The 144,179-nt window shown below is 40.3% G+C and overlaps 1 long non-coding RNA gene across 2 annotated transcripts; it reads left to right on the top strand.

The window, feature by feature from the left end:
• The first annotated feature begins 64,862 nt into the window (after positions 1 to 64,862).
• Positions 64,863 to 67,285, top strand: LOC122880441. Of its 2 annotated transcripts, none has more exons than XR_006378934.1 (4): positions 64,863 to 64,972; positions 65,843 to 66,019; positions 66,107 to 66,178; positions 66,311 to 67,285. It is a non-coding gene; the product is annotated as an uncharacterized LOC122880441 (long non-coding RNA). The 2 variants fall into 2 exon arrangements; XR_006378935.1 differs by having other exon boundaries at positions 66,107 to 66,183.
• Positions 67,286 to 144,179: the final 76,894 nt, after the last annotated feature.

Genomic DNA, 144,179 nt, shown 5'->3' with positions numbered 1-144,179 from the left:
TGCAGTAGTGTGAGCTACAAGCAGAAGCAGAGCGTTCAGTCTTATTTGGGCAAACCTCTGTGTTTGAGTGGATCGAAGGACAGCAGATGAGTGGATGATGCTGCAGGAGGTTTGAGAAATGTCTGGATGTTTTGGAATCCATTGTAACTGAATCCAAGCTAACAGCTGGTCTCTGTGAAGGATGAATGAACCAACTTTTAACAGCCTTTTAAAGGTTTTGTGTGGAGTATCACTTTAAAGGATAATACAGGTTTATTACAGCTTGGAGCTTATTTTTGTAGTTTTGGTCATCACATCATTTCTTTTTTATTTCGTCAGTTCTGATAACATTATACTCTGGGAACATGACCGGAAGTCGACAGGGCAACAAACACAAGCAGTCTGACGATCAGGCAAGTCACTGTAAACCTTTTTTGGAAGGAAAACCCAAAATGAGCTCCACAAAATGTAACAATTCATGGTAGGCAGGTAGTCGAAGAATGCATTTACATGCACTGTAGCAACCTGGTTATTGTAAATCTGTGTATACACAACCGGTATCCATGCAGCCAGTCAGTAATCAGATGTCTCCCTACCCCCAGCCCCCCATTTTGGAAGCATGGCTTTCTTTTTAGAATTGTGTAAGTGATAGAAGATGCTGCTTCCTGACAGACAGACAGACAGACAGGATTACAGATATCAGTGGTGGAAACTAATTTATTGAAACTTCTACAGGATACTCTGTGTTAGTTTCAGTTTCAGTCGGACTTTGGATGGAATTATTTGAAATACTAGGACGCATGTCTATGTGTGACAATCTCTTTGATCCAACCGCTCAGCTGTTTCCTTCCCGGTCTGCAGTCAGACTCTTTTGATTTGCACATGCTTACTTACCGTATAAATGGCAGGAGAAATCTACCTGGGGAAACCAGGTTTCTTTAATCCCCTACCCTGATTACAGAAAATGGGTCTCTTGTTCATGGCATTTAAGAAATCAACTTGCTGGAGAAAGCCGACTGTAGCCTGGTTACATTATAGCATGTAAACGCAGTGATTGATCAGGAGACACAACTACAGTAAGTACAGTAGGTGAAGCAGACAGTGGCTCTGTAAACTGTGATGGATGTTTAAAGCAGTTTGGCTAACAGTTGTAATTCACCTGGGGGTTTGTTCACAGTCTGTTTGCTTGTGTTGTACTAAACTGAAATCACAGTAATTCCTTTTTGCATTCATTACAAAGTGATTTTTAAATATTGAAAGGAGGAACAAAAGGTCTTTGGGGATATATCAGAAATATTTCTTAAAAAATGGAAGCTTCTGAGTGGGGGGGGCATTTGATTGACAGCTGAGCCAGCATGGGGCACAAATGGACAATGGGCCTCATGCCAGAACAACTTGTACAAACAAATTAGTTCTTAACTGGTGCATACGAGGAATTTATAAGAACACGTAGCATTCAGTAACTGTCGTACAAATGATGTGCAGAGGACAAACACTTATTGAGAACTGAAGTCACGCAATCACATCCGGACTAGCCATTTTTTCATTGTTTCCATTTTTTAGCTGTAATCTCTGCTGTCTAAAAACTTCTGTCCTGCCGACATTACAGACATGTCTGAACTATCTGCGGCCCCTCGACTCGCTCAGGGCCTCGCCTGTTTTGTGCTTTACAAGTTTGTGCGGTTTGCTGAATCTGACTCATACGTGCAAGTCTCAGGGAAACAAGCCATTCTAGCTGTGGCGCTGTACTTTTACACAGAGGTGCTTTGAGTTTAATGGTAACGTCAGCATGCTAACAATGACAACGCTAACATTGAACATCGTTCAGCAGGTATGTTGACCATGTAAGCCGCCTCAACTTAGTGTGTTAGCATGCTGACATTTGGCATGGTGAGGCTGATGGGAGCGCCATCAGCTGCAGGTGTTTGGTCACAAACCAAAGTGTCGGACACGTTAACATGTCGACCTGATGGTGGCGCTAGATGGAAAGTCAGAGGATCAGCAGAGTTATTACAGTTCATCCTGAGGGGAGCGTGAATGTCTGAATCAAATGTAAAGGAAATCCATCCAATAGATTTCACTCAAAACCACAAATGTGATCAAATGCTGCATTTTCCATCCAAACCAGAACTGCATTCACTTAATTATGACTGACATAAAACATTGTTACAATGATATACAGGACCTGATCAGTAAGCATTCATCATCTTTATGATGAATGCAGTGGTGGAGGAAGTATTCAGGTCCTTTACTTAAGTTAAAGAAGCGCTTTGAGTAGTTGGAAAAGACTAGAAAGGCGCTAAGTACAGTCCATTTCCCATTTAAAAGTACTAATACCACACCGAAAATACTCTGTTACAAGTAAAAGTCCTGCACTGAAAATGTTACTTGAGTAAAAGTATGTAAGTATAATCAGGAAACTGTACCTAAGGTATTAAAAGTAAAAGTACTCAATGCAGTGAAGTCCCCTGTGACTGTGATACAATTATATATATATATATATATATATATATATATATATATCATTATATTATCATTACTCATGCATTAATGTAAAAGCAGGTTTTTACTAATTGATTAATCATTAATCGTTTCAGCTGTACTTGTATAAACTGTTGGGTAGTTTCATCATATTTTATAAACTCTTCATATGTTTTGTGTGCAAAAATCTGAATTTGTAAAGTAACTAGTAACTAAAGCTGTCAAATAAATGTAATGCAGTAAAAAGTTCCCTCTGAGATGTAGTACTTGAGTAAATGTACTTAGTTACATTCCACCACTGCATAAATGCACAGTAAGACTGCACTATCTTATCTTTGTTTCTTCCTACCACTTTATTTAGTGTCTGAAGTGATTTAATGATTCATTTTTCATCTAAAACCTGGACATTTCTTGGTTTTCTTGGGTCTCAGTTTATTCCATGCATCTCAACCTAGAAAAAAATGAATGTCTGAACCAGATTTGATGGCAATCCATTCAAAAGCTGTAACCAGGGGATCACCAGTCATTAAGATACATCATCTGGACTATGATAGTTGTCAAGACATTTTACCAAAAGCCAAAACTGTCAACCTCATGGTGGTGCTAGAGGAAAAGTCAGTAGGCTTCACCGTCTGGGGGCGACGAATGTCTGAAATTTTATGGGATACATCCAATAGCTGTTGATATATTTCAGTCTGGACCAAAGTGGACTGACTGAGTATAAAGTAAAGTATACGAGTATGAAAATGTCCTTAAGTGAGGCCCAATTTAAAGAAGCTTGCGGAGGGAAGTGTAGCTTACAAGCCATGAACAGTGTTATCAGTGGTGTGGAAGAATGGACCACACCATTTAGCATCCAAACTGCCCAGTCTTGACATCTGCAGTTTAATGTGCTATGTCTCCACATCTTTCTCTGTGTTGCAAGAATACATGTGATGACAGTATTTACCTACCAAAGCAGAGAGTACCTTCCCCAGTTTCATCCTGCCCACAGAGCCATTAGTCATTTCCCTAGCTAACCTAAAGTACAGCCACATTTTCATGATGCCGGCGATTTTATTCATTCAGAGGCGACACCTCAGTAATTACAACAACAATCCAGTGATTACTAGCAGCACGAGATTCTGGGGAATTGTCATTTCCAGTGTTTTCTTATTTAAATGTTTTACCACTGTGAATTACTGCTGTTCTGTGAGGCCAGTGTTGGTCTGGTCGATACATTCAGCATTAAGAAAAGAGTGTGTAACGTTGCCTCGCTGTATCTCTGGAGGTCCAAAATTAGATAAACGTCCGCTTGACATGAAAACAGCCCTAAAACTAACTGCCCTCCAGCTCACTGAACAGACAGAGAAAGGGCAGTCGGCGGGACAGAGCAATCAATGCCTCCTCCACCGCTCAGACCTGAGCGCTATCGATTCCCCTCTCCGTGAAGAGGAGGTGTTGATGGATTGAAAGTGCTGCCTAAGGGAGTGGAAGAAAAGTGAAAAGGAAGGGAAAAAAAGGGCAGGGGAAAAGGAGAGGCCAAAAGGAGGGTGAAAGCTAGAGAGGAAAGCAGAAAGCAGCAGTGCCATCCTCACTCTGCCTGGAGCTTCAGGTGGCCCCGACCTGCAGGAGGATTTAAACAGACCCTCTGCCCATCTGTTCCCGTGTCTAAGGTCTGTTTCTAGCCTTTCACTGCTCAGATGGAAATGGGGTTGGACTGAAAAAGCCAGGGATGTGACCTGTTTTTTTACTTACAGAATAACTTCTGCTTTTAGCCTGGCATACTGTGAATCTGTTTGTGGGAAATGCATTGTAAACACTGTAGCAAGTAGTATCACTGATGCAGAGAAAAGGGAGAAAGTGTAAGTTAACATCTCTGCAGTTGATTGATTTTATTGAAGGATTGCCTTGGGGCTCAGGGTTTACCCACCCTTTAATACATATTATACAGTATATTAATCTGAATCACCGTGTTACAACAACGTATTGGTTTGAAGATGTTGGCCATTAAATCAAAATCAGATACTGGCCCGTCAGTGTCATCCACCTACAATATGAATATATCCACAAGTTTTCACTGCTTATGAATTTTCTTCTTCTTTTTCTTCCATTAAGTAATCAGTACCCATTGACGGTAGGCCAGGGTGAAACACAGTGGAAATAACATTCATTTAAATTAATCTTTAAGTTCCTGTTGATGCATAATGTTATGTTCTATTATGGTTAAAGAATGAAAAAAACACTTGCTGTTAAACTGGAGCAAAATATGGGCATGGGAAAGAATCACTTAAAAAGTTCTATATCAACCCAAAAATGTGCATAGAAAAAAGGGACACCTATGCGCACATTCACATTCACATTGTCACTTTGTATTACCACAATTCCAATCATTAGGGCCAATAAAAATGCCAAGGGAATGAAATGGTTAAAAAAGACTATCGTTATTTTCATGTGTGGGGTTCTCCTGAAGATACACGTTAACTTCTCTGCAGGTCCACTCAGAAAAGGGTTTTCAACAACACGCAAGAGAAGAAGAAGTACTTACAGCCTTTACTCAAATATTATCTGAAATATTGTGCAGTATGAGTAGTACAAAATTGTACTATAATGTCCAGTGTGTAACATTTAGGAGGAGCTATTGACAGAAAATAAAGTATGTTTTCATTAGTGTATAATCACCTGAAAATATGAATTGTTGTGTTTTCATGACCTTAGAATGAGCCTTTATATCTACAGAGGGAGCGGAGGCCTTCCACAGAGGTCGCCATGTTGCACCGCCATGTTTCTACAGTAGCCCAGAACGGACAAACCAAACACTGGCTCTAGACAGGGCCTTTCCTGTTTTTTGTGAGTTTCAAACTGCAATTTCACCGCAAGATGCCACTGAATCCTACACACTGGACCTTTAAGTACAGTACAGAAAAAAAATGTACTTAGTTACTTTCCACCACTGACAACACGCCATGCAGACCTGAGAGTCAAGCAAGCTGACTGGTTGATCCAACTCCTGCCAGAAAGTGAGTTCTAAACTGGGGAAGAAAAACACACGAAAGCATTATTCTCAAAATATGTATAAAAGTATAAAGAAACAGCCATGCAACTGCCTCTGAATAATCCCTGTGCACGCTCCCTTATGTGCAGCCTGGAGAGGCATGTTCCAGCCTGCAGTTGGCTCATCCAGAGAAGGAATCTAAAGTGTAGGTGCTGTGGGCTCAAAAACTTTCGGTGAATGCGCCAGGTAAGCTACTTTCAGTAGAATGAATGGTGCACCATCAAGCTCCTCTCCTGTGGAATCAGGACCCAGTTTGGGTTCGGGAGGCAGACACCATCTCCACATTTAAGAGTAGGCTTCAGACTTTCCTCTTTGATAAAGCTTATAGTTAGGGCTGCTTTGGGTAAGTCCTGAACCATCCCTTAGTTATGCTGCTATAGGCCTAGACTGCCGGGAGACTTCCCATGATGCTCCTCTCTCCTCTTCTCCCTCTCCATCTGTATGCATTTTTATCCCATCACTGCATGTTACTAACTCGGCATCTTCTCTCTCCCATAGTTTTGCGCTTTCTCGTTTCTCTCCTCTCTCCGTCGCTTTCAGCAGGTATTTGAGTAGAGTTTGCTCAGTTGCCATAAAAGGTTTGTTTGTACTCCAACCGATGATGAAGACCATGAGACTAAGCTGAAAGCCCCAGAAAAAGCTAATAAGTAGAACTTATTTTGTCATTTTGTGCAGTACTTGCTAACTAACATTACTGAGACTACTTGTAGCTTTTGCGGAGTTCAGTGACTTTTCAACTTGCTTTTTTTCTGAAGAACGTCGGGCTGTACGGATTGCATTTCCACCTGGCTGAGATGTGATCACAACAGCCTGACCACCCCCTGCATGCATTAACATGTGCTTTTCCTTATCCAGTTGACGTATCTAGATAAAGAGCACATGTAAGGCCAGGTGTACATGAGATGTCAAACGTTTCATACTCATTTATAGCTTCGGAACTTTGATGAGTTGTGTTTACCTGAACATCTGATTTTTTTTTTGTTTTGTTATCTTAAATTTAATTTGAGGTAATGTTTAAAATGTCTTGAATGTGTTTATCTGAAACCTACTGTTACTGTGCAGGAATAGGCATCTGAGTACTAAAGCTTTGTGTGTGTTTTTCTGGAGACCTGGTGTGACTCCATGACGAAGCCAGTGGTAACTCTACTCTCTCAGCCCCTAATAAGGTTTTGTAATCGGTATTTTCCGCTTGACATCTCCAGGCTAAGATAGAGCTCTTTAAAAGCGTCGGATGGAAGCCACAAGGGGGATGAACCTGTGTGTCGCTGCTCTCTGTTGCTGTTGTTTTTTGCTCCTCATGTCCTCGTTTTTTCCTTTCTTCCTCTCTGATAAGATTCACGTTTTCCTCCATGCTTGATTGGCTCTTCACTTCGGTGTAGCGCCGGCAGGACTCAACCCGTCACCTCTCCACCCTTCACATCTCTCTCTTTCTGTTGCTTTTTCCTTGTGTTTCCTCCCTCTCCTTGCACCCGTGGCCTCTGCTGCAGAAGTTCTGTGAGGGCCATCAAGAACAAAGCCAGCTCAAATCAATGTTTGAGTGGATTAGCTTTGAAGATGCATTTTAAGGTGCTGTGTAGCTTCCTTTGTGCTGGAGAAGAAGTGGGGGCGACGTCAGGGAGTGTCAGGGGAGGGTAGTAATAGCCTGTGTGTGTGAGAGCGGGGTTATGCTGAGGAAGGTGAATGTAATCATCCAGGGGTGTGTTGCTATTTAACACATAGATTCCCCCTGAGAATAACATTCGAAGCAGTTTGGCCTTCATACGTATTTGCTGATTATTTTACAAGTGCAGGCCAAAACATGCTTACTATAGACACACACACTCTCACACATATGCAGTACATATTCAGGAAGAAAACACTCCAATAAAGCACTTGTATAACAAAACAGCACTAGTTCCAGAGTCGTACAGGGCAAGGTAAAGTCAGATAAAGAAATAACAAACATGCTTCCTTTATTTTTCCCACTGGAGGTATTTGTGTATACATCACCGATTAGGGCCATCCAAGGGTGTGCAGTAGGTTTGCTTTCAGAAGTGGGGGACAAATGAAGTCAGAAGTTCTTCAACAAGAAAAAAAGAACCCCCCAATACAGATACAGATAGATTTAATTTACCCCCATCTTTGAATGGTAGATTGAATAAAAAAAAAAGTGACAGCCCCTACCAATTCAATAAGGAAAGACAACAAGTTAACTAAAATGCAAACCTTTATTTGATAAGAACTTTAGCGTTGGCCCCCGTCTATAGATTCATGGGGATAGAGCCCTGTAAATAGCAGCCAATTGGATATCCCCCTCTCAGGGAGCCATACATGGGGCCTTGACACTTACAAATCACTTTGCTGATTTGAATCGGTTCGTTCAGTATGGTGCAAAGACTCGTAGTCACTGATTATGTAGTACGTTACCTTTTTTCCTAAGCCAAGTGATTGTAGTGATCATCTTTCAAATGAACTTCATACAACAGTAAGTGGTCAAATTATTGTGCATACTCTATGTATAGTGATGTTCAGTATAGTCAGTTCAGTTTTATGGAAGCAAAATGGCCATACTGATTTGAATCTACTGAATTATAATTATACTGTATATACTGGAAATAAAGGTTTTGAAATTGCACAGCTTGAAATTGACTGCTAAAAATTTCGAAAGGAGGAATTCAGACCACATCAATTTAGGTAGATTGTTTTCAAAGTAAAATATTCCAGTGCTATAAATTTCAACATTAAGAATTCCATTCAAGATTCAATTTCACCATTAGGTATTCAGTTGCTTAAAAGATTCAAATTATTCTGGCTATCATTTGCTTTCATAAGTTTGAAGATTTGTGATGATAAAATAGATGACAGATGATAATTATCCTCCTGCAACAGTGATGCAGTGATACATAAAAAAAGAATATGGCTAAATATGGCTACTTTGAGATAAACCCCATTGTGTGTCCAGAATAACATTACATTATGATTTTTATCCCCATGAAGTCCAAATGAAATTAAAATTCATGTTCTTTCTGGCACAGCATAAAGATCTGGTCTGTACATTACATGTCTTATCATATCCCGTATAGCAGAATATGAATGGGAAGAGAGTAGGGTCCCCAGGCATCAGATTTGCCACTTCCTTTATTGTCTACTTTAGTGAGGTGCTTTCACTTCATTTTCTGCCACAAAAGCATTAAAGCAAATAGGCTACTACTTTTACGGTTAATTTAACTCCTTTTCACTCAGAATGAGAAGCTAACAGTAAAAATAAGTGAAGGAAAAATCCAAGAGAGCCACACAAACAGTGAAATGTTCAAGTATTACTGGGCAGATAACTATATCTAAAGTATTTTATTAAGATGTTTAACTAACATTAGCATTGTAAAATTAGCAAGGTGTGGAAAAAAATAGAGTAGGATCCATTTTAGTCCTAACATTAAAAGTGGGCTATGTGATTCTGGAGAAATCCAATACCATGACAAATACCATGATACAGAGCGAACAACGACACTGCAAGTAACTAACGTTAGCTAGGTTGTGGGTTAGCAAACTGTTGCTACAGTTGCTGCTGCGAAGCTAACAGCCGGAGAGGACGAGACGGTTTCCCAGAGCCAGCACAGCAGCTCCAGACAGCGACGCTCACAACTCTCCTGCTGCTACAGCTAACATCACAACAGCAGCACAGCTTGGCAAACTAGAAAGTTAGCTGAATGTCCGCGGGCAAGTCATTTAACGTCACCTGACACACAAATCATGGCTGGAATAGTGTTGTGTTTCTTGGTCCGAGCCACTTTGTTTATTTCCCATTCACAGAGAGTTTTTTCCAGCGCACACACTGAACGGACAGCTAGCGGACTGTGAGGAGATATTTCCTGAATTTAACAAAAAGACGTGTATTGGATTAGAATCGTATACCCCACCTTTAAACGTTGGTCAAATAATGTGCTGTTAAAGATTAGCTTTACAAAGTGAAGACTTTGGAGTGGCCTAGTCAAAGTTCTGACATGAATCCTATTGAGAGGCTGTGGCATGACCTTAAAAAGGCAGTTCATGCTCAAAAACCCTCCAATGTGGCTGAATTACAACAATTCTGCAAAGATGAGTGGGCCAAAACTCCTCCACAGCGCTGTAAAAGACTCATTGCAAGTTATCGCAAACACTTGATTGCAGTTGTTGCTGCTAAGGGTGGCCCAACCAGTTATTAGGTTTAGGGGGCAATCACTTTTTCACACAGAGCCATGTAGGTTTGGATTTTGTTTTCCCTTTAATAATAACAACCTTCATTTAAAAACTGCATTTTGTGTTTACTTGTGTTATCTTTGACTAATATTTTAATTTGTTTGATGATCTGAAACATTTAAGTGAGACAAACATGCAAAAAAAAAAAAGAAATCAGGAAGAGGGCAAACACTTTTTCACACCACTGTATATTCAAAGCAGTTTTTCCTCTCTTTCAAGTAATACAATCATCAAAAATACATTTGAATATCATTTTGACATGATTTATCACTGCAAAAAGGGATGCCTTTCACATGGACTTATGGTTTATATTATTTGCATCATCACACTGCTCACTACAAACATTTAACCAGAGTAAACATTGGTTTACCTTCCCTGTTCATGGGATGCAGGGTGATCTCCTACTAATCTGTTTGCTATTGACATGTAGGGCTTAATAATCCTTCAATGTTACTGAACAATTGTGAAGCTGGAGAAATAAATAATAATACTGTTTTAGTCTGCCGCTATTTTTCATCTCTTCAGTGTAGCTTTAGGGGATGTTAAAGTCACATGCTTCATGTACATCATGATGTATTCGAAAAGTCTGTTTCCATTGCACTTTGGTGCATCTTGCTTTTATCGATACACCAACTTTTCCACCTGAGCCAAGCCTAAAAACTTTGCGATATTTCAAGTTTTTCAAATTTTCAGTGTTTCCACTTTGAAAATGTGCATAAAAATGGGTGGATGGAAACACACCTACTGTGAATTTACGTATTTGTTTACAACTTATCAAGTTTTTTATTTGAGAGAAATATAACCAAAAACCACCCCAGCAAAACAGCTCATTGTAAAGAAAAGTAAAGGTCATGAAATTATTTATCAAAAAAATTGATAAGTGATGAATTTCTTCGATAAACAAAATAAAGACACTACTATATGTATGAAAAGTAAACTCAACTGACACCTCTGAAACATCAAATTGCCAACATTACTTATTTGTACATGTGTTAGTGCCTTGAGAGCTGACATAAACATTGTGTACATCGCATGCTGAATCAAGACTCTAGAATGATCCACAAACACTCTTTGGTTCTGGTAGATTTTTTTTTTTTGTCTAATTTGACAAACCTGTTGACAAACACAGCAAACTGCCACATGGTTCAGTCTCCTCTGGGTCATGGATCTTCTCAGCTAGGTTCCAAGGCTTCCTGATGCACTCAAGTTTCTTTAGACCGCAACTGAGGAGGCACAGACAACCAGTATGCACCAGGTTTTGTGATTTTCTGAAGAGCTATAGCACCTCTGGTGCTATTTTCTTGAGTAACCTCATCTGTTTTACTGGTAGCTGATATCTTTATCTATCAGTAGTTGTCGATCATAGATTTAAGGACCTTCTTCAGTGTGTGAATTCTTTTGAAATACTGTGTTTTGTAGTAATATTCTTCAGAGGGTTGGACATGAGGCTCAGCCAGTCCTAAAAAGTATTTGGGAGGGCAGTGTTTGTTGGAGTGTAGTGGTCTTTTCTAGATGAACCTGCACACCATACACATTGCCTGACATGTTTGCTGTCCCACTGTAGGTTTGCCTTCATAACTGTGAAATTGGAAGATCAAGGCAATACATGTTAGTGGCCACCTTTGCAATGCTCTCAGCTATTTTATTATTAATTTCATATAATCCATCAGGATCCTGTAGGTAGTGAGCTAATTAGCCACACATGCTAATGTTTGCGGTTTGCATTATAGATAGCCCACATTAGAGTCCTTTGCTGACTCCCTGCACACATAAATGGCATGAAAATGATTTACTGGTATGACTCTTTGAGACTTCAAGACCAATTTTGGCCTGCAATTCTTACTCTGCCACATCGCCTCCCAGTCCAGCTCTGTTCCTGGGGATTTGCTCTGGCTCTATCTCCCAATATCACCTTTCCTTACCTCTCGCACTCTTTGGCTCACTCACTGATGCTTCCCAGAAGTGCATTCAGGGATGCTGAGCCAAATGTAAAGTACTGTAAACACAACATCACCTTATGAATTAAATATGTAAAAGAAACAAATATTCTGCTGTTATTGGGTTTGCTTGTCATTTTCTTTATGCAAACTGTGCTGTGGGGCAAACCATTGTTGCTGTGGTTCAGGCCCATTAAATTAGATTTTTGCGGCGGTTACATGACGTTTATTAAAATTTTGGCGGTTGGCTCAGCAGCTGTGCATGTTAACTCGGTTATTTTTAGGCGCTGGTAATGGCTTACAGATTATAACAGGTTGCAGGGCTGACAACAGAGCCTCATAATAAGGATTTAATGAAATATGAGCCTTCAGACTTATTCTTGTTTAAAAGATGAGAACTCTCTCATTCTTGTGTATGTGGGGCCCTACCTTTTCATTCCTTCCCTCCCTCTTCTCAGCTTTTGCATAAGAGGCTGTTTATCAAACCAACTGGCTGTAAAAAATGTTACAAAGTTAAAAAAGTAAAAGAAAGAAAGAAAGATGGATTACACTGTACAAGCACAAAAAGTTTCACTCCAATGAGTTAATTATTCTTCTGAATCTCTCTAATGGAACAAGCTAAATCCTCTAAACAGCTATAGTAATAATGCAGACGGATGGTTTGTATGCTAGGGCACACACACCAAGCACGTAACCTAACCTCTAAAAAGTTCTCTGCTTTACTTTTACAATGTTTAAACTGGTGGAATTAATTAAACACTGACATGTTCTGACATGAGCGTCAAAACTTGGGACCAACAACTAAGTTACTTGTGAGTCCATAGAATTTGTGAATTGTTGACAAGACTAGACTGTTCACTTGAAGTGCAGAGCACTATGCTATATATTATACTAGTGTTGATACACAGGCTTTTATTCTCTTTTCACAAGCTATCATCCCTTAGCGACTTAAGCTGTCTGTCACTTTACAATGTTCAACATTTGGGAGGACCCATTGTGCTGCTAAGTTTGTATTCATCTTGGAAAGTGGAAGCTAATTAGCCTAGCTTACTAATATTAGCACTGATTACCACTAGAGATTATTTATTGTTCTTTTTATTTATTGTTATTTCAACACCTGCTGAGTCAACTCCTGCACACCCAGAACTGTCTTTGTCTTGCATTATAGAAAGGAGGAGTCTAGCTAGCATTAACTCTCTTTCTTCCATGGGTCCAGATGTCGTGATGGATAATGACCAGATTGTCAAAACTCACAGCATTAATAATGGGTAGTCCTGTGACTTCAGTGTTCTGTACGTTAAAACACGACCTTAATAGTCTTTTTCACAAAGAAATAGAATACAATTCTTAGACTCCATCAACAACATGATGAATTTGGTAATAAAACTTGTAAACTTTTGGTTAATCAATTGAAACAACAAACTGAAAAATCTAACAATAAATAGAAGGTATCTCCGGAAACACTACACAAGATCACACTGCAATAAAGGAAACATTCAGACAGTACTACTCCAAACTCCTTAGTGAAACTTAGTGTCAGGTGGGTGAAGATATTGTGTGTCAATTGACAAGTTGATAATTACAGGCAAGCTACTGGCTCTACACTGTAACACTGTGGGGTGTAATGGGTGACCAGTATTTCAGTGGCGGATCAACTCAGGAACGGTCTCCTGGCAGACACACAGATGGGAATATGGAATGCGGCGACCTTCAGTCAAGGATAGTTTATGTGAAATGTTCATCCAGAATGTCTGAATGGGAGGGCAGAGCCAGGTGGCATGAAAGTAGTCATCAGTAGTGTTTAATGTACAGTGTGTACAGGTGTCGCTGTCTGTGAGTCCTATTTTGTGTAGTTTATATTGGGTGAGGTGAACTCTCTCTAGAACTTTGTATCAAGTTGCAATTTGGTGTTATGGGACATTGAGAAGATGTTATTGCAGATTTGCATCCAGGAGTTGATATCGATGGTAACAGCTAGATATTTTTCCCAATCTTGGACCAGTCGTGGGCTGTTCTTATCAGAAGTTTGTAGATTTTTGAGAAGCGTTTTTTTCTGAGTGGCTATGAGTTTGAGTTGATCGAACAATGGACATGCTAACTTTTCCTTTTAGACAGTGTTTCAGTTGTGAGTATTGCAAGAAGCTGTTACCACTGACATCATATCTCTGTTAGTGTGCAGGCACAGCCATCAGACTGACTTTGGAGAGGTTTTCTATGGTTTGGAGTGAAACACTGAGTGTATAGTAGGAACTATACTTAATTAATTACTATACTTAACTATACTATAATTGCTTGTTATTTCCCTGTTGTTGTCATGTGGCATGTTGTTCACTTTGAAGCTTTGTGCTGCTTTCTTTAACTAGTTAGTTACTAGTTACTAGTTAAATTTCATTGAATTTCGTATATTGCAGTCATTCACATTCCTAGTTGTGTCTTCTGGGCTAGTTTTTGGTACAGGTGAGAGTCTACAGCCATGCTAGCTGTACTTAAGCACAGCGATGCTTTGAGCTAAATGCTAACATCAGCATGCTAACATGCTCACAATGACAATACTAACATGCTGATGTTAAGCAGGTATAATCAAGGGTGGAAGTAACAGATTACACTTACTCTAACAAAAGTAACAAAGTCGTTTTTAAGTGTTTCAAGTGTTTAAAAATCATTAATTTTACTTTTACTCAAGTATTTTTTATTTTAAGTATCGTACTTCACTACATTTCATCTGTTACAGAATATAAAGAAAAGTCGTGAAAAAGTCATGATAAACGCTGAGAAAATGGAACAAAAGAAAGGAGCCATATCGGCACCTGCAGCATAGAAGAGGGGGAGCATGAATGTAAATTTCATAGCAATCCATCCCATCGTCGTCGAGATGTTTCATTCAAAACCACAAATGGGATTCTTACGGAGAATAAGATCAAACGCTGCATTTTCCATCCAAAGCAGAACTACATTCACTTAATTATGACATAAAAAATTGTTATGATGATATACAGCACTTGATATTTATCAGTAAGCGTTCATCATCTTTATAAGCATGAACACACAGTAAGACTGCTCTGTCTCACCTTGAACTAACTGATTTATTTCTTGCCTTCCTCTGCGCAAACACATCCACCACTGTATTAAGTGACTGAAGTGATTGCATTTTTCATATGACAGACCTGGACATTTCCTGGTTCTCAATTTATTCTCCATGCGTCTCAACTTAGAAAACGAGCGCTCTAACTCACAATTCAAGTGCCCAATTAGTTTGTTAGAACTCACTGGATTAGAAAATGAAATTGGTGTGCAATAAGCCAAGCCTAGCTTACTCTAGCTAGCTGATTCATTCTCTCCTCAATGCTGCCTGTTTGTATTGTTTTTGTCTGTGGCCATCTGCCAGTTGGCCTAAATCACTGGTTACAGAGAAAGGTTGTTGCGACTCACTGCACACAGAGACACAATCTGGCTGCCACAGTGAAAACCCACTAGAAGGCACAAATACGCCCCCCTTACCGTTACATCCCTAAAAAAGAAAAAAAGCCACCAAGATTTAGGCATTATCACACAAATGAATAAAGTTTCAGAATCTTCTGTAAATCCTATTTGAGGGTGACTTGCAAGTTACACAACTGATCTAGAAAAATCCTAACCATCTGTGTGTTTGTGCGTAAACCACACACTTCCTGAAGGTTCATCTCACTGCTCTCTCTCCCCATTTGTCTTTATTTCTCAGCTTGGCCTCTCTCCCTTCTTAATTAACACTGAGCTCATGGAGACAATTTGATCTCTCTCGTTAACAAGGCCTCATTAGGGCCCCACGCTTCATTTTCTTAATGAACTGATCAAGTTAAATGGAATGGAAAGTCAGGACTGGGAGTTTAAACACAACTGCACACTCTGCTGAAATGGAGAGTCACAGCTGGTGTGTGGTGTATGCTGAGGGCGCCCACTCAGCACAAAGTCGTCTTTTTAATGTCTTTTTAACAACATTTGGAGACATTGAAAAGTATGCCAAAATCAGGTTGAAAGTGAAAGGTAAAAAGGTGACCAAATTATTTTTAGCTGTTCTTTGGCTGTTGATTGGTCAGCTTATTTATTGCTTAATAGCCTCAACAAGGATAATTAATTCACTAATACAAGTGAACATGAATGATTTATTTTAAAAACAATGCAATTAATTCATTTTACAATCCTTACAAATAGATAATAAATATAGCATGACTAATGGATAAATAATAAATATGATATATGAAAACATGTCATTAAATATATAGTCATTAAATGGTCTATCGCTCAGGACATCACTTGCGTGAACATCTGCTCTGCTCATGTGTGTAGTCCACTTGTGGCAGAAAGGTGAGAAGGCGGCTGTGCCTCAGAGATTACTGTACAAAAACACACAACTTTTATAACTTTATTCACTGGTTTTGGTGAAACTGGATGATGATGATGATAATACTTTATTGTCAGATCGAGTCTGTAATGTTTCTCGCATCACAGCAGCTCCAGCCAATTGCAATTTCGCAGAGATCATATTTTATGGAGAAAATATTTTCTGGTTTTCCCTCTGATGTCCTCCGGCTGCTCTGCCTCAACTCTCTATGACTTACGGAGTTTCTTGATGGACAGATAGCTTTACTTGTTGTTTACTTGCTGCTTAACTAGTTAGCGGTCCTATTAGCTGACTCTGTCCAGACTGGGAGCGCAGAGCACCGGCTGAGTGATGTTGTTTACACCGTTAGCACAAGCGCTTTGGACCACTGAGAGGAGGAGATTTTCAGGGCCGACATGGAATACAGTACCGGTGATTTACAGCAGCTCCGACCAAGACTCTGGCTCCGATGACGAAGACACGGTGGGTTCAGATGGGGACAGGAGGGGCGCCAAGCGGTAGAGGAGCGCGAGAGAGGTCGGGCATCAGTCACTGCCCACCTCTGAGGTCTGAGCGGGCCACTGGGGTCAGCCCTGGGGTTTCGGGAGTTTTGTTTTCAATGATAAATTTTAGAGTCACTCTCCTGGCTCCATAACCTGGGGGAAAATGACTGGCCATAACCGCTATGTGCAGCATGGATAGCAGCGCGCACTGCTGCAGTGCTGGTAATCAGAGCTAACCAGCCATGAACAGCTACTGCACTGTCAGACTCTCCGCTTCTCTGCTGGAAAGGCAGGGAGTCCAACAGTGCTTTAATAGATGGACGGATAGATAGATTTTATTGTCCCCAAAGGGGAAATTTGTTTCCACAGAGTGCATTATGTGTGCCTGCAGAACATATATACATTTACATACAACATCAATACATTTGTACAGAATACATAGTGTGTAATGAGGTATGAAATTTTGAAACTTCAGCTAAAACATGCCCTTTTCCATCTAAGTGTCCTGTATCTGCAACCAGATGGGAGTAGAGGGAAAATGGGATGAGGGGGTGTCCAGGGTCATATGCTATGGTGAGTGCCATGCAAGTGATGGCTGTGTTATTGAGAACTGAGAGGTTGGGGGTTTGACAGCCACTAGAAGCACGCATGCCTCTGAGAGAGTCACTGTGTGCGTACCTGAGCTGTAGCTGAGCCATTGTCTCCCCTACAAGAGGCTCTCACAGTGTGTGTGGGGGAGTATCAGCACACAGGCCTAGCCCTGCTCTTATAGTGCCGTTATAGTGGTTAAGTTAACATCCCTGCTGGTCAGGTCTGAATATCAAGTAAAGCTGAATATAGCACAGTTATCTGCAGGCCAGTGTTTACTGCCATTGTTCATGTTCGATGGCGTCTCTTCGCTGGTGTCCATGAAAGAAAATTACACCCTTGAACTCTTACATTTTGACTCATTAGAGGAACATTTTATCACATTTTTGCATCACTTGGTAGTTATGACATGGCTTCAGAAATCCTAGCTGTGTGTAACAGGACGTGCTCTGTGCGACTGCTGTGGATGAAATGTAATGGAGGCTGGAATGCTCTGCAGCAGGATTCTGTGGTAGCTTGTGGTTGAGTAGTAGCTGATCCAATGCTTCAGTCAGTCCATTTGGACTGCAAAGTGCAACATTGATGTGATCCTTGAGAAAATATTTTTGTCTTTGTTCCTTCAGATTACAAATGAATGGTGGTTATTGAGTGGAAACAAGTGTGATGGTTGGCAGTGCTTTGAGGAAACTGTGCCCAGAGTGGAGCAACTGTCTGTGGAGTCGAAACCCGCTCTGGTCCTCTGGAGTCTGTAGCCCACACAGCCTGCCTCTGTTAACTTCATCCTTCAGGATCCTTCTACACAGAAAAGATGGAATTCCACATACATGCTTTCCTCGCCCACTTCATTCTGGCATGTTTCTGAGGACGCAGCAGACCCTGCGGTGAAAACATACTATGCTTTTCGGGGGAGTGTTATTATTTTCTCCAGTGCACAAGTGACTCGGTCCACCACTCAGGACGCCACTCCCCAGAAAATCGAAGTGTCTTTCTTCTTTAAACAAGAGGCTTTAAGGATTGCCAGCGACGCCTCGCCTGTCTGCCGTGTTCTTCTTCCTCTTCCTCCTACACATTGTCATCTTCGTCTCACAAGGATGAAAGGGTCTTGGCACTATTTTAGAGGTTTTCCATCATGTGGCCAGCCTGTTCAATAGAGCTTTCAACAAGGGAATGGAATGTGATGCATCCGCCCACTCGCCTCTGTTTCTGTTTTTCTCTCTCTGCCGTGATGGGCAGTGATTTAGGCTGGGATCAAACCAACACATTATTTTCTTTGCAATTTGGTGTTCACACAAACTCACACGCCCCACTTCAGCAGCGTTGCACAAAAATCTGGTCTGTGTACATGCAGTCTCCCTCCCCAACAACTGAACACTTGTATCTTTAGAGGTGGGTAGTAACAAATTACATTTACTCTGTTAAATGTACTTAAGTAAATTGTACTTGTTGGAGTTGTTTTAATGCAGCATACTTGTTTTAGAGAAAAATCATTACTTTTACTCCATTACATTTGGATACATTCATCGCACTACTTTTTAAAGTTTCTTATTTTATGCACATTATGTTAAGATGCTGGTGGTCTGGTGATCCCACATCTGCTGGAGCTCCATTATCCTACTGCTGTCACTCTCCCTCATGACTCGTCATGACATGATGTTCACAGCAGAATAATGGCCGAAGCTGCAGAAACTACAGAGCAAATTATGCATTATGAAAATAAATAAAAAGACAGACTTTATATTTACATGTTGACATAACAGACATGGTCCATGCATGTCTGATTTGATGCTACAATACAGGAGATAACAAGAAAAGAATGTAATTTAAAAATGTCTTTACAAATTGGTGTACTTAATAGAGTATGATATTAATGTAATATTCACATGGGAATGTTGTCATCACACTTGAGATACAGACTGGAAATATTGTTGTGACATTTCATCACAAACTGACCATAAATACAGGTGTATGTTCACTTATTTACCTCAGGAAGACCATCTGTGGTTGAGATGATGTCAGTCATATCCACATCAGATAAAAGTGGGAAAATTTGCCTCTTTTTTCTTTTTCTTATTAAGTTATTCGCTACTCAAGTTGTTTTTTCAGTAAATACTTTTGTACTCTAACTCAAGTCGTTATTTTGATGACTAGTTTTACTTCTACTTGAGTACTTTTTAAAAAAATGTTGTGATTTTTTACAAGTAACAGTACTTTTACTTGAGTTCAGTTTTTGGCAACCCTACCCCCCTCTGTGTATTTGTAGTCTCATCCTTGTCACTACGATCAGAACAACCTTGGCTTACCTTCAGTGACCGTCCTCTCTTCACATTGTCTTCACTCGCTCTACTCTCTGTGTCCATCACATCTTCCCGCTCACTCTCTGCTACGAGGACAGACTCCTTTACAGGCGTGGAGCATACAAGAGTGAAATTGGCCTCTAAATATTGTACTGTACGTTACAAGCATTAATTGTAACCTACTTCAACGACCAATAAAACAAGCCTACTTGATGTTAAGGTCTTAGTATGCTTGAAATGATCTGTCCAAGCACATTGAAAGGCTAAAGTGTTTGCGGGCCAGATCTACATCTACTTCATTACTGTTTCTAATAATTGGTTTTGAGAAGATGATGACAGACCTGCCGATGATCCGCTCTCTGTGGCTATTTCGGAAACTGAGGGCATCAGCCAACTAACTATTATATTGTTGGCTAGCTAGCCAAAAGCTACAAACCAATCATAAATCCGTCTAATACAGTGCTAGCAAGTTGTGTTTGCTCTTACTGTGTAGTGAACAGACATGGTTGCCTGGAACCTCTCTTAGATCACCAGCACTAACTACCTAGAAAACATGGGCGTGAACAATGCAGGTTTAAAAACACATTAAAAATGTTATGAGGTAGGAAATGCATTTTCTCTTTCAAGGGTACACAACATTTGGGTGAGAAACACTGAAAGTAAAGTTTATTTACAAGAAAACTTTGCCTTTAATTATTTTAGAATATGTACTCATTCCTACCAAATTACATTAAAATTGTATTTGGATTAATTACATTGATAGGACCATTATTTTTTGCCCGTTAAACCCTTTTTTATACACTACGGCAATGTAGTGACATCGGAGTATACATATTAAGTATTTGCACTTTGATTTGAAGCATTTAAAATGTCACTTGACCTTATCAACTAAAGCTCAAATAATACATCCTCAACATTTAGAATAAGCCACTCAAAACATGCTTTCACTGAAATATTTTCCACCATTATGTCGTCTCTTACTTTTCCCTGAATCAAAGACTTGGAGGCATTTGAATAAAGTGCTTCAAACTGCACTAAACACAATGGCTATCTTCTCTCCTTGGCCTTCATCACCTTCTCCACCACGTTTACCTCTTTCCTCCATCCACACTGTCTCTTTCTCTGTCTACCATTTATTTGTTCCCTGCTCTCCTCTTCTCTGTGTGACTTTCATTTTCTTTCTCTCTTTGCATGCTACCTTGCTTTTAACTCTGAGCTCCTTCATCTGCCTCTGTCTGTGCTGCTGCTGAGCTGATGTCATTCCAGTGGCCGTCCTTGAGCACAGAGAGCTTCTTGGTGGTGGATTAAAGCTTTAGAGGAGGTAGCTACTTGGACACACACAGAGAGCCTGGCCAGAACAAAATACAGCCAACCGCCAGGGTTGTTGGGAAGGTTACTCTCAAATTCAGTGTTTGGCTGTGTAATTATATGTTTAAAGGAATAGTTCAGCATTTAGGGAAATGTGCTTATTTGCTTTCAGAGAGTGTAAGGAATAGATCAATACAACAATCAGTAATCAGACCGTGGTTAGCCTAGCTTAGCATGAAGGCAGGAAGCAGGGGGGAATAGCTAACCTGGCTCTCTCCAAAGTTAAAAAATACACCTCTAAAACATTGGATAATTTCTTTGAACATTGAGAGGAAGATTTAGATGGTTGATAAATCCTGGCGATTACTCATTCCTTCCAATAGCAACATGAAAGTTGGGCCTTTGAGTATATATTATTATACTCTGACATGCCCTAATTAATAAAGGCATTTGACTACATCCTTGGCTCGGTGTGAGTGTGCCTGAAGTAAGCCTAGTGGCTACCCTCTTTCTACAGTAATTAGTTCATTTGTCCATCTTTCACTTTATCACTTAGTTTTCAATCGATGGTGAAAAATGTAATCCATTTCATCATAGTTCTTGTTTTCAAAGGTTACTTTTTATTTAGTTTTAAGGCCTTTACACATCGGGAGAGTTTTCACGGAACGGGAGTGTGGAACGGACGTCACATCACAACTCCTAATGACAGGCGGACCTGTTTGATTTTGTTTTTGTCCAGTTTTGACAGTTTTTTAACTGTTAATGATGTAGAGAGGATTTCTGCAGCAGCAGCGCAGCGAAAGCCTGATTTCTCAGGTGAGTACTTTGCATTTTCGTGCCGTTTATTCATCACACCCCAGGTGTGAAAGGTCTTTAGTCTCATTTTTGTCTTGAAAAAAGGTTGTCAGCGAATATTTTCCATCATAGATTTCGTTGACGAACTGAACGCACACTATGCTCACCACTGTCTAAATCTACACAATTGTCTGCTTATAAAGCCAGTAGAAGTAACCTTCTCTGTGCTCACATAATATACAGCTCACTCTGTTGAACCCAGCAGGCTCTGCAGCATCTCCTCCAACTGGAGCCACATTTTCTGTCCATTAGCTAACTGCAAATAAGGTCAGCTAATGGTGGCTTATTGTAATTCAGCCTGAGTAGCCAGCAGCTTGTCTCTTACTGTGTTGATAAATGCCTCAGCTTCATTTTCCAGCAGCTCCTCTGCCAGTTCATGGCCTGCCTTTATGATCACGAGACTGTCTGCAGTCTTGTAGGGAGACCCTTGAAAAACTTAAACAGAAACTGTGACGTCTAGGAGGGAGGTTGCCAAGTGCTTCAGACTGTAGCAGGACCACTATTCATTTGTAGTAGCTCTCTATGGAAAACTGAACTCCAGTCAATAATGAGCTGAACCTCCTATAAATCCACACAGTGCCAGTGACTCCCTCTCCACTTTTGCATATCATTGCTCAGTTTCCAGTGGGCTGTGGGCAGCAGGGTGTTGTTTAGGATGGACTGGTCTTTGTGTGTGGGCTATCATGTATCAGTTGATCCTCTGGTTTTGGCCTGTGGTCTGCATTGGCAAGTGTCCACTTTTCACTTAGCATCCGGTCAGCTTCCTGAAACCGCGACAAAACATGAATGTTATTCATGCTGCGCCCTCTCCCTCCACATGCACAGGAATATCATCTTCATGATTATTACACCACCTGCAGCTGAGACAGGCATCTGTGGAGGTACTCTGGTCCTGAGTCTATGCCAAATGGCAAGGTGTTGAGGCAACAGCGCCTGCAGGGGGAGTTGAATGTAATGAGCTCCTTGTTTTTTTCCACTGCTGGAGGTATCTGCCAGAATCCAGAGTGGGCATCAGCATTTGTAAACCATTTAGCTGCATTCAACTGTGCCAACAACTGCTCCCCTGATGCTAACAAACAGCATCTCTTTACCTGTAGAGCCTCATTAGCTCTGAGAGGTCAGGGATAAGCCTTACTGTTCTTCTTGGATATTTGGTGTCATTTTCAGGCCAAACAGTCACTAATTAGTGAGCACACCTATATGGCACTGTGCTCTTTTTTTCTGGTGTCCCTACTAGTTAAGTTGCTTATTTAACAAATTCCAACATTTTCTGGAACATTTTGACATAACAAAGATCCAACTGGGATTGAAATATTGTCCATTTAAATAAATTTGTGGTTTGGAGTCAGTGTGTAGGCTTCATCAACGTTGATTTCCACTAGCCGTGTACCTACATGTGCTGTCTGTACAGTTATGCTCTTTTAAAACTACTTTAAAGCAGTTTTTTGCTGCGTTTTTTCTTTTGTTCATGGATTTGAGATTCTGTAGTGGTTTAACCATGGGCTCTGTTACTGCTTGTGTTAACTAGTTTTTCTATTTATTCCAAAGCATAAAAATGAATCGTTTGACACTTTGGGAAATAAGCTTATTTGCTTTCTTTCTGTGAGTGTGATGAGAAGATGGAGCACATGGTAGGTACTGAACTGGAGTAAAAACGTGGTTAGCCTAGATTAGCATAAAGAGGGCTCATCCCCATGTTCCCAAGGTTATATTTTCCCAGCAAGGACAACGGAACCGGTAGGGTATAAAGAAAAGGTTAAAAAAAAAAATCGAATTCTTTGGTAACCACATATATCATACTCTCAGAAAGCAATATCTAAAAGCTGTACTGGCTAATTGTGTCATGTGAGTGACCGTGACTAAATCAAAATCAATCAAAATTTTGCACACGCTGTGCCCGCCACTTCATTAGCTTCATTAGCAAGTTTTACTAAAAATGAAACACAGAAAAGTAACTTTTACGGGGCAATGCCATAACCCTAACCCTTACTTCAGTGGCAGTCAACCATGAGCCCATTGAGGATTCACAAAAAAAGCTCCATATCTGCTGTTGCTCCACCTAACCAGTCTGCCGATGTTCCAGAGAACGATAGCCCTGCATGTAACGTTACGGCCTCTGCTGCCCCAACGAGCCACACTGTTCTGGTGTCTGTCTGGTGTCTGGTGAGTCTGATCCAGCCAATGGTATGCACTCTCCAGTCGGTGTTTTTGTGTGGGGTGGCGGTGCTGACGGGCCTGAGCAATTTGAAATGCGTTCCACGGTCCATGGGTCCCAGCATGGCTGTCTCTTGATATACACTAACATTGTTAAGAGATTATCTTCGCAGTTCAAATAGGCAAAAGAATGAAGGGAGATGGACGTTTCAAATGCAGTACGAATGGTAAAAATCTGTTCAGCCACTCAATGTCTAAAGTCAAGAGAAGTGTCTTGCCTGCAAATTTGAGAGCATAGGTTTCAAGGAGTACAACATCAGTAGGCTATAAGCTGTAGGCGGATGATTTCAACATATTGACCCAGGGAAACGTACATTCAGTGTTTGACCTAGGAAAAAAACATTGCTGAGGACGTAAAACCCTTTGAAAGGTCTCCTTAATGTGTCATATTAAGCGGATATTGAGCTGGGGAACATAGGACCCTCGGAGCATAGATACACTCCCCATAAAGACTGGAAGCAGGGGAAACAGCTAGCCTGGCTCTGTCCAAAGTTCAAAAACACACCTACCAACACCTCGAAAGCTCCTTGATGAACATGTTAACTTTTAAAAAAATCTTTTCACAAAAAGAAATGCAAAACACACAATTTGTGGTTTTAGAAGGCGTTTCAAATTTTAACTGTTTCTTGACAAACAACAGTTTATCCTCCGCCCAGAACTTCTGTGCAGCATCTCCAGCTACAGCACAGGTTACCAGATACAGTCAGTGAGCACTGGTTTTGGTTTTAGTCTCTGCACAGGAACAATGGTACCAAACCTGACAACCTCACCGTGACAACAAGACTGTGATGCTACACACTGCGCCAAGCTGTTGTTCACCAAGAAATTGTTTCAGTATGCAACTCCCCCTAACACTGTAACATATTTCTGTTTGTGTAAATATTAAACAAATTACACACGTCAATTAGTGAGCTTTAAGCTTGGGACAAAGCTGAAGACTAGCTGAAACCTACAGCTGGACAAACCACACATAAAGATTGTTTCCACCAACTTGCAGACAGGCAGCGGCTGGATCTGAAGACTTAGATCTGAAGATTAGAATCTTTACATATCACACACTATTTGATTTTATCTGCTGAATGTCAACACCAACTGACCCGGAACAGACCTGGTCCAACTTGGTCCAATCAGTCATCACGCCCAAATCATATTCATAATCTGCTCAACAGTGGTAATGTGTTTCTCTGCCTTTAGCCACTTGGCCGATTGCACTACTGTTAATAAGAAACATCTTGCATTCAGTAATGTTCTGTCTTTGTCAGTAATGTTATCTAATGTTACCGGTTCTTGGAAGAAACCGATTTATGGACTAAATTAATCAACAATCCATTGAGAATAAGACAAGAAACAGCAACAAAACAGCTGGGACAAACTATGAAAGCATGCAGGCAGCTCATTTTGGATGTGGCACAATTGTGGTACAATTAATTGGGTTCGACACTTCAAGTGACACCTTTCACATTAATTACATTAATAATTTTGATCCATAGTTGATATAAAAATATCAATTAGTGCAGCTTTAAATTCTTTTTTTGCTAGAAGTGGGGGCTAGAAAATAATACTGACATGCCAGTTCACATAAGTCTAATATTATATTATCAGGTGACCTCTGACCTCTCTGCTTGTCTAAATATAGTTGGTAAATTGTGGTAGATTTTTACTTAACAGATTACAGACATGACAGACAGACATGATATGCATAGTATTAAAAACTGAGACAACAGTTATTACAAATCATAGGGGGATAACGTCACGTTACTTAAGTTAAAATAAGTCAACGTTGACTTTTGGTTTCACACGGGACACGAACACCGTTTCCTGGGTAAAAGTCCTGTGGGTGAAAGTCCTGTGTTTGACCCATCCAACGACCCCTGCCTCCTCCCTACGTGGTCTTTGTCGCTCTTTATACTACCTCACCTGACTTCCTCCTTTGATCCCATCATAATTACTACGGCCACTAGAGGTCACCGCCTAACAATAGCACAGATGACCTATACAGCCATATTTTTGGGAAGGGCGGTCTGGTTCAAAAGGTCTTGAAAATTCGGTATTCAGAAACCAGCAGATACGGTGATAAGTGATGAAGCCCCCATGTATTCTGCAGACACTCTCTCCAGCTTTGCTATGAAATGAAGTGTTACCTGCTGTGCCCCAAGCAATGCTGAAGCTGAGGACTATCAAGAGGCAGGGTTTCCCCCAGGAAAGTGGTTTGCAGATACATACCCTAAATTCTCAAATATTTACCTCAGTGGCAGAGAGAACCAGGCCTTTATTTGGGACAGGCTTATGTTAGAAACAGGCCTTTATTTCTAATTTCCCCTGATTTCCCCAGTTAATTCAATTTGATTAAATTCAATTTTATTTATATAGCTACAATTCATAACAGAAGTGATCTCATTGCACTTTAATGAGATAGTTATGCAAACTCAAAACTTCCTCCATGTTTACCTTTTGTCATTATGAATTCAGTATAATGTATATTTGAACAGCACTAATTCCATCAGTACAGCAACAGAGTTGTGTCAGGTTTTCCACTTCGGTGTTGGTGAGCGGTGCTAAGCTATATAGGAAACTCAACACCTCCTCCACAATGTTCACATTAGAAGTTTGGCAGCCTTCCCTTTATATGAAGAATGTGAATCAGGAAGTGTTGAGTTTTGTTGACAGTACCCTAACATTGATCAGGAGTATGACAAAGAAGGAATTACAGCAGTTCTGTGGAATTGTACAGTACATTATACTGAATTTACCATATAAGCCATTGTTATTGGCTAGAGATAATTCCACCCCTACCTTAATGTGTTGTTGTTGTTTGTGCTGGCCACACCCCTGGCTATACCAGCTCTTATATCAGACTTTATGGTATATATTTATTGAAAAAAGAATATTAATATGGAATTCAGACACAGAATGAGGCAGAGCTCTTCTTTAAATTAACTGTCTGTTTGATCACAGCCACTGATGCAAACAACACAGATATACTGATACAAGTCCAGGTGTTCAATATCTTACCTTAAACTGAATTCAACTCGATGAATTTGGATTTATCAACGTAAATTGATGGGACAGTGACAAGATGGGCAACCATATTAGGTTCCTTGAAGAGGAATTTCTTTTGTGGCAGTACTATGCTGAAATGTAACTGCCCAAACTCTGAGAGAAAAAATAGAGAAAGATTCCCAACAGGATGTTGGATCAAGCAATCAGCTTGCTTGATGTGCAGGTCTACACTATGCGTTGTTGAGATTTGGGAGGTGTGTGTGTCGGCTCCTCTGCGAGGCTCTTTGACCTCATACCCATAACACCCTTCTCTGCATAGGTTCCCAAAGACGTTTTCGTCTATCTCTGCAAAAGCATAATTCCAGCTTGTGCCTCCACTTTTCCAAACTTGTAAAAACTGCAGTTTTCTTTTTTCCAGACATTGCGTCCTGCTGGAATGTATGATGTGATCAATCAATCTCATAAGAATGGAAGTTTAATCACATTAAAAGAGTAATTGAGTTGCAACTTGCGTCAAAACTCCTTCTCTACTACTCCTTCTCAAAGTCTGAACATACAGACACTATACACATATTTTTAGATTCAGTGTGACTTACACACTGGATACCACTATCTCTGTGATTATCATTATCTTATTTCTCTCTTACTTTGCCTGCCTGAGCCCTTGCCTGGCTACTGGTTTGAAGATTCTGTGCCTAACCCTCTTTGGTTTTGTCTGCATGATCTGCCTGCCTGTCTGGTTTTTGACCCCTTGGTTTGGACAACAATGGAGGACAACTTTGGAGAGAGAGGATGTGGACATGGATGAGGACAAGCACAAGCTATTATTACAGATGAGATCCAGTCCACCTTGATTGACCATGTGGTCAACCATGGGTTGCCTCTTAGGGAGCCTGGACAGAGGGTCCAGCCTAATTTGAGCAGCTACACTGCAGCAACTTAAGCATGATTTGGACATTTCAAAATGAGAATAGGTAAGTACACCTATCCTCTATACCATGCTATTGAATTCACAGAACTGTACTACTACAATACTGTATAGTACCATTTACATTTAGAGTAGTTCACAGTAACAAACCTATTTTTATTCTTTTTTTTTAACTGTATACAGCATGTGTTGTGTGTTACTATTCATGCAAAAAATACAGTAAGTAAAAATAAACCATTCCCCTTGCATTTCTTTTATTGTGTATCTATTCTGAATTTGCATAGATTATATTTGTGAAAATACATGTACGTGTGAGTACTATGACAAACTTTTACAGCAGACTGCTGAGCCCTGTGCACTGAAAATACAAAAGACGTCTGTCTGAGCATTGATAGCATACATACTACAGTCCCCTCTGAAACTATTGAAACATAGAGGCCAATTCCTTTATTTTTGCTGTACAGATAACGAATCTTTTAAAACAGAAAAGAGAACCCCCACTAGGGGGGTCATGCTGGAACCTGTGTTCCTGCATGACTGGAAACTCACGTTCCAAAAATTGAATAATGTAATTTCCTTCCTCCAACTCCAGTATATCCATGATTTTAATATTGCAGTGTCTGATTTCTTTATTTTTTTCCCCTCAATGTCTTCCACAGTAGGCAAAATTTCTCTTGTGTCATGTTCAATATTCTGCATGAACACTGAAATTGCTCTTATTTCTTAGGCAAGGAAGCTCAAAGTGGGCTCACCTGCGGTTGCATTTTGTGTGGGTCTTCTGGCGACCTGTTAACCATGGCGTCCATGCTATTGCTAGCTTTAGCCAGCTGTATCGAAGACGAATCTTTGAAATGCTGGGGTTTGCGAAGATCCCATCTAGGCACTTATATTTTGGTTGTGGAGAGCTGAGAGGTTGTTCTAGTTGTTAAACACTATACCTTGTGCAAAAAGGGTGAAGTAATTATCAGTGACTCTATTTTCAGTGCTGGGTTTCATGGAGCAACTTTCTAAGCTGCCATCTCCATTGAGAGCCTATGTGATCTAAATACTGTCTTTATTCAGTCGTTTCCAATTGCTTCCTCTATGCATCTTTTTTTTTTTTGATGTTCCAGCAATGAAACAGCACTTCCTGCAGATTTTTTTAACATTAAAAACCAACCAGGCCAGCAAGGGATGAAAGACTTTTAATGTGAAACACCTGTGCAGGAAGTGGTGAGTTTCATTAACCATAGCTTAACAAGAATAAAAAAAAAACAGCAAAGTGGAAGCGACTGGAAATAGTTAGTAAATGAAAACAGTATTTGTGTTTAAAAAGAGAAACTGACATGACTGCTGTTGTTCTGATGGAATTTGTGCTGTGGATATGGACATCATACTGACTGTTTATGTCTATTCCAAATAAAGGCCTGGTTCTCTCTGCAATTGAGGCCCTGGTTACTTTGTCATAATTGACAGCATACAACTGTAAGCCTGTCAGTGATGCCAATAAAGAATTATTATTCGGTGTCTGAAATTTAAACTATGAAGTAAACTATTTAGTGTCTATGTATAGAATAGTGAATGAATGGATTGTTTTATTTCTGGCAGTGTAAATGTACAGATCACCCGCCGTCCACAACAAAATGGCACACTGTATGTGTGGACAGAGGAACTTAAAGGCGGGTCTACACAGGAGGCATTTCAGCTGTGTTTTTCAGTCATCCGTCTTACACATGTCTGATGGAACAGATACACCATGCTACTTTAAAGGGACAGTTCGGGTTTGGGGTTGTTTAAGCTCTTGAACTGTTGCAATCACCATGAGCTGCAGCAACCTCCTGGACTTTTGGCGCTGCAGCAATCGCCTGTTCCTGACCGACCTGAGGGTTTCTGTCTTCGCCGCTGGCCTCCAGTCTGACCTCCAGAGGGGTTTTTGTTGCTGGCCTCCCGAGTTGCTTTACACGTCTGGTCATCCTCCGGACCTGCACTGCTCTTCTGCCCTTGGGCCGTCCACCTGAGATCTCCAGTACAGATTTTGCCCTGCCTCCAGGCTGCCAGCTTGCGGTTTCCTGCTCTACCCCTTTCCAGCACTACCTTCTTCTGATCCCTGGTCACTTGTCCCTGGGTGCTATTGTGGTTTTGGGATTTAGTTGTGTTATTTCCTGTTTTATTTTGTAAGTGTTCTGCCTCATGTGTCTTGAGTAGTTTTACTTCCTTTCTTTTTCTTAACGCCAGTTTTGATTGCTTGCCCTGCCCTGGTTCGTTTCACCTGTGTCTCGTTTTCTCCCTTCACCTGAGTGTATTTAAGTCTGTGTTCTTTGCCAGTTTGTCTTTGTCCTATGTGTCAAGTGTTCAGCCCTTTCCCCAGTGTTCCTAGTGTTTTTGGACTTTCTTCCTTGGTTGTTGGACTCTTTGCTGATTTCCTGCCTTGCTCCCTTATGGATTTGTTTAACTGTTTGGACTGCCTTTTGATTGATTTGATCTCTGCCTGCTTCAGTAAGTGTGTAAGATTTTTGTTTTCCCAATAAGTTGTTTAACAGCTCCTGCTCTGCCAGTGTCTACGTTTGGGTCCAATCTCCTGTGTTCTTGTTACCTGCTTGATGATACGTCACACTAATATGAAACACAGGAGCGTTTCCTAAATTACTGCCCCTACCAGTGGCAGTTGCACATGGGCTGTAAGGTGTGGTCAGGCTGCAAGTAGCCTATGTTACATAAATCTTGTGAAAAGTCATGTGACGTTAAACACGTTTAAAATATTCGCAGTTTGGTTAGGTTTAGACAACACAACTACTTAGGCTTAAGAAAATATCATGTTTTGGGTTAAAATAAATATGTTACGTCTTCATCCCAGTCTTGCCAAGCTCTACCACTATACCTTCACGTCCTCGCTGCCAGCTCTGGATCCCAACCCCTGGTCTACTTCCTCTTTCCCATTTTTAATAAATCTTTTATATTCTTACCCCTTGTCTGAGTCCTGCTTGAACCCAACTGTTTAGTAAAATGTAACAGATTACCACTTTGTGGTGGTTTATTCAACATGTGATTAATGATGTAGCTGTCAATCCTGTCTGTTTCATTTGTCAGTCCTTAGAATCAGCAGCTGTGAGTACTTTCTCTGTGCAGAAGGTTTGTTTTTCTCTCAACCTCCACAAGTTGATAGCGGGTTAGTTTCTTCTTCTGTTTCAACAGAAGAAGAAACACTGGATTTGCTATTGTAATATTTTAAAAGAAATGTGCTAATTTGTTTTTCTAATTTGCTATGGCCAGTTATGTTATAGTTAATTATGTTCAGCAGCTCCTCTAAACTTTGAGCTGAGGTAAAGGCAGTCAGAAAATCTGATATTTAAAATTTATCTTTCAAATTTACTATATATTTTTCATAATTGAATCACAACCGAATAATCCATCTACAAGCACTTGAACAGAAACTGTTAAGATTTCTTAAATCAGATTATTTAAAAAGGGTAAAACGATATTTCCACTGTTTCAGGGGGCTGCAGCCCTCGCAATCCTTTGAAAAGTAAGGCTTGGAGCTTTCAGGATTTCTGTTTGCTGTCATTGCTGGAAAAACATTGGCATCTTCAGCAGGGAGTCAGACAGGCACTGCAGAGGCTTCTCTGGTGCACAGTCTCAGATCAGAGCAGAGAACCTCCAATTATAAAGCTGCTCTGGGACATGATGATGTCAGCCTGGGTTCACACAATTTACAATTGGAAGCTGTGAGTCAGTGGCTGTTTGCATGGACAGCACTTACTGCTGCCACAGCTTGACTTGCATAAGTTTCTTAATGAGTTAGATGAAAACTGTACAAACTTGGCTCAGGCAAATGAGGTGCAATAAATAAATAAACTAGCAAACTCAACAGCTTCAGAGGCAATAGTGTAGTGGAGAGAAAGTCTAGCTACTGTGAACTCACATATTTACACACCTTTATATTTGCAGACTACAGTTTACCATCTTTGTAGGTTAATATTTCTTATACTGTAATCTTTGACAAATTCATACGCCACACTGACAAGTTTTATGTAAAATATATCTAATCCAAAATTATTCACTTCAGTTAAAAGCTACACCTACTGCCTCAACTCGCTGACTAGCAGTCTGTTGGGTTTTTGACCATTAAGCCACGTTTCCACCAAACACTTTTGGTATAGTATCGCTGAAATCCATACCTACATGTTCCAAAAACCTAGATCTGTTTTGCGTTTCCATCGCAGACATTACTCTTAAATGTAGGCAGGGTTGTTCCTGGATTGTAATAGCTGCAACAACCACATAACATCAACATAGCGTGACAGTAGCGCAACTCAGCGCAACAGAGATTGCACATGCATTGGCGTCTGTTTACCCGGCAGAGGATCTGTTATAATTTAAGTTTTTATCCAGTTTTAGGCCAGTCTTTCTACGATACACTTTTAGATCTTGGTCGTTTTTAACAATATCTTTCAACTGGATACAGGATTTTAGTGATCGGACATGGTTTTAAATTGTTTTCAATAACTTCAGATACTGCTACCGCATAACTCCATGCCTCCACTCACCTCTCTATGCAGGTGTGACACCTGCCTCCGCCAGTCACAAACTTGCCAAGCTGCAAAGACGGATCCATTCTCTTTATCAGATCAGATATGGGGAAACGACTTCTGGACTTTCTGATTGCTGAAAATGCCATCACCACCACCCCCGACAGTTGTCAAGCTGGCCACCACTAAGGCTGAGCGAGACGCCACCATTCCAGCTGCTCAACCCAAATTTGAGGTCCACTGGCTACATCAGGGAGCTAAACCGACCGACCCCCCCCCCAGTTTAGCTCCTCTCCAGCCCAACTGTCTTGGTCTGCTGTCCACGACGGCCGCGGCAAGAAAAATAAGTCATCCTTTCACTATTCTCCTCCTGGTGAGCTTGAACTGACCAACAGGTACGACATCCTGGATCTGCAGAATTTCCCTCTGTTGGCTGTAAACCAACCAATCAGCTCTCCTCTCCATCGTTCTAGCCTGGCCGCGCACCAATGCCCCCAGCTGTCGCAGCAGCTCCCAGCCACTCAACCAACCTCTCGGGTCATGGGACGAAACCACTGGTCACCCCCGTAAGAACAACAGATGCTCCAATCACTTGTCGGATTAACAACATCCAAGACAAACTTCACTCCAGCACTGTGGAGCACCTTCCACCCCATAACGTGGGTCTTTATCTCTGGTCCCGTCCTTCTTTTAATTGAGGCGCTGGTCGCTTTAGCCTTATCCTCAGTCTCCACACCTTCAGTAGGCTTGCACAGCACATAACGTATTTTTTTTTCCAGCAACTTCAACCTCTTTTGGAATCATTCCTCCTCTTACAGGAATGATGGTATTCACCCCAGCGATCTTGGTGCACGTTTTCTAAAAAAACAATATATTCTTCTCAGTTTCTAACACACACTGACTACCAACGTCTTCACGCCCAAATGTATTACACAAATGTAATACAGACCAATACATTTACCATTAACCATTTCATTAACTGTAAATTGTGATACTAGATGTTATAGCCCGGATAAAATTGCATTTGTTTCCTTTTTAGATTTTTTGGTCGACTAATCATTACTGCATCAATACAGACCTTGCATGTATGTGTTTGTATATTTTTTAAATAGTTAAGTTGTTGTTAATGTTATATGTATACAATATGTGTCTGCAATGTATCTTTTCCAGACACAAATGGTCCTAAACGGGTTTCTCTTATCAATTAAATATTGCTATTCTGTTGTAATTATTTTAGAAAACTAAAGTATTATTCACAAAAGTATTACTAATAAGTGTTTATTTTGGTTGAAGAAAATTGTAATGGCTATTGATTCATGTGTTTTTCAGAATTAGAAATCAGAAATACTTTATTGATCCCCGAGGGGATACAAACTTTTGTTACTTTAATTTAGTTTGAGTCAAATGGCAGAAAAGTACTCTTAACGAGTGTGTCACTGAAATATTGTACAGCTCAAGATGAAAGAACCCCCCCCCCCCAATTCAATGTTCAGTTATCTGTCAGTCTTCATGCTGAAAATCAAATCAATTTTATTTATCTGTAAAAAAAACTTTAGGTCCACTCACTAGCTTCTTTCAGAGATTGGGGAGAGCCGTTGTCTCCATGACGACTGAGCAAACAGACCATGAGATGCTGTTGATATATCTGAAAAAAGCTAGCAAGTTGACCTAAAGATTGTTTTTTTGGTAGGTGTAACTGTTTCCAAGGAATGGAAGGAAGATGTTTTCATGCTCACTTTAAATGCCAGTTTTACATTGGGTCATTTAACACTGCCCTCTTTTACAGAAAATGTAATGACTTACTAGACTAAATAATGAAATTTTATGTAATAAGATTAGTTCAAACCTGGCCAATATATCAGCTAATATTAGCTTATTACAGATATATCTGGAACGGCTATATATTGGCCAATATGTAACAAGAAATATCACTGCAGAAATGATAGAAGAAAGATATGTTTGCGGTAATTTAGAAATAGTGTCACCATTACATAACTTGTCCACCAGAGAGCACAGACAAGTGTATTTGTCCAAAATATCCCACTCAGTACATATCACAAATTATTTCATGTTCATGTAAAAATTAATATCTGCCAATATGTCATTTTCACCTCAAAATATTAATATCAGTATCGACCTAAAAAATCCTGTTGGTCAGGCTATATACTGTATCTGGGTGGGAGACTCATGAGGGACTACTACATGCAGGAGGAGGGTCATATAGGGCTGTACCCTATGATTATTTACATTATTGATTTATCTGTCGATTAGTTCTCTATAAATCAATCATTTAGTCAATTTCCCAAAACCCAAGATGACGTATTTAAACTAAAGATAATACTAACTGTACTTAAGTACAATTTTAAAGGAAGCACATTTAGTTGTAGAAGAAAATCTTAAGGTAGTATTACTATTTCTATTTTAAGTTAAGGATCAAAGGATCTGACTACTTCTAACACTAAAATATTACATATTTTAACAATACTAAAATAAGGTATGTCAAGTGCAATAAGTAACTACTTATTTTTGCCATTGTAAAGGAATGAAGTAAAGGACCTCAGTTAAAAAGTTGGTGGATTGAGCTGACAAATCAACACACTTTCTCTGCAAAACAATAATTTTGTCAGTGAAAACTGCACTCAGAGTGTGCAGACTGCTTGTGTCTGACCAGGAAGAATGTCTGATGTATTACCTACAGTAGACTGCAGTCAGCACGCCGCAGCACTCCTGTCTGCTTCTCCAAACTGGGGCTGAGCGGACTGCCGTCTACTGTAGGCAATACACTATGGATAAGTACCTCATACAACCTCACTTGAAAATACCCAAACTATCCCTTTAACTGTAACCATGACCATGATCTTCTCTAACCTTTAGAAAATAGTTTTATTTGTCCAACGTTAGCCATGCTAACTTCAGGGAGCTGAGACGGCCCCGTGACTTCAGCATCTTTTTAAACTTGTACTGGGATAACTTTTTTTCAGCGAGTAATGTTTGTGTGAGTGTGTCTACACAAATAATATACCTGAAATCAGCAAACACATCTAACACAAATACAGACACTGAGTACAGATTTCACCTGAGAGTCTTCTGCTTACAAGAAATCTGTTCTTGTGTTGTCTAATTCACTGTAGTAGGATATGCAGAGGTGCAAAACTTTCACCTCTGTAATCAGTAAAAAAACTCCCATGTAAAGAGACACACAAGGTTGGACACCTGCTGTATGTCATAAAAATGGAAGCAGAGAGTCATATTGGACAGTGGGATGTTCAATCAAGTGCAGCAGTTCAGGAGAGGCTCCAGTACCATGCAGGAGGTCTGTTTTCCACCAAATTCCCCATTCCTCTAAGACATAGTTTTTCAGCGTGGCAACCAGTGTTTTTGTTATTAATTATGAATTAACAAAAACTATGACGAAAAATGTTCGTCAAGGACCTTTTTTCCATGACGAAGACAAGATATTGACGAGCTAAAAACAAATCTTTGATAATAAAAACTATGATGAAATGTATGTTTTGTTTTCGTTGACGAGACGGGACTAAAATGTTAGTGGTTGGGTATCGGACATTCCCAAAATGCAAGATCTTTACCCCAATTGTGTGTCTAGTCTGTCTGTCTGTCAGAATATAAACAATGCATCTCTGTCATTGACTGACGTGTGGTACAGCAAGTTAATGACAACATCAGAATAAAAGATAGATCTGTGGACATACTATTTATAATTCGGCAGAAAGGAAAACACAATGCACTGTAGTGACGGGAGACGGAGAGACACCCTGCGGCTACAAATTAGGTGGGAAGAATACAACAAACCTGAAGAGACGCTTGAAGGCGCTAACTGTAAGTCCTAATGTTAACTAAGCATATACATCTGCTAACGTTAAGTCAATGTTACTGGGCAGTCGGCTATGTCAACTTGTGGCAAATGTGCTAGCAAGCCACGTACAGAGTCACTGTGATTGGCTAGTTACATGCTAGCTAACCCTAATTGGTTGTTTGATTCATACCGGGTCCAGTTTAAAAAAAAAAACTAAATACAAAGGGGCGGGTGGAACCCTTCAATTAAATTTAAAATTTAAAATGAATTTTTAGTGACATGCAATTGTCAAAATTTAATATTTCAACCAAAATTATAATGAAATATTGCCTACTGCAGCTTTAAATTAAGATTAATCCCAGTGATTGAAGGACAACAAACCAAATTATAAGGAAGGTTTCTCTTCTAGCTGTAACATTTAGGTTATTTAGAACCATATACAAGCTTCCCCTTCACAAACAAACAAACGTGCGTGCAACTAGTCGGCATAAGACAACAGGTACAGTCACAAAACAGCACATCTGTGGAGATTTGTAGCATATAGAAGTTATGCAACTTTTTGAAAAAATATTTCAAAATTAAATTTATATGGGACACTTGTCCTTGCTATTCAACACCCTTTGTACAACATGCTACAGGCTGAACTAATAGCTCTTGCTAACATAACACAAAGAAATCCAGGGAGAAATGCAAGCTAGTAACAGTAAAAACGGTAACCTCGACTACACCAAAAAGTTATTTAGGGTGTGGTTATAATCAATCAAACTTTATACTTTAATAATAATACAGAACAAGTGTAGACCATAATAGAGTGACTTTACACTTTACAGACACCCGTCCTCTGCCCTTCCACCTTCAGAGCTCTTCTGCCTTTCAAGCGGAAAAACATTGTTTTTCACACAGTCATACTTTCATGTGTGTGACCATCTATTTGCTCAGGCATCAGTGAAACTGCAGATCTGTCAGCACAGTTTAAATGCCATCCTTTTCTCTCTACACTCCGTCCATGCCCTTTCACTGTCAGCCATGGCCTCTGTGTTTCTAGGACCACCAAAAAGGAAATATGACATTTATGTGTGTTTTGAGTTGTGTCCCCCATGCTGAACCCGGGGGAGGACCAGAGAGCAACTTCTGTTAAGTCATTTGAACTTTGGAAACAACATCTCAGACACTGATGTTAGGTTCTCATTAAACTTGGGGTATGATGTGTGCAGGACCAGGACCAGTTTATTTTTTCCTCATGTAATTAGAACAATAATGTCAAACATAAAACATGAAGGAGCTACTAACCATGCTCAATGAACTCATCAAAGATGCAAGAGCGGCATATTTCTCTGGCCTGATCAACAATAACAAGCATAACCCTAGGATTTTGTTGAATTGAATTTGAAATTTCTAAATTTCTTTATTGACCAGATCAATGGTCTCAGATCAAATTTCAACATTGGAGTTTATCACTCTGATCAAGTCACCTACCCTGTTCTGCTGTTTAAGTTCAGCCCTATTTCCATTCAGGAACTCTCTGATGTAGTTTCTCATGCATCCATCATCCTGCCCTAATGGTTTAATTAATTTCTTAAAGAGGTCTTGCCTGTCATTTCCCCCTGTCTTCTCTCTATTGTCAATCACTCTCTCTCCACTGGCTGCATACCTGACTGTTTCAAGACAGCCAGTGTCTTCCCCCTCCTCAAGAAAACGTCCCTAGATACCACTGATTTAGCTAACTACAGGCCCATTTCCAAACTTCCTTTCATTTCTAAAACTCTTGAAAAAGTTCACTAACCAGCTCCTCCAACTGGTTGAGGGAAATAATATCTCTGATAAATTTAAATCTGGCTTTCGTCAAAAACACAGCACTGAAACGACACTCTTCAAAGTAACGAATGATATTCTTGTGTGTGCAGTTAAAAGGGAATATTCCATATTAATTTTACTTCCCTTATCTTCTGCCTTTGACACTATTGATCTTACCATTTTAATTGATAGATTACTAAACTGGGTTGGTATCTCTGGTACTGCACTCAAATGGTTCTCCTCATACTTGTCTGACAGACACTTCAGTGTTCACATTAACAATTACATGTTTTCCTCCACTCCTCTCTTATGTGGGTCTGTGTAGCAGATTAAAGGTTTAAATGCATTAAACTGATCATATTATATTATCTTAATTTTGGTAAGAGGAAGGAGCAGGTTTATACTCACTTCTGGCCATGAGAATAAAATCAGTGTTCATATTAAGTAACAGGATCTAACTTAAATTCATTTTAAACGGGCATCCGTCCTTTACCAGGAGAAAATCTTGATAGTCATTTATAATAATTAATTAATTAATTAATAATCAATTTAGTCTTGATCTGAAGTTGCTACAGAGTTCTTGTCCGGGACAGTGACTGGAATATTTAATACACACACAATAACCAACGTTTTATAAATGTTTATTTAACTACTAACTACACGCAGAGGACAATAACTACTAGATTACACAAACAACTATACTACTAGACACACAAATGAACAGATAAATGCAGCCATGAATGAATGATATGAACACAGCGATGAATAATTAATAAGTGAATGAATGACAATTTGACACAGAGGATGCAGTGAATTGTTTGGTTAGAGGCATTAACATAGTTACCAACTAACCATATTAGCAACTGAGAAGTTTTGGAAAGTTTTTATATTAATTGACATGAAGGTTAAGGGTTAGAACAGTTAAATACTATGATCTATATGTCAGTCTAATCTAAGTCTAGTCAGTCTTAGGCATGTTGAATTGATTAAGGTTAAGACAACCAGAGATCAGCTGCATTATGGATGTCCTGAAAGAATAGTTTTGTTATACAAAGTATGGATCACCATTTTCTGTACTGACATTTTAATTTCTTTACATAAAGAACAGTTCTTGTTGACAGGGTATTGCTCTTGTGGCTTGTCTCTATACTTGTCTTGTTAGATCTTAGTGCTGCGTTCGACACCATTGACCATCACATCCTATTACAGAGACTGGAACATTCAATTGGCATTAAAGGAACCGCACTAAGCTATCAGATCGATCTGTTTGTACATGTTAACGGTGAGTCCTCCGTGCACGCCAAAGTTAGTCACGGAGTTCCACAAGGTTCTGTGCTTGAACTGATTCTATTCAACTTATATATGCTTCCTAGGCAATATTGTTAGGAAACAGTCCATAAACTTTCATTGTTATGCAGACGATACCCAATTATATCTATCGATCAAGCCAGATGAAACTAACCAGTTAGCTAAACTTCAAGTATGCCTTAAGGACATAAAAACCTGGATGACCTGCAATTTTCTGATGTTAAACTCTGACAAAACTGAAGTTATTGTACTTGGCCACAAACATCTCTGAGACACATTATGTAAAGATACACCTGCTCTAGATGGCATTGCCCTGGTCTCCAAGGTTCCCTACGGTGGTGCTGGAGTTATCTTTAATCAGGATTTATCCTTTAACTCCCACATGAAACAAACTTCAATGACAGCTTTCTTTCACCTACGTAACATTGAAAAATTCAGGCACATAAGTCCCTTAAGACTCTTCAGTTGATCCAGAATGCTGCGGCACGTGTACTGACAAGAACTAGGAAAAGAGATCATATTTCTCCAATATTAGCTTCTGCACTGGCTCACTGTAAAATCCAGAACACCTACAAAGCTCTTAATGGTCAGGAACCATTGTATCTTAAAGAGCTCATTATACCTCATTACCCAACTAGAACACTGCGCTCCCAGAATGCAGGATTACTTGTGGTTCCTAGAGCCTCCAAAAGTAGAATGGGAGCCAGAGCCTTCAGTTATCAAGCTCCTCTCCTGTGGAATCAGGTCCCAGTTTGGGTTCGGGAGACAGACACCATCTCCACATTTAAGAGTAGGCTAAAGACTTTCCTCTTTGATAAAGTTTATAGTTAGGGCTGGCTTGGGTGAGTCTTGAATCATCCCTTAGTTATGCTGCTATAGGCCTAGACTGCCAGGAGACTTCCCATGATCCACCTCTCTCCTCCTCTCACTGTCTATATGCATTTTTATCCCATTACTGCATGTTACTAACTCGACATCTTCTCTCTCCCATAGTTTGTGCTTTCTCTTCTCTCCTTCTGTCCCTTTCACCAGGTATTTCAACCACGGAAGCTGCAGAGACTGGATCCTTGACAATTGCTACTACAGTTGTTGTTCGCGGCCTTGTTACTATTATTGTCATTATATTATTATTAAGTCCCTAAACTGGACATTGGACCATTAACATCACTGCAATACTTGAAATAATTGTGCAATATTCTCTGTTTAATACTCCGGTGCAATATACTCTGTTTTCAGTTTAAAATTCCCTATTTATTGATATTTATTCATACTTCTATTACTGCTGTGCAATATCCACTGTCTCATAATCATCTTAATAAGCTACACTTGACAGTACTCATTATTGCACTATTACTTATTACTTATATTATTACATATGTATTATACCATACATACTTATCAACCTATCAACCTCTAAATCCACTTTGGTACTTACACTTATTTTAGCTTTTATATCCACTTTGTACTTAATTTATCTTACCTGTATTATAGTGTATTGTATTTTGATTTGCTTAGTACTTCTATTCCTGTGTGCATTGACGTGATAGTGAGCAGCTGTAACAAAAGAGTTTATCCTCGGGGATAAATAGTATTTCTGATTCTGATTATTTCTATGACTATCATTCCTATTATTATTACTTAATATTAATATTACCACTACCATTTCGTTATTACTATTTTAAAATTCTAGGTGGAATTTGCATTGTGCATCCCTCTATCCCCATCCCCCATCTCTACCTCTGCCTTTCTCTCTTTCTCTCTCCCTCCCTCCCTCCAACATGGCAGCGGCAGATGGCCGCCCACCATTGAGTCTGGTTCTGTCTAAGGTTTCTGCCTGTTAAAGGAAGTTTTTTCTTGCCACTGTCACCAAATGATTGCTCATGGTGGGATTTGTTGGGTCTCTGTAAATATTATAAAGAGTACAGTCTAGACCTGCTCTATAGGAAAAGTGCCATGAGATAACTTCTGTTATCAATTGGCACTATATAAATTGAATTGAATTGAGTCAGCATAACATCAAGTTCCACACTCTTTTTATACTATTACTTAATGTAACGCATTGATTAATATATTTGATTTTTCATGGCAAAGTCATTTTTTCAGTGTTAAGGTTTTACAAGTCCTGGTTTCACTTGATGAAACCAGAGATCATGTTCCTTAAAAGAGGCTGGTGTCAGGTTGTGATATGCACAAGCAGGGAGAGTAAGTTGTAATTTACTAGACTGCCTTAGGTTGTTCAAGTGAGTTTTTGCAGGCTGCCGTGAATCGAGAAATTGTCATGTTCATCAGGATCGGGGTTAATCATGCTAAATCTGTTTTCACTGTATATGTTACCTCTGGGTCATCCTCTTAACTCCTCCAGTGGTGTCGCTTGCCATTGTTATGCCGATGACATGCAGCTTTACTTCTCGGTTAAACCTAATAACCTAAATAACCTTACCACCCTTCATGACTGCCTAGGTTCTGTTACAAACTGGATGTCTCAAAATTTCCTACATCTCAGCGCTGACAAAACTGAGGTCCTTGTGATTAGTCAGTCACTATATTGGCCCCAACATCAAAACTGCCTCTAAGAATCTTTGTATTCTCTTTGATCAACATTTGAACTTTGAACTGCAGATCACTAAGCTCATTTTATCTTTATCTTTTCTTGTTTAGACTACTGTAACTCCCTCTTTACTTGCATTACTCGGTCCTCACTAGCCCGTCTTCAATTAGTGCAAAATGCAGCAGCGAGGCTGTTAACCAATACTAGTCGTCTGTCCCACATCACCTGTGCATCAAAATCAAAATTCAATCAAATTTTACTTATCACGTACAAGGCCTTGCATGGCCTGGCCCCCGCATGTAGTTGAGTTGTTGAGCCCCTATTCCAGCTTTCAGTCACGTCAATCATCTGATCAAGGCCCTTTATCTGTTCCCCGTTCATATTTTAAATCCAGAGGTGACGCGCTTTTTCGGTTGTAGCTCCTAAACTTTCCCAGTAGCCTTTGCCATTCCATCAGAACTGCTGAATCTGTTGTTTGTTTTAAAACGGCTGCAAAAAACTTATTTCTACAGGTTAGCCTTTTTATACACACTCTGTTTGCCTTTTGTTTATTTTGGTCATATGCATTAATCTTTGTCTATATATCATGCATATTTATGTGTGTATATGAATGAATGAATGTATGGTTGTATGTATATTTATTTGTATGTGTGGATTTTATCCTATATGTGAAGCACTTTGTAACTGTGTTCTAAAAAGTGCTATATACTATATAATACCTTGCGATAAAGAATCTGTAACCATGATAACTGACACAACAAAGATGGTGTCAAATGCTTAGGAGACTTGAGAATTAAAAATGCATGATAAAAATGAAAAAAATTTCACTGACGAAAAGTAGACGAAATTATCTTTAGTTTTTATTGATTAAAACCAAACAAATCTAATTACTAAAATTTTACTAAATACACTGACTTTTATTAATTTAAAATTTAAAAATTTACATTTTTGTCCAAAAGATTAATACTAAAACTAAAAATCAGGTGCCAGAATAAACATAGTGCGCATGCTCAATGGGCCCAAAATCCCGAAAGCGTGAGGCGGTAGTACCCAGTGAGCAACTTTCACAGGATTGAATGGGGCGCCATCTTTGAACATGATATCCAGTTCTCCTTGATAAATGATCTGTAGCCTTTGCCGTGAATGCTGGCAACCCTGCGGGTAAATGGTCCAAAACAAAGTGACGTGTATGGTCTCCAATCAGTAATTAAAGTGTTTTTCCTGATCCAGATAGGATATCCACATACAGATTGCATGGTAGTACCACATGGGGTCTTAATGACTATTAGCGTTGAGACTAAGGCCACACAATGTCAGAAATTTGTAAGATGTCTTGACAGCAAGTTGATTAATAGGTCATCTGATAATCTGACAGAATTTGTAATACAGATTATGATGAGTTTCTATGAATTTGTAACATTTGAGTATAGAAATATTTAAAATGTCAGCCCTTCATACAATTACAAATAAGTACAATAAATAGAAAAAGTAAATATATTGAGTTGCACACCTCTTAAATTCCAGAAGAGGACAAGCATGACTCATCAGCCAACACTACACACTTTTTCTGTTTAACCAGTAACTTAAAAACATGGGTTAATGCAGGAAAAACACACTGTAGCAAAAGTAAGCAAAGTAAAATAACAACAGCTGCCTGAGTTTTAAAAAGCCATCTAAATTGTAACAGTGATGAATTAATCATTGCCAGCGGTGTGTGAGTGATGATAGGATGTGGGGGATGGGTCAGGTAGAACTGTGTGCTTCTCCACACTCCATCACTGAACTGTTGAATTTTAAACTGTAATGAATCATGGTGGCTCTGATGTAAGTTATCTTACTCAATATCATCCTTCAACTCACTTGAGCTGTACTTAGGCTACTAGTGACACAAATAGATGCAAATATATGACTATGACTATAGACAGTAAGAGAGGAAACTTCACATAAGACTTTTAAATGAGGGCTGGGACTTAAGTCTTGCACTATGTGTAACCAGTGACACAAGGAATAGGACCCAAATTCACACTACAGAGGCAGAGATGGTGCAAAACAATGCTTTATTCACAAAAATCAATGAACAGAAGGCTTAGGGAATGGTCAAGCAGGCACAAGTCAAAACTGAATAAGGTAGTCCAATAAGGCAAACAAATCCAACAGGTAGCAGGCAAGGTCCAAGGAAACAAAGTAAAAGTCCACACAACACTGGGAAAACACAGGGAATCTGGCTGGAATGCTTGAACTGGCACTGAGGCAAAGGAACACACAGACTACATACACTAGTGAGGAGAGGATAACTAGACAGGTGAAACAAATCATGGTGGGGCAGACAATCAAAACTAGTGGAAAACACACACAAAGGCAGGAAGTGAAGTTAGTGACAAGGGAGGAAAGGTGAGAAAATAAAAAATAAAACAGGAAACACTGAAAAACATGAAACAAAGAAGAACATGAACTAGGGAGCAGAGCAGTGTGAAAGTGTGAAAAAGTTGTAGAATTTTTCCATTTAATGAAAATATTCTCTTTGAATAATTTTCTTAATATATAAGATATAGCTATGATAACCACAAGCAAATACACAATACATGTATGGCATATCTTTTTCTTAACCTTGAAGCTCTTAAAGCCACTATGTGTAGAATGCTTGTGTGAATTTAGCATCTTTCCAATTATTCGGATGGCACAAGTTTACTTTTGTAGACCAATTAGAGCTTTGTAGGTGGGATTAAGAATGGGGATGGCATCATTAACAGCTACAGAAAAAGGACCAACTGTAGCAACTGTGGATGAAACCAATGTAGCTGTACAGGTTTTTTGTAAATCGACTTAAAAAAACTAATCTTAAAATGATACATTTATTCCATTGTGAAAAATGTTTGGTTAATTACTCCAAACAACAGCTACCACAGCTTCTGTCTCAACTGAAAATGACGTTCATAGGGCTGATATGTCAGTTCCGATTGTTTAGGGCAAAACAATACAAAATATCCTCCAGATACTAGCTGGCATGAACACAATATCAGACCAAATGAATGAAGTGACATGAATTGGCAATTCAGTCTGATTATTAGGCTACTTTAAAGGGGAACTTTAACTGATTTTACACCTCAAAGTCTGTTTCCAGGTGTTGGAGAGTACTACTGTACCAGTCACCAAACAGAGTGAAGTTGCTTTTAGCTACTGTGCTGCACACAGATGGAACCAACTTCCTGTCTCAACTATACCCCAACCCTAGCCATTTTCAAATCTAAATTAAACACTGTTCTCCTGCGCCTTTGCTTGATTGGTTTCTCTACTGTACTTTTATTTCCTTTGTTGCATTTCTTAATTTATTTTATTCTGGTTTTCTAATGCTTATTGTTTTGAATGTCATTCTAATGCTTTTCTTTTCCTATGTAAAGCACTTTGAATTGCCTCTGTGTTTGAAATGTGCTATATAAATAAAGCTGCCTTGCCTACTGCTTATGTGAAAAAAGTTGCATAAAGCCCTTTGGGTGTCCAGAGCGACCTGTGTGCAGTCTGATATATGTCCTCAAGTGATGTCACTCGAGTCGGCGTCGGTCGGGCTGAAGGCTACAGGTGTGAAACTGAAACTAATGTGTTGGTGTGGAGTCAGAAAGACGTGAGCTGAGCAGAGCTCTGCAGCTGCTGCTCGTCTCTGCTGCAGGCTGCATTAGCCGCTACTAGCATGACACACCCAAATCTCAGACCGAGGACATTTTTACAAGGAAGAAGAATGTGTGGATTAAAAAAAGACTATCTCTAGTTCTGCTGCATACATTTTGATCCTGAAAACTGTCCATTGTGAGGTAATGTCATAAAAGCGCAATGCTAAATCAGTGGAATACTCTATTAAAGCTGCATTGACTGATTTTTTTGACCACTTAGTGAGTAAAAGATCTTCACAACAAATCGAAAAACCTCAGGCTCTGACATATTATCACTTTGAATAGTGATATAGTTGATATAGCTAATCTGGTAGCAAACAGTGGCAAAAGATCCACGCATATTGTACACAAAATTGGGTCTAAGGACAGAGGGTGTTGTATGCTGTACAGATTGTAAAGCCCCTTGAGGCAAATTTGTGATTTGTGATATTGGGCTATATAAATAAAATTTACTTGACTTGACTGTATGGAGATTTTGGACCTGATGGTAGGTAGAATAACCTCAAGCTTTTTCATCCAGTGCGGGACTGCATCATTTATGGGCTGATGATGTCTTTACTGTTGCCTTGTTTTCAAGTGGCCTCCTCTGCAGTCAGCCAGAGAATATCCATAACTACAATCCTTACAGCCGCCACACCTACATCTCTTCTCTCAGCATCAAAGCACACAGGTAACAGGTAAAGTAACACTTTATCTTTGATGACCCTCTCTGTCTTCAAAATCCGATAAGGCAGCAACAGCAGAGTCAGTGAGAGGTGAAAGAGAATACAGGGGCTAAACACACATGCATACACACTGATACAGAGACAAAATACATGCCTGGGCAAAAACACTGTTGACAGTATAATACTGTAAGTTTGTTCTGTAGGGGGCACTGTTGTCTCATCTAATAACTGAGCTATAACCAGACACACAGAGGTTCACACACACACACACACACACACACACACACACACACACACACACACACACACACACACACACACACACACAACAAAGCAGGAAGCCAACAGTTTAATGTGGCGTGGGCAGCAAACATAGTCCTTTCATTATGTCAAAATTCTCAAAGTGTGAACTGTAGATTTAAAGTCAGAGGATTCAAACTTTCATAGGAAATATGTTTCTGTCTTTGTAGAAATGAAAAAGAAGAAAAATAACTAACCTTTTGCCACAATCTGAAGGGGAAATGGCTTACAGACGGCAATAAAAAAGGAAATTTGTGCATCTGTTAATTGGTCACAGTAGCCATCATATTTTTGGAAAAATAGGAGTGGTGACAACATAAGAGTGTTATGGTAAAAAAACATTAAAAAACAACAACAAAGAAAACAGTGTGATGCTGGAAGGAGGCAGCTGACAAGTTAGCCCAGTAGAGAATCAGAAGCTAAATGTAAAAATGAAACTTAATTGTATTTCTCCATCAGATGGACTGACAGCATCCTGCTGCAGGAAATTACTGGCATTGGGAGTGAATGCATGCACCCACCCACCCACACCCACACACACACACACACACACACACACACACACACACACACACACACAAACCAGAAGTAAGGTGTCAGATGAAGCCTGGTGGGAAAGCTGAGTGGAACAATGTCAGCGTGGCCTAAACTCAGGGTGGCATTAGATCACTGGTGTGCCCTCTGACCAGCCGAGGGTGCTGCACCTGGCATTAGACCCACAATTCTCACTACTATACTCTGCGTAGGAACTTAAACTGAACTGATTCTAATGAGACATTCTGACTGGATTCCAAAGAAGTATGCATTATATTATTTCACTGGGAGGTAGAAAATATGCTACCACAATGTCATGATAGATTAATTATGGACATTTAGAAATAAAGTAAAATACTGTTAAAAGGCTGATTATCCTCTCTGGCTTCAAAAGCCAATAAGGCAGCAACAGCAGAGTCAGTGAGAGGTGAAAGAGAATACAGGGACTAAACACACATGCATACACACTGATACAGAGACAAAATACATGCCTGGGCAAATACACATACACCAAACTGTTGACAATATGATACTGTAAGTTTGTTCTGCAGGGGGCACTGTTGTTTCATCTAATAACTGAGCTATAATCAGACACACAGAGGTTCACACACACACAACAAAGCAGGAAGCCAACAGTTTAATGTGGCGTGGGCAGCAAACATAGTCAGCCACTTCCAAATTGACCATCTTGTTGATAGTGCTGCAGGCTCACTGCGAATGGCACTCGATTCTGTTGCCCCTCTAAAATAGAAGATAATAAAACAAAGAAGGTTATCTCCATGGTATAACCCCCAAACCTGCAAATCAAAGCAAACATCACGAAAAACCTGAAAGGAAATGGCATTCCAACAATCTGGAAGAATCTTGGTTTGCCTGGCAAGATAGTCTTAAAACATATAGGAAAGCTCTCCATAATGCCAGAGCAGCCTACTACTCATCATTAATAGAGGAAAATATAAACAACCCCAGGTTTCTTTTCAGCACTGTAGTCAGGCTGACAGAGAGTCACAGCTCTACTGAGCCATGTATTCCTATAGCCCTCAGTAGTAACGACATCATGAGCTTCCTTAATGATAAAATTTTAACTATTAGAGAAAAAATTAATCACGTCCTGCCCTCAACCGGTACTGATTTATCTTCAAACACAGGAACAGGAACAGAAACAGCTGTAAAACCTGATAAATATTTAGAATGCTTTTCTCCCATCGACCTTCTTCAACTAACTTCGGCGATTAATTTATCTAAGCCATCAACCTGTTTCTTAGACCCCATTCCAACCAGGCTGCTTAAAGACCTTTTTCCCTTAGTTAGCACTTCGTTACTGGATATGATCAATCTGTCTTTATTAACAGGCTATGTACCGCAGTCCTTTAAAGTAGCTGTAATTAAACCTCTTCTTAAAAAGCCCACTCTTGATCAACAACTATAGACCTATATACCTTTCTCTCTAAGATCCTTGAGAAAGCAGTCGCCAATCAGTTGTCTGACTTTCTAAATAATAGTTTATTTGAGTCAGGATTTAGAGTGCATCATAGCACAGAGACAGCACTGGTGAAAATTACAAATTACATTTTAATTGCATTGGACAATGGACTTGTCTCTGTACTTGTCTTGTTAGATCTTAGTGCTGCATTCAACACCATTGACCATCACATCCTATTACAGAGACTGGAACATTTAATTGGTATTAAAGGAACTGCACAAAGCTGGTTTAAATCCCATCTATCTGATTGATCTCAGTTTGTACATGTTAATGGTGAGTCCTCCATGCATGCAAGTTAGTCACGGAGTTCCACAAGGTTCTGTGCTTGGACCGATTCTATTCACCTTAAATATGCTTCCTTTAGGCAATATTATTAGGAAACACTCCATAAACTATCATTGTTATGCGGATGATTAGCTAAACTTCAAGCATGCCTTAAGGACATAAAAATCTGCAATTTTCTGATGTTAAACTCTGACAAAACTGAAGTTATTGTTATTGTACCCAGACACCTCAGAGACACATTATCTAAAGATATAGTTACTCTAGATGGCATTGCCCTGGCCTCCAGCACCACCGTACCTCGGGGTTATCTTTGATCAGGATTTATTCTTTAACTCCCACATGAAACAAACTTCAAGGACCGCCTTCTTTCACTTCCTGTCTCAAAATGATGCCCAAAAAGTAGTGCATGCATTTGTTACTTGTGGGCTGGATTATTGCAATTTCTTATTATCAGGCTGCCCGAATAAGTGCCTTAAGACTCTCCAGTTGATGCAGAATGCTGCGGCACGTGTACTGACAATAACTAGGAAAAGAGATCATATTTCTCCAATATTAGCTTCTGCACTGGCTCACTGTAAAATCCAGAATAGAATTTAAAATCCTTCTCCTCACCTACAAAGCTCTTAATGGTCAGGCACCATTGTATCTTAAAGAGCTCATTATACCTTATTACCCAACTAGAACACTGCGCTCTCAGAATGCAGGGATACTTGTGGTTTCTAGAGTGTCCAAAAGTAGAATGGGAGCCAGAGCCTTCAGTTATCAAGCTCCTTTCCTGTGGAATCAGGTCCCAGTTTGGGTTCGGGAGACAGACACCATCTCCACATTTAAGAGTAGGCTAAAGACTTTCCTCTATGATAAAGCTTATAGTTAAGGCTGGCTTGGGTGAGTCCTGAACCATCCCTTAGTTACGCCGCTGTAGGCCTAGACTGCTGGGAGACTTCCCATGATGCACTGAGCTCCTCTCTCCTCCTCTCCCTCTCCATATGTATGCATTTTTATCCCATTAATGCATGGTACTAACTTGACATCTTCTTTCTCCCGTAGGTTTGTGCTTTCTCGTCTCTCTCCTCTCTCTCAAGCTGCAGAGTCTAGATCTGTGATTGTGGGCCACCTGCTGCCCCTGTGGTCCTGCTCGACCACTGCTATTACAATTGTTATTATTAGTCTTACTACTATTATTGTCATTATTATTCCTTTCACTATCATTCCTATTATTATTACTTTATTAATAATATTACCACTAACATTACATTATTATTATTTTAAAATTCTAGTTCGGATTTGCATTGTGCTTCCCCCTCCCCCTCTTTTCTCTCTCTAAGCCCCCCCAACCAGACTGGCAGTGGCGCCCACCCTGAGTCTGGTTCTGCCCGAGGTTTCTGCCTCTTAAAGGAAGTTTTTCCTTGCCACTGTCGCCAAGTGCTTGCTCATGGTGGGATTTGTTGGATCTGTGAAAAATATTATAGTTACGGTCTAGACCTGCTCTATAGGAAAAGTGCAATGAGATAACTATAAATATCTGTCAGGAATTGGTGCTATTTAAATAAAATTTAATTTAATTAAATTTGTATGCAGCAATAGCATTTTCAGAACTTTTTACCTGTCAGCTCTGGCTAGCTATCATGACACGTGGCATTCCAGTGAGAAGAAGCAGCTAGTAGCTATGATAATGTTAACCAAGGCTACAGAAAGTTAGCTCTACATGTAGTGAGAAATGAACTGTAGGTGTGAGTGAAGGCAAATAGCTTTCACCATACAGTAGATTCAGTTCTTTTTCTTTTCTCAGACTGTTAAGGGCTGAGATGTATCAGTATTTTTTTGAGTTCTGTTAACAGTGACAAATCTTTTCATGGCTTCCTCTGACAGTCGCTATTTCTGACTGTTGTGCATCTGAAAAACTCAACAACAAAACCACAACAAAACTAAGAGTCTACAGCCACACTAGCAGCTCCGTTAGGCTATACCTAAAACGGCTATAATCGATATTTTTATAATGACAATGCATCATTGACAATGTGACAATGTGAGGGGTGCCGCTCGTAGTGATGAACCTACAGAGAATTATCACCTGAATCTGCAGCTCCCCTCGGCTTTACAAAGCTTTATAGTGAGTTTCAACTCATTGTTTAGCTATCCGGCTGCAACTTTATTGTTTTGGTTCACTCTCATCGCTCTCAACTAGCATCGTTTTTGGCCACAACAGACAGCTGTTTTCAACAAAAAGGCTCTAAAAACCCACTCTTCACTACCTGCTCAGTACTAAACAGCAGACAGACAAAGTTAGCAACTATCTGGTGAACATAGTGGAACATTTAGCAGCTAAATAGCCAGGTATTTTTCTCAGGAGTTGGTGGAGACCAAAAACAGAGCTAAAAGAGAGTGAATATTGGACTTACATTCGCAAGGTGGACACAAATAAGACTCCAAATGAATGGTAATTTTGATCCGTAATTGCTGGATGTGTAAATAAGTAACAAGTTAGCTATATTAACATAAAAGGTAATGATAGGTCAATGTTGTGTGCAACTTGTTTCTGCTTGGCCCAAGTAGCCAAAAACTTACAGTTATTGCATGTTTAAGCATAGTGATGTTTTGGGCTAAATGCTAATGTCAGCATGCTAACAAGGTACAAGGTAGATTTATTTATCATTTTACAACACAGGGTTGTGAAATGAGATTTAAGTTGCAGTTCTCTTTATGCTACTCAAAGAAACAGAAGTTAAATACAAAAATATATACAGCAGAGGATGAATAATAATAGGTCATAGAGATAAAACTATTTTACATGATGTAGTGCTGAGGATGAATTAAGGAGTCTCCCAGCCTGAGGGAAGAAGCTACTCTGGAGTCTGGTGGTACGGCAGCGGATACTTCTGTGTCTCTTGCTAGTTGGAAGTAGGGTGAACAGGCTGTGGCTGGTGCACTCTTTTTGTAACCTTTGGGCTCTTCACAGGCACCTCACCTCACTGATATCGCTGATGCTTGGTAGATGGGTACCAATGATCTTCTGAGCGGTTTTAATTACCTGATGCAGGGCCCTCTGGTCCTTGGCCGTACACATCCCATGCCAGTTTCCGCTCCACTGATGTAGACAGGGATGTTTGTCTTTGCCTACTTTTACTGAAAATCAACAATCAACTCCTTGGTTTTGCTGACGTTGAGCAGTAAGTTGTTCTCTGTACATCACTCTGCAAGATTGTTGATTTCCTCCCAATATGAAGTCTCATCGTTCGTATCATCTGCAAACTTCACAACAGAGTTGTCTCCATGTCGGGGGCTGCAGTCGTGGGTGTATAGTGTGAACAGGAGGAGGCTGAGCACACAACTCTGAGGGGCTCCGGTGTTGAGCACTAGAGTGGACGAGATGTGACTGCCAATCTGAACTGTCTGGGGTCTGTTTGTAAGGAAGTCCAATATCCAATTGCAGAGTGTGGTACTCAAGCCCAGAGTGCTAAGTTTGGCAATCAGTTTTATGGGGAGATTGTGTTGAATGCTGAGCTGAAATCAACAAACAACATTCTGATGTAGGTGTTGTTGTTCTCAAGGTGGGTGAAGACTGGGTGAGTGAAGGGCAGTGGAGATGGCATCCTCTGTGGATCTGTTGGTTCTGAAAGCAAACTGTTGAGGGTCCAGGCTGGCTGGGATGTTGTTCTTTATGTGTTGAAGAACCAGGTTTTCAAAGCACAGGAAGTGTGTGTGTGTGTGTTAAAGTTAGTGTGTTTGTGTGTGTGTGTTTTTCATGTTCTTATATCCCGGTGGGAACTTTAACCTGAATGCACACAGACCCATGGGGACCTGTGTCACTGTGGGAAAAAAAATTGAGGGCTAAGACTTGGTTTTAGACTTGGTTGTGTTTACTGTCAGGGCCCAGGTCTGACAGAACTTCTGCAGGAGATTAAGGTGCTGCTGCAATCCTTTAGTGGGTGAAAGCAACACTACATCATCTGCGTACAGGTGACCCCTGATCTCTGGGGTAAGGCCAGGTGACGTGGAATTCTCTAATTGGTTCGCCAATTCACTGATATATAGATTGAAGAGAATTGGACTGAGATTGCACCCCTGCCTCACCCCCCAGCCATGGGAGGAGAAGGTTGTTTGTCTCCAATCTTTATAGCACATTTGTTTTTTGTATACATGTCCTTAATCAAATACATTTTTCCCCCAATGCCATTTTCAATTAGCCTATAGAAAAGGCCCTCATGCCAGATGGAATCAAAGGCTTTTCTGAAGTCAGCAAAGTCAATTCTCCTTCCTTCCTGCTGTTTTTTCACACAGCTATAGACTAAGGAGGGCTGCTGATGAAAGACAATCATTGACCTTCAAGACATCATGACTCGTTCCTCCCATCCCTTCACCTCCTCACTCTCTGTCTCAAGCCCAAACCTTTAGACCAGACAGGAGACTAGGCTCAACAGCCTACAATAGGCTTTAGGTCACACTGTAATATCCACTGCTCTGCAAGAAAAACAGTAGTACATCTTATGATGCCCATTATTTGAGATATGGCATCATTGCACATTAAAAGGTTTGCAAAGCATATTAAGCATATAATTTACATTGGAATGAAAAGTCAAACAGTTGTTGCTTTGTGTGTATCATGTCTGTTGAAAACTGCATTTGAACTTCAGCATTGCGTTGATGCTGGTGATGATGTAAGGCGGTCCACATCCTGTCCAAACTTTCCTGCCACAGCCATGTTTGGGTCAACCTGTGGGAACCTGGGTGAACAATTTGCTGATGGGCTCCCATCGAGTTACCAAGTGGGATGGGCCACTGGTTCCAGAAGTGTTTTTCTCCACTCTGTTTTTGTCATGGTACAGCTGTACCACTCCTAGTGTCTCTGTCCCATGTTGGTTCCCCTCCTGTGTTTGTCTGTGTGTAGGTGTGTGTGTGCTGGCGGGGCGTGGCCTCCGGTGAACCTCCAATCAGACACTAACACACCTGCTACTCATCTACTGCTGCCCACTTGCTCTCCAACACCTTGCAGTATATCTACCCGTCTCTTCTCACCAGTCTTTTCCAGATCGTACATTTACCAAAGAGGTACTATGTCTCACCCTCTCACTTTCCTCATAGAAAGATTTTTCCTGCCTGTTTTCTGAACCGCTGACTAACTCTCTGACTCCCTGTGTTCGGGTTCATTCCTCTAACCAACACCTGCCTCCAAACAACTTACTGGTTCTCCAGAAACATCTCACCACGGATCCTCCGCTCTGCTGCTCCATGTCAGCCTGCTGTCCTCGCCCAGTCTACCTGCTCACGGCAATTCCATCCACATACCTGGTTACTCTTTGTTTGTACAATAAACCGAAACCGGGTGGGTGGGAGGCACAATGCAAATACCACCTAGAATTTTTAAAATAGCAGAAATGTAATTGTAGTGTCAATATTAATAAATCAACAATAATAGGAATTACAGTCATAGGAATAATAATGACAATAATAGTAACAGAGCCAATAACAACAACTGTAGTAGCAGTTGTCGAGCAGGAACACAGGGGGCAGCAAGTGGCCCACAACCACAGATCCAGTCTCTGCAGCTCCGGAGGTAGAAATACCTGCTGAAAGCGACAGAAGGAGAGAGGAGAGAGACAAGAAAGCCCAGAACAACTGGAGAGAGAAGATGTCAAGTTAGTAACATGCAGTAATGGGATAAAAATGCATACAGATGGAGAGGGAGAAGAGGAGAGAGGTGAGAGGTGCATCATGGGAAGTCTCCTGGCAGTCTGGGCCTACATGAATTACAACAACAATTACTGTGAAAACTACCACTGTGACCCGGGTGATCCTAAGAGTCATATAACTGTTGTATGTGTCCTGTGTTTTTTGGTGGGGATCTGTGCCTTTTCATGACATGTGACATGTGGTGGTGTGTTTTAAAGTAATCTTATTATTCAACAAAATAACACCCTGGTTTGACAATAAAATCTGTATTGTTTAGATAGTGATGCCTTTAATGTTGACAATAACTTCTGTATTGGTTAGACAGTTATCTATTTTAAAAATACAAACTACCCTGTGACCCGTTGTCTAGGTATAGCTCAGATTTAAATCAAGCGTTTGTATTCTTATAGCCATGTGACCCAGGTGATCCTAAGAGTCATAAAACTGTTGTTAAGTAAGGTCCTGTGACAAAATGGTGGGGGTATGTGTCTTTCATGTGATGTGGGCTTATTACTGTTTGAGAAAGGTGACCTCATGCAGATTGTGTGATGTGAATTGGGTCTGTAAAAGTGTTATCTCATCTGTAAGGACATGTTTTAAGTCTTTACAGATGTTTGAAGGGTTTTTGGTGGGCGCATTTAATTTGTCTTTTTACAAAAGGTGTGACCTATAGATATTGGAGGATGGTGGATTCAAACCAGCAAGATATAAGGGCACGCTACTTTCATTTCGGATATCCTGTCTGATAAAAACCAAGCAACAAGCTTACACTGAAAGAGAGGCCTTTTATTTCTGGAATCCTCATGGTGTTGATATATGGTGAGTATTAAACTATTATTGTGACTATTTGTTGAAGTAGGGACAAAACCGATATAAAAGACAAATATGTATTTTCCATACCATGTTTAAGACCTGTTTTATTAGGGGCTTCTATTAATGGAGGAAAAAACAGTGACAGAGCATCTACTAGCAATGGTAAAGGTTAAGTGATGCTTTTGAAACTTAACACTTAAAACACTAATTGTCTGTCATGTGTAGATTTGTTTGATGGACCACCTCTCGAGAAAAGGTAGAAGAGAAGTTCATACTGTTACCAGACATCCTAAACTGCTGAAACGGTGCAACAAGGAGAACTGTCATACTGTACGATATTTCGAACCCACAGATGCAGAACACACTAGCAGTCTTTTACAACCAATTCACACTTTATTAGAAAGTCAGCAGGAATAGTGGGAAGGGGCGTAACTCTTTGGAGCGAAGCGGTCGGCGTTGTACTTGGTAACTCTGGGGAAGTAGCGATGGTCCCGGCGTGGAGACTGAAGCAGCGGTCACCCGTCTGACTCGGTTTTCTGACGCCGCGTGGATCTGGACAGGCAGACTGGTCCATGAGACGAGGAGTAGGTGGTACCATGTAGACCTGGGCTGGCCGTGTGGTGGAGTTGGTGGTGGGGTGTCACCATCAGCAGAACCAAGATCACGGAACAGGTTGGATCCAAAGGATCTGGATCCGTGGTGGAGAGACAGGCAAGGTGGAGTGCGGGGAGGGACAGGCAGGCAGGCAGACTGACAGGAATCCAGACAAAGGCAGGAACTGTGATCACCGGCACAGGATAATTTTGAGGCAGAGCAAAACAGGATCAAAAACGAGGCAAAAAACACACTGGCAAATAGTACTTAACTTAGTAAGTCTGCAGCGCCTTGAAGTAGTGGTACAGGGACAATCTGGCATTGGTGTTGTGGGAGAGCCTGGTATTTAAGCTGTGGAGACTGATGGATGATTGAAGACAGGTGTGCCGGTGATCAGCAGCAGGCTGGAAACCACGGGGCCAGACCAGTAGACATACACACACATACATCCAGAGACATACAAGACACACCAGGGTAGGAGAGTACAACAGAGAACACGGGGCTGGGGAGGATAAGGTGGCTGACTACCACAAGAACAACAATGGTAAGTAGGATTTTTCTTTCACAACTAGAATGATCACAAGAAAAATATGAATTAATAAAAGAATTTTGTTGAATTCACACCCAGATATTTCATCAGGCTGAAGTTGTACAAAGAGACACTTTCCATATCTGATATGACTGATAGAGTCACCACGCATGATGAGGCTGTAACAGGCAAATGGATAGGTGAGATTGTGAGTGTTGATATAAATATTTGCTTTTGCTAATTCAGTGACCAATCAGTCAAGGATTCAAGTTGATGGGAGGCTCATGTGGTGTGAGGCATCTCCAGCCATAAATACTTTGAAAAGAAATATATTTTGATATGTTGGAAGTGTATTTGGTGGTGTCTGGTTGTGTACTAGATATATCTATTCATTATGACTCCAAAGAAAAAGCTATGCAAATCAGTTAATGGTCATCGCAATGCAGAGAGAAGGCGGTATGTCTTGCATGGTGATGCTGACTGATGATGAGCCTGAGAGAAAAGATTTTAATTTAAATCAAAAGGACGGATGGTCTCTTTATGATGACAATGCTGGTAGAGATGACTGGTGGGATAGAGACTGTTGATGATCAAACAGGTTGTGGTACAGATTTTCATGTGAGGGAAATACCTTGTTTTAATGCTATTGAAGTCAGACAACCAGTTGATTTAAGAGACATCTCTCTGGATAACATAGAGGAGGTCCCACGGATGCTAAGACAATAACTGACCGATGCTGTAAGCTTCTGCACAGAGAACTCACCATAAGGTAGCCAGTTGAATGTTGTTTTACATGGTCCCTCTATTACCAGTGATGTCCAAACAATGCTGACATCAGACAATGAGTATAATGCAGACCTGTTTTTAGAGCAGGTTGCCCAAGGCCTTCAAAGCAACGACACAAGTATGACCGATGACTGGTTAGAATTTGTGGTATCGGTAGCCCAAAAAAAAATGCAGCTGTGGTCGTATCAAATTGGGGGCTATACCATATGATCAGATAATACAGAGGAAAAATCCTTGTCTCTACGTGCCAGACAATACAGGCAACAGTTTGTGTTGTTTTCATTGTGCCTTGCTCATTTCCTTATCCCTAAACCTTCAGAAAAGGACAAATTGGCTTTTGCACAAAAACTACACCAAGATTTATGATATGATTGTGACCACAAGGTTGGGTTTTCTGATGTTTCCAACATGATGGAAATATTATAATAAAGATATAGATATAATAAATCACAATCAATAAGTGAAAAAACTGGACCAAAGACCCCATCACACAACAATTTGGTTGTATCTACATGATGACTATTATTGTGGTATTACAAACAAGACAGGATTCTTTGCATCACCTTATGTTTGTGAATACTGTTACAAGCCATACAGTATGTACAGTAGTGGTTCTACCGCATTGGTGCGCATACTACTGCAATGTATGTCTGTCAGACAGCACCAGCCATCCAGGCAAATCTGTAAAATGTACAGGCTACAAGCGTATATGTCGATCACAGCACTGTCATGTGATGCACGAATAACGCTCTCCAATATACAAGGTTACACCATGTAGCAGTGTAAAATTCTGTCAAAAATGTTTTGGGCTATACCTCATACTTCAGAGGAAGAAAGACAAAAACACACAGCCAAACAGGCATGTCTGTTTGAAAGGGAAGTATCAGCACTGTGGAGAAGTTCTGGTTAGTGACACTGAACACAAATGCTAGATACAGCCTACCCCCAAGGAAGACCCAGACACCAAGTATATATTTTACGATTTTGAAACCCATTACCATGATAGTAGTCATGAACCCAATTTTGTCTGTGCTATCACATTCAGTGGTGAAAAGTGGTGTGCCACAGGCGCAGATTATGTGAAACTCTTTGTCAAACAATTCAGATGCAAGAAATACAGGAACTATTCATTCATTGCATTCAATGCCTCAGGATTTGACAGTTACATTATGTTTGACTACTTAACAAAGCGGGGTATTGTACCTAACCTAACCATGAGAGGCAGTAAGGTCCTTCTAATGTATGATTCAGCATGCAAGCAGAGGTGGATTGATTCCTTTAGCTTTCTCCCTGTGTGTTTAGCAAAGGCACCTGCAGATCTAGGGTTTGATGTAGGGCGATATGGCTTATAAATAATATCTCAACGTTTTTAGACTATGCCGCAATATACTATATATATATCTCGATATCCCATTTTCTACAAAATAACATACCGTACATTTTCAAAATATATTATTTTAATCATTTCCAGAAAAAGTGATCAAATATCTACAACATCTGTGTAAATAAGTAATTGCACCCTTATATTGACTTAATAGCTTGTTGCATTGGCTTTAGGAGTGATAACTAAAAACAATTGTTACCTGCTATTTGGTATCTGACATTCATTCAGAGGGACTAGAAGGTTTTGGAGCATGGACCACTTCATCATTTCAACTAGGAACAGGACTGTGATGAGGCCCCTCCAAAAACACTTTTGTATGAATAAAATAATAAATAATAAAAGACAAGATACTAAGCTTTACCTACATACACAAATCTTTGTTGACCTGACAGTGATTCATCTTTTCTGACGCATTAAAATATTGGTGTCCAGGACACTGTGAGTTTACTACTGTCAGACGCACACCCATTCTCGCTGTCTCACACACACGCCCACACATACACACTGGCTGAAAAAGGCAATAAATCCGCAACATGTGCAAAACCAACGTGGTAAGATCATCAATAATGTTGCACTGTTTTGATCACGTGGTAACCTACATCACAGCAGATTGTATGTCTAAACACATCAGCTACCTGTCACCTTTAGATTCCTAAGTCCGTACGTTTTTTTCCCCTCGGATCTACGCTCATACATGCCGTCTCTGGAATCCGATAGACGGAAATCTGTCGTAGCGACGGAGAACTTTAATCCCATAAATTTCAAATGTAGCTGCTGTCATCTTGTGGCACTTTTTTATATAGTTTTATGTATTCTTCATTCTGCACTGGGGGCTGTTTAGGTGGAGGGATAGATTTGTGGTACTGCTGGCTTCAGTAGCAATCGTTTTGTGGTATATTTTGCAGAGGACAGTAGTTTGTTTCACACGTGCCCTCAAGAAACTGAACCACCTGTATATGATCGACCCACTGTTATCTTTGTCTGGAACCAAAGTGAACTCAGTCAGGACAACGATGGTTAACTAGTTTGGGGAGTCTGTGACTGTGTGGGAGAGGGAGAGCGAGGGAGAGCATCTACTAAAATGCGCAATGAATAACTTGAATATGACGATATAGTCATCTGCCATATCGCTCATTAACTGATACTCCAATATATATCAGATATATTTGATATCTCCCACCCTTAGTTTGATGATGTAGAAAAATGATATTTCCCACACAAATTTAAGACCAGGGATAATGAGTTTTACAGAGGTCCCTACCCCAACCCTTCTCATTATGGGTATGATGCTATGACAGAAAGTGAAAAGGCTACTTTTATGCAGTGGTAACACCAGGTGATTGACTTTCAAAAAGAGTTGTGTCGCTATGGGGTCAATGATGTTGTTGTGTTGAAGGCATGTATGGTCTACCGCGACACAATTCTCGAGTGTGCTGGCTTAGATCCCTTCAAATGTACAACACTGGCATCGTGCTGTATGTGCATCTACAGAACAAATTTCTATGATGAATAACCAAGGCCACGAGAACCCTGTCAATAAGATCAAATATGATGTTTTATACAGACAGTTCAATCAAATAAAATCTCATCCCTGTAGAGATCATGTGGTGTGACTGGTGAAGACAGAACAGCAATTTTTGGGAAGCTACAAGGCACCTATGCATCTTAACCCTCAAAATGCTCTGTTTGGCAGGCGAACAAACGCAATCATGCTGTACCATAAAACAGAGAATGATGAAAAAATGAGGTACTATGATACATCTTATTAATATTTACATCTCTCTACCCCACAGTACAATCTTGCAAGCCGTATCCTGTAGGTCACCCACAAATCATATTCAAATCAAAGATTTTGATTCAATTGATAACTACTTTGGGTTTCTCAAGTGTACAGTACTACCTCCTAGAGGTCTGTATCACCCTGTTCTACCACACAGATGTAATGGTAAACTCATATTTCTGCTTTGCAGGACTTGTGCCGAGAGCTTAAATCATAATACTGGTTGTCAACACAGCAGTGAAGAAAGGTCCTTATCAGGTGTTTGGGTTTCGTTTGAGCTACATAAGGCTCTTGAAAAAGGATATCAAATAGCACAGACTTCAGGTTACCCCAGCCATGTGACTGGTGAGGAGGCTCGGCCTGAATACATTGAGAATTACTATGCTAGAGAAGGTGAAGGATGAACCCGAAAACAGATATCAACAAAGCAGCCAGAAGCTGCAACAAGCTAATCCTAAACAGCTTGTGGGGTAGATTCAGTTTAAGTACTGACCGATCATCGTATGAATTGGTATCAGACCTAAAAAATTCACAAAATTGATGTTTAGTGATGATTATGACGTAAGACAGTTTTGCGTTATCTCTCATGATGTTGCTATGGTACAATGATGTCACAGAAACGCACAGGCTTGTAGGGCTTAAGATGTGAATGTTTTCGTCGGTGCTGTGAAAACTGCCCGTGCCAGACTCATGCTGTATGAGCTTTTGGAGAAGTTAGGTGATTGTGTGTTGCACTGTGACACAGTGTTGTATTTTTGTAGCATGATGTTGATCGGATTCCTCCTCTTGGTCTTTATCTAACTGATTTGACGGATGAGATAAATGATGGAGAACTGTGTGGGACAGAGCAAGAGAAAAAAATCACTATTAAATGCAAGGGTGTGACTCTATAACAACTGCAGCATTTGTTGTATTCAAAGGATACCTTGGTAAAACTAGCTTTGTGAATAATCAACCTATGAATGAGAATATAACGACAGAAGTACATACCATTCAGCGTGATAAAAAGAAGCTTTAGCTGAAAAACGCCACAGTGCAAAAGCGTCTGCAGGTGGTGTACAACAAATGCAGGTTTTTTCCTGATTTCAAAACACCTTATGGTGCTTTATGGCTATTGAATTTTCTGATACCAGGCTCCAGTAGCCCTTTAGCATGGTTGTGACTGCTCTGTTGAATAGCGGTAAAACATTTTTTGTGAGGACCATGATTGAGAATGATTTCTGACAAAATAGATAATGTTGTACTGGTGTTGGGAGCCTTTCTATGATGAAATATTACGCTCTGGACCTGCTCTATAGGAAAAGTGCAATGAGATAACTTCTGTTTCCTGATTCTGAATTGGCGCTATATAAATAAAAATTGACACGAATTTAACTTACCATCTTCCCTTTGTGATGACACTTCTCCCGCCACATAAAGTCAACCTACTTAAAATGTTTTCACCAAGTATGTCCACCATAGAAATCTCAGTTGTATCTATCTTGTGCAGAATATATTTATTCAGGCTAAGGCCAGTAGAACCATTAGAGAAATAGCACTGAATGTGTTAAAAGGGAAAATACCATAAACAGCAAGTCAGTACAGACTGTTGAAGAAGGACCGAGTTGGAATTAGATTGATTGCCAACAAGAAGGTTGGGGTTTCTAAAAAAGAAAAGTGACCAACCAGACTGGAGGAGATTTGTTACTGTCACTAGGAGCAGCCATACATTTTAATAATGTCTTTGGTGGTTGAATTGATTTAGTTCTTTTTTCCCTAAAAATGGAACATGCGAAAGAAATGTATTTGGTCCCGCAGCATCAGCTGGATGCAGTAAGACAACCTGGCAGATGGGAACCTATTAGAGAAAAAGTAGAAAATAAGCTGGATAATGCAATAATGGATGTACAAAAGCTTCCAGACACAGAAAAGAGCTAAAAAATATAGTAGCGTTTTACAGCATTTTCTAAATGTCATCAGACAATGAGATAATGAAAAAGGACTTTTGACACTATCACTTCCTGAGGATGAAGGGGATGCAGAGAAAAAAAAGAGACAGCTGTACACTGAGGAAGACACAAAAGATGTCATTATTTCTGAGGTTATGGAACATATGCCTACAAGAAACAAGAAAATGCTAAATACATCATGGATTTGATGAAAAAAATCCTGGAGATGTATCCTGGATTGATCGGGGAGAACTTGTTGTAAATACTTGTGTTATAAGAGGGTCACACACGTATGATAGTTAAAGAAGTCTCTTGCTATTTTAAATGTGCCAGTATCAGCAGTGCAAAGCACTCAGGCAGACAGCTTACTGCCGGTTACAAGAGTTCCACAGATTCAGAGGAGCACTACCTAGTGCTCTAAATCTTGCTTCCAGCATACATTTCCTGTTTTGATTAGCGAGACGTGATCTTATAGCTGCTTAAAAATATTCCCAGGTGTACTGTCCATTTTGAAAATCTGGTTGGAATGGCTTTGCAGGGTATGTTATGCCCATCAGCATATATATCTAAAAACTAGTTTCATAGTGCTGGAATCTAAACAGGTTGCAGGAATAGCTCCCAGTAAAAGCTTCATTATCAACAAAGCAACATAAATTGTCTTGATTACAGGCCCTGGTACCGGTAGGAATTGAACATTTTTTTAGACAGAGACAACCAACTGGGTATTTTACATGTGTCAATGCATGTCATACTTGATGCCAGGGGCAACAGAAACCTTTTTAACATAAATTCCGGCAGATATTATGTTGAGGCGGTAGTTCAGATTTCCTACAGCCATAAGACAAAATTCTTTTGACGATGAATTCAATTTTAGGATCCGCATAATTTATTATTAGTTTTTATTGAAAAAATACATCCTACATGAAAAAATACATCCGCATCAATTCTACAATTCAACTTTGAGATGTATATCACGTCCTCTGTAACTATGCTTGATTGTCACCTAAAGGCGTAAGTACATTGATATGACCAGTTATCCTTGATGAATAGTCGACACGCAAACTGTGAGTCAAGTGTGTCGTTTCCATAGTTTATAGTGGTATATGTTTGAATTAAAAAAAATACCTTAGTGTCATCTTAGACTCAACTTTCTGCTTCAACTTTCTGTTGCAAAAACAAAAATTTAACCTAAACAATTTTAGATTTATTCAAAAATACTTGACACCTGAAGCTGCTAAGACTGCTTTCCATACTATGATTTTCTCACATATAACATACTGTAAGACCTCTTACCACTGATACCATAATAAAGCCTGTACATTCTGCAGGGGTGGAGCAGTGATTTTAAAAGTGTGGGGGTTCTAGGGGTGGGAGGTGACCACCACAAGTCATTAATGCAAGAACATTAATGTACTACTATAAAGCTGAATGACTGTATCATAGATTGCAAGCTAGCTTTCCTTCCAAAGGAAAGACCGAGCAAGCCCATGTCACTATAACTCCATTTACTACCATGACTACTTAACTTGAAAAAGGAGTCAATGGTCTTCTGCCTTTTTCTTGTTCATTTCCCTCGTATTTTGCATAACAAAAACAATAAGAATTAGTATTTCCATTTTTTACAACATTATACTTCTAATCACACACACCACATCTAAGAGGTACATATTGTAATTTTTACTCCACTACATTTGTCTGGCAGTTTAAGTTACTTTTCAGATTACAATTTTCTCTTCTTGTCCAGTGAATGAGTGAAAAACATGTATCTCCACATTTGGTGATTTTGAATGTTAATGTTCGTAAACTAAGTGTTTCTTTATGGGTTGAGGAAATTCTTCTACTTTTTAAATTAAATAAACTATTAAAAACCCTCTTCGATTAGCTGGAAAATGCACAAAGCTGAAAGTTGACTTTTTAGAGATATGCGGTTCTCACAGGACAGCAACTCTACATATATCATGTAATCATGTGATCTTACAGATCATGATGCATTAATATAAATTAAACTACACAGCAAGTAATGTAACTAACGTTAGCTAGGTTGTGGGTTAGCAAACTGTCCCTACAGCTGCTGCTGCGAAGCTAACAGCCGGAGAGGACGAGACGGTTTCCCAGAGCCAGCACAGCAGCTCCAGACAGTGACGCTCACAACTCTCCTGCTGCTACAGCTAACATCACAACAGCAGCACAGCTTGGCTAACTAGAAAGTAAGCTGAATGTCCGCGGGCAAGTCATTTAACGTGTTGTACGGCTCAGTTCGAGCCACTTTGTTTATTTCCCATTCACAGAGTCAGGGCTGTGTACAAATGCCAGAGTTTTTTCCAGCGCACACTCTGAACGGACCCAAGTCCCATTCCCAAGTCAGGCACCCATATCAGACAACAAAATTCACCGCTTCTGATGCGTGTGCCAAGTTTTGAGAGATTTCAAGCGTCCATCTTTTGCCAAAAACAGCTTTGTTTTTCATGGTGAATAGCGTGTTGCAACAGCATTATAGTCAATTCAAAATGGCTGACTCCCTTTTGGGTTTAGGGTATGGCTTCAAGAGGCTTTTTTGTGCCAATTTGCGTGAGTTTTTGAGTAGCCCTAGCACCTCATTTTTGTGATGAAAGACGGCAAATAATAATAATAATAACAATAATATAACAATAACAATAACAATAATAATAATAATAATAATAATTTGAATTTCAATAGTACCTCGTCACCGAATCAAAATGGCTGACTTCCTGTTGGGTTTAGGGTATGGCTCCAAGAGGCTTTTGAAAAAGTTTAAAAGCTGCCAAAGCTTAACATCACCGATGTTCATCAGATTTGCCGTACCACTAAAGCACCTACAAGAAAATTAGACAAAGGATTTAAATTATATGCTGCATCATATATACACAACTACGAAGGTAAGAAGAAAACAACTTTTAACTGACTACCTAGCTAACTCGTATGCTAGCATTAGCTCTAGTTTTAAGTTACGTTACAAGTTCGCTAACTTAACATTTTCTAACTTATCTGTCTAATGTTAGGTAACGCTACGTGCTTTATCTGGTTTTAATTATCTACAACATTATAACATGTTTTCTTAACCAGCGTATTATATCAGCCTTAACTATTTTTGCCATTTTGTGTTAATTAACGTTATTCTTGTTGTTAGCCACTGTTATGCCTAATGTTACTTCCTATGTGTAAAGTGTCATGGATATGTAAGATGTGTTAATACATATAATGCTAACGGGACTTTGTTATTTTATTCAGTGTCCAATAAAGATAGACTGACAGGGCAGGTCGGCGTGAACGCCTTGTGCTACAGTTCAATGAGGAAGAGTGTATAAGTTTAGGCAGGAAGCTGTTTAACTTCATCCTTGTTCAATGGGATTCAGTTTAGCATTAGCTAAGTTTATTCATAAAGGCCCATCAACTTGAATGTTTTCTGTGTCTCCCTACTTTATCACACCTAATTTGATTGGTCAGATAATTTGATCAAGTTACAATTAATAAGAATGAGATAAAAACGTGTGTTTGTTTGGGTGAAACAAATTTACATTAAACGAACACTGTTTACATATACCATCTAGATAATATAGTTATTAAGGAAGGTTAAGTTTGTTATAGTAGGGACACAAGGTAACTAAGCATTAAGGAAGGTAGGCTTCTTCTAGATGCATGACTTAGTAAAAATAAGACACTGTTCAACTCATAATAACCTAATGGCTCTTTTCCATGAAGCAGAGGTTATATTTCTAATCAGTATTTTTTTATTCTTTCTTTCCTAGATTAAGCACCATTGCCAGTGGTGTTGACACACAACCATCATTCCTGTGTGGCAGGCACTGTTCTGTGCAATCACACAGTGGCATTGCTGTTCCAAATAGCACATTATTCACAGCTCAACATCCCCTGTACATAGCTGCACAGAATCTGAACAGCAGTGGCACAAGCCACGGTTAATGGTAATTAAATTGGGATTAAAGTTTTTTTTATTGGTCTCTGTTTTGATTTAAAGTGACTCCATCCACAATAAATGTGTTCTCTGTTAGGGTGTGAAGCCAGGATCCATCAACTCCATGATCTTCACAAAGCCAGTACCAAATAGGATTGTCCAGACTGGAGTAAGGTCATTTGAGCTGTAAAATGTTGTGTCCTGTGTTACAAATGCATGTTGCTATTTGTTCAATTGCTGTATTCCTTATCTTTTAGTATCCCTTATTAATGTGCTTTATTACCTTAACAATTCTTTGTAGGAGTGGATTCTACAGAGGCATGGTGGGTCCATTACCGGATCCCTGCATGTTCAGAATAATGGAGGAGTACGCAAACTTTAGTATCGAGGACAGGCCCCTTGTGACCACGATGAACATGAGACCTGACAAGCCCCTTGTGGATAGTGCCTTCGGGTTGGTGCAGGAGGGCAGTGTTCTGTCATATCAGTAGCCTGCTGTGACATTGTGGTACATCACACTACACCATAATACACCACCAACACTGCACTTGTCTCTGGAGGGGTACGTTATGTTGCCAACTGATTGTGTGTTTGTGTGCTCGGAAGAGGAGCTACTACAGCTCAACAGCTTTTCTTTAACCATGGAAATGACTCACAAAATTGAGGAAGCTACACGTGAGCAAAGCTCTAGCTCTGATTAGCATCTGCTCTGCAGACCCCAGGGTGCCTGCCTCAAGGTTTTGGGAAGTGTCATGTCAGAGTCCAGAGCTCTGCAGAGTCACTTGCAGAGCACATAATCAAGGGAACAAGGCAGACGGCAGACATGAGGAGAGGTGCTGAGATGGAGCCTGCAGTAACACAAGAATCGCTGTGTAGTGTGCTGATGTATTTAAAGAGGAGATGATACCTTTAATTTAGCCTTTAGGCCCCCTACACAAATACAATGACATAATATTTGAGAAATATTGTCTCCCCCTCACCAGTTTTTGTTTGTCTGTGTGTGTGTGTGAGTCTGTGTATAAACAACGACACCTGCTATATAACTACCAACAAAGTACACTCAGACCATAGCCTACCGTTGATGGACGTGCTTTTGTGACCACATCTTCATTTCTCTTGGCAGCTGATTTGGCTCTTGAGACCTGACCATTTTATAAATGGAAGGCTCAATCAAAAATCAAAATGCCATCAGATGGTCATAGCTTGGAAATATATTCACAGAAAATCATATACTGTCACCTTAATCATGTTGTAACAACTAAGTTAATGTGTTACCTCGTAGGCTAACATTACCCAAATTAACATTCAGAGTGATTAAGAAGCTAACATGCATATTGTCAGCAGTTACCCAGTAGGTAAATAAATAATACTGTCATTGTTTTTCCTATAGCTGTCATTCCTATTATTATTCATTTATTAATATTACCACTACAATTACATTACTACTATTTTAAAAAATTCTAGGTGGTATTTGCATTGTGCCCCCCCAAAACCTCTCTCTCTCTCTCAAAACCTAACACGGCAACGGCGGATGGCCGTCCACCATTGAGTCTGGTTCTGCTTGAGGTTTCTGCCTCTTTTTTCTTGCCACTGTCGCCAAATGCTTGCTCATGGTGGGATTTGTTGGCTCTCTGTAAATAATATAAAGAGTATGGTCTAGACCTGCTAGGAAAAGTGCAAGGAGATAACTTCTGTTATGAATTGGCCCTATATAAATAAAATTGAATTGAATATTGTCAGCAGCCACCCAGTAGGTAAATAAACGACAGGATAAAGATGACAGGATTCTTTATAATTGAACTTGTTGACTGACACCGGTTGATATAAAATAGTTACGTGTACTAACGTTAAATACAACTTATTACAAGGCCTACCTGGTATAGAATTGGATGTCGGCGTCAGAGCCAGCAAACCACTGTAACCCAAACTCTCGCTGGACACGTAACTCCTGTATTTCCTTTCTCAGATCCTCTATTTCTTTAGACAGGTCTGCTGCAGCTGATGAGGACATGTCCAGTGCAGACGGTTCAGGGACTGAGCAGTAGTCATGTTGCATTATGACATTGAGGTGCTGCTGCTCCTCAGGGGGGACTGGTTCAATGGGCCCTTCCATCCTCTCCTACACACTACACCACAGTTTTTCAAAGGTGTATCCATTCCATTCAATGAGCGTTGGTACAGCACCTTTAACAAGCCTTCTTCGACTATCGAGTGTTGTTAGCTCTATGAGCTGATCAGTGGCGAAGTGTCTGCTGCAGACCTTAGTGTGAGAGGAGATGGTGAACTGATCCCGGCGTATGTTTACAAGCCATTGTCTTCACAGGTTGGGATGAGTTGGAAAGCTGTGGAAACTAAGTACACTGTTAAATTTGGATGACGCCGAACAAAGTGGCACACATCAGTGCTCTGAGTATTTCTTCTCCTGTTTTTGAAAATGTTCCGTCTTAAACACTTTCCTCCTTACACTCATGCTAAAAGTTTATACATTAATGCTAACAAGCTAGCTATCTCAAAACCTACAGACCAGAAAAGGACGGACAGCTTTGTTTGGAATCAGAAGTACGTCACAAACCCCAGTGCATGTAGCCTATTGTCATGTGTTTTGGATTAAATGTCCCTCCCTGTGTCCGCTACATGGCACTAGAGAACACCCACTAATTATATGTTACATTCCAGTATATTGAGTGAACACCACACCAATAAAATTTCATGTAAATCAAATGATTTTTGTCACACAAGGCTTAGTTCCTGTTGCCAGTAGGTGGCGCATTGACCATTACTTCTAATTGGCGTGTATCCTCAAGCCGGGACTCTTTACATCGTCAGATCTGCCCCAAATTTCACGTTTGTTGAGTTGAGGTAGCACTATTAAAAATGGCAAAACATCGAAACATGGAAATTCAATGCCACGCCACGGACATGCCGTTCAAGTTATACTCAATCTTTGAACAACTTTTCATTGCAATGGTCTTTAGATTGCACTGCCCAAATTTGGTGGTACTATGACTGAATACTGGCATATACAGTGGTGTGAAAAAGTGTTCGCCCCCTTCCTGATTTCTTATTTTTTGCATGTTTGTCACACTTAAATGTTTCAGATCATCAAATATTAGTCAAAGATAACACAAGTGAAAAAGTGATTGCCCCCTAAACCTAATAACTGGTTGGGCCACCCTTAGCAGCAACAACTGCAATCAAGTGTATGCGATAACTAGCAATGAGTCTTTTACAGCGCTGTGGAGGAATATTGGCCCACTCATCTTTGCAGAATTGTTGTAATTCAGCCACATTGGAGGGTTTTTGAGCACAAACTGCCTTTTTAAGGTCATGCCACAGCATCTCAATGGGATACAGGTCAGGACTTTGACTAGGCCACTCCAAAGTCTTCATTTTGTTCTTCTTCAGCCATTCAGAGGTGGACTTGCTGGTGTGTTTTGGATCATTGTCCTGCTGCAGAACCCAAATTCGCTTCAGCTTGAGGTCAGATGGCCGGACATTCTCCTTCAGGAGTTTTTGGTAGACAGCAGAATTCATGGTTCCATTTATCACAGCAAGTCTTCCAGGTCCTGAAGCAGCAAAACAGCCCCAGACCATCACACTACCACCACCATATTTTACTGTTGGTATGATGTTCTTTTTCTGAAATGCAGTGTTACTTTTATGCCAGATGTAATGGGACACACACCTTCCAAAAAGTCCAGTCAAGTTCAGTCCACAGAGTATTTTCCCAAAAGTCTTGGGGATCATCAAGATGTTTTCTGGCAAAAATAAGACGAGCCTTAATGTTCTTTTTGCTCAGCAGTGGTTTTCATCTTGGAACTGCCATGCAGGCCATTTTTGCCCAGTCTCTTTCTTATGGTGGAGTCATGAACACTGACCTTAACTGAGGCAAGTGAGGCCTGCAGTTCTTTGGATGTTGTTGTGGGGTCTATTGTGACCTCTTGGATGAGTCGCCACTGCGCTCTTGGGGTAATTTTGGTCAACCAGTCACTCCTGGGAAGGTTCACCACTGTTCCATGTTTTTGCCATTTGTGGATAATGTGGTTTGTGGTTCGCTGGAGTCCCAAAGCTTTAGAAATGGCTTTGTAACATTTTCCAGACTGATAGATCTCAAGTGTGACAAACTTCCAAAAAAATAAGAAATCAAGAAGGGGGCAAACACTTTTTCACACCACTGTATATCTCTGCAACAAAGTTTAGTACCAACGGCTGCCACACACAAAGCCTGCCAGCTAACTTCACATGCTAACAGGAGCACGTAGCAAGTTAACGCTGAGCTGTTATGTCTGTAAGGACAACCACAGGTGCAGCGAATGGCTTCCTCCAATCTCTACAAGTACATAGACCTCTAGTTTGGCAACCACACCTGGCGGAGAGTAACTTTAATGCTCCCGCTTCACATGTTCCTTTGTTTCTGACAGCATGGGTTCATGCTCGTGCACGCGAGACATACGGTAGCAGAACAAAGGAACATACACACATTCCATTTGGTGCGCACCCACACCTGCGCACGCACGCACACACACACACACACACACACACACACACACACACACACACACACACACACACACACACACACACATCCCTTTGTTCTGTAGTTTAGTATTTAGAGTTAGTCTTCATATTGTGTGTTTTTGCTTTATTATCTTTTATAAATGCTTGTGTATAATTATGCTGGCTTCTTTAATGTTGCATAACAGTGAGTCATTTGCCAACCTCCAATTTGTTGAACTCCAAATCCTTCAACCTACTTGCTATTGGTGGTAATTCTGGATATAGTTATTAATTTAATTATTAATATGAGTTCCAAATTGAGTTTAGAGTATTTTATGAGACTCAATCAATTAATTTCTGAGCCAACAGTCATAATTAATTTCTCTTCTTTAAGAAGAGTGGTGCCCCCGAGGACGTTATTCATTAAAGTTATTTATGATTATCTTAATTATCTGATTTTCATAATTAATTGATCACACCTGCACAAGTGGGTGCCCCCCTTTAACCACTGTAAATCCCAACACAGTGCTGCATTCGACATGGTTGACAACAACTTATTACTAGACTGACTGGAAAACTGGGTTGGACTTTCTGGCACAGCACTAAACTGGTTTGAATCCTACTTAAAGGACAGCCACATTAAGACAATTACAAAGTCAGCCTACTACCACCAGGATTAAAGGACTTGTATCTCAGCAGGATTTGGAAAAACTGGTCCATGCATTTATCTTCAGTTGACTGGACTACTGTGACTGTGTCTTTACAGCTGCTCGTGTCCTCACTAAGACCAGCGCTTTGAGTAGTCAGAAAGACTAGAAAAGCGCTATATAAGTACAGTCCATTTACCATTTACCAAGAAAGTGGATCACATCACTCCAGTTCTGAGGTCTTTACACTGGCTTCCTGTCTGTCAAAGAATTGATTTCAAAATACTACTTTTGGTTTATAAAGCACTGAATGGTTTAGGGCCAAAGTACATTGTTAAACATCTGCTACATCATGGACCATCCAGACCTCTCAGATTGTCTGGGACAGGTCTGCATTCTGTCCCCAGGATCAAAACCAAACATGGAGAAGCAGCGTTCAGTTTTTATGCTATATCTGGAACAAAATCCTGGTAAACTTCAGGTCTGCTGCAATTTTCAGTTCTTTTAAATAAAGACTTTTCTGTTTGCTGCTGCCTTTTATTATATCAAATTTGAGGCATTTGATATAATATATAATATAATATCTTACACTGCACTGTAACTTTTACACTCCTTTTTTAAATCTTATTTTAATTTTCTATTTAACTCTTTAGTTATATTTACTGATTTTTATAAACTTGCTTTGCGTTTTTAAATATGTTTGGCATTAACGTGTAGTAGGAGTATTTTCATTTTATTGTCCCAAGATGAACAAAAATCATATCTATGTGATACACATAAAAAAGTTAAAGTAGAGAGAAAAAGATTAATGCCTGATAAGGTCTATCTGACCAAAATGTTGTTTATATAATTTACTGGGAGCTAATTAACAGTGTGTGGATTTTTTTCTAATAAAAGAGAACAGTGGTTATACTTTTAATTATCAGTTATCGTCACAAAGTTGCCTCATTTTATTCTGAGCTGCATTGATGGAATAAAAGTGACACTGTCAGGAAACCTGTGAAAGAATCTTTGTGCAATTAAAATGCAGCTGTAATCATCACTATGTATTTAGTGTCAAACACTGTCCCTCCGATTGTTAGACACCCTCTTTTAAAGTGACACATGGAAAGCCTGGAACAGCAAAGCGATTCTATTCTTCTGATCTACAAAAAAAAAAAAAAAATTATTGCTCTTATTACTTGTCAATTTAATGTACCCTTTTGTTCATGTCAGGATCCTGTAGGAATGATGGAATGATTTTTTCACTGATCTGATTGGTCAGTAGTCTGGCTGTTGACAGATTTTGATCTGATCCTCTGAAAATGACTTGCTCCAGAGCAGGTTAGCCGTGCAGCATAGGTTACCATGGTGATCTACCCTGGTTAAAAGTAAACCAGCTTTGTGCTACAGGAAAGCCTGAGTTAAACTAAAAGATAGCTGGCTAACCCGCTAATCTCGCTTTGTGATACAGGCCCCTGGCAACCTCACTCTGACAACAAGACTCAGTCATGCTGCACACAGTCCCTGTTCCCAAGAAATAGTTCCAGCACATAACTCCCCCAAAAACACAAGCAAATTTTCCAAACTATTAAACAATTCCTTTAAAAGCCATCACAGGGCTTGTGTTGAATGCCTTTCTCTCGCTTCCATTTTAAATCTCTAAAATAAATCAGTGTAATTAACAATGATAAGAGGACTGAAGATTGTTCTGGGGTCAGCTAAGGAGTGCTACCTGACTTCTCATACATCCACTGTGCCTGTGGGTATATAATGCTGACAGCTTCCTCTCTTTGTATTTGTATTTAATGTTATAGGTACAGACTGTGTAAAATGTATTACTTCTGCAAGAATAGTGTTAAATTAAAAAGGTACCTTTTCTACAACTCTCTCTGCACCAGCTCTGCTGTTTTCTGCTCAAGGGACTGTTGCTGCACAGTTTCTCTAGCAGCTCTATTAGCAACCTGCTTCAATGGAAACCAGAAGACGCCTCAGGCCTGCTCTCAACCTGCAGTTTTAGCAGAATGAGAGGCACAGACAGCTATGGAAGGCTCTGCGTGCTCTGGTATTGTTGTAAGAAGGACAATGCACCATGTAAGCACAATATAGATTGAAATAGTAAACACCAGACTAGATTTTAACTCTGCTAATGTGACCTTAATGCCCTTTTCATTTTAGTTAATTTTGTGCTTTAGTGGTGCATATTGTATTAACCAGCAAACTTGCAATTAATGAAATGAAGTGTCACACAGTGAACCTAGAGCCTTCTGGCCCCCTGAAGGTCTGGGTCCCTGGGGCCTGGTTCTCCTGGTTGGAAATCCCTTTTTAGAATTTAGGAAGTTAATCGGGGGCCCCACATTGAAAGCTAATGGGGCATGTATTTATGTTGTTTTCATTCAAAATCGGAGGTGAACACTACCAGTATTTCGTTCAGGATTCACCACCTGAAAACTAAAGTGAGGAGAAAATCTACAAAGTTCTGATCTGTGTGGCAAAATGCCTCCACAGAGCCCCCTGCAAAATTGAAAAAAAGCCTACATTTCACCTACGTGTACATGTTGTCGTGGCGACGCATTACTCGCCGTGGAGCAGGAAGTTGTTGTAACTTCAGTGTATATTGTCCAATCTGCCCCAAATTTTAAATTTTTGATAAGAGCCCCTGCCCAAGGACATCTCCATGCCAATTAGGAGTTATAGTCATTGCGCCACCTACTGACAATAGGAAGTAAACCTTGCGTGACAATCATCATTTGATTTACATGAAAATTTCAGGGTGTGGTTTACACTTGATATTGTGGAATATTACGTATAATTAGTGGGTGTTCTTTAGCACTGGAAAGTGGACACAGGATGTGACATTTAACTCCTTCGTACAGCGTCCAGAACACGTGAAAATTCAGAGCTGTGTCATCCGACCTCCGGCAGCAACGCTGAGGCTGCGTCGCACCCAGACATGTGGTCAGGTGCGAGGGCCCGTTCATCGCTGCTTGCAGCTTTAATTATTATTATTTTTCTTTGTCCAAATGAATTGCAATTTTGAGGGGCTAAAGGTGCTCAAAAACTCATGAAACTTTGCACACTTGAAAGAAGTGGCAAAAATGTACATATTTTATGGGTCTTGGACAAGGGCGTGGCAAAATGGCTCCATAGCACCCCCTACAAAATTGAAAAAAAGCAGCCCTTGGCCTATGTTTCACCTACATATACTAAATCTGTTAGGTATATGTATCACACCAAGACATACAAAAAAATCTATTTTTCCGTTTCTTCTGTGGCGTGCCGCCGAACTTTGATGTTTTAAGATGAAACAGGACATTGTTATAACTTTAGTGTACATAGTCAAATCTACTCCAAACTTCACATGTTTGAGAAGACATCTACTAGGGCCCAGGTTTTGTGCCATTGTGCCTGTACAGAGACCAAAACCTGTGCTCACTGACTGTATCGGGAAACCCGCACCAGAGATGCAGTATAGAAGCTCTGGTTACTGTAGATGGATATCTAGTAGTAGATGGAGTGGTCATGGAAAAAAACTCAACTGTCCTAACTCAATATATTAAGGGATCCTTCAAAAATATCGGTCCCAAACACAAATCACTTGTCCTTGGCTGTTAGCCTAACCTTCTGACTAAATGTTATTGAAACAAGTTTTTGAGATATCCTGTTTTTGAGATCAAATGACACTGAAAACATAACCTTCTTGTTGGAGATCATAAAAATATATCTGGTAAGGGGAGTGGGTGGCTTGGGAGCCAATAAAGACAACTTTAACATGACAAGTCTGATTTTGTTCGAGCACCCAGCAGTGTCCCCAAACAGAATGTCCTCCCAGAAGGTTTACAAAATGAGAATTTGCAACTGAAAATCTGTTATGAAAGAAACATTATGCTGCCTGGACTACAAAGAAACACACACGCATTCCTTTTAGTGTGCACCCAGACCTGTCTAGTCTAGTGTATTCAGAGTTAGTCTTCATATTGTGTGTTTTTGCTTTATTATCTTTAATAAATGCTTGTGTAATTATGCTGGCTTCTTTAATGTTTCACAAGAGTGAGTCATTTGCCAACCTCTTCTATGTTGAACTCCAAATCCTTCATGCTACTTGCTATCAATGGTAATTTTGGTTATAGTTATTAATTTAATTATTAATCTGAGTTCCAAATTGATAGTTTAGTGTATTTTATGAGACTTAATCAATTAATCTTTTCTCTTCTTTAAGAAGAGTAGTACCCCCGATGACTTTATTCATTAGTTATTATTTATGATTATCTCTGATAATCTTGATAGCCAAATTTAATTGATTGCACCTACAGAGTTTGGTCCCCCTTTAACCAACACAGGGTTCTCTTTTTGTGAACCCTGAGATCGCAGTCAAATGCCCACTGTGGTGGGGGCGTGCTAAACACACTTTTTGGAAATTTGGTGGCCAGGCTTACCAGTTGGATACAGTGTGGGATCAGAAAGAATACATTATAGGTAAACGCGTTAAAGGCTGTGACAATCATGGCCAATCACATTCACTACTATTATCCCCTTTAAACACAGAGCTCTCCCTGTCGTGATGCACAGAGTTTGGGAATCCTGTGGTAAGTTTTCCTCAGAGGAAACTTATTGTTGTCTGGGACATTCAGAGTTTCACAAATGAATACAGCAGTTCAAATATACAGCTAATAACAGATGATGACTTTTTAAGTTATAATCACTTCTCTGGACATGTTGAAGATCTGACGGTGATCATGTTTTCTGTGCGTAACAGTGCGTGGAATTATTTGTCATCAGAATGATCCTTACAATAACCATCTGCAGTTAAATACCACCATAGTGCCACATATAAAGTTAAAGAGGAATCGAAATGCAGTTTAGTTTTTTGCATGTTTATCGTATTTTTATTTCTGAAATTATTTTTAAAGTCAAATTCAGTTAGATTTGAATGTTTTACATGCAACACTTATTTTTTTCTGTTTGATCACATGTCATCTGTTTGAAAAATGTAGAATGAAAGTTGAAAGATGAGCAAAACATGAAAAAGGAGGTTTGTGTGATTTTAGAGAGGGTTGTGACCAAATAACGTGACCAAAATACTATGGAACAAAAGTGTGGTGACCTATCGACTGCTCTGAGCAGGCGGCGGACTGCGCAAGACGCATTCATTCTTGGCACCAAGATTGCAGTACGCTGCTGGACTGGCGTCCCCCTCACCCTCACATTGAGCCTCTCCTCCCACTAGGCACTGAGTGGACGTACTGTATATTTCTGCAAGTATGATTCAAAACATTTATGCACTGGCTTCAGTTTGTTAGCCCTAGGGGGTTACAGTTTGAGTAGTAATTATAAAAGCATCAGCAGCAGTAATATTAGGAGTACTACTACTAGTAGTAGTAGTAGTCATCTGGTCATGATCACATAACATGACATCAGTCTGCATTCTGTGACATCAGTGTAAGCTTTCTGTCTGTAAGATCCAGCCAACTTCCCTGCATTCATCCTGTCTGTCAAATGAGCCAACAGTCATTTAACCATGAAGGAAAACTAATAACCCAGATAATCCTGTGAAAAAAAAAGAACAGATTTTGTTTATCTCTTCTTGGCGGGGTGTTTGGGAGTGATGTCCTGCTTTCCCTTGTGCATCCTTTGTTCTATTGTTTGCCTGCGTGTTTATCAGATTGCATTGTGGGACGAGTGACAGGAAGACAAAGATAAATTGGATGTTTTGATCGCTGTTTGTGGTGCTAATGTGTTTTAGTCACTCAAATAGTCTCTGTGGAATGGAGTTAATGAGCACTCTTGTGTATAAGAGGTGGATTAAAATTATTATGTTGTGTTGGGATGAATAATGCGTGTTTGTTCGGGGCTGCAGTGCTCTTAAAACATATCCCCCTCGCTCCCAGGACAGCAGCGACTGTCACTCTGCTTCTCGTGGCTTTGCTTTTGTTGTGAGGGTGACTGGTGCGACTTACACACACACAGAAACACCTACACATACACGAGTGAAATAACTGCAAAAAGCCTGCATTAAGTTCGGAGTACCAATTATCATCCCCACCATCTGGATGAGTGGGACATGAAATGGCTCACAGTCACTGAGAATAGCGGTGAATAGCATGTTTCATTTCTTGGTATTGGACCCCTGATAGAAGTTTTGAACCGGTACAGTCCATTATCCCCTGACCAAAGCATTATTATACTCCTTAGATCTGAGAGCTCAGAGATTTCACAAATTTCTCTCGCTCTGATGAGAAGAAATGTTCTCTCTGATCAGAACAAAGAGAATCACCTCTGAGCGCAGTTTTGATGTCAGGCTATTCCATTTATCTGTTGTAGCTTCATATTGTATTTCACCTACACTGCCTCTTTTGGTTTGCTTAATGAGCTGGTTTTATTATTCACATCTCCTCATCCCACCAGTCTAATGATGCCAAAGTTAATCTATTAACACAGTTAATAGATGATTTTGAAGACATGCAGAGGCGGAAATGATGAGAAGAATAATTGATTCAAGTGATTTGTCAGCTGTGACGGAAACACAGCAGCACTGAAGAAGCTGTCATATTGCACTGTGAGCAATTGCTCAAGGCTGTCAGGTTCAGCTTTCAGGCCAAAACACAGCCTTGTAGTTATCAAGCTTCCCTGAGCACCAAAAAACACCAAAGTCTAACTGAAAACAAACTGAAACTGTATCTCAAACTGAAATTAAATAAAATAAAAAATCTATATGAAAAACTTGATTTTACCTTTGTGAAAGTTTATAATACTGAACTTAAAATTTTTGTTCATCATGTAGCTTTGAACTATATATATGCATGAAACGAAACATGATGCATGATGGATATGCCTCTCCAATGTCAAATACATTTAAAGATAGCCACAGAGGGCATTTTGTCTCCTACACATAATGCAATATTTGTTTGTGGTAATAGAGAAGTTTATTCACATTCACTTTGAGGTTTTAAAGCCATATGTGACAAGAGAATGTCACTGGAGGGCTTGGATAAACGCAGTGGACACAGACTGGCAGGTGAACAGACTTTAATTTAAATAAAAGTGTCTTAAAACAAATACAAAGCTGCCGTATGGTTAGTTCTGTTGGGATTCCATAGATGAATTCATTCATTTGGGTGATTGTTAACTGAACTTTTGTTAGTAGACTGCATTCTCTTTTGTCCCACAATCCTGAGAGCCAGCATTGACCGCAGCATTGACCAGTCTGACCTGTGACCCGGATGTCACCAGGTCAATAAAAATGTCAGCAATCATTTGTTCTGTCTCTTTCTCCTGGAATCCTTCACTGTGGCAGATAGCCGTGGCTGTCTCCCTCTCAGTGTGGAATGTTCACCAGCAGACACCCACCTGAACTCTCTCCTCCTGGCTTCACCTCCAGCACACAGCAGATGGTTGTCTGCTATCACCGCCGTGTAATCTCCTCAGTGCAGAAACACGCAGCAGAACCAAAGTCTTTGATCTTTCTGCAGCGACGCGAGAGCCTGCTATATCTCTGCAACAAGTTTAATGCCAAAGGCTGCCACACACAAAGCCTGCCAGCTATCTTCACATGCTAACAGGAGCACGAAGCAAGTTAACAGTGAGCTGTTAACTCTGTAAGGACAACCACAGGCGGAGCGAACGGCTTCATCTGATCTCTACAAGCGTACACTGCACAGCAAAAGATGGTTCCACAGCGGAACCACAATTCTTCCCAGCTTGGCTCGTCTACAACAGACTGACCGCCAGCAAACAGCAGCACCAAAGCCACCTCTCTTTCCCTGCCATGGATGGGTAACGTAACAGCTGGGTATAGCATAGAGTAACAGTGTAAATAGCTAAGCAAAGGATTGTTTAACTTTTGTACATGTGACTTTACTGATGTATTTTCATTCATTCATTTTCATCTTCTCCATGATTAACATGAGGTTATTATTGTAACCGTAGTTCTCAGACACTGCTAAGTTGATGTTAGTTTATGTTATGCTCCACACAGACAGAGTCTTTGCATGCTAACTAACTCCTTTTAACTTGACACCGTTATCCTAAACAGACCACACACATACACCTCTAGTTTGGCCCTTAAAGACAACCACACACCCGGTGGAGGGTAACTTCAAAGCTCCTGCTTCACATGTTCCTTTGTTTCTGACCATGTGGGTTCATGCTCATGCACGCGAGACATACAGAGGCAAAACAAAAAAACACACACACATTCCATTTGGTGCGCACCCAGACATGCGCGCGTACACACACACACACACACACACACACACACACACACACACATATCATTCTGTAGTTTAGTATTTAGAGTTAGTCTTCATATTTTGTGTTTTTGCTTTGTTTATCTGTTAAATAAATGCTTAGCGAGTTATTTGGCAACCTCTGCTATGTTGAACTCCAAATCCTTCAACCTACTTGCTATTGGTGGTAATTCTTCATATAGTTATTCATTTAATTATTAATGAGTTCCAAATTGATAGTTTAGTGTATTTTATGAGACCTAATCAATTAATTGGCTATCATTTCTCTTCTTTAAGAAGAGTGGTGCCCCTGAGGACTTTATTCATTAAAGTTATTTATGATTATCTTTGATAATTCTGATAACCATAATTAATTTAACTCAATTTTATTTATATAGCACCAATTCATAACAGAAGTTATCTCATTGCACTTTTCCTATAGAGCAGGTCTAGCCCGTACTCTTTATAATATTATTTACAGAGACCCAACAAATCCCACAATGAGCAAGCATTTGGCGACAGCGGCAAGAAAAAACTTCATTTAAGAGACAGAAACCTCGGACAGAACCAGTTTCAATGGTGGACTGCTGCTATGATTATTAGTTTTATTAGTCACACCTGTGTTTTTCCTGCTGTCACAATTTTTTTTAATAAAAATAATATTTTGTAACTATTTGTTATTTTGAAGGTAAGTCACATGAAATAAATAAAGTAACTTTGACTAAATGAAATAGGCACAACCAGTGTGAATCTATCAATCAATCCTCGCTACTGTCAACAGTACAGGCTGCTGGTGTGGATGTGTGGGGTGTTTTGACCACTCAGAATCTGACACACCTGCTACTCATCTGCTGCTACTCACCTGTTATCCATCCACCAATCAAGACCATCCAGTATATCTACCCGGCTCTTCTCATGAGTCCTTGCATATTTCATGGGTCCTCTAAATCCTTGTGTTCAGGTTCACTCCTCAAACCGACACCTGCCTCCAATCTACTCACCTGCTCTTCAGAAGCTTCTCACTACGGGTTTACCTCTGCTCCACTTCAGCCTGCTGTCCTCTTACAACTCTTCGTCTTACAACTTGGTAATACAATAAACCAAAGACTACCAATTTGAACTCTCTCTGTTTTCGTGTAGAGCTTTTGGGTCCAGAATCTCTAAGTATTATAACATAATGTTACACTTAATAGTAAAGTGAATTCTTATGTCTGTTATCAAACACTGTGAATATCAAATTTAAAATATGGCTAACTCATGATTAATGATTCCAGATCTCTCAGGTCATCTGGGGCAGATCTGCTTTTTTTACACTGCATTGTAACTTTTAGTCTCCTATTATCTTGTTTTTATTTTCTATTTAACTCTAAGTGTATTTAAATGTCTTAATATTGCCCTATGCTGCTTTCATTTTTTATGCAAAGCCTTGTTGTTAAAATGTGCTATACAAATAAACTTTCCTTGCCACCTTCCAGGTGGGTATTAGTTTCAATTTTATTTCTGCATGAAAATCAACTTGCCGAGACTTGCTTTAGTTTGGTAATCCATCACAGTGAACATCATGTCTGCTTTTCTTTTTGTCAGTTATTTCACAGTAATGCTGCAGTTTGATGTGAAATGAAACTTGTAGCTGCATGGAAGGTAGTTAGAACACATCTATAATTTTACAACAGTACACTATGCTTCGGAAAGTTGTCAATAGCTGAGCTGATTATATCGCCAACATTAGCTTATTACAGCTGTATTGGCATATGTCAGCCATGAAATAACAAGAAATGTCAGTAGTGACTCAAGATATGAGATAATTTAGGAAGCAGTGCTGCCTGCACATTTATCCACCAGAGGGCACTGTCAAGTTTATTTTTACACTGTAAAATGTCCCAATCAGTTCAATATCTAAGTCACAATTCTTTAAAAAAAAAAGGATCCTTATGTATTTATGTAAAAAAAAAAGAAAAGAATATTGGATGTCTATAACAATACTTGTATTTGTAATACTCGTAGCATTAATACAACTTAATATAGGCAGCACCAAAAATTATGTATCAGAATCGGAAATTCTTTATTGATCCCCGAGGGGAAACTCTTTTGCTACAGCAGCTCACTATCACGTCAGTGCACGCAGGAATAGAAATACTAAGCAAAAAAATATATAATACACTATAATACAGGTCAGAAAATAAATTAAGTACCAAGTGGGTATAAGTATAAAATAAGTGTGAAGTACAAAGTGGGTTTACTGGTTGTTGATAATAATATGGTATACAGTAATAGTGCATCAACTGAAGTTAAGTGTAGCTTATTTATGAGTCGGAGGATATTGCACAGCAGTGATAAAGGTATGGATACATATCAATATCAATAAATGGGGAATTTTAAACTGAAAAGGATATATTGCACAGGAGTATTAACACAGGATATTGCACAGTTATCTCAAGTATTGCATAGATGTAATGATCAATGTCCAGTTTAGTGACTTAGGGTCATACGACTACACTTGGGAGGCGTTAAAGAGTTTGATGGCCACAGGCAGGAATGACTTCCTGTGGCGCTCTGTGGTGCTTTTTGGGAGCATGAGTCTTCCGCTGAAGGTACTCCTTTGTTTGAGCAGCACGTCATGGAGTGGGTGGGAGACACTGTCCAGGATGACATGTAGTTTGGCCAGCATCCTCCTCTCTGACACCACCGCCAGAGAGTCCAGCTCCACCCCCACAATGTCACTGGCCTTACGGATCAGTTTGTTGAGTCTGTTAGTGTCCGCTACCCTCAACCTGCTGCCCCAGAATGCAACAGCATACAGGATAGCACTGGGCACCACAGACTCATAAAACATCTTCAGCATTGTCCGGCAGATGTTGAAGAACCTCAGCCTCCTAAGAAAATAGAGATGCCTCTGGCCCTTCCTGTAAAGAGCTTGAGTGTTCTTAGCCCAGTCCAGTTTATTGTCCATGTGTACTCCCAGGTACTTGTAATCCTCTACAGTGTCCTCACTGACCCCCTGGATGGAAACCGGGGTCACTGGTGCCTTGGCCCTTCGTAGATCCACAACCAGCTTCTTTGACTTTGTCGTATTAAGCTGCAGATGGTTCTGCTCACATCATGAGACAAAGTTCCCCACCACAGCCCTGTACTCATCACTCAGACTCCGATACACCGCCGATACATCCCACCACTGCAGAGTCATCAGAAAACTTCTGAAGGTGGCAGGACTCTGTGTGGTAGCTGAAGTCCATGGTATAGATGGTGAAGAGGAAGGGAGAAAGGACAGTCCCCTGAGGGGCCCCAGTGTTGCTGACCACGCTGTGCAGCACACAGTGCTGCAGGCGCACATGCTGTGGTCTGCCAGTCAGGCAGTCCACAATCCAGGACACGAGGGGGGCATCCACGTGCATCGCTGCCAGCTTCTCACCCAGTAGGGCTGGCCAGATGGTGTTGAAAGCTCTGGAGAAGTCAAAAAACATGATCTCATCGTGCTTGCCGGCTTGTCCAGGTGGGTGTAAATGTGATTCAGCAGGAAGATGATGGCGTCCTCAACTCCCAGCTGGGGCTGGTTGGCGAACTGATGGGCTGCAGCTGTTCCAGCACCAGTCTCTCCAGGGTCTTCATTATGTGGGAGGTCAGTGCCACCGGTCTGTAGTCCTAGGAACGAAGCAAGATGTCTTCCACAGAACAGGGACCCTTTAAAGACTCGGGCTCAGGTTGAAGACATGGTGAAAGACCCCACATAGCTGGGGGGCACAGGCTTTTAGCACCCCGGGGCAAACACCATCGGGGCCTGCAGCCTTGTTTGAGTGGAGTGGAGTTTCATCAGCTGTCCTCTCACCTGGTCACCTGGTCCCCCGGGGGGGGGCACATACCTCCCGAAACCCAAACTAGGACCTGATTCCACAGGAGTAGAGCCTGATTACTGAAGGCTCTGACTCCCATTCTACTTTTGGAGACTCTAGGAACCACAAGTAACCCTGCATTCTAAGAGCACAGTGTTCTAGTGGGGTAGTAAGGTATTATGAGCTCTTTAAGATATGATGGTGCCTGATCATTAAGTGCTTTGTAGGTGAGGAGAAGGATTTTAAATTCTATTCTGGATTTTACAGTGAGCCAGTGGAGAGAAGCTGATATTGGAGAAATATGATCTCTTTTCCTAGTTCTTGTCAGTACACGTGCCGCAGCAATCTGGATCAACTGGAGAGTCTTAAGGGACTTATTCGGGGAGCCTGATAATAAGAAATTGCAATAATCCAGCCTAGAAGTAACAAATGCATGCACTACTTTTTGGGCAACATTTTGAGACAGGAAGTGAAAGAAGGTGGTCCTTGAAGTTTGTTTCATGTGGGAGTTAAAGGATAAATCCTGATCAAAGATAACTCTGAGGTTCCTTACAGTGGTGCGGGAGGCCAGGGCAATGCCATCTAGAGCAACTATATCTTTAGATAATTTGTCTCAGAGGTGTTTGGGGCCAAGTACAATAACTAACATCAGAAAATTTTAGGTCATCCAGATTTTTATGTCCTTAAGGCATGCTTGAAGTTTAGCTAACTGGTTAGTTTCATCTGGCTTGATCAATAGATATAATTGGGTATCATCCGCATAACAATGAAAGTTTATGGCGTGTTTCCGAATAATATTGCCTAAAGGAAGCATATATAAGGTGAATAGAATCGGTCCAAGCAAAGAACCTTTTTGAACTCTGTGACTAACTTTGGTGTGCACGGAGGACTCACTGTTAACATGTGCAAACTGAGATTGATCTGATAGATAGGATTTAAACCAGCTTAGTGTGGTTTCTTTAATGCCAATTAAATGTTCCAGTCTTTGTAATAGGATGTGATGGCCAATGCTGTCGAATGCAGCACTAAGATCTAACAAGACAAGCACAGAGACAAGTCCATTGTCTGATGCAATTAAAAGGTAATTTGTAATTTTCACCAATGCTGTCTCTGTGCTATGATGCACTCTAAATCCTGACTGAAAATAAACTATTGTTATTTAGAAAGTCACACAACTGATTGGCGACTGCTTTGTCAAGGATCTTAGAGAGAAAGCAAAGGTTAGATATAGGTCTATAGTTGGCTAAAACCCCTGGATAAAGAGTGGGCTTTTTATGAAGAGGTTTAATTGTTGTGCAGAGGTGAGGCCATGTTTATTTTTGCTTTAGAACGTAGCCTCCATGAAACAATCAGAAAATAACGTTTTATTACTCTGATTCATTGCTTTGTTCTCACTAACGCCACTCCCTCTCTTAATTTACGCTAATGCTTGTTCGGTCACTGCTGCTCCCTCTCTCTGGCTTGCTTGCTTAAGACACTTTGAAAACTTTGATACTAAGCACCATTCAGCAGCTGAGAGATTAGAATCGACGACATCGACCATATTCGATACGTACTCAAAATCAATATCAATAGGTATTAGCCACAAATACCAGTATCAGTCAGTCTCTACTCTATATGATAACATAAATGGTTATTTAGGCTTGAACCATTTAAGAACCCTTGGTAGTATTGTATAGAAAGGTTGTCTGTACAGTAGCAACAAAATGGCTCCAAGTACACTTTATGGAGCTGCAAAGTACCCTTTAAGAATATATGAAGTGTTCCAATTTAAACATTCAGTATCAAAAGAATATATAAAGAACCAAACTGGATTATTTACCAGATTTTAAAAGGTCTCCTATCTTCACAGTAGCAGAAGGGGGTGATGGAGCCACAGGGTTGATTGAAGTGTGAAGTGAACATTTCTATCTAAAAGTGTGTGTAGAGTGTGATGCAGGGAGTTAGTCTCTGTCCTGGCCCAGCAGCAGGGAACATGAGGATGGGGTGGAGCTGCAGGGTTGATCCAGAAACCCCCATATAGAACAGCCTCTTCACCATCTATCAGCCCCTGGTGGCAGCTTTCCTGTTGGGTGAAAACCGAGCTGGAGCTTCCTGGACCACCACCACCAGCTAAGAAGAATCAGACAGACAGAGGAGAAATGTGGAGAGGGGGCACAGGAGGATTTTCACTCCTCCTTTCTTTGCTTATGTCTTGATGCATAACAAAAACAGAATGAAACTGGCAAAAATGAATGACGCTAACTAGCAATTCATAAAAGAAAATGATCTACTGGGAGAAAACCTTTAACCCAAAATACAATCAGAGGATTTTCAGGCCAAAGTGCATATTGGCTATGGCTTCCCATTTGTCTAGACAGTGAGCTATCATTTACACATCTGTATTATTCACAAACCCATCCACCTATTGAAATAGATTTTCATTTTATTTACTGTGATGGTAAAAACAAAGAGAAAAAGAAACCATTTACAACGGTAAATTATCACTGTAAATCTTGGGCGTAGACTGTATTTGCAACTCAAAAGATGGATTTACGTCGATAAATGCAGCTTTTCTGTTTGCGGGGAATCACTGTCGTCAATCACTTTGGAGACATTTTGGAAAGTAAGGAAAATATCAATACGCTGCAGACGAGTAACACAGCGCTGATGAGTCACCAGAGCTGGTGCTGCCTCATTCTTAGAATATACAGTAAAACAGAAGAGAAAGTGAATAAAGAGAAGATGCAGAAGGGGAAAACTGAGAATACAGAGAGCAGAATGGGTGAGAATGAATTAAAGGGAAGCAGTCAAAGAGAGACAGAACATTTTAATCCAAAGTGCACAGACTTATTGTGTCTGTCTCACAAATCGAAGAGGTAGACACAGCAACAGGTTGATCTTTTGGCTTACGGACAAATATAAGAACCACTATATTAATTAGATTTGCAATAGGCATTGTGATATACCGTATCCATCCATACATTCACATTTGCAGTTGGTAGCAGGGTAAGTAAGGTAGACCAGACATCCTTTCCCCAGTCACTCTGACTAATGCTTTACCCTCACTCACAAGATTTTTGACCCATGATTCTTGATATTGTACACTGATCTTTTACACAATGATTTTCTTTATTTGACGTTAAAGTCCTAATCCTACAGATTTCAATCCTGGTTGATTTGGCGACACCCATGGGTACTTGTACTTTACTTGAGTATTTTCTTTTCATGCCACTTTATACTACTGCACTAAATCTCAGAGGCAAGTATTGTACTTTTTACTTCACTACAATTATTTGACAGCTTTAGTTACTAGTTACTTTTCAGATTACAATTTCTCATACCCTTCTTGTCCAGCGAAAATCATGTATCTCCAAATGTGGTAAGTCTGAGTTTGAATGTTTGTGATAAACTGAGAGATAAAATGTTCCTTTATGGGTTGAGAAAATTCTCCTACTTCTTAAGCTAAATAAACTATTTAACCCACCCTTAGATTAGCTGGAAAATGCATCATCACAAAGCTGAAAACAGGGCTGTTTTTCTGAGCTCATGAAAAGTTGACTTTTTAGACATACAGTACATAGTTCTCACGGGACAGTGATGCTACAAACATATGATGATCTTATAGATTATGATGCATTGCTGTAGATTAAACTACCCAGCATAAAGTAGTTGTAAAGTAGATGACTGCTTGGATCCCAAATAGCGGCTATTGCCGAGGCTGCATGTTGTCAGACAAAGAAAGTTAATTCAGAATGGTAGCAAGCAAAATAAATGTAACTTGAAATGGAGCCAGGCCATGTATGTTAGTGTGGTTCTGTTATAGTAAAATTGGACTGGATGTGTGAACTGTGTAGGATAAATGGTGCAAGGTTAAAAGAGAGTTAGTTAGCATGCAAAGACTCTTTCTGTGTGAAGCATAACATTAACTAACATCAACTTAGCATGTGGCTACAAAAAGACCTACAGTTAAAACACATCACAACTATAAAACTCAATGAACCAAATCAATACATCCTGTGCTTAGCCAAGTACACTGTTAAGCTATGTGAAGCTATGTAATGCCCACTTCAGAGGTTCAGTGGTTATGTTACCAGTCCGTAAAGGAAGAGCGGTTGCTTTATACATGCTGCTGTTATCTGGCGTTTCCACTGGATGAGCCAGGCAGGGATGAATGTTGGTTTTGATTGAAGAAAATGTGCTGTGCAGTCCACTGTGCAGATGGAGGACCTGGTCGCTCAGTCTGTGGTTCTCCTCATAGTCAGTTCTTAAAGTTCGCTGGCAGACTGTGTGTGGCAGCTGTTGGAGCTAAACTTTGTTCTTCTCTCCTGACAAAAGTTCAGTTACAATCACACAAATGAATGAATTAATCTGTGGAGTCCCAACACCATGAATCGCTCATTACACATGACTCCACATTTTGGAGGAATGAAGACTACCAGCAGAGCTGCAGGGTTGTCATTTTCATTCATACTGCTCATGTCAACAAGTGGTGTTAACAGAGGTAAATTGTAGGAGGCTGAGTCATTTCCAATGTGAGATAAAAAAAACTAAAGGTTATACCATAGAATATAATATGAATCATTTTGTGACTGTACAAGATTCAACCATTTTAGAGTAATTGGGAGTTTAGCAGATGCAGTATTTTGATCAAATTAAACACGTATGAATCTGTTCTTATTCTTAAGGTACAGGAAACTCAACCCAACAAGAAACCAAATGACAAATCGATTCAACAACCCCATGATTGACCAAACAAGGATTGTATTTCACTGTCTATTTAAGGCAGATAGAAAAAGAGGAGGGGACACATTAACAAGCCCAGCAAGCTGTTTAATGTTTCGCATGTAGATCTTCTTTTCCTTTCGGCTGTTCCCTTTCAGGGGTCGCCACAGCGAATCATGTGCCTCCATCTAAACCTGTCCTCTGCGTCCTCTTCACTCACACCAATTAACTTCATGTCCTCTCTCACTACATCCATAAACCTCCTCTCTGGTCTTCCTCTAGACCTCCTGCCTGGCAGCTCCAACCTCAGCATCCTTCTACCAATATATTCACAGTCTCTCCTCTGAACATGTCCAAACCACCACAGTCTGGCCTCTCTGACTTTATTTCCGAAACATCTAACATGAGCTGTCCCTCTGATGTACTCATTCCTGATCCTGTCCGTCCTCGTCACTCCCAAAGAGAACCTCAACATCTTAAGCTCTGCTGCCTCCAGCTCTGCCACTTGTCTTTTCTTCAGTGCCGCTGTCTCTAAGCTGTACAACATCGCTGGTCTCACCACCGTCTCCAACACCTTTCTTTTCATTCTTTCCATCCTCTTTGCAAAGTCTACTACCATCTGTCCTTCTGCATTCCTGTCCTGAAGACCATACCTGCCCATCACATTCTCATCACCTCTGTTCCCTTCACCTACATGCCCATTGAAATCTGCACCAATCAGCACTCTCTCACCTCTGGGGATGCTCTGCATCACTTCATCTAACTCACTCCAGAATTTCTCCTTCTCTTCTAACTCACATCCTACCTGTGGGGCATAACCACTCACAACACTGAACATCACCCCTTCAATTTCCAGCTTCAGACTCATCAACCTGTCTGATACTCTTTTCACCTCTAGAACATTCCTCACAAACTCCTCTTTCAGGATAACTCCTTCTCCGTTTCTCTTCCTATCTGGCCCATGGTAGAACAAGTTGAACCCTGCTCCTAAGCTTCTAGCCTTGCTACCTTTCCACCTGGTCTCCTGGACACACAGTATGTCCACCTTCCTTCTCTGCATCATGTCAATCAACTCTCTAGCCTTCCCTGTCATAGTCCCAACATTCAAAGTCCCTACTGTCAGTCCTACATTCTTAGCTTTCCTCTTCTCTCTCTGCCTACGAACACACCTTCCTCCTCTCCTTCTTCGTCTTTGATAGAAAAAGAGGAGGGGACACATTAACAAGGCCAGCAAGCTGTTTAATGTTTCGCGTGTAGATAATCAGTGCTAATTCACTTTTGAAAACCTCACCTGTTACTAAGCTCCAACAAATTCCAGCAAAAGATCCAATACCCTGCCTCCTGTTCTAAATTGTACTAAACAGCTCAGATTGATTTGTATCCACTTCTGGCAGAAATCAGTGCTGCACACAAATAACCCTTTTCTTCCTCTCTGGAATAAGCTCCTTTGAAATTTGATGGTAAAAATCAGCCAAATGTCCAAGATTCTTCTGTAATAGTCCTTGAACTGTTCAACACTTGTGTTTGCGTGATGGTCAATCACACATCAGAGGTGACTCCTGGGGAACAGCAGTATTTCATGTCTGGACCTTTTTTTTCTCTGTGTGATGAAACACTGTCCAACTATTTTAAAGCCCAGTGTCTGAACAACGACATAAAGATATTAAAATTTGCACTAATCAATATTTTTATATTAACACTCGAAACTATGTGTGGTGTTAAAGGTGTCGCTCATAGTGACAAACCCACTGATAATTATCACCAACTCTGCAGTTCCCCTCAGCTCTACGAAGTCTTTAAGCATGATAATGTTTCATTGTGTCTGCGGGATGTGGAAATAAGCAACTGTTTGCTAACACATTGACCATCTCAACTGTCTCAACTGCTTCCCCAAGAGGAAAAAATAAATGAATGCAAGCTTGAGTAAAGAAACAACATGAGAGCAATTAACAGCAATTGATGGCATTTCCAAGAACTAATGGGCAGGCATCCAACACACACCTATTCAGGTACAAATTCAGGATTTCACAAATTCCTGTTCCTTTAAAACAAAGCTGTAATTAATGTTTTTTGTTCTTATTCATAAACCCTGGGTTTCAATTAAATGTTTTACTGAAAGCACGACTTTTTATTTATTTATTTGATCATTTAAAGATACTAAATATAAAATACTGGCTATCCATAGCATTCCCATATCAGTCCAGGCCTGGTGTAGTCACTACAAAAAACGTCAGTGTCATGTGGAGGTACACAGCTCTTTTTCAGCTCTGTAATGGCAGAGTTTAGGCATAATGACTGTATGTTTGACAGAAAGAGAAGACTGAGACAGACCAATAACACCACAGTGTTTGTATATATGTGTATGTGTGTGTGTACATGCATGTGTGTGTGTTATGTGAAGCCATATAGTGAGAGTGAGAACAGTCAAGACAATCTTTGGGCACTGTTCCCAGAAAGTGAAAGAGAAAAGAACCCCGCAGGGGCTGCTTATTTGATTTAGATGACTTTATGGCCATATATAACCTGATCAATTTGCTCTGTCACTCTGTCCTCTCAGCTTTATGAAACCTACATCTGCCCTCTTACTTCTCATCATTCATCCTCCTATTGTTCTCACTCTGTGGGATTCTCACTTTATTTCAGGGGAAAATCAACCATTGTGAGAGGGTGTGTGTGTGTATCTGTGTCTGTATGTGTGTGTATCAATATTTTGGAAATTACTGTACAGCCTAAAGTGGACTGCTTGATTGAAACCAGCTCATTTATACAATTTGTCTGTCTGGCTTTATTACAGCCTTCTATAATCATCATTACACACACAACAAGTAATGGGTATAATTTAGATTTTCTCTAGAAAAACTACTAAACTAATGTTTAAAATGGTACTTGTGCCAAAAACATGCCTGAATCTGAACATTTTTAGATGGCAACCAAATCATGGAATTGGCTTGTACTCACTCACTCACTCACTCACTCACTCACTCACTCACTCACTCACTCAAGGCCACAATTTTTCTAAATTTATGAAACAGACAATCCAGTCAAGCCCACTTTACATATAAATTGGCCAGGTGTCCAGAGATAGTAGGCGGAATTTGAAGTTATGGCTTATGCAGCCAAATGCTAAATGGAAATATTTTATTGAAATAAAAAAGTGTGCAATTGCTAACGTGTAGTGTTTTTACAGTTAACACAGGACAGGTCCTATGTTTGTATGTTACAAAATAATCACTTATTATTAATCACTAGTAACTGTTGCTCTATTTTTCTCTCTAAGAATCAGATTTAATTATGCCTATATCTTTTTGTTTATTTATTTTTGGCCAGACTAGTGGCATGGCTCTTGGGATGGCAATGTTGGTCTGTCGGCCAGTCCACAACTTTAGTCCAGACTGAAATATGTCTAGATCAATGTGGATTGATCAGTAAATTTTGTACACAGATTCATGGTGCACAGAGGATGCCTTTGGTGAGAACTGACTTTGGTGATCACCTGACTTTTCCTCTCGCGTCACCAGCAGGTTGACACTTTTGGCCTTCATTGAAATACGAAAACAATTGGATGGATTGCCATGAAAATTGGTGCCAACAGGATGAGTCTTAGTTAGTAACTTTGGTGATCCTCTAATGACTCCTATTATCTATACTCTATTTCTATTTTATTGTTATTTTATGTGTATTTTTTATCTATCAACCTGAGTGTGTAGCCTGAGAGGGGCTGCCTAAGGGAGACTCGAGACTGGGTTCAAGAGCCTCGTCTGATTTATTGTATCAAACTTCCTATAACTCCCATTTAAACAAAAACTCCAATTCAATTTCAAAACAGATCTTTAGTTCACATAATAGCAACACATCAACTACACATCAACACCTCTAGCAACCAGACAAAGTCAAATCAATAGCTGTAACAGCAGATCAAATACAATTCAATGCCTTTCTGGAGCTAATCAAATTCAAGCTAGTGTTTTTTTTTAGCAAGGAATCAAATATAACTCAATACTTTTACCAACAAATCAATGATTATCCAATAGTATTAGCAATAATCCCAATATTATTCAATACTATTAGCAACCAATCAAATATCATTCAGTGATACTAGCAACAGGTCATATGGTTGACTTATAACTGCTTAATGCATAAGGTATTGGAATTGAGAGGGTTCAATTTTAGCAGTTAGCTGTTAAACACCAGTTTCATCATTTTGCATCAAATAATTACTAAATTTGTCCACCTATCCCAAGAAGAATCATACCTTTTAGATAATAATAATAAAATAATGAAACTTTGTTTTGATAAGTTATCAAAATAAAGTACAAAGTGCTTCACAACAAGAGAAATAAAATACCACAGTGAATGACAAGATATAAAGAAATAAAATACACAAAAGCAATAAAATAAACAGTAAAATAATCAGCCAGTTCAGGTAAAATCAGGATCTGCTTTTAGATAAAAATGTGTTCTGAGACGAGACTTAAACGAAGACACTGACTCAGACAACCTAATGTCTTTGGGCAGGTTGTTCCAGAGCCTTAGGGCCCTGATAGCAAAAGCTCTGTTCCCCTTAGTTTTCATCCTGGACTCAGGAACAGACAGGAGACCCCTGCCCAAAGATCTCAAACTACGTGAAGGTTCATAAGAGATTACAAGGTCTAAAATATAATCTGGGGCCAGGCCATGAAGAGCCTTAAAAGTAATCAACAAGATCTTAAAATCAATCCTAAAACCAACAGGGAGCCAATGTAAAGAGCCTAAAACAGTGTTATGTGGTCGTATTTCTTGGTCCTGGTTAACAGCCTAGCAGCTGATAAAAGCATGTACAAAAGTTTCTGCTTCATTAAGATTTAAAATAGATCGTATTTTTGCAATGTTTCTGAGGTGATAAAAACATGATTGGACAAGCTTAGTGATATGTTGCTCAAAACATAAATTGCTATCAAACAGGACACCAAGATTTCTTGCAACATGCTTGATATGTTGTGACAGGTTACCAGTAGATGGCAGTATTTGTTTAATGATGTGTTGGGGCCCAATAACAAGGATTTCAGTTTTATTTGACAGGCATTCCTGCAGAGAACTCAGCGTACTAAGGTCAGTGGGCATGACAGGGAGGTACAACTGCGTGTCATCCGCATAACAATGAAAAGAAATGCCATGTCTGCGGATTACATCACCCAAAGGAAGCATGTACAAAGAGAACAGTATTGGTCCCAGAATTGAACCTTGAGGCACACCGTACTTGATATGGGAGAAGGATAACATGAAGTTATTAATGCTGACACAGAATTTCCCATTGGACAGCTAAGATGAGAACCAGTCTAGTGCAGTGTCAGATACAGTATGCCCACCCAGTGCCTCAGTCTATCTAAAAGAATGCCATGATCAATTGTGTCAAAGGCAGCACTTAAGTCCAACAGCACAAGAATTGAACACATGCCTGCGTCTGCATTTATTAAAAGGTCATTGGTGACTTTGAGAAGGGCTGTTTCAGTGCTGTGGTGTTGACGAAAGCCAGATTGAAACTTTTCAAAGGTATTATTGTTTTCCACAGCAGCAAGAAGCTGCTTAGATACAAGTTTTTCGAGAATCTTCGAAATAAAAGGCAATTTGGAGATTGGGCGATAGTTATCCAGGAGGGTGGGATCAAGCCCAGGTTTTTTTAGGACTGGCTGGACACAACCTGTTTTAAAGAAATCAGGGACGCAGCCAGTAGACAGCGAGCTGTTAAAAATAATTTGTAAAAGGGGTGCAATACAATCCATAACTTCCAATAAAAACCTAGTTAGGATTTTGTCCAGAGGGCTGGAGGACACTCTCATAAGAGACATGATGTCTGCGAGTTCAGGCAGCGTAACAGCAGAAAAATTGCTCAAAGAATCCCTGAGCGGGTGATCCACATCTAAAAAGGCAGGATTGGGGGTGATATCAGATCTTATTAACTCCACCTTTCCAGCAAAGTGCAAAAGAAACATTTCACAATCAGCATCACACTCAGCAGGGACACAAGGAGAGGCAGGGTTAACTAACTGATCCACAGTCTTAAATAGGAATCTGGGGTTGTGCTGATGGGCAGAAATAAGTGCAGAGAAATGGCATGTTCTTGCATCCTTCACCATCCTATTATACAGGCGTAATAACTCTTTCATAGATCTGAGGCTGTGGCAGCTGGCGTTCAGGGAGGAATCTTACAGGAAATGTATTTCGCTTGCAGAGTGTACAAACTGTTTTTATTTAATGCTGAACAAATCTGATATGGATTATCAAAATCCTCTATGCAAAAAGCAAAAGGCTGCTAAAAATGCTATAATAACTGGTGATAAAAACTTCATTCTCTACCTCTGCAAAATATAATACAATGTAAAAAGAGTCTAGTCTACAGAGACTAGACCAGCCAAAGAACCGCAGGAAAAGAGCCCACTACTTCCTTCTGTGTCTCCTTTTTATACAGGTCGAGTACAGGAAAAATTTAAGCTATCTTCTAGATATGGTAAAAACATAAGATACAAACAAGACATTAGTCAAAACTCAACCCCTCTATGTCAAAAATAAAACATGTGATAAGATACAAAAAATGCTAAAGAAGCTGTTATCAGTAAGTCATTGTTATTTTTTAACATGCATAAAGCTGGTATATAAAAAGGCTTTGATGTCGGTCACAACCTGAAGACATTTACACAGGATGTTTTGCACAACGAGAGGCCCCTAGTTCAAACGCCTACTCAATGGTTGAACGGGATGCTCTGCTGAACTGGAGACGAGAACTTAACCGTTAGCACAGGTCACAGAGATGTAGAAACATTTAAAGCAGAATGTTGTGGTGACTGTCAGTTTGTGGAAAACATGGCATAAACTGTCAGATGTGCAAACAGTTCTTTTTCTAATTCTCATTTGTGTGTGTCCTTTGTCATTGTTTAATTACTGTCCTCAATTGTGTATCAAAGTTCCTGTGGGGTATATCAAGGGGTGAGGCTCGACCATATTCCATTTAGCCGGACCCTCAACAGTGGGATCGATAAAATGTATCATATCTTATCTTATTTTCACCCCCAGTTGTTGACTGTGCTCACATGATAGCTGAAGTCAAGAGCTCTCTATAACAGTTGGTCCCATGTCTGGAGCCTCTTGCTGGATTATAAGCCTTCAAATATGCACCAAGGTTCAAAGTTCAAAGGTCAGTATCTCAAAGCAGGAGCCATGAAGAATCTTCATACTGACATATCTTACTCTTCAGGTTGCAGCCTTTCCAGTGATGTATCTGGTCTAGCTCTACGCCAAAAGGTTTAATTTTCTCATTTCATGGACACAAGTCATCCCAGGTGTAGTTTCAGAAAGCACTTTGAAGGCCCAATATATAAAATGAAGCTTTTAGTTTGTTTGTTTTTCTTTTTTAATGGAACTTGTGACCAAAATGAGTCCCCTTCAGAGATTATTGTACAATATTGCTGACAATCTAGGGCATCACTACAGGCTTGGAGGAAGGCCTGAAGTGCTTGGGTTATGGCTGAAAAGATCAACTCGTTCTCATTCACAGGTCATCATACTGAGGTATACACAACCCTGGAGATTTTTTGTATCTTTTTGATTCTTGGGTTTGGGATTTTATGTCAGCATGACAGTCCATTCAATCAGAATCTGCTTTATAGCCAATGCAAGCATACAGAGAATGTTTCTTGGCATTTGATCCCAAAAAACAGATGAATAATAATAGACATAGTAAGGTAATAATAATAAACAATAAATTGACATTTTAAAATCTATTTACAGAATGGAATAGTAATAGTTTTGAAATGGTATACTATAAAACTATAAATATAAAACTTGAAATGAAATATTTAATTATCAAAAATGAAATGTGACATGTCATAAATAATTAAATTATGTAACAGTGGAGCATGAATGCAATATAAAGTCCAGTTTGATGATATATATGAATGTTAAGGGATTAAATGAGGGATGTGAAAGGTAAAGTCCTGTTTGATAACCCCTTCTTAAGAAAGGTGATTTCATGATTAAATATCCTCAGCCACATAGTCTTGGAAATATAAAATTAAATGAGCAGCTTCATATTTTACAATCACAGGCTATAAAACGCATTTTCTCAAGAGAGGCAGTGGTGTTTGGATTCAGGTTCAGGTCCCACTGATGGCAGACAGCCCAACAGGAGCGTCTGTATGAGACACCAAGGGGGAATTAGAATGGGTTGGTAGTACATGAAGCGGGGCATTTAGCTTAGAACATAGACAGGAAATCTAGGTATCATGTTTCTGATTTTTCTCTATGCCAAAATACATGTGGAACCTGTAAGCACTGCATCACATGTAAAGACAACAACACTGCATGAATCTCTCCATACCCAACCTTTACCCCTGTGTACTGTATCCTCATGTACCTTTCTATATGGACAATAGTTCAGTGTATATCGCTCAAATGTCTGGCTCCCCTGATGGTTTGTGCTATTCTGTTCTGAGACTGACCCAAACAGATGAATGGATAGATGGAGGGATGGATGGAGGAGGCTTTGAAATCAAGAGTCTCTTTCCACTTTCAGCGTGTCTGACCATGAAAGGGAGAGGGAGCAGACATCAGTGAAAAGTGCAGAGTTGGTGGGTAGGCAGGAGGCTGGGAGACGAGGAGAGAGACTGACAACATACAGAGGTTGATTTGAAGGCAGACAGATTTGCAGATAACTGCAGGCAGCTGACAGGTGAGTGGGAGGGCATGCAAAAAGATCAGCCAGCAAACAAGTTGCCGAGGATCAGGCAGGAGGGAGCAAGAGATGCCAGACAATGACAGTCAGATAATGAAATTAATTGCAGGATGGGTGAAGGTGGTTTTGGCTGCACCTGTCCGACAGGACTAATGGCCGTGATTTGAGTTTCATAAGTACTGCTATTACCATTGTTTATTTAAGAATGGATGCATTTTTCTGGCACTTTCAATGCTAATAATTTAAAAGAGTATCCTCACCAGAGAAAGACAGAATACTCTGAAGAATAATTTAACTTTCCAAGTAACTACTGTAAATGTCTGGATAGATTGCAATCTGCTTTATGTGCTCTTCTCTTTTAGCATCATAACTATTAGAATTACTGCATTTATAAGGACCACATTCTGAAACTAATTAAATTTTAATGAAGTAAATGAAGTATTCCATCAATGCAATCTCCATCTGTGGTTGGAGTTTGCTCAGTTGTCATGGAACTGCAGATGACTGCATAAACTTTTCAATGTTTTAAAGAGGATGGACAGATTAATTAGTACAGCCTGTGGGCTACTAATTCTGTAATTACTTTGTTATACAGTTTTTTGCAATCTATTTGAACATTGTTTTTAGACATGCTAACGGCATGGACGGCAATGTCGGTCTGTCTGTCGGTCAACCACTTTGGTCCAGACTGAAATAACTTAAATATTTGATGGATTATTATGAAACCTTGAAAAGACATTCATGTTCCCCTCTGGATGAACTGTTCCATCATCATGTCAAAATTTGAATTTGCCCAATACTTTGATTTATGACCTACCTGCAAAACTAATGACATTCATCAGCCTCAGCTGTACTTTGTATTTAGTGCTAATTAGTAAATGTTAGCATGCTAACATGCTAAACTAAGATGGTGCACATGGTAAACATTATACATGCTAAACATCAGCATGTTAACATTGTCATTGTGAACATGTTAAAAATGCTCACGTTAGCATTTATCTCAAATCACCACTGAGACTTGTAGTCTTGTTACTGTTGCACACACAGTGGCAAGGAAAAACTTCCTTTAAGAGGCCTTGCTGCCAATTTGTTCCACTGGCCACTTGCAGTATTGCAACGAAAAATCCCCTGTGCCCCAAAAAGTATTTTCCCCATAGACCTCCATTATAAAAGATACAAATATAAAACTGTTGACGGGACACATCAATAAAGGTCAGTTATTACTCTTTGTATTATGAATTTTTAAAAGAATGAAGATTTTATATTTGGAGTCTAGAAAAGCAATTTAAGATGTGTGATGTCCTAATTTAAAGTCTACAGGCCGTGTGGGAATGGGTCAGAAACACTAACTATATCGAGCATGTGCAGTGGGCTGCACAATGTGGAAGCAAAGCTGGCAGCTTGAAAACATTTTTGGCTTATGTGCTGGGCAACGATTTTCACTCAAGTAAATGGCCGCCACTTACCTCCAGTGGTTTAACTTCTCACTTTGCTGCAGTGATGTACAGGTGTACTCCAGGAGCCCACCCTGTGACATCACTGTTGGGTATGGTTACAGGTGCAAGAGAGCACACTTCTGACCTCACCCAACAACACCCATCAGTGATGCTAACTGTGTTCACAGGTGAAAAGGACTAGAAACTTTCAGAGGACAGTGAAACACTGCTTCTCAGCCTGCTGTCACGCTTTAAAGGTATCCAGAGGAATTCACTGTGTTTACATTCAACGTACATTCAACCCAACAAAACACATTGTGTGTATCCTTTAGGCCAAACATACAGTACAATGCTTTTTCTACCTCAAACATTTGCAAATGCTTTTGTTGAAGGTTTGTATTGTTTACATCACATTGCTGTTTTCTTCTTTTCCTCCCGCGATGCAGTGTAAATGAATATAATGCACTCGGCAGTGATTTCTGAGTCACAATTTGACAACAATTTAGACAAACTTTGTTCTTTTGACTTAAATGTCACACACAGTTGGAACTTCTGGTGTTGCTTTAACAGACCAGTTTTCCTGCTTTGAATCTGTTCTCAGACATTTACAAAGTGTTTTATTTGTCCTCTCAGAAGAAGCACTGATAGCAAATGTGTTATCTGCTCTTGGGTTTATTTAATTTAAGGTGCACTTCCCACATGAGGAGTCTGTTTTCTCTTGGGACAAGATTTTGTAGACAGTTCTGGAGATTTGATTGGTCATGACTGGCCCCTACCAAACTCTGTTTGTATGTGTTTTATCTAACCCTACACAGTGCTCGACTACAGTGGCTACAGGTTTACTAGAAGTCAGTCAGCAAAATCTACCCTATTAATTCATGAAAATAGAGGCCAGTGATTCTCAAGGAGAGATTTGACTGAGAGACCAGCCTCAGAGAAGAGCTGGGCTGGAGAGGGTAGAGAGGGAAAAATGGAAAGTATGTGGCAGTTCTGATAAGGAGGGATGATTGTATTTTTTGGGAGGCACACGGGGAGATACTGTGTGCCTTAAGAAGAGGAAGGTGAGAGGAAGTAGAGGTTTCTTGTTTACTTAGAGGAAGATGGAAAGAGAGAGAGAAGCAGATAAATAAAAAAATGAAACATAGAAGTATTGCTAGTATAGCAATAAAAAAACAGAGGATGTCCTGTTGCCAGTTTGTAATCCAGCCTTGGCTAGATAAAATGTCAGTAGGCCAATTTTGCAGGAACAATTGTTATTAAAAAGGTTTATAATGACTGCATTCCATTTTTTGTGCCAGTTCCAGGGTCCTGGTTTTGTGCATGCTGGCATCTCATGACTTACTGGGACACTTTATTTCACATTTGTAGACAAAGACATGTATGAACAAGACATTGTTTTTTAACGGGGAGTTAGCGTTCAAGCTATTTCTTGATAAACAATTGCTGGGCACATGGACGGACTGCATGTAGTTGTAGTTTGGTTGCCAGGTTTGCACACACAACAAAACCACGACTCTTAGAAGGACTAGCCAGCTTGATAACAAGAGATAATATATAAAGAGGACAGCTGTAGACAGGCGCGTCGCACCTGCGGGTGTTGTGACACCCTTACTTTGACAGAAACAAGATTTCACCCCCACCCCCCCCACACACTGTTTCGTAACAGCGTACATTAGTTAGTAATGTAGAATTTTCAGATCCAAGTATTCAGATCCTTTTAATTAAAAGTGCTAATACCACAATGCTACAGTACTCCACGACAAGTAAAAGTCTTCCTGCATTCAAATCTTACTTCAGTAGAAGTATCTAAGTATTATCAGCAAAATGTAGTTTAAGTACTTAAAGTAAGTAAAATATTCCCTGTCAGTGTTTTCCTATTATATCTGATGTTTCTGCATTAATATTACTGCTACTTTAATGTGTATGTTTATTTTACTGCTGCAGATGTTTAAGGTTGTGCTCATTTTAGTTAAATTACCCAACAGTATATAAAGTAATCTACATTAATGCATCATGGTCTATAAGATCAGCATGTGTGTGTAGCATCGCTGTCCTGTGAGAACCACATATCTCTAAAAAGTCAACTTTTCATGAGCTCAGAAAAACAGCCTGTTTTCAGCTTTGTGACAATGCATTTTCGCAACAAGTCCTCCAACCCATGCGACCACATAGTTTGTTCTAATACGACCCACAGGAACGTGTCCTAAATTAGTGCCCTTACCGGTGGCAATTGAGGAGGAGCTGTAAGGTGTGAACGGGCTGCAAGCATACATTACGTAAATCACATAAGTCACATGACGTTAAACATGTGGTTAGCGTTGTGAAAGGATCGCAGTTTAGTTAGGCTTAGGAAAAGATCATGGTATGTTATGTAAGTTACGCAACTAACGTAAGTTAAGTACGTTGCATAAGTCACGTAACTAATGTAAGTTAAGTGACGTAAGTCATATACGTAACGTTGTGTAACTTAAAACTTTAAATAAGTCAACGTTGACTTTTGGTTTCACACAGGACACGAACTCTGATCTCCTGGGTGAAAGTCCTTTATTTGTTTGTGCCATCATTCCACCCCAGTCCCTCCATAAGCAGACTTTCTAGCTCTTTATACTACGTCGCCTCACTTCCTGGTTTACTCCCGTCATAATTACCGCAACCACTAGAGGTCGCATCCTACAATACATGTAAACATGCGTAGTAATAAGCTGTTTGCACAGACGACCTATATAGATGTTTTTCTGGTGAGGAAGTCTGCATTTTCCAGCTAATCCAAGAGGGTTTTTAATAGTTTATTTAATTAAAAAAGTAGAAGAATGTCCTCAACCCATAAAGGAACACTTAGTTTTACAAACATTCAAATTCTATATCACCAATACTATGGGATGATGAATGCTGGTGAATATAGTATCTTGGGGTGAAGAATGTGGTGCTAAAATGTACTTTTTGAGCTATTATTTGTATATGGTGGATACTGGAACAGGGGCCGAAGGCGGCTGGGCTTGCGTTGGTCACCTCCCACCCCTAGAACCCCTACACTTTTAAAATCACTGCTCCACCCTGTTATGGACAGACAGGCAGGAGACACTGATATGGAGATAGATGGTTCTTTATTAGGTTATAGTATGGGAAGACAGGTGTGCAGGTATAGAGATGGGGAAGACTCGCTGGCGTGGAGATCGCTGGAGAGGGGGATATGCACTGGTGCATGGGGAGTCCTTGCACCAAACGAGGTTGGACAACTGGCTGAGGTGAGTGCAGGGCTTTTTATGCTGGCTGTGATTAGGAGCTGATGGGGAGCAGGAGTGTGATAGGGAGCAGGTGTGGATGATTAGCAGACGGGGGAGACTGGCGTATCCGTGACACACCCCTGGCTTTAGAGTTGTTGGATATCAGTTTTCCTCTGCTGGGCTTTGTACTGGACGCACAAAGGTGAAACTGATCTGGTTTATGGTATCTTTTCATCTGACTCTGACAAATTAGTATATTTCCCTTCATAGCAGATTGTTCATAAGAAAGTAATGAAGCAAAAGCCTGTATAAATTGGCTGCTCACACTTCAGTAAACTCTTTCTTTAACATGGTGATGTGAGAGCACCAACTTTGTATAGAAACAGAGATTTCTCAGTGTATCAACCCATTCTACACTCCTCTACCAATCAATTCACATTCTGACTTGATATCTATTATTTGCTGTTTAAACTGTGTATAGAAGGAGATAGTGAGACACGTCTCCCCCTCCTTCTTGTTTATAAAGTTTGGCGAGGCTCATTTGGGCAGATCGATAGTTTGCTACCTTTAGCAGTCACCTTGCTAAATGGGACCGTCTTTTAGCTGACTATTGATTTACTCATGAAGAGGTAAGTAAAAGAATGTTCCACTCATTAAACAAGAGAACAAAGAGAGAGCCAGAGAGCACTTGCAGTCATTATTGTAACCTGTGCTATAGTGTTAGCACCACTAAGGCTGTGCAACCCTTGGGTGAGAGACACTGCAATAATATCTGTAATATCTCTCTCACTTAGCTCCCATCATCATCATCAGGGAATGGAGATTGCATTTCTGCAGACTTCAGTGACCGGCTTTCTGAATACACACCTTCATCCTCACAATGCTTTCCATTACATGTGTTCATTTTCACTAGCTAAGGCAGCTCCTTAAAATACTATAATTGCTGTTTATTCTGTATCTATTATTATATGCTTGAATGAATGCTTGATTTTCTATAGTATCTAATATTTCCGAGTGTCTTAACTGGACTGAATATCCTCCCATTCTCTGCAGTGTGGAAGGTGTTGCTAATAGTAGCGAACCCACAGAGAATTATCACTAACTCTGTAGTTCCCATCAACTCTAAGGGAGCATTTTAGCATCTTGCAATTAATTGTTTTGGTTTAACAGCCTGCAACTTTACTGTTTTGGTTCACTCTCAGCGTTCTCATCAAGCTTGTTTCCAGCAGCAGCAGGCAGCTGTTTTCATCAAATTGCTCTGATAAACCCACTGTACACTATCTGCTCAGCACCAAACAGCAGGCAGACACAGTTAGAGACTAGCTGGTGAACATAGTGGAGCATTTAGCAGCTAAAGAGCCAGATATCTTTCTCTGATGATTGAGACCAAAACAGACCTAAAAGTAGAGTGACTATTGGACTTACATTCATCAGGGGGACACAAACATGACTTCCAATGTTGCTTTGCTGGATGTGTAAATTGGAAACTGAAAAACAATGCTGCTTTTATTTGTTTGTGTGCTTACAAGGTTCCTAAATATATTTAAAACAAACTGCTGGATTCTCGTGTATTCTACCACATGACTGTACTAGTTGGTTTTTGGGGCTTTGCATTATATATATAATAATAAGGCTAATATGTAATGCCATGAGGACTATACCTGATGGGTACTTAAAGGAAATGGGATACATACAGTGGTGGATAGTAACTAAGTTCTTACATTTGAGGTACTTGTACTTACTTGAGTATTTCCATTTTCTGCTTCTTTATACTTCTACTCCAGTACATTTTGGAAGCCAGTGTTGTACTTTTTATTCCACTACATTTATCTGACAACATTAGTTACTAGTTACTTTGCATATTCTGATTAATAATACAAAATATAAATCAACTGATAAATTATTACTAGGGATTAAGCTACCCGGCAGTATATACAGTAATTGTAATTACCTCTGCCTTTACCAGCTGCAACATTAGTGATGCTTACGCATTAATGCATCACTAATAATAATCCAGTGATTTAATATACATTATTCTGAAATGTGCCATTCTGCATAATGAGTACTTTTACTTTTGGTACTATAAGTATATTTTGATGCTAATATTTACATACTTTTACTTAAGTAAGATTTTGAATGCAGGACTTTTTATTTTTACACTGTAGTACTGCAACTTTTACTTAAGTAAGGGATCTGAGTACTTCTTCCACGACTGGATACATACAAAATGCACAGGAAACTGGGAGGAACAAGGGGGGTCAAGAGAGGCCTAAAGCTTACTTTTGCTCTTGGGCCCCCTAGCAGGTTATTTTGGCCCTGGATGTATCATATTACAACTTTAATACTTCAACGGGATAGTTTTCCACAGGGATCAAGGAAATCTAATAGTAAAATAATAATAATAAAATGAATCTAATCTAATCTACAATGCTAACCTAACCTAACTAATAAGCAACTATAATATATACACAAATCATTGCTCTTTTACATTGCTGTAAATGACAAGACACAGGTGATTCCTCCTGCAGGGGGCACTGTTATATCGCAGGTAACACTCCAGTTGCCAGTGCCTAGAGAGGCTCAGAGAATGTCATTGTAAAGGAAACACACACACACACACACACACACACACACACACACACACACACACACACACACACGTTCAAACAAAGTCTTCTTGATTATCATTCAGAAGCAGTCTGGGTATGACCAATCATTTAACACCATCAAATAAACAAAACAAGGAAGCCAGGTTGCAACACTCACTTCCACATGCATGTACACACACACACACACACACACAAATCCCCCCTCCCCTGAAACACACACACACGCATTTAAAGCAACAACTCTTTCTGCTTGCTTGGGTAAAGGCAGCAGCAAAATTAAAGCATTTTATGCTGTGAAATGTAAGTGCACGCGCACTCACTCACACACACACACACACACACACATAAAGGCTCAGTTGAAGAGGAAGGCAGCGGCTGCTCTTTGGGCTAATAGCATCTCTGATGACTGACATCACTGGTGCTTAGAGATGACACATGCTTGGAGTGCAGTCTCTACGGTAACCCTAGAGGCATCTGTGAGTCACCACGGTTATCTTGATTCATTAACCCCTCAAAGCAGAGCCCTGGAGCCTGATTGGTTGGTTGAATGCGAGGAACATTAACAAAGGTACAGGTGGATGGGGTTGGCACAGAACAGACCTGTGGGACAGAGGTCACAGCCATAATTATGGATTGTTCTGAACAGCAGGAGGAACAACAAAGAAATGCTTATTGTTCTGTTTTCCCCTGATCTCCGGCAATTACTCTCAATGAAACAATCGCAGGCACACATCCAGGATTAGACTTATACTTTGTCGAGTCAGTGTGATCCATTTGTGAAATGTTGAAGGTTCCTCTCCAACCACAACTAATCATAGGTTTGTTTGTATGATTCCTGTGTAGTGTGGAAGGATTTTACTCAGTCCATCAATTTTTGTAACTTTTGAAAACAACAATCCGACAAGGATACCCACTTTTTGCAGCGATTGGCCAGGTGTGCAGAGAAATGAAAATACACGAAAAGGACACGAAAAGGACACAAGTTCTTGGAGAGAGATCAGGGAGGCAGCATGATGCAGTCAGAAGAAGGCTATGATGGCGGGCTGCTAGTGTGGCCATTCAGAACAGCTACAAACACTTTTGCCTTTAGACAGTCGGATGACTCGTTATATGAACTAATATGTAGTAGTATTCGGAAGCCTTTCGCTACCTTTGGTTTTGAGAAGAGGCCTGTCTGAGGCACGAATCTGACCTGTAGCTAATTTATAATGCTTCATCATTGCAGTTGGGAACAAACACTGCACCACAGTTGATCAATTTGTCCAAAATTGACTCAGAATCTGAATGTTTAATTAGGTTTCTACAAAATGCAAGTTTTAGCTTCAGCATGCAGCTGAATTTTAAGCTTGGCGGTTGGATGTTTCTCAATGATTAGTTCTTTGGGAGTTGTAGTTTTTATGTCCAGTCTCGTACCACTGACTTTTGATCAAAGAACCAGATATTTTCTTACTCAGTTGCACTGATGACTCAGCTAAGAGAGTTTCATGTCCATCTAAGCCTTGGAGCTGTTCCAACTTTCAGTCACAACACTGTCTATGCAGAAAATGATAAGGACTTTTACTTCAAGTACCCTGGATGCCTGAAATAACTCTTCTCATTTAGCAACTATTGTTTTTTTTTTAACTCTATACCGTAATACAATTGGTGATTATACCAGACATCTTGGGTAAGTTTACCGTCTTTCTTACTTCCAAAAAGCAATAAAGCGCTGTTGTGCCTGCAATTCAAAATTCAGCAATTAAATTATGAGTATTGTTAATGACTGAACTGAGGCCGTGCCTGAAATAATGTGGATAAATGTAAAAAATGCATCTTCTTGTGTCTGCTTTTGGCTTTCATCCACACTATGTTGGAATTTTACATTCCTCAAATTTTTTTTCAATTTATCTATGAAGGAAGGAATCTCTGTCTGTATGTTTGTCTGTCTGTCCTTCAATTTTCTCATCAATGGTTCATGCGATCTACTTCACACTTGGCGAGTGTTCATGGACCAAACTATGATATTCTCCCAGTTGTGTCCTTGCTTGGTTTATTTCGTGTACCCAGCTTTGACATCTGTGTCTGGCTTGCAGTCTGTGCTGAAAAATAACCAAGATGCTTTGGTTTGTGTTCATTTGTTCGAAAGAGAGAGAAAGTAGTGGTCGAGCGACCTAGAGGGTGAATGAGGAGAGGGAACGCCGATGGCAAGAAAGCCGGTGAATCAGAGAAATAAAATGTTATTTTTTTGATAGTTTCACAGTGGTTACATTCTAAAGCACAAATAAACACTCTCTCACCACCACACACTGGTGTTGAAGCAGTGACCGTCCTCCGCTGCTGGAGTGGAGCATTTTTCTTAGAATCTGGAAATGAATTTGCATTAGTGTGAGTGGATATTCTTCCTCAGGGTAAAATGTAATGACTAGGAAACTGTATAGTGGCCTAACTGGAAATTGCTAAAGGTGCGTAATAACTACTGAAAATATTGAGTGTGAGTATTCATTAAACCCTCAAGTCCCTGCCTGAGTTGTTTTCACCAAAAAAAAAAAAATTGTTTCTGATATTGTGTACTCCAAAAAAATAACACCATAAGCAGCCTGCAATCAGAGTTGTACGGGGGTCAGAGAAAAGTTTTTTTGCCTTGTGCTCTAAGAGAAAAGTAGACAGCGAAAACACCACGGGCAGTTCAAAACCAGTAGCTATGTTTCATATAGGCACAAATCTTTTGAGTAAATATACCCACTCAAATGATCCAAACTGAAGGCTAAGAAATTAAACGATCCACTTTATTTTTGGATGTACATTTTTCAAAAGCTCTCTGTTATGTATTTTATTTTTAAATGGTTTAACACTTTTGTCTCAGCATCAGATAAGTCGCAGGATTTTTCTGTTAGAGCTCTCAAATCTTGACACAAAATTAAAGTAGGCCTTCTTAATGGAGCAGTGTGTAATATTTAGGGGGCTCTATTTGCACCTGAAAATAAGAATTGTTGTTATTTCATTACCTTAGAATAAGCACTTTATATCTACAGAGGGAGCGGGGCCTCTTCCACAGAGTCCGCCATGTTGCACCGCCATGTTTCTAAAGTAGTTCAGAAAGGAAAAACCAAACACTGGCTCTAGATAGGGCCTTTTGCAAGTTTCCCGGCCACCATAGTTTCTCCTACACACAAAACTGCAAACTGCAATTTCAATGCTAGATGACACTAAATCCTACACACTGTTTCCTTAACATCTGTCTATAATATAATGTTCTTTCATGTTGTTGGTCTATTATGTATATACTCATTCACACCTCAAATGAACAGTATTCATTTTTCTATGTGTTGAAGCAGACAGAGAACAATGGCTAATTTCAGTGTAAGTTTAGTGTAACTTTATCACAAGGACAGAGAAGACAGACCCTGGCTGTATTAACAAAATGAGACAGTGAGACTGCTTACTGACTGCTTACTGACATAATTACACTGTGGGAGGAGTAAAGATTGCGTATGCGTTTTAGAGAGAAAGATGCATTTACACCTCTTCAACATCTGACTAGAATGTGTCTTGGATTTAAATCTGTCTTAAATGCTTCTTTGATGCATTTACAATTTTTTTGAGATTAGATAGCTATCTGATCCTCCCATGACACATGAAGACTAGGTGTAAATGGTCAAATAGTGTATCCATCCAACCTTACTCCTTACCAGATGATTAAAGTTTTGTTGCTTGCTGGAAGATATTTTAACAGTTTATCTGTGGTTTCAGTGAAAATGGGGGACTGAGAATGCAACGAAGACAGCCCCATTTGACATGTATACTGCACTTTAAAATGTATCCAAATAAGGTTGGACATGGCCTAACTACTAATCCTTCTTCTTCTTTGCTTTCTCAACCTGCAGTAGGACTAGAGATTGTCAGTGAATAAACCCATCTCCCACTGCCCTACCAACTGATATCAACCAAGACAACATATTGGTGGAAGCTTCCATGCACCCTTATCACCACACCATCTGTGTATTACAGTGTACAGTATGTGCTTTCAGGACAACAGAGTTTGTGTGAGTGTATGTGTGAGTGTGTAAGCAGGTGCCTCTGGAGAATAGATTAGCATTATTGCGTCTTTAAAACAGGGCACGGCTCAGCCTTGTGCATACGTTTAAACTAAACGCTAACACAGCATACTGCCACTGCTTGGCCTGTAAAGAAATCCTTGATAGATGACAAGGGAAGGAATGCAGGGATCAGAGGGAATGAGACGGGGAAAGGAGGGAGAGGAGAGCAGGGGAGGGGAGGTGTAAAATAAAAACGATACTTATTCTCACTGAGAGAGAACAGGAACCCCAGCCTATGTATTATGTATCTGCAAGACTGGGCATCGCTTTGTGAACGACAACATGTTTATTAAAGGTGAGAGCTCTTTTTTCTCTCACTCTTCCTTTATTTTCTTTACCTACAGTATCTACAGCTGCTCATGTAAATGGAAAGAGAAGGTAGAACAAAGTATGTGGACAGGAGGCAGGAGATGAGGAGAGGCAATGGGGGTAAGATAAGATAAGGGAAATAGGAAAGAAGGAAAAAGTGGATAGAGAATGAGGAAAAGGGGCAAGGAAAGGGGAATTAGAAGATGACAGAGTTAGGGATTTTCTTAAAAATACATGCAAAATGGCCATAAGAGCTTATCAGATTTTTTTAGATATGCAGGTAAATGCATACTGTGAGTCAGGAGGAATTGCTGATTTAGGCTACATGTTTAAATGTTTTTATGCAGATGCTCCAGCAGCTTAATGATGTATGATCTGAGCTGTTGAATTAAAATCCCTCTTTTCCCTCACATCTCCTGTAGTGATGCTGTGGTCATCCTGCTCCCTGCAGATCCTCTTATCTCAACTCGAGACATCCTTCAACACTTCTCTGCAACAAACACTCAGCATTTACAACTGTCTTTATATACATCTTTCAGAACAAGATTGTTCATAATTTAGCTGGTAACCAATGTATTGTAGTTACACATAGCTGCAAAGGTGACCCATCCTTTGTCCTTTGTACTTCTTTCAATGAGGCAGTTACTGAAAACAGTTGCTACAGTTTCTGTAAGACACTTCAAAAACAAATGAAAATGACACCTCCAGTCTCATGCCTTCTTTCATCCTTTTCTGAGCCTAGTTCCAAAGCAGCTTTTGTTTATCCATACTGTAACAACTTAAATGAGAAAAACTTAACAGCATTCAGTTTACACAAACGTGTATGACTGATATTCTCACTTTCTTGGTGAGTGTTACTAGTAAGGTAGATCTTCAGAGTGTGGCTGCAGACCAAAGGCCTATGGACTCTATGGACTAAGATCATTTTAGCCTGAAGATGATTTTGGGAAATGAAGCCCAGTCTAGTAAGGATTAATGTTGCAAATATTTTTGTGTTGCACACAAAGGGCATGTCTTGCAGTAAACGTGTTTAATTTGAAAACAATCTGAGGCAATAATCCTCTTCAACATCTCAACATATGCTTCCACACAATACACTCTATACAGTATGTTCAACAGCATATTCAAGTAAATAACAACTGTAACAGTTTGCAGTAAGGGTTACCATTGTCATTTTAACAAACAACAGTGACTCAAAGAAAGTTCAACAAAAAAGATCTTAACATTTTATGGGATTAGATTTGTTTCATAATAATTGAGCAAAATCTCCCAAGAATCAAAACCATTTATTGAAAGTGAATAATACCCTATCAGGCAGCCCAAGATTTTCTATTTTTCAGTTTTCCTATCCAACATTCCACAAATAGAAATTATAAAAACGACTCAAAAATCTTAATTATACATTGATCTGACAAACGAAAAATACAATTTTAGAAAACTGAATTCAATTCTTCAATTTCCCATATAAAAATGTAAAATTGAAAACTGATAAACATTACATGGACCACTTATATCATTTAATTTCTTTATATTCATATTCATTTATAAGGACAATAAGGACATTAATCATCATTTCTGTAAATGTGCCAGTGTTAGTAGCCAGCTGGCTAATTTTCAACTGCAGTCCTTTGTCAAGATGTTCTAAAACCAGTGACAGTTTAAGAATTACAAACATAAGACACATATGATGCCAAAATGACAACAAAAGCAACAAAATCAGCATCCAGAAGACAGTGTACAAATCATGCAAAGCAACAGGATGGAGCAAAACATTGATGCAACACTACGACCACAACAGAACATAAAAGAGCAATACTGTTAATAACCACATTATTGCTGACATTAGTTGTTGACAACCAATAGTAATGATCTTAATAACAGAATTAACAGAATTAGTTCAAAGTTGGTAAAATGGTAATATCACACATCAAACACATAAGCCATGCAGCACAAATTCATCTGACACTGTAAAAATAATAATACCACATTGTTAATAAAATACTAGTAAATATGTCTATACATACCCAAGCTATGCAAAGCAGACTATCTGGCAACAGGCATATGATTTGAGACAAGTTAGCAGCAAATTAATAAAATTATAATAATGATAATTGATAGCAAATATATTTTGTGCATTAGGAGTGATCGCATGTCTTATTATTCATAAGCCTTATTCCAGTTGGTAAGCTATTCCACATTTAAGAATTCAGCCACGGAGCATAGCATTACTCAACTGTACGTCCCAGGTTCATTCTACATGTCTAGGTGACAATATTTGTTTTCAATCAACAATCAAATAGATTTTAAAGCTGATTTTCATGAATACTGTTTCCAACAGATCCAAGATGAATTCAATTTCACCAGGTTGACAGAAGAGGCCAGGGACAGGGGCTAGTTCAGAAATGGCTGTAACAATAGCAGGACAGAGAGGGACAAACAGTGTAGTTTCTAGACAGCTAAAAAGTTGGGAAGATGACAGTAGAAGAGAGAGTTGGTGGATATCATGGATTAAGGCCTGGTCACACCAATATTTTCCAAACAACTTTAGAAGAAACCACTCCCACTTCCGTATGACGAAAGACTCGACTGCTGCGTTCCCATGGAAACCGGACTCACGTGGGTCCCACGAAATATGACGACTTCAGTAGCTTGGAAAATAGCGCTTTGTGTTAAAGATAGTCATCTATTCCTATAAAAGGTACAAGATAGGTGCATAGTTTATGTGAATGGTAAAAGTTGACACAGAGTTGACATCAAGGTGCTGAGGTACCTGGTGGGATTCAAACCCAGGATGACCATATTCAACTACAGAGGATCTGCTCAAGGAGGTGAAATTAGGGCAGAAATTACGACCCGGTAGCTCACCTGGCATCACGTAACAAGGCTGAGTCCTTACCGCCGGGATTGATTCCGGCCCAGACCCTTTGCTGCATGTGTTGGAATTTACAATGGTTAAAGGGGCACCAAACTGTGTAGGTGCAATCAAATAAATTTTGCTATCAAAATTATCAAAGATAATCATAAATAATAACTTTAATTAATAAAGTCCTCGTCACACCACCGTTAAAGAAGGGAAAAGGATAGCAAATTTATTGATTCAGTCTATACATTCAGTCAATACACTAAACTATCAATTTGGAACTTAGATTAATAATTAAATAAATTACTATAACCAGAAGTTAATAGCTAGTAGGTTGAAGGATTTGGAGGTCTACATAGAAGAGGTTGGCAAATTATTCACTCTTGTAGAACATTAAAGAAACCAATAACCATAATTATACACAAGCATTTATTAAAAGATAATGTGTGTGTGTGTGTGTGTGTGTGTGTGTGTGTGTGTGTATGCGCCTGTCTGGGTGCGCGCTAGAAAGAATGTGTTTATGTATCTTTGTTATACCTTGCGCGCGCAAGAATGAACACAAGTGTTCAGAACAAGAGAAACATCTGTAGCGGGAGCTTTAAATGTCCTCTCAGCCTGTCTGGATGTGTGTGTGATTGGTGTAGGATAATAGTGCCCAGTTAAAAGAGAGTCAAATGACTAGGTGATTTGAAGGGGGGCGCCATCCTTCTTGTTAGAAAAACAAGGCACTGGTTTTGAACAGGCTGTGGGAAGAGTCTGTCCATTCTTGATTAAAAGCTCTGTTTCCGCTGTCTACTTGTCTCTTTTTAGAGCACGCCATGTGAAATTGTTTCATTGACATATGTCTTAATGGGGGGAAGCACATCACAACAATAAACCTCAGAAAAATAAATCAATACATGTAACGTTACTTTAGTTAAACAGTCCTGTGCTTAGCCATGTACACTGTTACTCTATGCTATGCCCAGTTATTACATTACCAGTCTGTGAAGGAAGAAGAACTTTGGCATGTGGATGAGCCAGGCAGGGAAGAATTTTGGTTCTGATTGAAGAAAAGTCCTTGCTGTGCCATCCGTTTATGCAGATGGCGGAACTCTGTCACTCTGTCTGTTGTTCTCCTTACAGTTACTTCTTAAAGTTAGCTGGAGAAAGAGGACAGCAGCTGCTGAGCAGCAGTGCTGAAGAACCCAGGAGGAAAGAGAGCTTGCTTACTCTCGGTTAGCAGTGAGCTAACCAGAAATTTTAAGACAAAGGCAGGTGCTTCTGTTGCGGCCTAATTCTTTGTCCTTTCGTCGATGGATCTGCGCAGAGGTCCGGGTAGAGTGAGGTGAAAAGAGAAAGAACAATGGCCGCTGACCCTTTTATTGACGTGCTGACATCACATGTCAGACTGACCAATGGTAGCTGGAAGCTGGGTCCATGGGGGGAGTTCACAGGTGTGAAGTCTGGAGGATTTCGGGAAACTGAGTTATATGGCTTTCCTTTGTTTACAGAACAAAAGAGCATGTGGTCTCATAATAAAAAGTTCAGTTAAAGTTCCAAATTGAACACCAAATTGCTGGTGTGTGAATGTCGGTGTGAATGATTAGTTCCTTTGATGATCGCTGTATGAATGTGATATGTAGTTGAAGTGCTTTGAGTAGTCAGAAAGACTATACTTATATAAGTACAGTCCATTTACCATTACCATTGTAGGCAGTCTCATCATTGTTGCTGACCAAGTCTGCATACTTACCATACCATGTGCAAGCCTGCAGTTGAGTGTGAAGAGGGAGTAGAGGCCTGTGGTATGCCAGTGTTGCGTGTTGAGTGTGATGGTGGTGGAGCAGTTGTGGCCTGAGCTAACAAGCTGAGGTCTGTTTGTCAGGAAGTCCATAATCCAATTGCAAATGGAGGTGTTAATGGCCAGGTTTCCAAGTTTGGTGATTAACTTGGAAGGCATGAAGTCAAGCTGAAGTCAACAAACAGCATTTGTGTTCTTATCTAGTAAGTACAGAGTGTCATGGAGACTGCATCCTCTGTGCTCCTATTGCTGCGGTAGGCAAACTGGTATGGGTCCAGTATGGATGGGATGAAGTCCTTTAGGTGTGCCAGGACCAGCCGCTCAAAGTACTTCATAACAATGAGTGTGAGTGCTACCAGGCGGTAGTCGTTCAGGCACGTTGGACAAGAGTGTTTCGGCACTGGCACAATGGAGGTATTTGATGGTCCTCACTGATGGCTTCACACGATTGATGAGGTGGGGTCACGGCATAAGCCTCCGCCATGTTTGTGTAGACATGGTCCAAAGTTTTGTTTCCTCTGGTGTGACAGGAAACATGCTGGTGAAATTTGGGGAGCACTGCCTTTAAGTTTGAGTGATTAAAATCTCCCACAACAATAAATGCAGCCTCCAGGTGGGCAGTCTGTTGTTTACTGATGGCCGCATAAAGTTTGCTCATAGCAAGCTTGGCATCAGCATCCGGAGGAATATAAGCTGCCGTTATAATGGTGGAAGTGAACTCCCGTGGCAGATAAAACGGTCTACATTTAACCATGAGAAATTCTAGGTTAGCTGAGCAGTGTCTCCTAACAATAACAGAGTTCGTGCACCAAGCTTTGTCCAGCTAGCTCAATGGCATTGCCCGGTATGCCGCTGTGTAGCCATGTTTCAGTGAAGATCATGACATTGCAGTTCAAAAGTCTTCTGCTGTTGATGATGTGGAGTCGAATCTCGTCCATTTTGTTCACCAATGAACGTACATTTGCGAGGAAAATGCTGGGTAAAGAGAGCCGGTGTGGTGTTAGCGTTAGCTTAGCTCTTAGCCCTCCACGCTTCCCCCGCCTTTGTTTACGATCTCGACGCTGCCTGCGAGCACTTCCACCTGGCCGTGTAGGGTGCGTAGCATCGGGGGTTCTGGCGATCTCAGGGACGAGTCGATGATTGCCGATAAAACTGCCAGGAATGCGCAAACCATTATCCAAGCGCTCATGCCGGGTGTACGATGTTAAGGCACAGCTGTTATGCATGAACAGACCCGAGATGAGCAAGAAAAAGACTGCATAAATTCAAAAACTGGAGAGACACTGAGCCTCGCGATGTACGCGCACCGCCATCTTGGTCATAAAAAAAAAGATCTTATCGAACTTATTGAATATGGATAAACCCTATGAACATGTCTCACTTTTTGAGAAAAACTAGTGGAACAGGAGCTAGCCTGGAGGTGACATCAGAACATCAAAACAGCACAATTGGCTGTTTTCACTGGCGGGAAGCCGATGAGGGGTTGCATCAGTGACTCCTACTAGTTGGTTGGGGTAGCTGCACAGGGGGGTTGGAACTGGTGGGGGATAACATGAATACTGACCTGTTTAGAGCTGTCACCAGCAGAGTTAGTAGTGATAAGAAGTACAGTGCAGAGGGATTGGACATTCCAAACTGGTAGAAAATGGGAACTAAAAAATAAAATAAAACCTACCCAAAAACTACTTATTTATTATATGTGTGACTTCACTAGATGTAGGGACTAATGTATTCTCTGCTGTTGTACACGAAAATACATACACACACACACACACACACAATCTGCTATATGATGCCTGTCCAGACGTCTTTACCTGTTTTTCTTTGAGGTGCCACAGCGTCAGACCAACTGCAGCTCGGAAGTGTGGTGAGCTTCACTTCAGCTGTCAGCAGCATTAGACGGGCCTGTTAATCAAACACAGCCCACCCTAAGATCAAAGCTGACAGGTCACTGATAAGAGAATTGCTGCTTCAATGACTTGAAATATAATTGACTTGTCGTCCTCCCCAGCTGTTGAAGAGACTAACATTAAAACCATCCATGGGGAAATGTTCCTCTCAGCGTCACAGTGGAAAAATGCAAGGCCATTAGGAATGTTACTGCTGCAGGATTACTACAGCAGAGGGAAAGTGGTTTGGAGTGGTTTAGTACAACTGTGGAGTCCTCACTCATTTTAGATTGATTTGCTTGGCTAAGTAAGTGTTGGGACCACAGATGAATTCATTAATTTGTGTGACTTTAACTGAACCTTTTTTTTATAAGACTGCTCTTTTGTTCTGTAAACAAAGAAGAGCTATTGAACTCAGTCTCTCACAATCTTCCAGGAGTTCACACCCAGGCTCCAGCTACCACTGGTCAGTTTGTGAACTTAAAATAGCAACTAATTAGTGTGAAAAAAGTAGGAAAATGCAAATACATTAATAACCACCATTTTACCCAGTAATCTGTCCTAATTTTACACAAACCAGCTAATAACTGGACTAAAAGAAGGTGGACATTTCCCTTGAAAAACAACTGCCAAGTCATGCATGCTGACATGACCAGTAATGACTCAGTAACTAGCTCAATATTTTTATGAAATTGCTAGTATAAATTTCAAATTGTAAGTATTACATTAGGTCTAAATATTGTGTTATCATTACGTTACTTTGCGTTACTGACTGGTCCAGTCCAGTCAGATGGCAACAACATGACAAAAAAAGAGTGGCCAATAGCAAGATGGCATGGTAAGCTAAACTGTAGGCTGTTGCCACTTATTATATGGAGTTATTGTCATTAATGAATCTATCACATAAGAAGCAGGTCTTTTCCAATAGAGCATGTCTAGACCGTACTCTTTATAATATTATTTACAGAGACCCAGCATTTCCCACCAAGAGCAAGCACTTGACGACAGTGGCAAGGAAAAACTTCCTTTTAAGAGGCAGAAACGTCAAGCAGAACCAGACTCTGGGTGGGCGGCCATCTGCCTCGACCGGTTGGATTGAGAGAGAAAGAGAGAGGGGGGATTTAAAGTAAGGAAAAAGGAGAGAGAAGAGAAAGCACAAAACTACGGGAGAGAGAAGATGTCAAGTTAGTAAAATGCATTAATGAGATAAGAATGCATACATATGGAGAGGGAGAGGAGGAGAGAGGAAAGAGGTGCATCATGGGAAGTCTCCCGGCAGTCTAGGCCTATAGCAGCATAACTAAGGGATGGTTCAGGACTCACCCAAGCCACCCCTAACTATAAGCTTTATCAAAGAGGAAAGGCTTAAGACAACTCTTAAATGATCTCTCTTTTGACCATGGCAAACCACCTCAGTCCAGGATGGCAGGGTTGGCTTTGGAATGGAGCTATGAACCGGGGCCATGAGCCTAGTTCCCGTGCTGACCTCCGGATCATCTGGTGGTGACAGTGTTGTAATGTCCCGGTCCAGTGCAGCTGCGGGGGAGATGGCACCTGGTGCCTCTGCATCCAGCTGTCGTTCGGGAGAACGGCTACTGGACCCTCCAAGCGAACAGGCACAGTGCCAGCATGCATCGAGGCCAGCTAGGGAAAGGTGGCCGCAGATGCCAAGACCATCTGTGACACAAGGGAGGAGGGCGATCGGTCCGCAGGGACAGCTAGGCTGGAGGACTACATATAGGAAATATGCTTTGCCTGGGTAGTAGCTACGAAGACAAAGCTTTCGATCAGCTGATCCTTTTTACGAAGCTCCGACTTCAGGCGGTGGATATCTTACCTTAACTGTGAGTACTAAAGTTTGCAGTCCACACACAAAGCCATTATAGCTGAGTTAGTCCGTGAGTAATTCATAAGACAACACGATTGTTAAAATGGAAAATTTAAAAACAACAAGATAAAAGTAATCCCACGATTGGTAAAAGAATTGTCTAAAAAACGGGTTTTACTGGAGAGAAGACTGAAAATGAATGACATATGGAGTCATATGGCTTCTTGAGTGTGCAGCTTGTTTCTTTGATAACTTAAAATCCAGATATCCGATTGCTAAAAACCATCATCCAGTTAAAAAAACAAGATTAAAATCAACCAAAATCTAAGAAGTGTATCGTAAAAAAGTGACATAAATCAGACAAACACAACGCCTACACATGCACATTGGTGGTTTCATTTAAGTGGTTCACCTGAATCAAATGCAGTCGTTACACTTGTGCCTTCCTGTGCTATTACATGCCAAAATGTCTGCTGTGAAAAAGGTCTATTGGGCAACCCAGCCTTAGTGATCCAGACTTCTTGTTACTGCCTATCAGTCTTGCTATGACCCTTTGCTATGATCCCCACAGTAGACAAAAGTCAGTGTGACATTGGTCCTCAACGTCATCTCCAACTACACTTTCCAATGTCAAGAGTAAACTTTCATGCTTAAAATTCAAAGTGCAGACTTGCATGCTCTCATAATGTTGTGAAACTGATTCAACATGCAATAATGTCATTTTTTCACAAAAATAAAACTATGCTGTTAATTGAAATGAGGGAGTGTACTAATTTGAATGAAAGCCAATGGCTATAGGGTAGGTTGTAAAATGGTCAGCAGTAACGTAATGTATATATGAGACACATGTTATGAACACAGAGATTTCTGGATATAAATGCAATAAAAAAAAACATTATTTGTGAAGCAACGGAAGGGGGTGATGATCTGGGCGAGTGGGGCAAAGTGGCAGAGCAAGGCAGGCAGCATGAGCAGATCCGTGAAATCAGTGAGATATCTGGTGTGGCCATGAGCAGAGCAGGTGACTGGCATCTTCAACAGCAAAGTGAACCTGAGCACATGGAAACACATGGTCAAACAGGAATCCAAAAAACACAAATCAACAACAAGACTAGGATAACTAGCAAGCTTTTACCACAAAGGCAAATGGATTGATCTGGAAAAGACTGGAGTGAAGAGCTGGTATATATGTTCTGCAGAGTCTTGATTGGTGGATGAGTCTCAGGTGTGCAGGATGTCGGTAGTAGCGCGGGAGAACAAGTTGTGCAGGTGATTGGCAGTAGAAGCAGGAATGGAACGCCGTGCCCAGACACACACATACACAAACAGACAGAGAAAAACGGACAGGGAAACAACAGAGAATGAGGGGGAGGCCAGCCGGACCATGACAGTGACCGGTGTTAAATTGGCTAAAACATGCAAAACCACTGGTATAGTCCTTTACCCAGCCAACTCAGTCTATGTGTGAGTGAATGTCCAGCAGTGTGTTGCATAAAGCCATACAGAAGACATCTTCACTGTATGTACACAGTGCAGAGATGTGGTTTTACATGTTGCAGGGATCTACATGATTGAGGTGTACACAGAGTGTGTGTGTGTTTAAAGTGAATGGAAAATTTGTAGACATGTGGGCTGTACTCTGCTCTGCCATGTGGAACGCTGCAGTGTCAGAGGACTGACAGGGATGGAAGAGCAGCTTGGAAATGAAAAAAAAATCTGTCTGTGTGTGTCATCAGGTATTAGTGTAAAGCTTTGTGCGCTACAGGGCTTTGAACATATTTGTTTCTTAATCCAGCACTGCTTTTGCCAGGACAGAATTGACTGAGACACACAAACCCACACATGCTCAAATATATGGCTTAAATTGTGTATTCTGTCGGTTTGATGTACTGAAAATTGTCTGGTTGCCTACATAGTTTTATGTGTTTTTTTTAAAGTTTAAACTGCAATTTGAGGACACAGTAACTATGAACCCATACAGATGGGGAATTGAAAGGAAAAACCATTCTTGCAAAAGATATTCCCCTTTGATATTTTTTGATGATGGTGGTGGAGAGCGCTGTCAAACGCTCCAAAATTTCTCATACAGTAGGTGTTCAGTTGGGTTGAGATCTGGTGACTGTGAAGGCAGAGACAGAGAGCAGGTCATTCTTTTCATTAACAGATCTAGAGAAGGTCCTCCATACTTTTATCTCTTCCAGACGTGACTATTGTACTTTATTCTGGCCTAAGCAGGCGAAACATCCAAGACTGGAGCTCATAAACACTGCTGTTCTACGACAAGCGACCACGTCACTCCAATCCTTGCTGACCTTCACAGTCAGTTCAAGAACTGATTTAAAGATTTTACTGCTTGTTTTTAAAGCCTTGAATGGTTGGGCTCCTACCTGTATCTGAGATCTGCTAACTCATAAGCCTGATTGCTGCTTGAGATCCTCTGGCAGGGCCCTACTAATGGTTCCAAAATCTCAACTCCTGTCTGGGCCCCTCAGCTGTGGAACTCCCAGTCCGTAACAGTCTGTCTGTCTCTGCACCTCGTCAAGATCCATTGATTCTGTAGTTTTAAATCAGTATTCTCACATCAAGAGAAATGAAAACAACTTGCACTAACACACACACCCTGCAGAGTGTGTACTTCAGCGCGCAACTGTATAAATTGGGTTCCTAACTGGAGGAGGGACACATTGTGGCTATTGTTTTTCTATAATCTGCTTGGCTAATAGTGGAAGCAAATTTTTCACCCTGCTCTGATCCGGAGCCATTTACCAGTGGGAGGAGAGCTCAGAGTTTATTTTTTTTAAACTTTTGGGATTAAAAAGTGGATTTATCTTCACTCTAGCTTCTCAACCTATCTGCAGCAGTGAGCCACGGAAGTGCAGACCTCCAATGTCTTTAGTGTCGTCGTCTGTGGGCACCCAGATCTCTATGATACTACTTTATATTTATACAGAGACCGGAGAAAAAAGGAGATTGCTTGGAGAAGTAAGTAAGTAAGAGAGGAAGTTAGACTACCTGGTAAATTCTGAAAATATGTGTCTGATTCATAATTCCAACTATTGGTTGTACTTTACTGGCAAACAAGTTAGCATAGCATAGCCCTGATCTGAAGCATTTTAAAAGTTTTTTGCTTGTCGTCTCCTGGACAGACCTGGCAAAGCATGAATTCAGACTTTTTACAACTCTGTATCATGATGTAGTTATTTCGGCATCCTTTTGATCTGTTTATTGCAATTAAATCACAGCAAAATCTGTTTATTTTGGGTTCATACCATTGTAGCTAGCCAGAATAAGTGTTGTGTTTACTCAATTCAATTCAATTCAATTTTATTTATATAGCGCCAATTCATAACATAAGTTATCTCATTGCACTTTTCCTATAGGGCAGGTCTAGACCGTACTCTTTATAATATTATTTACAGAGACCCAACAAATCCCACCATGAGCAAGCATTTGGCGACAGTGGCAAGGAAAAACTTCCTTTAAGAGGCAGAAACCTTGGACAGAACCAGACTCAATGGTGGGCGGCCATCCGCCGCTGCCGTGTTAGGTTTTGAGAGAGAGAGAGAGAGAGACAGAGAGACAGAGACAGACAGACAGGGGTTTTGGGGGAGAGGGGTGGTGGAGAGGGAGGCACAATGCAAATACCACCTAGAATTTTTTTTTTAAATAGTAGAATAGTAATTGTAGTGTTAATATTAATAAATTAGTAATAATAGGAATGAGAGCTATAGGAAAAATAATGTCAGTATTAGTAACAGAGCCAATAACAACAACTGTAGCAGCAGTTGTCGAACAGGAACACGGGGGCAGCAGGTGGCCCACAACCACAGATCCAGTCTCTGCAGCTTCGGAGCCAGAAATACCTGCTGAAAGCGATAAAAGGAAAGAGGAGAGAAACGAGAAAGCACAAAACTACGCGAGAGAGAAGATGTTGAGTTAGTAACATGCAGTAATGGGATAAAAATGCATACAGATGGAGAGGGAGAGAAGGAGAAAGGAAAGAAGTGCATCATGGGAAGTCTCCTGGCAGTCTAGGCCTATAGTAGCATAACTAAGGGATGGTTCAGGACTCACCCAAGCCAGCCCTAAATATAAGCTTTATCAAAGAGGAAAGTCTTAAGCCTACTCTAAATTGTGGAGATGGTGTTTGCCTCCCGAACCCAAACTGGGATCTGATTCCACAAGAGAGGAGCTTGATGACTGAAGGCTCTGGCTCCCATTCTTCTTTTGGAGACTCTAGGAAACACAAGTAACCCTGCATTCTGGGAGCGCAGTGTTCTAGTCGGATAATAAGGTATTATGAGATCTTTAAGATACCATGGTGCCAGACCATTACAAGCTTTGTAGGTGAGGAGAAGGATTTTAAATTCTATTCTGGATGTTACAGGGAGCCAGTGCAGAGAAGCTAATATTGGAGAAATATGATTTCCCAGTTCTTGTCAGTACACGTGCCGCAGCATTCTGGATCAACTGGAGAGTCTTAAGGGACTTATTCAGGCAGCCTTATAATAAGGAATTGCAGTAGCACAGCCTAGAAGTAACAAATGCATGCACACATTTTTTGGCATCATTTTGAGAGAGGATGTGCCTGATCTTTGCAATGTTACGTAGGTGAAAAAAGCAATCCTTGAAGTTTGTTTCATGTGGGAGTTAACGGATAAATCCTGAACTCCTGAAAAATAACTCTGAGGTTCCTTACGGGGGTGCTGGAGGCCAGGACAATGCCATCTAGAGTAACTATATCTTTAGATAATGTGTCTCGGAGGTGTTTGGGACCAAGTACAATAACTTCACTTTTGTCAGAGTTTAACATCAGAAAGTTGCAGGTCATCCATGTCTTTGTGTCCTTAAGGCATGCTTGTTTAGTTAACTGGTTAGTTTCATCTGGCTTGATCAATAGATATAATTGGGTATCATCTGCATAGCAATGAAAGTTTATGGAGTGTTTTCTAATAATATTGCCTAAAGGAAGCTTATATGAGGTGAATAGAATCTGTCCAAGCACAGAACCTTGACTCCATGACTAACTTTGGCGTGCACAGAGGACTCACCGTTAACATGTACAAACTGAGATCGAGCTGATAGATAGGATTTAAACCAGCTTAGTACGGTTCCTGTAATGCCAATTACATGTTCCAGTCTCTGTAATAGGATGTGATGGTCAATGGTGTCGAAGTACAGAAACAAGTCCATCCAAAGTCACACAACTGATTGGCAACTGCTTTCTCAAGGATCTTAGAGAGAAAGGGAAGATCAGATATAGGTCTATAGTTGGCTAAAACCCCTGGATCAAGGGTGGGCTTTTTAAGAAGCGGTTTAATTACAGCTACTTTAAAGGATTGTGGTACTTGGCCTGTTAAAAAAGACAGATTGATCATATCCAGTAAAGAGGTGCCAACTAAGGGTAAAACGTCTTTAGCAGCCTAGTTGGAATGGGGTCTAAGAGACATGTTGATGGCTTAGATGAATTAATCATCGAAGTCAGCTGAAGAAGATCGACAGGAGCAAAGCAGCCAAAACACACATCAGGCTCTACAGCTGTTTCCAAGGTTCCTGTGTTTGAAGACAAGTCAGCACCGATTGAAGGCAGGTCTTGATGAATTTTTTCTCTAATAGTTAAAATTTTATCATTGAAGAAGCTCATGAAGTCGTTACTACTGAGGGCTATAGGAATACATTGCTCAATAGAGCTGTGATTCTCTGTCAGCCTGGCTACAGTGCTGAAAAGAAACCTGGGGTTTCATGATGTTTGCTTTAATTTGCGGGTTTGTGGGTTATACCATGGAGCTAACCTTCATTGTTTTATTATCTTCTTTTTTAAAGGAGCGATAGAATCGAGTGTTGTTCGCAGTGAGCCTGCAGCGCTATCAACTAGATGGTCAATTTGGGAGGGGCTGCGATTTGCATAGGAGTCCTTTGATACAGCAGTATCAGATAGACATCTAGAGTAAGAATTTTTGCCGAATAGCGTGTAGTCCAGCAATAGCAGTTCAAAAGTTATTAAATAATGGTCCGATGATGAAGGAGTCCATGGAAAGACTATTAAATTAATTAATAAATTTCAAAGCTATATACCAGAACAAGGTCGAGGGTGTGGTAAAAACAGTGAGTGGCTTCATGTACACATAACAAAAGCCAATCAAATCTAATAATGAGATAAACGCAGTACTAAGGCTATCATTTTCTATGACCACATGGATATTGAAATCACCTACAATAATTACTTTATCTGTTTTAAGGACTAAACTTGATAAAAACTCTGAGAATTCAGATAAAAATTCAAATAAGGACCGGGTGCGCGGTACACTATAACAAATAAAATTGGCTGTTGTGTTTTCCAGGTCGGGTGTGAAAGACTAAGAACAAGTCTTTCGAATGAGTTATAATTTAGTTAAAGGGTCCACATTTAATTCTCCTATTTTGTTGTGCTATTTCTGCGTTTTTGTTTAGGTTTTTATGTACAACTCCTGTTAACTTTAGATTTTATTCATTTAAATGGTCGGGGGGCAGACCCCGTCACTAAGGAGTTTTGGGTGGGTAACTGCTCTGGAAGCGCAGAGAAGCATGTAGGACTGCAACTCTCCCTCCTGGTCTCAACTTTGAGTTGTAATGGTTTTGGTCCACTAATAAACTCCAGGACCATAAAGACCAGGGCTTCCCCAAAAAGTCAGCCAATTATCTACAAAGCCCACATCGTTTGCTAGACACCATCTCGACAGCCAGTGGTGGAATGAAGAAATGTGGCTAAAAATGTTATCACTGGTCAGGTTTGGCAGGGGCCCAGAGAAAACTATGGAGTCCGACATTGTCTTTGCATATGTACACACGACTCATCATTAATTTTAGTGACCTCTGATTGGCATAATCGGGAGTCGTTACCGCCGAAGTGAATAACAATTTTACTGTAGTTATGTTTATCCTTAGCCAGCAGTTTTAAATAGGATTCAACGTCACCTGCTCTGGCCCTGGAATACATTTGACTATGGTCGCTGGTGTCGCTAACCTCACGTTTCTCAAAATGGAGCTGCCAATAATCAGAGTTGGTTTCTCAGCGTGTGTGTCGCTGAGTGGGGAGAACTTGTTAGAAACATGAACAGGTTGGTGGTGAACTGTGGGCTTCTGCTTAGGGCTATGCTTCCTTCGGACAGTCACCCAGCCTCCCTGGTTTCCTGGCTGCTCGGTAGTTGCTGGGAGACGGCTAACAGGAGCTACCTCTGCTCGGTCTGCACCGGCTACTGGGGGCTGGCTAACTACAGCAGCTAATGGTTGAGTTCCCATGGTGCGGAACCGCGTTTCTAATTTACTAAGCCTCTCCTCCAGTGCTACAAATAAACTACATTTATTACATGTACCATTATCACTAAAGGAGGCAAAAGAATAGCAAACACACCGAACAAGAGAGAGCAGGAGAATGAGAGGGAGAGAGAGAAGCCATCACTAGCTGCTAAATTAAAGAATGGTAGCTAGCAAAAATGAATAGCGTGTAAACTGTGGGATTAGCGAGAAAGTCGTTAAAAGAAGGAGAGAGCTATGAGTGCTTGAGCAGAACCCGTGTACAATTATAGCAGATAGTTGATCACTATAAGGAAGAATTGAACAAAATTAACTGTGATGAGCTAGAGCAACAGAAATATGCTACTAGTAAAACACAAACACAGGTGACCGGAAATGACACAATACGCTTACTGCAGCACGTCAGCACGCTTACCACAGCCAGTCCGCCACAAGTGGATAACCTCGGAAACGGAACTCACACGAGTAACGCTAGTAAACACAAATAATCAAGCGGTCAAACTCGTGCGAGTAAGGCAAAGCAAAAAATTTGCTTCACTTTCTATGTGAAAACATCATAAGTCCCCGCTGGAGCACCCTAGAGGCTGTAATTTTTTTTTATTACACCTCATAATACGAAACTGATGAACAGCATGTTGCTATACTGGTGATTTCCTGCTTGTAGATTCTGACCAGGAGTGGCACTAGTTTTTGAGCTTTTGAGCGAGGTTAGCATTTTCTTTCAGTCTTTGAGCTACGGTAAGCAAAATAGATGCTGGGCTTGGGCTCATCTGATCAGAATTCCTATAATCTTCTTTTAGAAAACTCTATCAGCTTTCAACTCAGGGAAAATACAATACACACTGAAAACAGAACATATAGACACATTTAAAGGATAAAACATTACACACAAACCGCAGGCAGGTACCACACTACCTCATGATAACACACACACGAAATACATTCACAGGCCATTTTCTCTCTGTATACTGCTTTCTGCTTTAACGTCTCTGTTGCTAAATTATGGCCCTTTTCCACCTTAAGAACTCAAGAGCTCAGTTTTCCCTGTCTGCAAGGAAGTTTATTGCATGTCACACTGTGCAAGATGGGTCTAATAAAATCTTAGTCGCAATCAGTGTCAGACTGTATGATATCAATTTGAGGCAGATTGTGTGATGAATGCCAGTATATTAGAGCAGAGGCACATCATCACCTTGTGTCATCCATCTGCACTGCACCACAACTCTAAAAGGTTTTCTTATTTGCCCCACAAACTTTTTTCCCCCACCTCCATCGCTTTGGTTAATGTGTGTGTGCCTTTGTTTTTGGATTTTCCTTCCCTTCCACTGCACAGTGATAATCTCACGACAGGGTAGGACTGGGATGGGAGGATTGTACCAAATATTTGGGCATGTGGAGACATGTTTGAACAGTATTACACCCTGGTCACCTACACACTACAGATTACTTATGGAATTCTGTTTAAAGCTTCCACTGGTCATCCATAGAACTAACCCTTATGCTACTGTTGAGCTCCTTACATAAAGCATCCAGAGAATGACATTTCATATCACCTGCTCTCTCTCCTCTGTCCCTTCTCTTGATTATTTTACTGCTCAAAGGTGACTGTTAAAATGTCAACAGGCTGGCCCAGTTAGCTGGTGATCAATATATTATAAACCTCTGCTACATGAAAACTACAGTACAGGCATATTGATGAAGGGGGGAAAGGAGGAGGAGGAAGAGTTGGAGATTCTACCTTTCTTCTCATCTCCTCTCCTCTCTCCAAATGTTTGTGTTCACAATTGCAGGTGTTGAGAGCCATCGTTAGAAGTGACTGTTGATGATGATAGTGTTTGTGGTGGTGGGGTTGCAGAAATCCAATAACACATGACCAAAAGAATAGCATTGACTGCTGGAGTGTTCCCTTTCTCCATTATATTTGGCCTCCCAGACGTGTGTATGTGTGTGTAATAAAATGGATGTGGGGCTGCTGATGCAGGAGGTGTGACAGTGGGGTAGAAAGCACACGTCAGCTTCACGCAGGACACATTCACATCACAGCTCCCAGCAATAACACCTATTCAAGCAATCTGGCCTGTTTTGTCAAGGCTGCTCCTGCAAACACAAGCTACAGTCATGAAACACACACCCACCCACACACACACACAGTCGTGTTTCCATCACATCAACTTCCAGCGGCCTCAGATGAGGAAGTATAAAGAGCATCACAGTCCATGTAGGGAGGTGAATGGGTTGGATGGATGGGTCAAATACAGGACTTTCACCCAGGAGATTGGGGTTCATATTTTAAGTAACCTACATAAGTTAAATCATGTGATTTACTTGGTTAGGCTTTCCTAAACCTAACCAAGTAGTTTTGGTGCCTAAACCTAACCAAACTATGACCGTTTCACAACGTTAACCAAGTGTTTATTGTTACCATGACGACAAAGTTCCGGTAGGCCTGTTTCTGGTTGCTTTACATTCGTAGGATTATGCTCGAAAAATGGTGCACAACTTTTCGTAAGGTAAAGATATCATACAAACCGTTGTATGAGGATACATTGCCCTAACCATAACCACTACTTGCCTACTTATCCCTATTTCGGCTCTCTTTTAACTTAACCCTAAGAAGAAGAAGCCGATTATGGTGAAACGTCAAGACGTCTTTTAACTCTTTAATCTTCTGTCTGTTGTAGCATCTAGAGATTTTAGAGGAAGATAAAAAATATTTTTTGGTTTTTTTGCTTTTAACTTTTTTAAGTGAAATGTTTTAACAGTTATTTTTTATCAGCTAAGAGAGCAACACCAACAACAATATCACTAATGGACTATATCACTACATTTCTATGAGGCGGTGAGTGAGTATTGTGTCCCTCTCTGGTTTTAAAGCACAGTTAGTCTTATTTGATTTGATTTGTATTTAACTTTAATTTTCTTTCAAAAAGGATCCTACTCTGAATATTTTTATTTCTTTTAGCATTCCTTTTTTCCCTCCCCTTTCTTTTTATCTGCCAACCTCTTTCTATTAAAGACCCCAGTCTTTAATAGATTCTCCTCACCTTTCAGAACCATGCTGAAAACAAAATGGCGATCCCCCATACATGCGCTATGAGGTCCTAGCCAGCCAACAGCATGAGGAGGACCCTGCAGCCATTTTTTCTTCCTCCCAACAGGTTGTTAAGTTTCCATCTTCTCAGTCACGTGCTCCCTCAGAATCTGATCCTAATAACACAAAATAATATTTTACAGGCCATTCATAATTCTGAAATACTTACTGGTACAATGGAGAAAAATACTTACCCTCCAGGAATGATGAAAAAAGTCAACAAACTCACAGCCTTTACCAAACCATCCTCTCCTAACCCAGTAACCACAGAAAAAGTCAAACAAAACACAGACCATTGGATGCACAATACCATGTCTATTTTGAGGGGGCGCTATGTCATAGCTACAGGACAGGAGACATTGGGGGCTTTTGATCAGGGGGCCTTTGACAGGGCTGTGGGTTGGGGGAAAACCAGATATAAGAGAAAACTCACCTCTTCCTCAGTGGACACTTTAAAATCCATGGTCCAGAGAACTGAGCCCAGGCGGACTGAGGTGCCCGCCACCCTTGTCGGAGGACTTCCCATTGCTCCGTCTCTCAACCCTGCAAAATAGAAAAAGCTCTGGTGTCATAAAACACATTACCCATCAGTGGGCTGCTCCTGGGGGGACCCCCAGTTTAAAGAGGAACTGTGGTATCCCCGCCCCTATTCAGGCAAAGACTCACCCTACCATAGAACCTCCATCAAACACAAAGACGGGAGTGTCCCCTCCAGCTCAACCTCATCAATCTAGGGAACCTAAACAAGTCCCAGTGGAGGCAAATCATCCCTCCCTTCTAGAGTTTGTGAGGCTGGAGGTTGGGCTGCAGGGGATGCTTCAGTCTACCCCACACAGACAAAATCAGCCAGTTTAATACGGCAATGTAGTCTTTCCTTGTAGTAACTCCATATCTGTTCTTTCCTTTCCAGAAAATCCAGCTGTGGGTGACCGGGCGCAGGCAGCACAGGGTTCTCACAAAACCTCTACTGAGGTGGACAGCTTTCCTGGAGCCACCTGTCTTCACATCACAGGAGTCCTTAAAAATCTGATCCCCAACCTACAGGCAGAAAAAGTTGTATTGTCTGTGGGCCTCAATAACTGCTTGCAACTGCAAACACCAACCACAACCTGGAAGCAGTTGCAGCAGTTGTTGAGGACCACAAGACTAACTTTCCCCAAAGCCCTTATCTGTGATCACAACTTTAAATAACACTATACAACAGAAATGTCAATACTTACTCAAACCTAACACAATCCATTTCCATACAGAACCCAGGGACCCGGTTCAATGGACAGATGGGATGGCCTCAGACATCCTCCAATTTCGGTTGGATCAGTTAAACATGTGAGGGGAGAGGATGGCCCATTGGCAACTCTCCACTTGTCCAACTTAACCAACCTGTGTGTTTCTTTTAGACTGGACCAAGCGCAGAAGAGGTCTAACATTCATTCCCACACCCAAACGACCATTCCAGGTGGAGCTCCGGAGGGACCTCCACAACTACTACAAGAGACTTAAATTATTAGATCACTTTTTATTCAACACACATCTTCCACATACACCATTTACAGATCCCTCTCATTGGGAACCCAATCTAGACAGTGTCTCCACCAACTTACAACATCTCATCAGACAAGATTTATCTGGCCTGACTTGGTAGAGACCCAAACCTGTAAAAGAACATAACACAACTGACAAACAGAAAAAGGCCTTATCAACACTCAGTAAAAACAGAAACATCATTATCAAACCAGCAGACAAATGGACAGGATAGGAACAATTACATTTTGGAAGAAATGTGACAGCACAACAAACAAACAGTTAGAGACATTGTTGGTACATTACATGAAAGCAAATACATCACAGCTAAACAAAAAACATACCTCTTTGGTCCTGATGCACCGCGTCCTAGACTCTTATATCTCCTCCCAAAAATCCACAAGTCTCCTGAGTCATGGACGATCCCCTGCAGAGTTCCAGCCGCCTGCCCAATTGTAAGTGATTGTGGGTCTGAATCATAAAAAATAGCTGAATACATTGACCATTTCATCAATCCTCTGTCTCAAACACATCCAAGTTATGTCTAAGATACACATGAGTTTGTCAATAAATTAAGAACCTTAACTGTACCTGTGAACAGTTTTTTGCATTTATATACATTTATTCCCAGAAAGAGGTCTAACATTCATTCCCACACCCGACCATCCCGGACACCACCACAGGAGACTTAAATTATTCACTGGCATTTATTCACTTTTATTACAACACAGATCTTCCACATACACCATTTACAGATCCCTCTCATTGGTAACCCAGTCTAGACAGTGTCTCCACCAGCACCTTTCTAGTCTTCCGACCACCTAAAGCGCTTTACACTACATGTCTACATGATGGCAGAGGCTGCCATGCAAGTGGTCAACTGCTCATCAGAAAGAAACTGATGCTCACACACCGTTAGCAGAGCCTTCAGGAGCAAAAATGGGTTCAGTTTCTTGTCCAAGGACACTTTGACATGCGGGCTGGGGGAAGCTGGTCTTCCGATTAGTGGACAACCCACTCTACCTCTAAGCCACAGCCGCCCCTACTAACATTGATTCACTCTATACCAATATTCACACCAACCTGGGTTTGCAGGCGATCCACAAGATCACCCTGATTGCAACTTTACTGACAAGTAAATATTACAATTATTAGAAATAACCCTCACACGGAATGATATAGATTTCAATGGCAAATCTCCAAATCTGTGGATGTGCAATGGGTAGAAAATACTCACCTTCACAGAGGACCAAACATTTGGCCACCAAGGTGTTCTTCAAGGAAACAGACAGACATGCCCTTTTACACAAATCCAGCTGCCACCCAAAGCACACATTCAGAGGTTTAATTCAGTTCAATTCAATTTTATTTATATAGCGCCAATTCATAACAGAAGTTATCTCATTGCACTTTTCCTATAGAGTAGGTCTAGGTCTGGCATACCCCATCAGTCAGACTCTGCAAGCCAGATCCACAAAGATGGTGTATGTGATAACTGTGGTAAACTATACATAGGAGAAATGAGGGATACACTCAGAACTAGACTAACACAACACCAAAATATGATCAAAACAGGCTGGGGGTCCATGGTCCTTTTATACCCATTTCCAAAGCCATGGTTTTTATTCTAGCATAAACTCACCCCATCCCTTGCCTTCCTCCAGCCCCTATTTTCCATTTAATGGGACCAGCAGCTCACAAGCAATTGAATTAAACTTGTGCAAAAAGCTAACCAGGGTTGACCTATGATTGCGGGCCTCCAACTGCTCCCATGTTCCTGCTCGACAACTGCTACTACAATTATTATTCTTAGTCTTATTACTATTATTATCATTATTATTCCTATCATTATTATTACTATTATTATTTTATTAATATTAATATTACCACTACCATTACATTATATATTATTTATTGTGAAATTTCCATTGGGCTGCTGTATGCTCTCTCTCTCTCTTGCTCTCTCTACCCAACTGGCAGCGGCGGATGGCCGCCCATCCTGAGTCTGGTTCTGCTTGAGGTTTCTGCCTCTTAAAAGTGCTTGCTCATGGTGGGATCTGTTGGTAAATAATATTATAAAGAGTACGGTCTGTCAGGGATACTCCAGGCTCCACTACCCACTACTCACCCACACCTGCTCCCAATTACACTCCCACTCCCCTTTAGTTTCTAATCACAGCCAGTATATAAGCCCTGCACTCACCTCAGTATGGGTCCGACCTCGTTTGAATCCAGGACACTCCATGCCACTTGACATATTGCCTATATCTCCTGTCTCCAGCGTTTCTCCTGTCTCCAGTGATCTCCCTATCTGCCTCCAGTGATCTCCCTATCTGCCTCCAGTGATCTCCCTGCCTGTCTCCAGTGATCTCCCTCCTACAGACTTCCCTCTCTCCATACCCTCTATCTCGGGCTGTTATCCAATGAAGAACATTCTGGGCCATCTCCGTGTCCCCTGCCTGTCTGTACTATAACACGGTCTAGACCTGCTCTATAAGAAAAGGGCAATGAAATAACTTCTGTTATGAATTGGCACTATATAAATAAAATTTAACTGAATTGAATTGACCCTGAGAACAACCTGGAGGGGAGACTAACATACTGAGGATGAGAGGCTGGGATAATTTTTTTATTCCCCTACCCCTAAGGCCTTACTGGCACCTTTTTAAAGATTTTATTTTTTTAATTTCTTTTACAAAGATATTTTATCATCATCTCCAAACTTAACCTAAACCTAACCTTTGCCGAACCTTAAACCAAGTCTTCTCCCTAAAATGAAAGGATTTGCATTTTGTCCCCAAAAGGAAGGCGAGTCCCCACAATGTGAATGTGTAATCAGATTTATGTCCCCACAAAATGAGTAATACATGTTCACACACACACAAACACACACACACACACACACATAGTAGAGTACATAGACTGACATATGTGTGTGTTTCATCATTATTAAGTAACACTGTACAAAACAAATACAGCCTCTTATTGTTGTCTGCAGATAAAACTTTTTTGCTAAAGGCTATCTCAACAGCAGTAGTGGATGGACTGCAGAAAGCTACAGTCTCAAATAAAACTGTTATGGACAGAGAGGCAGGAGACACCGAAATGGAAACAGATCACATCAGCGGTGGAATCCTCCAGAACCAGAAGATGTTGCTGTTCCTCATGTAATAGTCCAACCTGGAGTGTGACTGGACCAGCACTTAAGTGGACACAGTTCCGGCTGAGTGGTTGACCTGTCACAGAATGTATTTGGTAGATGGACGGTGTGGTTGTGGTCTGGAGCTTGAGCTGGCGGCAGAGGGCACCTGAGATGAAGTTGCCGGCTGACCCGGAGTCGAGGAGAGCATGGGCTGGAATGGAGATATTGGACGCAGTAAGTTTCACAATGGTGGAGAGTGGTTTCATTTTGTTCATGGAGGGGAAGATGGTACTCACAGTGGGACAAGTAGGACAAATGGGGCATGTCGTGATGACATGCCCCTTGAAGTGGGTTATGAAGTTTTCGAGAGATTGGGTAACTGGTCCGTTTTGTGACCACAGTGATTCTGCCCATTGGAGTGCTCATCTGTGTAATTGTGATATGATGAAGGCCACCTTGGATCGATCATCGGGGTACAGGTGCGGCTGCATCTCCAGGAACAGTGAACACTGCAAGAGGAAACCGTTGCAGTCCTCTGCCGAGCCTGGCATACACCGGTGGTGAAGGAGTGACAGCGGAAGTGACGGAAGTGCTTGCTGGTGTGGAAGTAGGTGGATTGGGAGAGCGTACTTGTTGGAGACCGTCAACCAGTTCCTGAAAGGGGTCCGTGGAGCTCATGCTGTAGTCCTGTCAGAGGTGGTCCGGTCTTTTGTTATGGACAGAGAGGCAGGAGACACCGATATGGAAACAGATGTTGGTTTATTTGGATTACAGCACAGTCAACACAGTATGCAGGTACGAGGTGAGGTTATGGGTTATCAATAGGATGCAGAATGTCCACAGATACTGTCCTTTGTCTTACTGATTTGTTGATAGAGGATAGGTAGCTGATAGTGAACTCGGGGAACACACAAGGAAGGCTGGCGAATCCCACACAGGCGATAAATGTGCGGAGACGGGGAAAACACACTGGAGTAGAATGGAGTGGAACACACGCTGGAGGAAGGACACGCTGGAGTAGAATGGAGTGGAACACACGCTGGAGTAGGCACACGCTGAAGTAGAAACACGCTGGCGTAGATACACACTGGCGTAGAGAAGAGTCCTTCTTGTCACTAACGAGACCGGACAACTGATTAGTATTCTGGTGAGGGAGTGCGCTGAGGCTGGCTGACGAGGGAACCTGGCGTGTCTGTAACAAAAGTGCTGGTAAACAGAGCTGAACGGTTGACAGGTAATGACTTCCTGCAGTACCTATTATTTATAATAATAATAATAATAATAATAATAATAATAATAATAATAATAATATACTGTATTAATTATTTCATTTTTCTCATTTGTTATGTGCTACCAAAACGTAATACAGATGTTCCTTGTTTCATTTGACACACTTCCTGCCACGTTACCGCAGTAATGCCACGGCGGTAAAACGGGGGGCATAAGTGTGGGCTGCACTTGATAGCTGTAGACGCAAGGTGGCAGCAGAGTGCTTGAATCCTGTTGACAGGACTTTAGGATAATAGGATAATAACACCCTCTGACCACAATGTGGGTTTTAATGGCAGAGTGGCGCTGTCCGTATTTCTGCTTGTTGACTCCACGGGAAGTGGAGCAACTGCAGAAGCAACGTTTCAAAGTGTAACTTTGCTGAAAACTTAAGCCAACATGAGATATTTGTGTCTTGTTATGTTTGTAGTGGAAGAAACTCTCAAGGTTTTTTTTCTTTATTCAAGCTGAAATTCATCTGCTGGTCTTCATTAAGTTTGTTCCTGACATTTATTCAGTTGTTTTTCCACTGTGGAACTGGATGAACGGTAAGAAGAAACTATGTTAACCTGTGTGTACTCCCCAATTTATCACACTAAAAAGCAAGCATTTTGTAAACGGCATCTTTGCGTTTACAAAAAACTCCAGGGAGCGTGTGTATTTTCATAGCGACAGGCCTTATGATTTTTTTTATTCATCATCATCAACATGTGCATAAGTGAATCATATTGGCTGTGTTATGTATGATTTGATGAAATGTATTGGATGCATATTGTGTGCCTTGAATAGCTGTGTGAATAACATTCAGTGATCTTTAAACATACTATATAATGTTTATCAAATATGACAAAGTTAAGAAAATGTATGTATGAATAGAGAACCTAATAATTAATAATGATCATTAGTTAATAGTAATGATCATCATCTTTTTTGGGAGAGGTCTTTGTAAAAGCTTTTAGCTTCCTACTTGAACCAGTCAGCAGCAACAGGAGGTCCATTAACAAAATAATAGATGTTATCTCATCCCCCATCGTGGGGGATGTGCGAAATTATCATTCAACTATCCAACCTAACCCCTATCCCACCAATGGAAAAGAGGAGAGATTGCATTAAATAGTAAATATTTCTCACTTTCAATTTCACTAATTTCAAAGATTAATGTTTGGATTGATTACAGATGTCACACTCATGTCACACTTGTTACCAAAAATGTTATTTCAGTTCATAATGCTGACAAGAAATAAATAATTACGTAATGTTCATTTTGTCTATGCCAGCGTGTTTTTATATTTTTAGGAGTCATTAAAAACGTGTGGTCTCTAACGCCCGAGTGCAGCCTTTGAACTGTTAACTACCTGATGTGTCCGTAAGTTTTCTGCATAGATCACTATGCACTTTGCATGCTTTTTGCATGTTATATTTTCATGTGCTGTAGGACAGGAATTATGTCACTTCATTTTGTCTTCCTCGTCTCTCTTTTACCAGACAATGACCAGACAGAATAACGACCCCACATGTGTCTACACTGAAACATCTTCATTCTTGAAAACTTACTGTAGGTTGCAAAATGAAAATATATAGTGAAAATATCATAAAATTTCACCAGTCTGACGTATAATGTATCCGCACTTTATTTCTGGAGATCTACGAGTCAAATAATTTTACCAGCACATATTTTGGGCCATTTTGGCTCAACAGTGTGAATTTCATACATTTACAGTCACAATGACCTAAGCTGAAATAATGTAAGGAATGACACTTCAAATCAAAGTTTGATAGGAATCAAATTATTTTATCAGCACATACATTTTTCCGTAATAACCTAATTTTAGTATAACTGAAAATCCTATGCTTAAAAACACATCGACAAAGAACACAGAAGAAATATTGAGAGTAATCAAGGAAACCTTAAATTTTAGACCAGTCATATCAAGGAAATGCTACTACTACTGAGTCTAATAAAGCATTGATAACTCTAAACATTCAAAAACTATAGACTTCAGATAATTTATCATCACTGATTAACCTGACAAAGAAGATTATTATTATTGATTATTAAAACTGTGTCTAATAGATAAGTCTAAACTGTGTTGACTGTGTTGAAATTAAGACTGTGTAACGTAAGTATACTGTACAGGCCCGGCAGAAAATTTAACAGTGTTGTCTCATTCTCATAGAGTTACATGGTCTCTTTTTCCCCGGTTGCCTGCTTGCCCAGCATGGTGACTTCCCCACAGCAGGCATGTTCGCCCGGCACTGCAGCCGCTCATAATGGGCAGACTCTAGAAAACAAACCTTTCTCAAGTGCACATCTATGGAAGGCTTGCATTGTCATGTGAGGATGAAAAACTAACATAATACAGTATATAATTCAGCATGTACAAACCAAAGCGCACACATGCTCACAGGATTGATGTATGCTAGAGAAGCAAACAAACCTGGTTAGAAATCTGGTTACACAATTCAGAAAAAGCATGTAAAGCTGAAATGTTCTCACTAATGAATTAACTGTCATTATTGAACATGAAAATACTGTATTAGCACATTCAATATTGTTAGCGGCAAAAAAGGGTCAATACTATGCCTCTGATCGATACAGAAGTGAGCCAATCAGGTGACTTGTTGTGGGGCAGAGTAACCAATCAGCAGTCCTTGCTAGCTAACCGAGGGCATCTGTTTTGTAGCTCTCACTACAGCAATAGCTGCTGTGTTTCAACCTTCTCAGACTGAAAAACTAGCATGCAGGCTGAAATTCAACCATGCTGTTCAGTCGGGATATGCAGAGCTGAATTTTGTACTTTTGTTAAATGTTCTTGTTGTTAAGCCATGTCCATGTTTTATGTGTGTTAGTAGAGTCAATTTAAAATAAACTTTACTGCACTTTTCCAGTTACAATTATTTACAATTATTTATGACGGTGTAGTCCCTCATTTGTCCAGGAGTGTTCTATCGTACAATTATTTATGTGTTGTTTTTTTCTTTTATGGCCAAAAGCAGAAAAGAAAGGGGTGGCAGCTTCTTCCTTGTCCTTATCACTCACATCTTCATCTGAAGAGGACAAAAAGAAGAAAAAGAACAAGAACAAGAAGAGGACCAAAGCCCCCCCAAAAGAAAGCAAAGAAATAAGTAATACACAGTAGGCAATTTGAGTGGGACGAGGGGGGATGCCATCCCACTTGTTAGCAAAATGACCAAAGTCCGCCCCCCTTGTTAACCTGCTCAAAAGATGCTCTGCTTTGTCTCATTGTGGTGTTCACATTGCCGCTTTTAATAATGACCACGGTCGGAACATTTGAGACTGGTTTTGAACTGCCTGTGGGAAGACTGAACATGTAAGAGTCTGTCCATTCTTGATTTAGAAGCTCTGGTTTCGCTGTCTACTTTTCTCTTTTAGAGCACGGCATGTGAAATTATTTCTCTGACTTATCTCGTCTCTCCCTGTGTGTGTGTGTGTGTGTGTGTGTGTGTGTATCTTACTCACTGAGTCAACTCGCAGTGCTTATGCACAGATGTGATTGGCTAAGTAGCATCATGTGAGATGATTTACAACGCATGCAATTGGTCTGTGAGTTTCCTGGGCCACTAAACCAGCGCCGTTAAGGCTGGAAAAGCTGCGCTGGTTAAGATAGAAATGCTCTGTCAAAATTTTATAATTCTCAATAATTTATTGATACTCTCTACAGCAGAGGGGGGAAGAGAAAGTGCAGCAGCAGCATGACAGAGGCCAGCTCAGAAATGAACAGAGCTTGGAGCAAAAGCCCTTGAATTCTCAAACTTTTCTTTCTCACTTATTTTTCAAATAAAACAAATCTTTGTGCCACAAATTGACTGTTTATTTGACAATATAGTGTAATAATTATACATTATTTCAGAGTTTAGTAAATGCCCCTAAACATCTGTTCAAGGGGCAAAAAATAGGCTACCTTTTGAAAAAAAAAAAGGCACAAGGAAGGTGTGAAGGAAGGGGTGCTCCCATTGGGCCATCCCCCCTGTTCACCTACTGGTAATATATAATTGTCATTAAGAAATAAAGAACAGTTTAATGTAAATAATAGAATAAAAACCTTTTATATTCCACCCCACATGCTTTGTTGTTTATTACAGAGTAAGAATGGAAGGCCAGCACAAACCTTGTTGTTATGTGTAATTACAGAGTAAGAACAGGAGAACAGTGGATACAGCCCGCACCCCTAATATTACTGTGTAATTACAGGGTAACGAGGGGAGAACAGTGGACACTTTATAATACATAGGTATTGCTTCCTGCTTTCTTACAGTGCAGACACTTTGCTGCTTGCTCTCGCCTCTGCTCGCATTCTTTTGCTGATATTGTTTTTTCTGCTAGAAATTACAAGCAGCGGCTCCTGCATACTTATAAATCACTGGGACGGTAATTTATTCAGATAAAGTAAGCTATTGTCATATCTTGATAACCTCTCATCTTCACACAGCAAGGACTGAATCTAAATCCAAAAGTAAAAGGCTACTGTGAAAGCCAACAACTGTGGGTGATTTTGCTGTAAAAGATGCACGAAGCATGTTCAGTAAGAACACCAAAATACTCTGCTTTCCCAAGGACATGGGAATCATACTGCACGTAGGGCAGACAACAGTCTGAAGTGCTTAAATGGGACTTCATTGATCTGTTGAACACAGTCAGCTCTCTGAATGCTGAGGTGTTTATCAGAGGCCATCTACCACCAGTCAGGAGAGGAGTCTAGAGATTCAACGCATGGCTTTCAACTGCATGCACCGTCCATTCAGAGCACTTTATTGACAATTTCAACTTTTTCTGGGACTGCAGATATCTTTTTAGGGGAAGATGGACTTTGCCTTAACTAGTCAGGAGTAAAGTTGTTCATCTTTAACCTATTTTACTTCCTGCGCCGTCCATCCATTCCCTCTGCCAAGGACAAGGTACAAAACAGGCAGAAGACATAACACAGCGCGGCAGAAACTTTGAAGGAGAGCTACGCCAGCCCTCGCCTGAAGAGAGCTTTAATCATCAGAGACATCAAAGCTGAGAGGAAGAGTCTCCACCCCCTCACCAACAACCACCAGTGAGGTTTCACCTTCTTCACCCCCCCCAACCCAATCCCGATCACCCTCATCTCCTGTCACCCTTTCTCCCTCCTCCTCCCTCTTGGAGTTCACTGACCAGATAAAAGAGTTGGTGCTTCCTTCACCCTACTCCCATTTTCTCTCCCCTAAACCCCCCTCAGCACCGGTTTTGACACATTTCTCACAGTTATGGTGCCCGTTATTATAGAGTTTACCCCTCCCAACTTCAGTTTTATGAGTGAAGCTAGAGTGCAAAAGAAAGGAGGTGGAGTTGCCATTTTGTTTAATGATTCTCTCCAATGCAAGAAGATGTGTTATGGAAATTTTGCTTCTTTTGAATATGTGGCTCTTCAGTTGAATTCCTCCTCTCGAGCTATATTTCTAAATATCTACAGGCCACATAAATACTGTGTAAACTTCTGCATTGTGTGTAGTTATTGTTGGGGATTTTAACATCCATGTTGACAACCTCCAGGACAGAGGGACTAAAGAACCGTGTTGTGTTCCTGATAACTATGGACTGACTCAGCATGTGACGGAGCACACACACAACAAGGGACACACTCTTGACTTCATCATCTCCAAGGGTCTGCACATTTCTAAGGTTGCTCTCTCTGATCATTCCTGTGTTTTCTTTGAGAGTGCTATCTCTGTGCACACAAATGTTCAAACAGAGGTAAGGTTTATCAATGAAAACACCAGTGAAATATTTATTCATGCATTCTCCACACCCGCCGTCTTTTGGGTCTCAGTCAATGAGCTTGTAGATAACATCAATTCTGAAATGACAAATGTATTGATGCCATTGCACCGACTAAGGTGAAAGCTGTCTCTGGTAAGAAAAGATTTCCATGGAGAAATGCCACGCTGGTAAGAATAGAAAAAAGAGTGTTGAAAACCTGAACGCAGGTGGCGAAAAACAAATCATCAGGTTCATTATGACATCTATAAAGAGAGACTTCACATTTATAATTTAGAACTGAGAAATGCAAGACAGTCCTTCTCTGACATCATTGCCAACAACAATAATAATGCATGTTCCTTGTTTGCTACTGTCGACAGGCTAACAAACCCTCCTGTGTCAGTAGCCTCTGAACTTCTATCTACCAGGACCTGCAATAAATTTGCCTCGTTCTTCACTGACAAAATTCTGAAAATTAGACAGGCAGTCAGTGCCTCCATAACAGGTAAAGGATATGTGTTGTCCCTGTGTCCACTTAAAATCACTTCAAATAGTATGACACAATTTGATCCCATTAACCATAAAAACTTGGAGTACATTATACAACATCTGAAATCCTCCTCCTGCTGCCTTGATATTCTGCCAGCAGTCTGGCCTCAGATCTTCTACAAATTACACATCTCTTCTCTCAGGTGTCTTCCCACAGGCCCTGAAAACTGCAGTCATCAAGTCACTCTTAAAAAAGAACAATCTAGATGCATCACTAATGAACAATAATGGGCCCATATCAAACAGCTGTTTTTAAGTAAAATCATTGAAAAAGTTTCTCAACAGCTGAACAGCTTCTTGGCATTAAACAGCTGTTTTGATGTCTTCCAGTCAGGTTTTCCAGCACACCACAGCACTGAGACTGCTCTCGTTAAGGTCTTCAATGACATCCACTTAAACACAGACAGTGGTAGACTTTCAGTCTTGGTATTATTGGATCTCAGTGCTGCATTCAACATGGTTGACCCCAACATATTACTAGACAAACTGGAAAACTGAGTGGGACTTTCTGGCACAATATTTAACTGCTTTGAATCGTACTTCAAGGACAGGGACTACTTTGTGTCTATAGGTAATTACACATCTGAGTGGACAAAAATCACACGTGGACTTCCCCAAATCTCTATTCTGGGGCCTCTTCTGTTCAACATCTACATGCTCCCACTGGCTCAGATTATGGAAAACAACAAAATGTTACCATAATTATGTAGATGACACACAAATTTACATAACAATGCCACCAGGGAACTATGGTCCAATACAGGTGCTGAGTAAGTACATTGAACAAATCAACGATTGGATGTTCTAGAATCTTCTTTAATTAAACAAAGATAAAACTGAAGTAATTGTTTTTGGAGCCAAGGAAGAACAATTAAAAATCAGCACTCAGCTTCAATCAGTAGTGTTAAAAACCACAAACCAAGCCAGAAATCTTGGTGTAGTCATGGACTCAGACCTGAATTTCAACAGCCACATTAAGACAATTACAAAGTCAGCCTACTACCACCTTAAGAATATAGACAGGATTAAAGGACTTAGCAGGATTTGGAAAAAAACTTGTCCATGCATTTATCTTCAGTCAACTGGACTACTGTAACAGTGTCTTTACAGGTCTCCCTAAAAAATCAATCAGACAGCTGCAGCTGATTCAGAACACTGCTGCTCGTGTCCTCACTAAGACCAAGAAAGTGAATCACATCACTCCAGTTCTGATTGATTTCAAAATACTACTTTTGGTTTATAAAGCACTGAATGGTTTAGGGCCAAAGTACATTGTTGAACATCTGCTACATTATGAACCATCCAGACCTCTCAGATTGTCTGGGACAGGTCTGCATTCTGTCCCCAGGTCCAAAACTAAACATGGAGAAGCAGCGTTCAGTTTTTATGCTCCACATATCTGGAACAAAATCCTGGAAAATTTCAGGTCTGCTGCAATTTTCAGTTCTTTTAAATCAAGGCTGAAGACTTTTCTGTTTGCCACTGCCTTTTATTAAATCAAATCATTATACATTTCTTACACTGCACTGTAACTTTTACTCTCCTTTTTTATCTTGTTTTTATTTTCTATTTAACTCTTTTAATTGTATTTAAATGTCTTTTAATATTGCCCCATGTTGCTTTTCTCTTTTATGTAATGCACTTTGAATTGCCTTGCTGTTGTTGAAATGTGCTATACAAATAAACGTGCCTTGCCTTGCCTCACAGCCCGCACCCCTAATATTACTGTGTAATTACAAGGTAACAAGGAGAAAAAGTCAAGATTTTTTAGAACTGACTGCATACCTTATTCGTCTCATGTAAGAATGAAAATAAATATTAGTTTCCTCTGTACCTCATTTAACATTCAAGATCAGCTATGTTTGATCCACCTTCATACATTACTGTTTTATGTTAGTTTTTCATCCTCAAATGAAAATACGAGTCTTCCATAGCTGTGTACTTGAGTAAGGAAAGTTTGTTTTCTACTCCAGCCTGCCTGTTATGAGCTGCTGCAATGTAGGATAAACGAACAGTAGACCCATTTTTCAACTTATTCATATCTGTTTGCAACTAATGAACATGAACGTCGTTCACTCCAGCAAGAGTCAGCAACGCTTATGCACTGTGTTTTACGACATTGTTTTACACATTGAGCTGAAGCATCCGACCAGTCTTGGGAAATATCTGCGAGTGAATGATGATCACAAGAAATCATTAACAAAGGGTAAGAGGAGCCAACAGCCGCAAAGTTCCTCCACCCAAGTCAAACTCACAGCATTTTGTAAAGGACAAACACAGAAGAAATGAATGTGAACTAGTTTTTAGTACTGTGAATTTAGTTCAAAATTCTAAATGGTGAACTATGAAAGTGAACTAGTTAATTTTAATCTGCGTGGACTGAACTTTGAGCTAGCTCTTGTGAAATGTGAACTTGCACAACAGTGTTGGGTTATATTATAAAGTGTTGCTGAACTGACCCCGAACTGACTTTAAATATGTTAGCAACCATCTGATCATGAGTGTTTCTTTAAGAGTTCTTAATAATAAAGTAATAAAATATTTTTTTTTCACATGTTCGTACATTCTTCAGACTCTGTGAGCATGTCTGAGCCTCTTCTCAGTGTAACTCTAACTTCTCTGAGACATAGTTGTTCTGCATCTTTCTGCTCTGCAACCACAACAGATTTGAAACCCCTGTCATTTGACTGCCTGGACTGTGAGTAACATGGCCTCCATATGTTTAGCCCTGGGCATGATTGCTATTTTCTCTCTCTCCCTCAATCTCTGTTGCTTTCTCACTCCCACTATCACATAAACAGGCTGAGTGGCTCAGCCATTCACAGTAACTTTTTAATTATCTTTTTATGCTGATTTCTTGCCATCAAGCCTTTGGGACTTGCTCACGCAAAACAATTACCAGTTGCTGCTTGTTTTCTGTCTCTTATCTGAGGAAATCTGCTGCCTCTAGGGTGATAAAACACAACTCTCTCTTCCTGCCTCTTGTCTCCTTTTCTTGGGTCTTTCTTCCCTCCATTTCTAAGCCTGTTTTTCTCTCTCCTCCATTTATCTCTTCTTCCCTTCCCTCCATTTTCGGTTTCTCTGTTCACATTGTACTCACTTGGTCTTCACTTTTTCCTTTTCTGTCCTCTTTGTCCTTAAGGGATAGTTTCGGTATTTTGAAGTGGGGTTGTATGAGGTACTTATCTATACTCAATGTATTACCTGCAGTAGATGGCAGTCAACTCGCCCCCAGTTTGGAGAAACAGACAGGAGTGGAAGTAAAACAATGCACTGCTGTGGACGGGGTCGGCAAAAAAACTTTTATTGTGTTTAAGTGCACGCTATATTAAGAATATTTTCACCACTGTACCTTGCCGTCAGACAGCCTTTTTCTTTGGCACTAACCTTAGAACTCACATATTCCTACGCATGAGCCCAACTGCGCTGCGCACTGTATTATGCTGCAGATAACTGAGAAACACTGGTAATTTGTTTTATACTGTCATTGTCATGTTATTTATCTGAATTTTGTTTTGTAACTTGATGATTGTCAAGATGCTTAGCCAAGATAGATAGTTAATGAACTGCCCAAATGTTACAAACTTGAATGAACTGACAAATGAACTCTTTCAACTATGGACTATACATGTACACTTGTGCCATCGGGCACTGTCTAATGAAATTCTGTGACCAAAGAGGGAATGTGTAGGTATCACTGAACTCCACAGATTAATTTGTTCATTGTGTGACTTAAACTGAACCTATATTTTGAAATGTAAGCCATTACGTTTACAGTCGCACCTCTCCTCCGGTCACTTCCTGTAAACGGATATTCTATCCCCCTACCGGGTAACAACACTGCAGCTTACCTTTTCTCTCTCTCTCTTTCCACTCTCACTGGCTCACCTCTTGGACCGGGGGACAGAGGTCTCCTCCGCTGTGTAGTCTGCTCGGAGCCGACGCATCGAACCAAACAGCTTTATTCTTGTGATGTGTTTTCATCATTAGATTATTTGGTAGCCATGCAGAGGCAGAACAAAGAAACACACGTACGCATTCTTTCGGGCACGCACCTGACATGCGCACACTCGCACACATACACGCTCTCTCACATACACACACTCTCCCTGAAGTTTTAGTAAAGGACAGTTAGATTTAGATTACATGATTACATTGATGGTAATTTTGGTTGTACTTATTAATTGAATTATTAATCAGAGTTCCAAATTGATAGTTTACTATATTTCATGAAACTGAATTAAATAATTGGATCGTTTTCCGATCTTTATAGGTGGTGCCCCAAGGTGAATTTAATGCAAGTCAAATTCGATCATCTAATATAAATATTGATTATTTCTATTGATAGCCCAAAGTGATATCAGTCACTCTTCTTCATCTTTTTGTACCGATGAATGTTATATAATTTTGGTGCCTCTTTGAGGCTTACTAATTATCGTTACATATTTTGGTATCCTTTAAGCCATTTGTTTCTTACATAGTAGATAGGCAGTTTTAAGGTGGCTGTCTCTCTGTTAGAAGACTTGCAAATAAAAATGGCAAAATCAAAACTAAGACCTTCCGCCCCCTGCATGGTGGTGGATATTGCACATTCACCTCCCTTTGGTTTGCGGTGTGTGTGTTCTGGTGTTTGTGCACAGTTGTAAGTAGGGCTTTCCTAACCTAGTGAGAGCCAGTACAAATCTTTTGGCTCCCTTTGTAGGATTTCAATTAATGTCATTAAAGTTATAGTTTTAAGTATCCTAATATTTTAACCTATTATGCCAATAAACCCGTACATTCTAGATGAAACCCACTTCTTTTTCTTTATTTACAAGCTCATGTGGGTTCTCTAATGCTCAGCTCGGTTACACACGCACACACACACACACACACACACACACACACACACACACACACACACACACAAATATAAAGGCACTATCTGCTTTTCTCTATCCCCTTTCTCTTGTCACTTTTCTCCCT

This window comes from Siniperca chuatsi, linkage group LG8 (genome assembly GCF_020085105.1).
Source record: "Siniperca chuatsi isolate FFG_IHB_CAS linkage group LG8, ASM2008510v1, whole genome shotgun sequence".
NCBI classification, from domain to species: Eukaryota; Metazoa; Chordata; class Actinopteri; order Centrarchiformes; family Sinipercidae; genus Siniperca; species Siniperca chuatsi.
This window is presented reverse-complemented; position numbering and strand designations above follow the sequence as displayed.